We start from the raw sequence: 144,179 nt of genomic DNA, 5'->3' as shown, positions 1-144,179 counted from the left end.
AGGGGCTGGACTTGGTTTAAAACTCAGCGGATGGAGCCTCCCTCCAGCCACCCCAAGCCTGCCTTTATCCCGCATCAGTGTTCATTACAAACAACAATTACTGACAGTAATTAGCTGCTCAGAATAACAAGTCCGTTATCTTTGTTCAGCTTTACTGCAAAGGCACATGAGCAAACCTTATTGTGCTTTCACAGTAAAGTACATTTGAAAATCCCCTTTAGAATCCTGAAAACAGGACTTTGGCCACTTCCTTATATGTAGAACCAATTTCCCTGTATTAGGTTGTATTTTCCTTTTTGGGTAGAGTTCAAAAGCTTGGAGAGAAAACTTGTGTTTAAAGCACTGTCGCTTTGTGCATAATTTTTGACAATCCTATTGCTTGGTTAGAATTTGTTTACCATACACCCGGTCTTTAGCACGCATTTCTTGGGCTATAAGGTTTCCCTTGGCCTTCAAGTTGTCAATACTGAGGCAAAAGCAACAATCAAAAGTGAAGCTAGAGAGGGAAAGGTTGAGAAGTTAAGACTCTAAACCACCGGAGAGGTTAGAAAGCCAACTTACCAAAATAGCAGTATCAAAAAAAAAATTCTGAAAAACAAATTCACCACGAAACAGTTTCTACTGCTCCATTTATTTCAACTAGTGTGGTATTAATAGAACGCCTAACAGCAGGGAGTTGGAAAATAAATGTATTCTCACTCACAGGGGAATGACTAAATGACTCACAAATGCAAAAATAAATAAACGGCTCCCTATGAAAACCTGAAACTATATTACCCGAACTGAAACAACTAAGCTTTTTAACTGTAACCTAACATGTTAAATTCAATCAGTTTTATTTGAGGCCATAGATAGATCGGGCGATCAATCTCCATTATCCTGAGCTTTTTTCCATCTTCGCAGTGCCATTTTTCTTCCTACAAGACATTTCAGTTCATTTCCTCGAGCCTTCTTCAGTTTAATGGCTGATATTCAGGGGGGAAAATTTTCCTCCTTCCTCTAGAGGAAACGGGAAAAATAGAGCAATGAAAAAAAAACTGAAGAAAGGCAGGTCTTCATTCTATGTAGTAGAGAGAAGGAAGGACACGGGGTGAGAAAAAAACAACAGCTAGATAAATAATTCGTATTATAGCCTGTTTCAAATGCTGTGTTAAATGTTAACAGGTGCTGCCTCCTGACACTATAAAAAGATCAACTTTTTGCCTCCTTTGTGGTTTGTGAACAGGGAGGCCCCTAGGACGTAAATGAGGTCATGCCAATTAACTCACCGATTCCTGCAATCGGAGTGATAATGACATCCTTAGCAACCGGCCTATCACTACGGCACCTGCCTGCTGCTATAAAAACCCTTTTCATCTACGCTAGGTTTAGGTTAGGTGGCCAAAGCTGTGATCCTGAAATCCAAGGACTGAGAAACAACGTTCGCCACCCTTCCTCCATCTCACCCAGGGGCATGAAATCTTTTTTCTCTCAAAAGAGGAGCATTGAGAACAAAATTTTCACTGGCTCCAAGAGCTGAGGACTGGGGCTTTTCCCACTCACAATACAAATCATCAGATGGCTCTTTGGAACCACCTCCTGTTAAGGGAAGCTAGTGAACGTCATCTTTCAACTTTACCCACCCAATTATACCGTATAGACTAAAAACTACGTGTTGCCGGACTGCCTTTATTAATAAAAATGTTATCACTTACTTCACAGGATGACAACTGATACCCCAAACACGGCTGAGCCCAAAACATTAGCAATATCTGAGGATTTCTTCCTTAGAGGACCTTAAAATGTTTCCTTCTCTGGAGATTAGCTGAATACGTATAACAAGCAGAAGGAGGGAGATCAGGAATAGTCACAGAATATACTGGGCGGGCAAACTGATCTCAACAACCTTCTCCAGCTGTGAGCATTTTAGTTAGAGCCCACATGTATTTATTGTCTCTTCTATATGCCCGTTATACTGGGCACTTTGGGGAATGCACAAGACTCGAAGACACTTGAGTGTGTCTTTATTTCAAGGAAATTAATATTTTTTGGGGAAGAGAAGAGGCATCTGAACAACAGCAACAACAAAAGTCTTCTTGAAAAGTGTCTACGGTGTAAGATCTTCATGGCTCTAAGACTTCCTTCAAAGACCTCCGACAGTATAACTAATAAGATAAAAGGAGGGAAGGAAAGGAGGGAGGGAGGGAAGGAGGGGGGGAAGGAAGAAGGGAAGGAGGGAGGGAGGGAAGGAGGGAGGAAAGATGAAGTTGAGGATAAAGGAAACAAGGAGCAACCAGTCTGAGAAGCAATCAGAGACTGAAGAACTGCTAAAGATCCCAGGAGAGTAAAGGGAAGGCAGTTGAATACACCTCAGGGCCTTTGCATTTGTCGAGCCCCTAAGTGGAATGAATGCTCTTTACTCAAATTTTCACATGACTTGTTCATTTTCATTTTTATATGAAAATATCTTACTTTACACACACACACAGGAACCAGAGATTCCTTCCATTCTAAAACAGTGCTAGCACAAGGTAGGTTCTCAACAAATCTCTAGAACAAATGAATAAATGAGAAGAGTAAGTTGCAGGTATGGAAGTTGCACATTGGAGGAGACAGTGTCTGATAAGAGCAGCCGGATCTTACTGCAGTAAGATCTGTGTTCTCAGACAGATTCCCTAAGCATCGATGACAGTGTCAGGTAGACCTGTGACTTCAGAGATGATTTGCAGAGCTGACGTTATCTGTAATGTCAGCCCCTACCATACATTTCTCATTGGAGGATATAAATTCTCCGTTTTCCTAATTGATTCCAGTAACAGAGATACCCTGAGTGCTGTATACAGCTCACTGAGTGCTGGGCAAACATTATCGAAGTGTCAATATTTGCTCTTTTTTCTAGAGCTTCATTTTCAAAAAGACTGCAATTCATTTGGGGACACTCTTATATTTTATGCACGGGGAGGGCCGATACAAACTAAATCTTCATTTTATTCTTCTTTACCCCTACTGGTGACTGGGATGGCTTGACTTACCAGCCACCAGGCTGTCCTTAGGCAGCTCCAGAAATGTTCCCAGTGGATGCTCCTGGTGGACTCTGCTACACAGTCCTGTTTCCACCTCTTCTGATGAGCCCTGCAGTTCGGAGGCAGAGACTCCGGAGTGGATCGGACCACGGATGGTCAAGGGCCTTAATTCTTCTCATCTGGGCTACACGAGGTATGGCAGCTGGCTCTCCTCCCTCACCTCCTGGTCCTCAGCCTCTTGGGTTAGCCTGAACCATGCTTTAGCCAAAAGTTCAGACTTGGAACAACACGGAATGGTTCTGCTGTCATGTGACTGCATTATTGCAAGGCTAAACACACGACACACTCCGGAACATTCTCTTCCATTGTGGCAAACAAATCTGTGGCCCCTTTTTTTGGCTTGTTTGTTTTTCCTTTGAGAGGAGAGACTTGGCCTTGGTAGAGGCTTGGCCTTGACCTTGAGGTCCCTATAACTAACTCATATGGAGGTGATTTTTCCTACACTTATTTCCAGCTGCAAATAAAGCCATACTCCAGTGCTTTCTGTCTTCTGGGAAATTCCTGCAGCTTCCTTCTCCCAGACCATGTGCTCTGCCACCTTATGAAATTAGTGTGTACTATTGTAGCCCTGAGAAGTCCCATTTTTCAGGGTTATTTTCTTCCCACTGCCACAGGGTGGGAATTCCAGACTTGGAATCACACCAGACCGATTCATTGTTGTGTACGTGGGAGTTTAGAAACTGTTTTGGCCAGGGCCTTTGATCTTGATGTCCCTGGACCTTTGTGCACTTTAATTTCTTGATACCTAAGTTGAAGATTTTAATAACAGCTTTATTCCTTCCAACCACATTAATGATCATCGAAGTGCTTGTGAAAATGTAAACAACCTGTGATGATCCTGAGATATGATCTGGTGTGATGTGCCAGCCAGTAATATTTCTGATTAGTCATCACTGGGCTACCTAGACTTTCAGTTTACTTATAATTGTGTTTCAGATAATGCTATTCCCAGTTAGGCAGATGATCATTGTAATTTCTGGTAATGAAATGGCTAGGGAGCCCATTCTGTGCTGGGAAGGGAGCCAGAGCCTGGCACTTTATAAGAAGCAAGTGTTATGGTCTAGGACAGAGAGATGGAGCCAAGGTGCTAGTTGAACATTTACAGCATGTATCAGATTGAATCTTTATCTAGTGCCCTCTCTCATATTTTAGATTGACATATTTTCAAAGGGGCATCCCTCAACTTGAAAGCAACTGTGCAGAAAGCAAAGACACTAACAATTTTTCTTTCCCCTTTGCATTCTTTTCTTTTCTTTTTTTTTTTTTTAATATATCTTTATTGATTTCAGAGAGAGGAGGGGAGAGGGAGAGAGAAAAAAATCAATGATGAGAGAGTCATTGATGGGCTGCCTCCTGTAGGCCCCTCACTGGGGATCAAGCCCACAACCAGGGTCATGTGCCCTGACTGGGAATCAAACCGTGATCTTCTGGATCATAGGTCGAAGCTCAACAGCCAAGCCACGCCCGGCCAGCCCCCCTTTGCATTCTTTACTGCGCCAAAGAATCACTGTTAGCTCTTCATGATGGCAAAGTCATTTTCTCCCCATGGTAAATAGCCATTTGATCAACAGGCATTGATAAATAATAATGGAGATTTTTTTGATGGAAGTTATTGAAATGATTGTGGATAAGTGCTCTCTAGATGAGAAAAAAAGAAGAAATGTTAGAAAGCTTCCCGAAAGTTGCGGGATTGTCAGCTCTCCTCCCTTTCCCTGTCTCTAACATGCCTCAGCTTCGTTCATAACAAAATAATCACCTGGCTCCAAACTTCTTGATCTTTAGGTATTCCAGCTAAAATCTGAGTCCCAGAATCTCAATGGCTTCTTGTCAATGTCAAGCAGTTTCTTATTCAACCTCGAAGGTATGAAGAGCTCATCTTCCTCCAAGGTTGGAGTCCATCTCCGCTGATTCTGTAGCCATCAATGACCCTGCAGACTACGTTTCCAGACAGCGTCATCCACAGGCTGCTGGCCAAGGTCAGTCAATGTGGGTGGAGGTAGGGGGTGGGGAGCAGGTGGCAGGAGGAAGGGCCACGCTAGGAAGTTCTCCCTCTCTGCTTCAGGTGACAGTTAACCACAGTGGTTGAACTCCTCTGTGGCTTACGCCCCTCCCTTTGAGGTCCCAGCTCTTACCAGGTGGTCCCTGGCTTCTGATGTCTATAACATCACCTCTTCCCTGTACTTCTTCAGTCTTAGGCGGCAGCTTCTTGCTGTTGTTAATCTCTGGGTTGCTTCACTACCCCCCTTTTGGCTTCTCATTCTTCTACCACCTACATAGTCAGTTCTTGTATTTAATTCCCTCTGTTTAAAATCCTTAGAATGGTTTCTGTTTTCCTGATTTGGCCCTGGTATCGCAGCCCATTCTGTTCCTTTCTGCGAGTCCTCATTAGATACAGATACAGCTTACACCTTTATTAAGATTTCAGGCCATCTCACCAATAATTAAAATTAATATACATCCACAACAATCATAATAGCGTCTCTCTCGCCGCTCACCAGTTTGCAGTGTCCTTACGTGCAGCCAGTGCTAGATTAAGCCCGTTCCCCACATTAGCTCATCTAAAGCTCTCGAAGCATTCTGAGGCAGGGGTTATCATTACCTCCATTTTCTAGATGAGGGGACCGAGGCTGAGAGAGTTTCAGCAACTTGATCAAGGTCATGCAAATAACAAGTGTCAAGACACAGATTTGAAAGTACGTTCATTTCAAGGCCCCTCTTGGAACCCTCTGGGAACAGTTGCAGCCGGTGCCACACTGGGAAGGCCCGGCGATCCAAAGGGCACTTACGGAGGCTTCGCAGCAGCGCGTGTTTAACAATACTGTCCACTTCCTGCCTTAACCTTTGGGGCTGTTCCTTCTGCTTAGAGGCACTAAAATTGATATTTTCAATGTGTCCAGGACACAGGGGAAAAAACAAACGCTCAAAGCTGAGGGCGACTATTAATCTCCCTTGGGGTGCTTGAGGGATGAGAAAACCTGCTACTTGGGGAGGGCGGCCTGGGTGCCTGCTGGGTGCCTGCTGGGTGCCTGCTGGGTGCCTGCTGGGTGCCTGCTGGTCTCTGGCTGCTGAGCGCCCTGCAGGTCTGGGCTGCCAGGAGCCGCTGCCTCCAGAGCCAAGGCGCTGCCTCTCTTCTTTCCTTACCTGAGGGCTGAGAGATGAGCTGCAGAGAAAAATTAATACGAGTGAAGGAAGACACAGTCCTAAGAGAGGAGGGCGGGCAGGCGGGGGGGCTTCTGAAAACAAAGGGGAATTGTCTAGACGCATCTTTTCTGCTGGCTTCTCCCTTCCCTTCTCTTTCCACTTTTTTTCTAAGCTTTGTTTTCAGACTAATTGGCCTAAGCATTTCTTTCTGTCTTTCCTCTTCCATGTCTAAATATGGGGGGGTTGGGAATAAGAGCCGAATTAGCCAAACATTTTACTTTGGGGACTGAGTGATAAAAATAACAGGCCAGTTTCAGCTCTGAATCATTTCAATAGCATCGGAAGCATGCGGAGGAGCGATGCAGGAGGGGAGCTGGGAGGAGAGGGGCTCGGGCTCTCGCCCTGAATTAGAACTTGTTTTGTTGCATGAATCAAGTTCACACTCCTCTCAGGGTTTGGTTTAGAGCAAAAGCAATGACAATCTGCAAACTCTGATGTCTGGAATGGTCACGCAGTGTACGAACGTGCACGTTTCTCCTCCCGGGCATCCGTGAGAACCTGCAAGCCCACTGCCTCCTTTGAAGTGTGCGAGCATCTTTCATCCTTCAGTCCAACAGTGTGTCAAGAAATAAAAACAGACAACTTTCTGTTATCTAGGGGCAGCTTACCCAGTTTGTGGTTGATGAAAATCCTGTGGTTTTCTTTTTTTTCACTAGCTATTTGCCATGAACTCCCCTTCCAAAGAGGCAGGCAATGCAAAAGAAAAGAGAATATCAGCAGATTGATCAACTATTGTCATTTGCCTCAAAGCAATACTGGTGTTGCTTGTTTAGCTGTCCTTTTTGTTTTCTTTTGGGGGTTTTTTGATTTTTTGAGTGAAAGAAAGTTGTTTTTGACTATCAAAAAATCAGGAGATATAGGCGATCCAATAAATTCTGGTTTTCAGTCACCATATTTTCAATTTGACTGTGTGAAGAAAAAAGGAGGGGGGAGGGGTGATATTCTTGTTGATCTTCTTGCACAAACTGGTGAACGGTACTTGTGTACCAGCGCTTGAGCGGCCACATGCTCATCTTTTTATACCCAAAGCCAACAAATGCCACAATGATTTAACACTGCAGTCTCAAGAGCCACTGAAGAGACAGTTTTTATGCAAAGGTGGCATTTTAATCAAAATAAAAGAATGGTGTGAATGAGGAGAGCAAACCAAATCCAAAAAATAAATCCTACAAAAGATAAGTGCCACGCTGACCTGTTTGGCTCCGTGGTTAGAGTGTTGGCCCTCGGACCGAAGGGTCATGGGTTTGATTCCTGGTCAAGGGCACGTAACTTGGTTGCAGGTTTGATCCCAGCCCTGGTCAGGGTGAGTTCGGGGGCCAACAGATCAATGTCTCTCTCTCTCCCTCTCTCTCTCTCATCCCCTCCTCTTTCCCTTACACTTTCTCTAAAAATCAATGGAAAAAATATCCTTGGGTGAAGATTAAAAAAAAAAAAGATAAGTGCCTGCTATTTTAATTGTCATTAAAAAAGAAAAAGAAAAATAGCAGATGAAGACCACTGAAATCCTATGTGTGGATTGCAAGACATATAGAGGGGTAATCATGATGTCTTAACATTGAGAATTTGCCTCAGCAGCAATGATCGCTGGTATATTCTGCCCTGACAAGGGGAGACACTGGTTGATATGAATGAGCTTTTCCAATTTTACTTCTGAGTTTTGGAATAACTGGCTCCCTAGGTGACAATTATTCTGCCCCTCCCCCCTCAATCTTCCCCATTCCCTTCTGGAAACACAAGTCCTTAAGAATTAAAACCCCCTGGGCCCTCCAGTGCTCTTCTCTCTCCAAATTGCAAGTCTGGCCTTGATGGACCTAAAGTTTAGAGTGTGGAAATAGGAAGAGAAAGGCTATCTCTAACAGGAAACCTCTTCAGACTGGGGCAGCCCTCCAACATGACCTGAAATTAAAGCTTATTTCCCGGCCCTGGCTGGGTTACTCAGTTTATTAGAGCATCGTCCCGATACATCAGGGTTGCAGGTTCGATCTCTGGTCAGGACACATATAAGAAGCAACCAATGAATGAATAAATAAGTGGAGCAACAAATTGATGTTTCTTTCTCTCTTGCATGCTCTACCCCTCTTTCCCCTCCCCCTAAAAAAAATTAAAAAACAAAACAAAACCTATTTCCCTGTCAATAAAAGACCAGACAGAGGGCACATGCTACCTGGAGTCACTTTGGACCTGCTGGGATGCCTGATGGTCAGCATCTGAATGTGCCTTAGGCAAAAAGGGTCTACTGGCTTCCTGCAAAGTGTGGTGGGCAAGCTTCAAGGTCCCCATAGAGGTAGTGTCTTAGGGTGCCTTCACCCAAACATCTCTTCCCAAGAGTGTCAGAAATCTCATGAAGATTGATTTGTAACTTTGGAACATCCTAGGGAGATATGATTTCAGAGAGACTAAAATAAACATTTCTTCTTCCCCAAAGAATGTTTTTTCTCTTTTAAAATTTTATTATCATGGGGGAAGCTGTCATAATCAGTGACAAACATCTTAGTGTGAATTAGTTTGTTCAAATTACATTCCTATAAGCACATTCTTATGAAATAACATATAAAGGTCACTTCTCGAAAATGTTAGCAATCTATTGGGGGAAGGTTGGAGATGAATGTAAAGATTACTAAGATGCAGGACAGGGTATCCATGCCAAATGACTCGGATAAATAGGAAATATTGCAACAATTCAGAGCAGGGATAAATCATGGAAAGCTTCAAGGAGGAAGAAGGACTTGAGTTGGAAAGGAAGATAAAACAGAAATTGAGAAATGTAGCAATTGTCCAATTTTTTTAAGTCTTCACCATTTGAAGACTTTTGAGGGAATAATATCATTTGAGCTAATACTTTTAAAAAATTAATCTGAAATGCATTGGTATACTCTCTGGCTCATGCCACCAGGATCTGTCTTGTGCTCTCGTAGGTCATCCTGCCTTCAGTCCTGCCTTCCTCCCATCTAGTCTACAAAGATCAGCAGAGGGATCTAAAACTCAATTAGGATCCTAATGTGGCTCCATTATTTAAAACTCTTTCATGGTTCCTCATTGGTTTTAAGAGAAAATCTAAACCCACAAACATAGTTTTACAAGGCCATGCTCATACATCTATCCCCAGCTCTCCCCTTCCCAACATTGAATTTCAGCCACACTTTCTCTTCTCTCAGCCTAGAATAATAGGTCTTCCCACCCCACCTCCCTGCTGATCATCAGAAAACAAGGTTAACTCCTGGCCTCACCCTAAAGATCATTTCTTCCAGAAACCTAATCTGACCCCTAGACTAGGTCCCTTCCTATATGTCAGCATTTTTCTGGACCCTGTGCATATACTGCTGACAAATTATTCATAGTCTCTGCCCCTGGTGTAGCTTCCATTCTGAGAGAAGACACAAAAATAGCAAACAAACTCATAAATATACATGATCATTTCAAGTGGCATTAAGGACAATGATGAAAATAAATGGATGGTGGGCCAGGGACCAATGAGGGCAATGACTGGGTCAATGAGTAGAGTATAGTTGTATCCTCTTAAGTGGAGTGGTCAGAGGAGTTTGGGCCCCTGCCATGTTTCTCTTGTACCCTGCGCTTCCCCACCACAAGTAATAATCCAATGTGGTAAGAGCCATTTATCCATCTACACTCCCCATGAGATGATAAATGTAGGGAAAAGGTCTATCAATTTCCTTATTTCTCCCCAGTTGCTTAACACAGTGCCTAGAATATAATGCTGAATAAATGTTGCTTGAGTAGGTGCGAGATTAGAAGGGGGAAGAGTTGAGTGAGAAGACCGTAATGGTTGCCCAGTTAGAGCTTATAACGGCCTGAGTTACGATGGTGGTACCTGATAAAAGTAGTTTATTGTACAGAAAATATCAACAAGACCTGGAGACTAAGTGGAAGGTAAAAGGGTAGAAGAAGGAAGAAGGAGAATGAAGGAGAGGGGAGGGGGAGAAGAGGAGGAAGGGAGGGGAGGGGGAGGGGAGGAGAGAAAAAAGGGATACTCCTTTAAGGCTTTGAACACAGGTTACAGGGAGAATGGAAGACAGCTAACTACTGACTATAACCTGTCTCCTGCACACACAGCTGGATAACATTACCCAGCCTTCTTTGCAATTAGGTCACGTGACCAAGTTCTAGCCATCGGAAAGTGAACAAGGTGATGCACACCACTCTCGACATGGCCTGAATCATCCTCCACAAGAGTCTCCTGCCATCTGGAGGTCAGTGCCTGAGGCCTCCTTGGAAGCCGTGCTCTGCAGGTGGCAGGACCTCTCTCTTCCTGGCCCCTGAACGACAGGGCAGAGCCCACCCCTCCTCTATCTTCACTCAGATGGAGGCCCAGCGGATGTTTCTGCCTTGAGATGTTGATAGGTCAAAGCATGTTACTAGATCAAGGAATGAGTAGAGATAGGGAAGTTAAGAGAAGAAAAGTGGTTTAGGTTTGAGTTAGTGGGGAACACTAATAAGTTTGATTTTAGAAAGTGGAGTGTGAACTTTCAGAAAAATGTTCAGCTGAAAATGTCTCCAAGGAAGCTGGGGCTGTGGTTTGTTTACAATGAGTGGGAAAAATAGATGAAGTTGATTAGAGAGGAGATAGAGAACAAATGGGCAGAATCTTTTAAAATCATTAATTTTAGAAACTAGGAAGAGGAAGTGAGTTTGAAAGGCACGAGGACCTAGGAACCGAGTGTCCCAAACCCAGTGGAGAGGCCCCAAGGAAGGACTTGGTCAAGGTCAGGGAAGTTGCCAGTGCTGAGGCCCGTGGCGTGTTGGAACACAGTGCGCGGAAGCCGGATTGCGCGGTGGTGGTGAGACAAGGATGTGGAGGGAGTAACTGGAGAATCCTCTTTCCCCCCAAAAAAGAAATGTTGTTGTGGAAAGTTGAAAGCTGTGTCAGTGGCTAGAGAGCGTCGCAAAGGAAGAGAAGTCTTGAGGGTACGTGGGACTGAAGAAGAAAACCCTACAGAAGCTGTGGGACAGAGAAGGGGTAACAAACGTGAAAATGTCTGGGGGGGAATTTGGGAGGGATGGCGCGAAGGACATGGCTAGGGATGCAATTCTGGCAACAGAGGGACTCTTTTCACATGAGACATCGGTGAAGGAGAACATAACCCACTGCTCGGCTCCGAGATGGGAAGGAGAAAAGGGGCCACCTGAGAAGCAGGTGGCAGAGATGTGACCCTTCAGGGTGCATACTTGTGAGTTCTCCCATTACCCTCTTATTTTCATTTCATTTAGAGGTTTCTGTTCACATATCTAGTCTTACCTCTCCAGGTCAATGTATTTCTTGGTCACCAAATCACAAGACTGTGCCCAAAGTCAAGGACTTGGGGTCTGAATGGTGCTCGAGTATCCTGAAAAATGATGATAATTATGTGAAAGCCAATACACTGGCTGAAAGAGTAGGAAAGAACCATATTTCACACTTGTAATATGTTAATATGGAGCCTGTTCTGGAAAACAGACGACTTCTCTTGAATTGTAGACTCTCTGGGACCTGGATTCCAGGGATAGAAAGGAAAAATCTATTTTCGGCCTGTAGCATAGAGCCTAAAACATAGTAAGAGCTCAGCAGATGTTAGCTGCTCTTATTAATATTATCATTAACAATTCTCCCCTGGGGGGAAGTAGTCAGCCTAGAAACGGTGTGACCAAGGGGTCATTGATCATGACAGCAAACCCAGCACTTTTATGGCAGGACTTTCATGGGAAGGGGAGGGGGAGAGGGAAGGTGACGAAGAGGAGGCAGGAAGACGAGGGCCTGGGCTTCCCACTAATGAAGAGGGCCAAATTTATACTTTAATCATTTCACCAAATGAGGTGCTATCTTCAGTCTCAAAGTTACTGTGACAGGACTGAAAGCAGCCATTCATCATACAACCTTAAACTTGTGTTCCATTTTTGGATCAGATCGCCTTTATGGTTCCCCAAGAATTAATATTTTTCATAAGTCTTTATTTATCTTGCAAGATTCAATTGCACTGTAATTTTATATTAAGTGTTATTAGGTTAAATGTAAACACAAATTATGGGATTCAAATGTATAATTTAAATGATTTAAAGCCTCATTTTTATTTTTCTTTATTTTTTTGTTACATAAAAGCCTTAAAACATCAGAAATGAGGCTGAGAGTTCCTTGCTAGAGATTAACTAGTTTAGTGATTTTTAACCAAAGGAGCACATCTGAGTCACTGCTGGAATTTCTTGATAAACAACGCCTCACCCACCCCAAGAGTCTGATTCAGGAGATCCAAGTGTGTCCAAACCTGCATTTATTCTAAAACGCTCCCCAGTATCCTGACCACATTTCTGAGTCATATCCACCAGTGGGGTCCAGGTGTCCCTCCTGACTCAGCATCCAGGTTCCTCCCATGGGTTCACAGCCTGCATGTCATTTGCCCTGACCTGGAGGGCCTGGGGCTGGGGCTTTTGCACTCTTTCAATATTAGCAATGAGTCCTTTGTTTCTTGTCATCCTGATTAAATCAGAGCCGTGAAGCAGGACACGATGTGGATCTCCTAAAAGCTATGAGTATCCGGCTTCAAAAACAATAAAATAAAAGAGCCACTTCTCTCTCTCAAGAAATTTGCTTTGGGAGGCATATGTCCCAAAACGCGAATGACGAATTAACTAGGAAGTTTGTTTTAAGAACAAGACTTCACTCTCTATACCAGTGGGCATGGAAATGTGCTGAATTCCCACTTTCTCAGGATCCCGGGGCTCTGCGTCTTGCCCTCGGGGCCACTCCTGAAGAGGGGCTGGAGTCAAATGTTCCGGCTCCTCCCCTCCAGGACTCACAGGACCCTGGGACAGCTGGCCTCTGGTGCTCCAGGAAAAGACCGAGCATTTGTCGATGTCTTAGACTCCTGAGGGACGGTACAGGACACAGATGCTGCCTAGAGTGGAATCGACCATGTGTCATCTTTGTGCTTCCAGAGGGTCACGGCACATTAGCATTGGTTTTGGTGCCTCTCAGAGGGACAGGGCATTCAGTCTCCAGATTTCATTCAAATTCTGGACTTAATGTCTGCACATTTGACACTAAATCATATCCTGTCTCACGGAATCGATGATCTTGTCTTCTGTTGTTGTATAACTTTATCTGAGTGTATCCCATCTCCCTGATTAGATTGTAGGTTCCTCGGGCAGGAATTATAAGTTATTCATCTTTGTATCCCCACAGTATGGGTTCACTGATTTCAGATCAAATGAGCAGAAGAGTTCAGGAAAGTAGCCCCAATCTAATTTATTGGTGCTCTTCCTATTAAGTCACAGCCCAAAGTCTGATCCTTAGGCCTTGCCCCTAATTGCTAGAAAGATGAGCAGTAAAGCAGATCACTGAATACAGCCCTGTGTGAAGATGACTCTCTGCAGATAAATGGATCAGGGCTTTGTCCATTATTGGGGAATCATCTATGGACATCATCATTTGAAGTTCCTGAAGTCTCTTGAATTTTGGAAACACCAAGAAGAAAGATAAAAATGATAGTGGGTGGCAAATGAGGTGTACGGCTTCAGATTTTCCTTAGCTGGGGTCCAGTTTTTCTTGGGTAGGTTTAAGTAGATGGTATGTCAGTGCTGAGGACCTGAGGAGCAGCACACTGAAACATAACAGGTAGGAGCATAAGCCGCTATCACCTGGTATAAACAGGATTGACACACTTATGAAATCCACCAATTCTACTTCTGGAATTCAACCCGAGGAAGTAATACAATGCATGCAAAGATGTACATTAAGAAAGTTCGTGAAAATTTGAAAATATTGGAAACAACACAAAAGTCTACTAATGGGAGATTTGTTGAGTAATTGGCTGGCTATACAATGGAATATTGTGCAGCTGTCAAAAGGTTAAGGAAATTTTTAACAGAGTATTTCATCATTTATAAGATGACTTTTTAATTTTTTAAAATCTCTGAAATTAAGATGTGCTTTATAATCTACAGAGCCTACAGTTTATAATCTGCAGCATTTTTATTCTTACTGGTACATAAGCTTACAGTCACAAGTGTCTTTCATTCAGTGAAGTGTGGCATATTGACATGGAAATATGGCCATTATAGTTCAGTTAAAAAAGAATGCTAGAGAACACTACGTAGATAAGATCCTATTTATGTTGATATGTTTGTTGATTTCTGGAAACGTATCAAATTCTTAATAGTGATTGTTTAGGAAGGGTGATAAGAGCTTTAATTTTATTTATTTTTTGGAATAATTTACAACATTCATGTATTATTAGGAAAAATAAAGATATTTTCAAATTTATCAGTGGCTTTGTCTTTTCTTTCCACCCACCACAAGGCCGTTACTCTGAGTGCGAATTTCAGGACTGACTGCCCACAGAAGAGTCAGGTGAGCAAAACGCTGCCTTTCTCTCCCCCAGCCACAGTCAGCAACATGGTCACAGCCACCAGTTTATGGTTCTTGGCTCTTAATCCAGACAGTTTTTGTGAAGCGAACTTGCATGGCTGAGCTCCCACATGACCTGCATTACATTTAGCCTAACAGGGTTGGTGCCATGTTTGCTTATGATGAAGGCAGGGAGATGCTGTCAGGGAAGCCTATTTGGTGGGGGAAGGAGAGAGACAAGGTGGTGGTTAGAAGAGAGAAGCTAAATATCCTTATCATGAAAAAATAAACAGAAAAGGGGAAAAAAGACATTTGGAAGCTGAGTTTGCCATTTATCTTCTTCTGACCCAACAGCTATACAGGTTTAGTAAGGACATGGCCATCAGAATATTACCTCCACTAGGACTATAGGATTGAACAGTTAACTGCTTAAAAGGAGAATTCAGAACACAAGAATAATCACTTAAAATAATAAGGGCTTTTTAAAAAAAACATTTATTTAAGCAATCATAATTAGATAATAACCAGAGTCATTTGAATTTATTTTATGTGATGTTTAAATTTATAGGCATTGTGCTCAGTAAAATGTTATCAATAAAATTAGCATTCTTACCACTTTCTCTCTCAATAACTTTTCAGTTGCTATTATCTGCAATTTTAGTAGCATCTCATCAGTAAAGGCTCATTGTGGCTGGCCCGTCTGTTCCATTAATAATTTCTTAATTAAATGAGGTGACAGCTGTCCCTCCTTGTCCTCACTAGTTGTCACTCTTTCTTTCCAAGCTAATTTTTTTCTGGTCTTCCTTAGGCCCCCCATCCCCCAACACACACACACACACACACACACACACACACACACACACACGCAGGCTTAGCTCCCGGTGTCTTTCACAAATGGATGTGGAATGCTTCTCTGAGCCTCACGCCTACCCCAATCTGTTTCCTCTCTGTCTTCTTGATTTTAGTTCTGTTATTTTTTTCCCCTTCAAAAGCTTTTCTCACCTCTCACCATCTCTCGTCTCTAGTTCTTTTGGTTGCCTTGGGTTTCTTTTCTGCTGAGCTCTCATTTTTCCCCCTCAAACAATTTAATCACATTACTGTCCTTTTCTATTTCTCTATACACTTCAGCTAATGTTCTAAATATCCAATAATAACAACATAGTACTTATGCAAAGAGACAAAATTAGTGCCAGCTTCCTCATGGAAACCCCTTATGACCTTGCAACTGTCAGCATCATATAAAAATTCCCCACTGTAGCCATTTGTTTATTTCTTCAGTTCCAAACTTTTTGTCCCTAGCAATTTTTCTTAATGAGAAATGGAGATGTTAACTTTGGAACAAGAAGTCTATCTGATACCAAAATATAACTCTCAGGAGAATGTGTTTCTTTCTTTCTTTTAAAAAAAATATGTCTTTATTGATGTCAGAGAGAGGAATGGAGCGAGAGAGAGGGATAGAAACATCAATGATGAGAGAGTCATTGATCGGCTGCCTCCTGCACGCCCCCTACTGGGGACCGAGCCCGCAACCCGGGCATGTGCCCTGACCGGGAATCGAACCTCAAGCTCCTGGATCCCAGGTCAACGCTCAACCGCTGAGCCACGCCCGGCAGGGCAAGGATGTTTCTTAAGTACTTCATCTTCCAGGATTGCCTTTTACTTTGTCTTGTTATTGTTTGGATAAATAAATAGCTATGAGCTTAGAGAAAATCTAGGATTATCTTTGACTTAAGATTAAAAAAAGTGATTCAGGATTCAGCCCTTATTTTATCCAAATTGGCTTATATATTCCTGAATTGTGCGTGTAAAAGTATAGATAGAACTAGAAAAGACCTCATTGTTTTATAGATGAGGGCCCTGAAAAAGTAAAGCTTTTGAACTTGTACTGTCCAATACAGTAGCCACTAGCCACATGTGGCTATTTACACTTAAGTTAATTAAAATAAAATTAAAAAAGGCTGGCTGATTTTGCTCACTAGTTGAGCATTGACTCATGAACCAAGAGGTCCCTGGTTCGATTCCCGGTCAGGGCACATGCCCAGGTTGTGGGCTCGATCCCCAGTAGGGGGTGTGCAGGAGGCAGCCAGTCAATGTTTCTCTCTCATCAATGTTTTTATCTCTCTATCTGTCTCCCTTTCCCTCTCTCTGAAATTAATAAGAACATATATTTTTTAAAATGCCATGTTTCTTTGTCACACTAGTGATGTTTCAAGTGCTCAGTAACCACAATGGCTAGTGGCTACCACATTGCACAGCATAGATACACATTTCCATTTCAGCAGAAAGGTTTGTTGGAGAGCCCTGGTTTGGATTACATAAAGCAGAGGTTCAGGAATCTGGAACTCAGTATTCCTGTAAATTGAACACCCCAGTGCCCTACAATGAAACTTATTTTGTAATGTTGTCTTACAGTATAGGGACCTAAGAGGTCAGGTACAGAGGGAAACTGAATTAAATATAATTTCATATGGTTGGTTGCTCATGAAAAGATGCTTTTCAGCTTACAAGGCATTTTCACATCCCTCATTGTATTTGAAGCTCACAGCAGCCTTGTATGGAGGAAAAACAGGTGTTCACATTTTCATTTCCCAGAGGGGGAAACAGCAGCTCAGAGGCATTCAGGCTTGTCTAAAGTCACACTCCTTTTGAACTAGGACATAAACCCAAGTCTCCTGCTCCAAGTCCCTTGGTCTTTTCATCATATTGAAAAGCACCAGGGGAATAAGTATTATTTAAACTACAAAAAAATATTTTTTAAATCATGTGTATTAAGAACATTCTAGAAACCAGGTGCTGTGCCAAATGTTTACGTGCATTATCTCCTGTAATCCTCAGCCTGAACTTTAACCTTAAATGTCCAACTGCCTACTTGACCTTTCCCTTTGAAAGTCTGGTAAGTTTTCCAACTTACAGCATCTGATCACAGCATTGCAATAGCCTAGACAAGACAGAGTAGCGTAGATGAAGGTGGTTTTCACGAATATGGATGGGAATTAAGATGCCTGGGGTTTATTTTAGAGGGTGAATTCATTGGATTTGTTGATAGGGAAGGAGAGGGAAACTGATGAGCCAAGAACGAACAGGATTTCTCACCTAAGCAATAGATGGTTAATGCTCTTTACTGAGGCAGAGTGTTTGTTTAAAAGTGTAAATCAGGTAAGAGGACCCCTCTGTTTAAATTCCTCAGGGGATCCCCATTGCTCTTAGAGCAAAGCCCCAATCCCTGACTTAGGGACCTGACCAATTTCCAGCCTCTCTCCTACTTCATACTCTTTGGCTCCCTGTGCTTTGGCCCCAGGGCCTCCTTTCTGTTCCTCCAGCTCTGGAATTCTGTCCCCTCCCTCAGCTTTGCTCTTGCTTCCTCAGCGCAGAAAGCTCTTTCTTAGCTCTACCCAAGGATGCTCACTCTCTTCTCCCCAGGTCTCAGTTCAAATGTCACCTACTTAGAGAAACCTCTTCTTGCCATTTTGTTGAAAGTAGCCCACATGTTTACTTCCTTCGTATCACCACCTCACAATTTTAATGAATTCATTTACTTATTTATTTCCTTGTTTATCGTCTAGGGTCCTCATCACCTGTGTTTTCTGAACTATCTTCCTGAACCTTGAACAGTGCCTGGCACATAGTAGGGGCTCAATAAATTTCTATTCAATAAGCAAATGACCTTGGAAGTAATTTCTATTATTATTTTCATCATTTTACAACTAAGGAGATGGAGGCTCACATAATAACTTGCTGGTTGTTTTACATTTAGTAGGTTGTACAGCCAAAAATTGATCCTAAATATATCTGATGCCAAGACCTGCTCTTCTTAATCGTAGATCTATGCTGTGTCCTTATTTTTTAAATCTTCCTGTGTTCGTTCATTAATTAATTAATTCATTCATTCATTCATTCATTCATTCATTCATCATACAGTTATTGAGCATTTACAGAGTAAATGCCAGGCACAACTGGCCACACTAGGCAAATTTTAGTTCTTTAGAAAACATGATACATTCCCTGCCTTCATCTCAAAAATCTTACTTAAATGTTTGTAAGGTGAAAAATGATCACCTATTCATTGTACATATTTATGTGATTTGATTAAATCTGTATGTACTGATTATAACAAAAGAATCATAGGAATAAGCAAGTTCTTGAGTGGTCGTTTCTTTGTCTATCTCCCCTGTCATTCTTGGTGACAAGAATTTCTTCTTTCAAATAATTTTATGGAATGGAGGTTTTACAGGATATATTTTTTTAAAATATGTCTTTATTGATTTCAGAGAGGGGAAGGGAGAGGGAGAGAGAGATAGAAACATTAATGAGGAGTCATTGCTCGGCTGCCTCCTGCACGCCCCCCACTGAGGATTGAGCCTGCAACCCAGGCATGTGCCCTGTGTTGCAGGAATTGAACCACAATCTCCTGGATCATAGGTCGATGTTCAACCACTGAGCCATGCCGTCCGGGCCAAGATATTTTAATAACTGGCCAAAATAAAAGTAACTCTGTTTGGGACCATCTTTTCACTCTTCCATGTCACGTTTCCATGCCTCTGAGCCTTTGAACATGCTGTTCCTTCTGCCTGGAATGCCCTTTCCTCATTGATGGTTTTCTTGTCATATTTCAAGACTCCGCTTGAACCTTACTCTGTAGGAACTTCTGGATTTCTCTTAGGCAGTCATCACTCCTTCTACTGTGGTTTTAGAGTGATCTGATACATTTCTTTAATTGAGCTCACGTACTTATAGTATTGTTATCTGTTTATAGATCACGAGATTCGGAGCTTCATGAGTGTAGAGACCGTCCATCCTTCACAGGGTTTTCTCCACATCTCTTTTCTAGCTCTTTTCTAGTGGCAGCTCATTTCCAGAGGGTACCACTCCCAAGGGCAGAATCAGTAGATCTTGGGTGAGCTCCTGATCCAATTTGGGACTTGGAACTGAGAAAAGGAACTCAGTCGCTCTTTATGTTGAGGCAATAAATTTCAGTTATTGGCAGCCTTGCTTACTGACATGAGGGCAAAAGAAATGGAAGTCTTTAGAAAGAGAAGAATGAAATAAATGAGGTGAGAGGAACAGAGTGTCCTGAGCTCCAGAAATCCCATTTCTAGTTCTTCTAGAAATCACATTTCACTTCTAGGGTTTCTACAAATATGCTGTGGTATCGCTCTAATGAATTATACCCTAGTCCTGATAATGAATCCCTCTTTGTGCATGGACTAGTTCAAGTTGAATTTCTATCACCACCAAAAATAAATAAGTTAACATAAATGAACAGTTCTAACTCATATAAGTTAACTCGAGCATCTTTGAATCCCCAGTGTTGAGTTGAACGTCTTTACCTTATTGTACTTATTAGATAAGTTAGTAAATTAATTCTTACTTCAGTTCCTGTGCCATACAGTTTTCATAACATGAAATAAAAATGCCTAATCTTCTAAATGGCCAAATACAATATGTAGTTGTGTTTTAGTCCTTTAAACATGAACTAGCTAGTTTAAAAAATATATAGTAAAATTCAGTTTTTGAATAAACTTCCAAACTACTATAATAATCCAATTATAAACATAAATGCCTATGAAGTGAACCACATCTTTGGGTAGGGTAACATTTACTACATGAGGTGCTCATCAGCACATGGTAGGTGGGACAGAGACTGTGTAACAGAGGCTGTTTTCACCTCTCTTGCTGAGCACTTTTATGACTTTGGGCAAGTCACTCAACCCCCCTGTACTTCAGTTTCCTCATTCAAAAGACAAAAAGGGGGTAGGGAGTTGGGGTTAGATAATATCTATCCTACTCACAAGTTTATTATGCCTATTAAGTGACGTAATTCATTAAAGTATCAACAAGCTATTAAAACGATAACCAAAAGGGTTATAACTTTCACTATTACCCTATCGTCTCCCTAGTAAGTACTTGGATAAGTAGTTTTCTCTTCATTTTGTGCTTATGGAGAGCTGTTAGTAAGAAACTAAATAAACTAAATCCTGCAACCCTATAACAGCTTTACTATTATAAGAACTCAACCGATGATCGGTTGGTGAAAACCACTTCCCAAGACAGACGCCCTTTACAATAATAATAGTAAGTTAGACTTGCCTGACATTTTATTTTGAAGGAAATCCAAATCATTCAACAAGCAAGTATTGTCCCTTTTTCAAGGGCTGAGGAAACGGCCCCCTGAGACGATGCACCGGGAAAGCCATGCCGCTGGTGAGCGACAACCAGAGGGAAAATGCTGAATCTTCTGCTCCTATCATCCAGGATCCATTAACAAAGACACTGTTCTTTCTACACAAAAATAACCAATGCAGGAACACCCCAAAATGCTTTCCCGCAGTTGTGAAGGATCAGGCCGGACATGAGTGGCCGCTTAATCACCGCTCCCCTCTGTGCCGAGCTTCCTGACCCGTCTTCCTCCCGGTACTCTCCAAGAATCGCAGGAAATCAGACCTCTAATATGGAAAAAATAACACTTAACAAAGAGAATGGCAAACATTTCCACCGGGCTTGTGTTTTCTGAAAACACATCGATTAGCTTTTTGGGGACGAAGTCTCTGGAGAAAGAGCAGGATGGACCCTGGGAAACACTTGGCCCCCAGCCTCTCTGGAGAGTCCACAGCTAAGGAGAATCTGAGCTGGGCAAGGAGTGGGGGCCCACACTCGGGGAGGTGGCAGGAGAGGAGGGAACACAGAGAGGCTGTGTGCCACGAATGGAGCTCCTCTCTCCATGGTCTTTCTTTCCCTGAGCCCAAAGCAAAGGTTTGGGGAGCACGTGAAGAGCACTTCTATTTTCTCAAGGACCGTGATTAGACACAGATCCAGGGAACTCTCCCCTAGAAACCAATCGAGCAGAGGTCATGTTTTGCTTTTAGAGGGGCAGGTGAATGTGCGCTGCAAGGGAAATACAACTTTGAGAAAGGGGAAACAGGAGGGAGTCTGCAGAAACAGGGAAGGGGACCAGAGACAAGCAGAGAGTCAGGAATGCCAGGGGGAGCGAGGCTGGCTTGCAGAGGGGAGCTGGCAGGCCGTGGCTGCTTTCCAGGTACCCCACTGACTCCATGCCCAGCCTGCCTCGTTTTCCATCCCCCAAGAGCCAATCAGCTGCTCCTCCCCGCTGCACGGGAGATCATCAAAGAGATTTAATAACGGTTGGCAAATGTCAAATTACATTGAACCCACACCAAATTCCAGACATTTAGGGCTGTGCAGTCATTAACAATCAATTAGTGAACTTGCTTTTCGGTCAAAGCATTTTTTATTCTCTCTCCTTTCCATGACAGGAAAACACATGCTTTGCTTTTTTTCTCCCTGGGCAGCTGAGCGATGCATCAGCCCTGGAGCTTGGTCAGGGAAGGAACAATCTAGTCCCTTGTTCTCATTGTGGTTTCGTTTCCTCCTTTGCTCCCGCAACAGCACTCTCAGGCAAGGAAGGAAACGCTGAGCGGCATCTGTACATCCCGTCCTGCAGACACGAGCGAAGGAAAGAGACATCGGTCATTTTCTCTTTCCTGGGAATCACGAAGCAGAAAAAGCTAAAGGGGACAGGGAGCCACAACCGGCTGTCTAGTTGCAGCGAGGACTTTGGCGCCTGCAGCTGGCGGCAGGTGAGCTCGGATCCCCCCCACGGGCGCAGGTCCTGCTGCAGCAGAATCTCATCCCACCGCCCACCCCACCACCGCAGCCTCGAACAGTCACCGCGAAACAAGGCGTCGCCCTGTTGATCGCCCAGTATCTGCCCCCTTCCCCTTCCAGACGAGCTCAGATTTATGGCAATTCCCTTCCTGTTCCCGAGCCAAGCCCCTCAGGTCTGGGGTCTACGGGCCAGAGGAAGGAGATACGCAGGAATCCGTGTCCGAGCTTGCACAGTTTGGAAATTCCTCCTTTGAGCCTATTCTTCCTGCTAGGTCTTCCACACGCCTATTTTTAGAATCACTTTTTCAGAATATAGAAGAGCCCGTGTTATCCACCGCCACGTGGGTTTTATGATAAAATCTGGACATAAAAGGGGCTTTGCTCAAAGGGCTTTGTTGACAGGCAGTGACAGAGGAGGCAAATGTTGACAAAAACAAATAGGACTTGACACAGAGAGGGTGTCGCTGGCGTTTCAGAAGCCAAGAGCAGGGCCCAGAGTGGGGGAGTCCTTCGGGCCCAGGTTAGGGCCTGGGCCAGAGATCGTCTCAGCACAGGGTGTGAGCTGCCAAAGCCAAACGAAAGGCCTGAATGAAAACCAACAAAACCAAAATGCACCGGCCCCTAAGAGTTACCACCAGGGGTCTTTTCTAAAAAAACCATACAACCCAGGAAAGGTTCATTTCAGCCACTTTCAGAAGAGGATTCCTGGGACCTCACCTGATCAGCTATCTCCCTAGAAGTCACCCGGTAGTAACTGGTGAGAGAGCAGTTCTCACTGTGACAGATCCCAAGCAAATGCAGCCTGAGGAAGACATACCACACTCTGAGCAGATTTTAAGCACATATGAAAATCCATATTTTTACAGAGTAAATACTAGAGAACACTTGTTTGCATTTTAAAATGTTGCTTTGCTTTACGTATGACTGTTTTTTCAGACTGTGAGGTGCCGAGTTCTTACTCCCACATAATGACTCAGAAAATTGCATTTTTAAAAGAACTCAATGACTTTAATTCATGTGGTCATGGGCCTGCACCCTGAGAAACACGCCACACAGTTGGCTTCGGTGTGCATTTAAATGAGAGTCAGTTTCAATTTGGGGAATGATGATGTTGCATAAACCAAAACCCACCTGTATTGTGATGGACAGGACTGTGAGCTAAGGGAGAAAAATGTATGATCGAGACTTTACAAATTACCTGGAATTAAGATTCACCAAACAGCTATTTTAATATTGCTCATGTTTATTGGTAAGAAACATTCAAATGGGTATGTGGCCAACACATCTTATATAACATGCATATCCCTGTGACTGATCCACTCACTGGCATGTGACAGTGAGGCTGTGTTAGAAGCCTGCGTGTCACCTGGCGGTTTTCTGTTTCTAACTGCACCTAAGGAAACCAGGGAAACAACCAAAACTATTCTCTAGAAGCACCATTTTAAATAATGCTGGAAAATGGACAACCTCCAACTGGGAGACAGTGGTCCTCTAAAGGTACAGAGGAGGTGGGGAGGAGGAAGGAGTACCTAGGGCCAGGTCAACACCACAGAGGGAAGCCCAATATGGGCTTTGGGGCCGGTTCCTCACAGTGTTTTTTGCAGACACCAGGAGGCAGAAAGGAGGGAGAAAGGAAAGAGGAAAAGAGAGTAAATGGGAAGAAAAATGAAAACACACACAAAAATCAAGATTGAGAACAGAAAGGTGTTAAAAGTTCCCAGAACCAAAGTTAAGATTCAAATTTTGACCATTTATTAAAATTGTCATCATATACTATGTACATTAGAGTGTAATTAGATATTTCTAGGCAGGGATGAAAAACGATTTTGTAACAAATTTGACACTGAGTGAATTCATTTACGGTTTCAAGTAAGGCAAATCTTTAGGTCTTTGCCTCCACGAGTTCACCTGAGCATGGAAATTAGATCAGGGCATTTATTTCTTATAGCCTGGGGTCTTTGACTTAGCAATCCCATAATCCCAGCCCATGTACCTCTCAAAACAGTCTGCAGACTTAACCCCAAGAACACAGCATATTGTTTAGCTACAGAAAATACATCATCATTGCTTTGGCTCTGATATTAGAACCCACAAATAATGTTCCTTTAAATATTCCCCCAGGGACTCATATACGTTTCCATCTTTATGAAGGAACCTTGATGCTCTACTCACAGCAGCAGGACCCCAGAAGTTGTTGCTTCAAGGAACAGAATCAAGCCCATAGCTAGAGATCTGCCATTATTATCTAACCAGATGACACCTATGTCCTGGCAGCTGTTTCCTGTGGTGAGCTCTGCAGACCCAGGTTTCTGTAGACTCTCATTTTGATCACATAGGAGACTTCGCTGGCTACAAAACATTGCTTCAGTCCCTTTCTGAAGTCCTTTGGTATCCTGTGTCTCCACAGCAATGGGCAAAGAACTGCCTGCCTGCCGCCTAGCCCTCCCCACCTCCCGCGGCCCAGCCTTGGCCACCTGCTTCTATATTTTTTTCTTACCCATAATCCCCATCTCTCCTCCTCCTTGTACTTAAAACCATCTCTTCAAGGTTCCTTCATAGAGATGTATTTTCTGTTTCTTGTGAAAGGAAAGAATAAACTGATTCACATTATAGTACACATGACAAAACATAAAGGGATCTCTCTTCCTGGCTCGTTGTAGTTTAAAAATAGGGAAGCCTTTAAGCAACAAAGAAATATTTCATAGTAGAATATCAGGTGCCTGGAAGCTGGCTAGAAAAACATCTTAGGGCTGAATTGTGTGTATGTATAGGGGGTGACCTGGTGATCCCAGAAAACGTGTCGTAAAAGCGAGCACATTTTTTAAAGCCACTTTATAAGCACATGAAGTGCATTTTTATAGCATTTGTTTCTAGGCATTGACTATTGATTGTGGACATGAGAGGGTGACTTCCTTGTGCAGTCAATGACTAATGGTCAGGCCTCCATTCCTAGAATAATGGCATCACTTGGCCACAAGTCCTTCTACTGAGAGTGCCTGTCCCTGAGGGAGGATGGGTGTCCCAAGAATGGGACAGCAGGGCGAGTGCATGCTCGCTTCTCTATGGCCATGCTAGCTTCTTCCTCCTGAGAGACCTCCGGGTCCTTAAGTAACTTCCCAGTCATCAAATCAGTCTCTATTAAATTTTCACATGCACTTAGTGTTAAATTCAATTTGAAATGTGCTCCAAGGAGCATCATATGGACTAAATAATTAGCTAAAGAGAAATGGTACAGAATAGATTTTAGAAAATGGCATAGAACAATGCCTCTCCAGTACCACCAGTGGTAATTGAGTCTTTTAAAATAACACAAAGATGAGTTTTTTTATTTTGAGTTATATATTAATTTTTCCATTGTGTTTAAAAAAAAAACAGTCAAAAGAGTGGTTTTAGGACTATTTTTGCTTTGGACAAAGTTAACACAGTTTAAGTTTTTAAAAAGTAGGTCAATTTAAAGAAAAATATTAAAGAAATAATGGTGCAAGGATATGGCAAGAATCTTAAAGGCCATACTCAAGTGATTAAAGTTTAAGAAACACCACCAAGACTAGCAGACCTGCATATCAACAACCCTTGGCTAACTCCTGTTATAAAGAGGATGCGCTGTATGGCCTTGGGCAAGTTGCAACCTCTCTGAGCCTCAGTTTACTTTACAATGGTGGCATTGACGATCTCCAAGATCCCTTCCAATTTTAGTATGTGATGATATATCTATATTACGGTTACCTTCTGTGACTAATGGAGAGGAAATGGAGAAATTAAGTCAGGGTGGTCAATGCGACATCATGGTAGACACACATAAGCATCGAGTTAGCTCCTGGTTAACCTCCAGCATCAGTGAGGAATAGGGGAAGGTGCATTAGATTGAGAGTCAGGGGACCTATGGGTCAGCTCACCACTTACTGTCTCCCCTGTGCCTTCACAAAGTCACATGCCTTCTTTGAACCCCAGTTTCTCGATCTGTGAGGACAAAGGGTCATTACTATGCAGTCTTGTTGGGCAGCTCAAATGCAGTGTATATGAAGCGATAAATTCTATACAAACATAAATCTTGTTCTCCCACCCTCTTGTAACTGTCTTTGTATCATTTCATTATTTTTAAATAAAATGTGGTGGTATGTGTAACTACGTTATGATCAGACAGATTTTTTTCAGGCCAGTCAATATTGACAGTGTCTAAGAGCTCAGATAAAATGTTTAATGTCAGAGAAGGACTGGTGAATTGGCTCATCATGGAAAACCTAGGAAACCATCACCTACCAGTCACCTCAAACTCTTGCCTCAGTTAAAAGTTGTAGCCATCTCCTCTTCTGAACCTATCACCATAAGTGGAAGATAAGCTAGATGTACTAAATTATTTATCAATCCTCTGCTCTTTATGAGATTCCTTTCCATTAGCCCAAACTCCCAATTGGATAGGTGACCTCAGATTACAGCTGTTTCAAGCTTCATACACTCCACTTTCTGAGAATATCCAGGTTACACTTTCAGATGACTGCCTGTTAAATTCAAATTATAGTTATTTTTGTACAACTTATCAAGGTTGATTCCCTAGTATCTCTAGTTGATGTGGAGAAAAAGATTGTTAGAAGGCGACACAAAGAGCTTTCAACTTGCAAATAGGGAGAGCCCAGCAAAGAGCGTGCAGTCCCTCAGTATGAAGTGTGGAACCATTTAGTGTGGGGTCAAGCAACCCCACAGCTTGGAGTCACCCCTGACTTTAGACTACATTGCAAAAGTGGATGCTCAGAAAGGTTGTAAAGCGGGTAATTTATTTTAGATATATTTTAAGCAAAAGATGTTTCTAAATATGAAAGTTCCAGTTATTCAGAATACAGTATTCACTTAGTAAACCATCTTGTCTCCTTATTCCAGATAGGTTAGACTTTGCCCTCTCCTCTGAACATTTCAGCACCATACAGGTTGCCCTCCACCTAAAATGTCCAATTTGATACCCTTTTCAAGTCAGGCCTATTACATAATAATCAGCTTTGTTCTAAGCAATACGACAAAGCTGTCTTACACTTCCCCATGCAAAGCAATTTCATAGGCAAGCGACTCTGGTTTTGAGATGGTTAAATTACTCATCTTGTCATGGATCCACTAAATGACCAGGGACCAGTAGCCTGCAAACCCTGGGCCCAGCGTTTTTCCCCCTGGACCCTGCAGTTTCTTGTCAGTTAGCATTGGGTTGCCCTGCTGTCCAGCAAGCTCACTCACCTGCTTGAATGATGTGGCAACTGATATTTACCATGTTCAAAAACATTTTCCTGGCCCCTGCAGCATCAACTGTTCTCTTTACCTTAGGTTTTATTACTGTGAGAACACAATCCCTCAGCTCCATGCAAACCCACTGCAACACTCCTTACACCTGCTTTCCGAGGCCTGACTGTACCAATGCAGCGGGTGAGTCACTGCGGCCACAGTCCTGGAAGTTTCTTGTCAGACTCATTTGATGGAGAATAGAAGTGATGCACCAAGGTGTCCTTTCTCGTAAGTCCAAAGTGTGATAAGAAAGCTTGAGTAGCACCGTGTCCCCTGCACGCGACAGATGCGTTTATTGTTTGCAGTGAACGATTCAACTTTTCTTGGGGAGTCACCCTGCAAGGGACGCTGGGATAATACGTTAGGCTCTCTACCGTCCTCCTGACTTTGTTCTTTCCTGGAAGTCGTGTGTGGAGGAGATTTTAGTCAGTTCTTTAGTTCTGAGAATTTCCCCTAGGCCTTTCATCTCCCTCTTCTCAGTGTTCGAGGCGGCTCGTGTTTGCAGCTAACTTTTTGCACCACGCACAGGCACCCAAATTCCTCTGCCTCTGATTAGTCAGCTCTTCCCACTTGGTTCCCGACCGCCTCCTGTACACTGGCTCCTCCCACCGCTCCCCTAAATTGTGGCCCCACCTGCGCCCCTCCACACTCCACTAACTGCTTCCAGCCATCCTTCCCAAATATACTTCCACTCAGCACTATCCCCGAACAAACTTTACCCCTCGCTCACCAAATAAACTGCTTTCAATAAGCCTCCCCCAACCCTCTAAACAAATAACATCCCATAACCCACCTCATTCTGAAATATTGCTTTTCATAACCTCCAACAATTTGCTCCTTTCCTCCCCTCAAAGAAATAAACCGTCTTCAGTGTTCCGTCCTATCTGGGCACTGAGCCACCTCATTGAAACCATAAAATACACACACACACACACACACACAATCTACCAAACAAAGAAAAACGACCTCATACAGTCTTTTGCCTTCCTTTTCTCTCTCTGAGAAAGAAAATTCTCATGAGGTATATAAGGGTTCATTTGTGTCTCTCTGAGGATTTTTCTTTCCCAGTGAAGTAAGCTAAGGAGAAATACAGTAAGGCATTCCAAGGCCAAACACATTCTACTGTTTATTACACATATTACATTCTTAAATAAAAATGCGTCACATAACATTTTTTGCATAGATATCTTACAATATACCAATTTAAAAAAGAATTATGAAACAGACCAGTAACAAAAATAAATTTTTTCTTCATTAATAATTTTGTAACATTAACATACCACCATCATATAATACAAATAATAGTTTTAAATCTTAAGACTTTTGTACAGCAAAAAAACTTGACAAAGTAATATATTTATATATATATATATAAAAAGCTTAAAAAAAATAAAATGTCAAAAAAAGGCATAACCGAGGGCTATAAGACTGGGTACTTCTGTGATATATTATAAATACCAGAGAAGGCCTGAGAGAATGTGACCGGGGAGGCAGGGGAGGGGAGGGGGCTGGGAGTAGGTCTCTCCAAACACTTGTTAGACACATCTGGCAAAAAGAAAATGTATAGTGCAAAAATAAATTTCTTCAAGCCAACTGTTAGGAGGGTAATAGAGATTTGAAAGGAAAATGGTGGTGGCTGGGAAGTTGTGTGGTGGGAGCAGGGAGGGGATGAAGAGAGAAGGAGTTTGGGGAGATTTGTGGGAAGGAGGGGAGGCTTCAAAAATATTCAACATTTATTTTTGCCTCTGTGTTAGCAAGGAGATCTTGGCCATAACAGGTGTACTTTTCCTCCCTGGAATGAAGCAGAAGTGAAAGGTAAGAAAATTAAGTCTGAGTACAGGAAATGCATGCTGGGGGGCGGGAAAAAAAAGGTTGAGAACCAGCCAATGAGCCCAAAAGCCTCTGAGGACCTAGATTTGCAGAAATTATTCTGTCTGGTCCAAAGGCCTAGGATTAAAATGTCCCCTCTCCCCACCCTCAGCCCTTCCCCTTTATGTGGAACTCCCAGTATGGTTTCAATGTACTGGCGATTATAAGCATCCATCCCCCCAAAAAGATATTAGGCACTGGTGGCTACTCCTCTGAAACGTCAGTAGCCCGTTTTCCTTCTGCGAAGGTACAATAGGTACACGCGCACACAGCCGGGTGTGTGCGGACATACCACCCTCATTATTCTGATGTGGGGTCCATTTTATGGCAGTAGACAGAAGCTGGAGTCAAAGCAATTTACGATTCCAAAGCTCACAGTTGAAAAAAATTGTATAAACAGTCCCCAACAAAGAACGGATCACCTTCCCTCATGACCACTTAGAGGGAGCCCTGTTTGAAAAGAGTATCTTGTTTGGGATATTTGTGAAGTGATGGCCTAGGGTTTCTCTCTCCATGATACCTGTTTCCCAAGGACTTAGACGTAAATGCAAAACACCTGAAGAATACAGTACTAGATTGGAAGGGTGCATACAAGAAAGTTAATTGCAGCTTTATTATCCCCCTTTCTGGGATCTATTATTACCAACAGAGGAGGTTTAAGAGAGTGTTAAAAGCAAGAGGAAACCCTGAAGCTTCAGGCAGTGGTCATGGGATCTCACACTGAGAAGCAGCTGTTGCTTCCTTGGACACATTACTTTTGTTCCATCTCAAGTATTCCCAATATTCTCACTGAGGAAAGTAGGCCATCAAAGAGGCACTGATGTATACTCAGGCCAGCTCCTCTCGTTTTCAAACTGAAATATCACCGTGTTTACCGAAATGCAGTCCAGGCCCAGAATGCAAATTCTCTCCTCCAGCCCCCACCCCACGCCTGGCAGGCGGCCACTCCCGGAAAAGCCAGGGAGAGCGTCCGCAACCAGGTTCTCCCGAATGAACTTTCACTTTGGCAAAGGTCTGGGTGCAACACTGGCCAGACGTGCTGGCCCTCATGAGTTTTAAAAAAGAAACAATGAACCTGATTTTTGGAGTTAAATGTGTTGCATCTGACTTTCTCTCCCTTCTTCCTTCTCCTAAAACCAACTCATTCAAGAGAGAAGGCAAAAGCACTTTGCACTGTATTTTGTATTTTATGAAGTGCCTTCCATAGAGGAAACCATTTTGAACCAATAAAATGAATCACTATTTTTGTTATTCTTGCCATTTGAGCTTCTTGCTTTGGGACTTTGCCATAGGATTCAGGAGTGGGGGCTGTAGGCAGAATGCTCTGAGGGCACTGGATGAGCTGCCCTGGAAGTCCCATTTCCCCTCTGATGCAGACAGACGTGGCTAATCTGGACGTTTATCCCAAACTAAAGTGTTTAAAAAATCTTCTCTGGCTTCTAGATTCAAAGAAGATTTTTTAAAACATAGGAATCAGTTCTGCTATCATGCGTGAGGTTGGCTGTCTTTTTACCCTGTTAGAATCAGGCAAAGATGTAAAAAGGGCACGAGAGGTGCAGAAGGGGAGCAGATGGGGTGTTTGAGGGCTCTGCAAGGGAAAGCATGTAGAGAGAAGGAAATGGTCAGCACAAAGTTCGTTTTGGGGTCTCCGATAATTTTATAAAATGCAGCTTTGTCATGGAATCCCAACATCTCTTTTTCTGGACATAATAGTCATCACCACCAGGCATTAAGTTGGGCAGATGAATGGTTAGTGGGGCAGGAGGCCAGCAGCTAGGAGCGGCGTATCATTTCAGGTTTCCACGTCTTTGACTTACAGCCAGGTGGTAGGAGAAAGAAGCACAACTTGAAAGAAAGAAAATTGTCAAAATTGTCAATGGCTTAGAAACACTCTTGTTCTCTGCACCGAACTCTGAACTCTGGATTAAGTGTGCTTGAGAGGACAATCGCAAGAAACACCGTGCCAGGTTTTTCCTTTCAAATCTGGGATCCCCTGGAACGTTAGGAGGTAACAATTTAAATGAGAAAGCAGTTCGATGTGTTTCAAATGTCCATTAAAGCACTGTTTCAAATAACCTGTCCTTTGGGGAGCAAAATATTTTCAGGCCATTTCTTGGAGAGCCTGTTCACTCCAGCAGGCTCTTACCAACCACCTCTGCCATTCTGGAGATGATGGGCATTTTATCACAAATCATTTTCCAAAATGATTGGGGCTCTACCCCCACTCCCACGGACAGGACTGGTTATCATTCACAGGTATCAATCGGACTAGAGAACAGTTTCAAAGCCATACATTTAGCACCCAACAAATTCTCAGGCCAGTTCTCAGTCAGCAAATGACTCTGAAGCAAGCGAGCCCGGACATCATGGTTCAGCGCACCCTGCTCTGAGAAAGGTCAGGAGCAGATTACAAAGGACCTCACTGATACAAAAGAGAGAGGAATTACAGGACAGTTCAAACACTGATGAGGACCAAAGGGCCTTTGTTCCGCCACATTCAAATAAGGTCTTTCCAAGACCACAGATGACAACAGGGAGCAAACAAGCAATGATTACTCTTTTGCATTCTTTTTTTAACTTTCTTTTTAATAGAGCCTTGCATTGGTCAGTTCAAAAATTAAATTAAGTATTATAAACCCTTAATCATATAGCATTTCGAGAGGCCAGAGCAGCTCCAGCTGGGGAGAGAACATTTGCAAATGGTGGCAGCCACGGCCAATGCCATCACTGGTGTGTGTGTGCATTCCTGCTGGAGGCTGCTATGGAAAGGGAAACCAGTGAACCAACAAAATCTGGGGTGTCTAAAGTTTCATCTAGTGCACTGACTGGAGGCGCTACAATTTAATACAGCTGAGGTTCAAGGTCCCTCACACATCCTTCATCCAGAAAGGATGCATCACACATTCAAACATAATCCCATGGTACGCCCCGATGGACTGGCCACAAAATGCACTCAAATGCAGTAGAGAACTACGAGATTGTCAGCAAGCAGTGCTCTAGAAATTGTTTCTAAGTCATGTCTAGTTTTAAATCTTTGGAATAAAACTGATTTTTAAAATACCCTTCAACTAACATATACATAATTGCCTCCGGCAAATGGGCAGATTTTTGTGTGTGTGTTTTAGGGTGGTTTTTTTATTGTCATTGTTTTGTTGTAGGGTTGATTTTTATTTTTTTTTGTATTTTTTTGTTTTTTGGTCTAAATTGAAAAAAGGAAAGAGAAAGTAAAGTTTAAGGGCCAGACCTCAGAATGCCCCAAGAGTCCAATTGGCAGCTACAACATTTGTGACAAAGAAGCTCCTTTACCCTCAGATGAGTAGATTCAACATTTCAGTGAAATCAAAGGTTGCAGAGAGCTGAGAAACCAAATGCCAAGGATCTTGAAAGTTGCTGTCATAAATGTATTTGTGTTTCTTATACTATTATTTCCTTTTAGAGACTTCAGTTTTGCATCCCAAATAGGTATGGGGTGGCACTGTAACAGTCAATGAGTCAAACAGTCAAAGGAGGGCAGGAGGGGAGCCAGCTGGTACGAAGGAGCAGCAACCATGTGTGGACCAAATGCCATTTTTGTTTTTTAGACGTGTCTTGAAGGGATGGTCCCAGAATATACAAAATATACAATCTGTCCTAATAACCACCCCACTTGCTTGCATAGGCCATTTAATGGTCCTAAAGGCAGTCTTTGGAGTTGAGGCCAGTGCCAGCTAGCTAGAAATGCGGGTAGATACAGAGACCGATATTGGATATGTGTGTGGGATGAAAAGTAAGGAATGTAACCCCCTTGGAGTCAGTCTGCAGAGTAAATGTGAGGCCTCTGTTGATCCTGGGTGCTCTAGGTCACAAGCCATGATGGGCCTAGCCAGAAAAAAAAAATCAGACATATGTCTCTCCTTTCAGACAGACCGTGAGAGAAACATCTCAACCCTTTCCTTAAACGTCCACCCTTCATTCCCACAATGGCGTTTCTGAATTGTATGTTTTAACAAGTGGAATAACATGAGCTCAGTGGGTATGAGAGAGGAAGATAGATGATGTTTTTTGAAGTCACTAGACTTGGGAGGCATCTTCCGTTTTCCCCACTCCTGGAAAGAGTGATATTTTTGGCTTTTTGTCAGGTCATAACCCAGAGTTAGGTTCAATATGCAGCTGCCCTTTGAGACTAGCGACATCTATGCTGAAACTGGGTACAGGGTAGCAATGACACACAGCACAGGGTTGACCACTATGAGCTGAGGTCATGATGCCTCAAGGGGATGAGAGAACTGTGATGTCCCATCTGATTGGCTGCTTCGAGAGCTGGACATCCAGGTGCTGAGAGAGTCCTGGAGAGGTTTAGTCCATGGAGAAAAGATAAAACATTTAAGCTTCCAAATAAGCTTTTCAAGTTTTCGTTAGCAAAAACAGAGAGATTAAAAAGAAAAAATCTAGCACTGGCAATAAGGTGAGGCTCAAGGGATAGACTGTGATTTATCGTCAAGGACTTTATTCTCTTGGCCACTTTGCAGTCATGCTAGAAGTTTCCAGAATCCCTAGTGCATATGGTGTGCAAGAGTCAAAAAGTAAGAAAAGAAAACTCCTCCCTTAAGAGTGAAGTCTAGAGAAATGCAGGCCAGAAAGGTGTAAGGTGTTATTCCAGAGTCTGTCGCCGCTAAGGCCGTTGGTATCGACTGGAAAAGATCTCAATGGTACTAAGAAGAACCAAAACCGATCAACAGTTCTTTGAGGAAGTTGGACGCACGGAATAGTAGGACTTTTCACACACAAAGGACAAATAAACCAAGAGTTAATTTTGGCTACCAAACTGCAATTTGGTTTTCTAGGTCATTTTCCCCCAACTATTTAAAAAGAAACATTAGTGCTACACATATGCAACTTTAAGACGTTGTATTCTCCTATCAAGTTGCACTGAGAAGCAAGTTAGAGATAAGCCCCTCTTACGGCTGGCTGTCCACCTGCGGGGACGTCGCATCCAATGTCTTTGATTTCCATTGGCAACAGCGGGCAATAATTCCAAGAGTGCTGAAGTGAGCAGCCGGTCCGCCTTGCTGAGTTCCCCTGGCCTCCTCCTTTGTCTTCTGCCACCTGGCTAGGGCAAGGCATAAAGGACAGACGTATATATCTTAAATAGAGCTGAGTGCATGACAGTGTGTGGAGGGGGTCTGTGCGTGAGAGCATGTGTAAGTGTGTGTGTCTGTGTGTGTGTGTACACAGAGGTTTAGAAGTGAGAACTTTCTTCTGCGGGGCAATGGGTCCCCGCCTGAAGTCCAGCCCCCTGCCTCATGGCGTTTCCTTCAGACAACGGCCGACGTCATGGCAACTCTGGCCTTTAGGGTTTTTTTAGATATGTCTCTTCATGTGGAGGGCAAGATGGTCAGACCTGGAAAAACACCTAGGAAACATAAACCACAACAAGGAAATCAGAGAGGTTCAAGTAAAGAACTCAACTTCCATCACCCCTTAGGAAGACTATTAGCCCTGCCTCAAAGAGAGGCAGTACTTATGTGCTGAGAAACAAGGTAGTGCGTTAGAAAGGCGAGTTCAGGGGTCAGATTGCTTGGGTTCAAATCCCAGCTCTCCCCAAAGCTGTGTAATTCTGAGCATGTTAACCTCTCTGTGCCTTAATTACTCCTCCATAAAATGGTCATAATTATAGCACTCACCTCATAGCTTGGTTGTGACGATTAAATGAGACCAGCTCTGTAAAGTGCTTAAACTACTGCCTGGCACGTAGTAAGATCTCAATGCATATTAGCTATTATTATCATAATTGTCATGATTAAAGAAAAAAAAGAACGTGCAGATGCTTAGGAAACAACATGCCATGTCCATACACTATAAATACACTACGAATGATTAGCCTGTATTGCCAAATGGTGGAACTCTAACATTTTAACACCCAGATTGCAGCCTTGAGCTTCACAATGGAAGCCCAGACACACTGCCTGTGGTGCCTACAGGTCCACACGGGCACCCTATATTCATCTCAGGAAAGGGAATGAAGAAGGGAGCTCACATTTATTGAGTGTGGTATAATACACAGGGTGTGCTAGGTGCTTCCCCAGTATTACCCCAGCGGCTTCCTCAGCAAGCTTCCATGCTCAGTATTCACACCCTTTTGTGTGTGTGTGGTAAGGAAACTGAGGCTAGGTGCACATAGCTAGTGAGTGACACACTTGAAATGAGATCCCAGGTAGACCTGCGAACCCACTTTTGTGAACTGTTTGTTGGTACCTAAGGTCCACTACTGGGTATCTTCCTCAACCTTCAGACTAGATGCAGTGGTTGTCTTCACTCCCTCTCAGTTCTAACATCACCAACTTGCTTTTCCCTTGGATAGCAACTCTTCTGCCTTCTCAGTTGTATGGGGCTGACCCTCCTCCTAAGGTTGAAGTTATGACAAGAGTGACATGCTAAGCAGTAGTCATGTGACCCATAAAGATCAATGAGAGCCAGCCCTGGGACATTTGCTGACACTATAGGAAGAAAGAAGCTTTCTTTCCACTGGGGCTGCTAAGCTACTAAGACTGAAGCTGGAGCTGCTGGTATGCATATTGCCATGTGCGAAATAGCCCGCTTGAGAACAAAGTCAAGAAAGAAAAACTGGGCCAGGGGATAGGAAGAGAGAGAGAGAGAATCCTGATGACAATATCTGAGGACCTGGATCCAACCAAGCCTAAAGACGAATCTAATTCTGTTCTTAGTTACCGGAGCAAATAAATACCCTTTGAGGCTAACACTAGCCTGAGTCAGGTGTCTGTTTCTTATAACTAATAAAGTGGGCATTTCCACATTCCCACAGCCTATGATCTAAGGTTCTGGTGAGAAGCCCAGTGAAGTCAGCACATAAGACAGCAGTCACTCTTAGCTATGAGTGTGCTCTCCCTCTGGACTCTTAACATTGGCCACTTGCCTACCTGAGAGAACAGTCCCAGGCTCCTCTGAGGCCCAGGAAACCTTCACAGTCCAAAATTCTTGCTAGGATGTTAGCAAGCTGCCCTGTTCAGTGCAGGATTTCCCTGCGTTTATTCTTAAAACTTCACTCTATCCCCTGACCCCAACCTTCTCTAAACACGTTTGTGTTCATTTCTTAAAGAGGTACATGTGCAGGATAGAACCCCAAGGAAATGAAGTAAAACAGAACAAAAATACAGTAAAAAACACATAAGAATGGGAAAAGTATAGTAGAAAATATTCGAATCCAATAACGTTGAATAATAATGGTTCTAATTATACCAACTTGTTTCAGGCTCTGATTTAGAATGAACAAGATTTCTGGGTAATCCCTTAGAGTACCATCTAAAGGGGATTTGATTTGCTATAAAACAGTGCTACATTTTCTTTAAAAGCAAGTACTTGATGCCATTGGTACACAGAAAAACAATACAGCCTACAGGGAACTTAGCATTTAATGTGCATAATTCTGTTCTGTCCTGAAGGTACACCCAGTAGTGCCCACTGCCTCTTCTCTTCTCTTCCCTTCCTCCCTCTCTGCCTCTTCCTTTTCTCCCTCTGTTATCCCAGCAGCTTAGAGAAAGAAGATCTAAGTTGAACAGTTCTTTTTACAGCTATTTCCCTTTTAAAGTTAACATCCTTACAAGAACCCTATAAAGAAGGTACCATGCTTATTCCTACCACCACACGCGATAGTCATCATAAAGAGGCAAAGCTAACATCTGAGCCCAAGTAGTCTGACTGCAGAACCCAGGCTCTTAGCCACACCTGCTTTTTAGGCTGAGAAGAAGGGAGGGCTGAGATGTCAATTAAAGGAGTTTGTAGTAGATAGAATAATGGATGGTTCCCCCAAAATGTCTACACTTAATTCCCAGAACCTGGAAATACGTTAAGTTACAAGGCAAAGGAGAATGAAGGTTATGGATGGAATTAATTTCCTAGTCAGCTGATAGTAAAACAGGGAGATTATTTTATATTATCTGGGTAGAGCCAATGTCATCACAGGGTCCTTAAAAATGGAAGAGGAAACTGTAAGAGAAAACCAGAGAGACTGGCAGCGTGAGAAGGATTCAACAGCTTGGATGGGAGGGGACAGGGTAAGGAGGCACGCAATGGGACCAACCCTTAGGAGCTGAAGAAGACGAGGAAGAGGATTCTCCCTTAGAGCTTCTAGGAAAAAAGCAACCCTGCCAATACCTTCCTTGATTTTAACCCAGTGGGACCTATGTGGGACTTCTACAGAACCATTAGATAATAAATGTGTAAAGATATATAAAACTGATATTATTTTGGCAATTGGTAATGGCAGCAACCAGAAAATTAGTCCATAAATTAATCTGGCCAGGCCTGATCAGTAAGGGCCTGTGAGAAAGCAACAAAGCAGAGATGAAGTATTCTGCCTGGTCAAAAGGGAGATGTAGGGATTTGAGATGGTAGGTGAAGGAGAGGTCTTGGGAGTGGGAAGAATCTCTTTCCTTTCCTTTCTATATTCTGGGAACTTAGAGGAAAATAGTATTCTTGATACACGACTTCATTTGAAATAACCATTCAGTAATGTATATGTTCTGGACTTTTATTCTTCCCTTACCAATTGCCTACTTGGTGCCAGGTATCTAGCAAGTTATGTACAAGCCTTTAATTTCTTTCAGGGGGAAAAACAAGTGAAAAAACCAAACCAGATCTTTAACATGCTATGAAATGTAATTGCACCCCACCAGAATCAAACTAGCATCATTATTTGCTCAAATTCTAAGAAGCATATGATATTCAGCATTAGACTAGGTCCCTCACCACTGAGATTTTTATTTAAATTCAATACACCAGCAAGCTACTTATTCATGACTAATTTATATTTATTAACTTATACTTACTGAGCTCCACATAGGAACAGTAAAAGGTAATAGATAAACTCAGCATCTAGAAATGCAGAATCAAGTAATTCTAAGGGTAATACATCCCCAGAGGGTATTTATGACTATACAGCAGGCATATGACCTTAAATAAGAAGGTCTTTAATGATTGAAGTGTGTTCATTACAGAGAACCAGTCAAACCCCTCTGGTCGTTTCCCTTGCCTATGAAAATGGCACTCTAAAGTCAGGTGGGCATAAAGCCAATAGCTTAGGGAACCAAAGGGCTAGAAACTGGCTGGTATTTCTTACCATCTATAAGGGGGCTGACTCAATGATCAAAATACCTCCTCTCAACTGCCCAAGATGAAGGCAGCACCCTGGTAGCAGTCCCCTGGGGTGATAACTGGGCTGAGTCTGCAGAACAATGGCCCGCCTATTATCACTGGTGGAAGCAGCTGACTTTTACTGCCATCAGCAGCCTCAAGCTCTATGGGCTGAGAGACAAGACTCATCCTCTAAAAGCTGGTCACTCAGTGGGCTGCAAGGTTCAGCGTGATGGTAAGGAAACGGCAGAGCCACCTCACTGCTTTCTTCCCTCACCCAAACCTGAAGCCAGAGGTCACAAAGCCCAGTGCCTTCAGGGGTCAGGCAGGTAAAGTGAATGCGGGCAGTGGGTCCATGTAAGAAACAGTACTATCTGACTCCGCTTTTGATAAGGCATGGATACGAAGAAATACTGCTCTGTGAGAGTAGACTACAGGGCAGGTGTGATGATCCATGTCAACTGTAGGTCTGCCTTCCTGTTGGGAGACCACAGGGAGCAGTGGGAACAGTGAGGAATTAGTGACCACACGGCCATTTAAAAGGGTTGTGATTACTATTAGGCTCCAGGACATTATGGCCACATGGGAACACAAGCCCACTGTTACCAGTTCATCTGATTTTCCCAGACAAAGCCAGAAATACAGAGATTTGCATGGCATCCAGCAATTTTAAATGTTAGCAAAACAAACACACACATGTATTTTTTATTCTAGCCTATACACAAAATAAAAGTATACATGCTTTGAGGAAAGGAAACCCCAATCCTGGCTTAGCCTCTAAATAGGGTAGTCTGTTGCTCAAATTAGAAGAGGGAAGAGGGAGGTTTCTCATGCTCATACATACCATGGTGCCAACAGGATCCAGTGTCCTGCTAAGGGCTACAGATGCCCTCTGTTTCTGAAGGTAAAAGTCTTCTAAGGAATGCCAACTCCCCAGTCACCCCAGGCTTTCCTTTCATCTGCTCTGGGACCACTCCAATTCCCCATGCCACCTCCCAGACCTGCTCTATTCTTAGCACAATCCCTGTAATTGAAAGGCAAGGTGCTGCGTGTCATGAGACATGAACAAGAGTCCAATCCCTCATTTCTGACGTTGTTGGAAATGCACTGACGACTGGCCAGTGCTGCAGGACTTTGAGCTGCTCAGTCTTTCCCAAATACCACATCGCAGAACTTGTACCATCTATTTAGAAAATTTCTAGCTCCAGAAACCATAGTATATTTTGATGAAGAAAATAAAGCAAAACGACTAACCAAATTGCCCATCTCTCCGACATATCCTCCACTGAAATATCTAGTTGGTTTGAATTATTTCTCACATAAATCACACAATCAGATTTAATTCGAATATACCAACGCTACGCAGCTGTACATTTCACAGTAAGGCAGCTGGTTTGAAGAAAGAAATGCAGACTCTCTGCCCATTTCCAGGGATGAGGGCACTCCGTAATGCGCAGTCCCCAAGTGACATCCCACCGTCCCTCAGGGACAGGACCTGGGCGTGCGCCTCCTGTTCCATGCTCTGGCGGCTCACACAGTGGACACAGGGCTCTCCTCAAAGGACACTGAGCAAAGACTCCTCATCTGTGTAGCTGCTTTATCAGTAGCCTGGGCTAGAGAGGAATAAGCTTGAGGTGGGAGCTGGGGGAAGTTGTCACATAAGGAGCAACGTGACTGGAGTATGTACAATCTGTCAAAGAGCTGCTGGGACTTCTAGGTAATGGGATAGACATGAAAAAACAAGTTGTAGCCCTGGGTAGCAGAAGAAAGCTCCAAAGGAATGAGGGACAATAGCTTCGAGAAGTGTACTTCCTCAGCCCTGGGGTGGGAGGTTATCTCTGGGCTCCAGGAGGCATGGGGGCTTTATTTAGTTCTTAAAGAGTGAAGATAAGAGGAAAATAGCCTCTTCAGGAAGGAGGAAAAAAAAGGGAGGAAAAATATGAATGCTCCTTTATAAGCATCTTAAGGAGCACCAAGCCAACTGGCCACCCGGGAGGCTCGGCCACCCCTGACCTGCTCTCCAAACAAACACGCACCGCTCGGAGGAAGGCTGCGGGGCGGGGGCAGGATGCGCGGGCCCAATTTCCTCCAGGAGAGCCAGGCCCCCGTGGACATCCTGCAGCCCCTCCTGCCACCCTGAGAGCTGCCGGCCCAGCCGGGAACCCTGAGGCTCTCAAGGCTTTTATCGTATTAGAAGCATTTTTCTCATCATAACCGAGACCTTTAGTATTGCATTAAAAAGATGGTTAATTTTCTTAAGCTTCCTTTTAAACACAGAAATAGGATTAGAAGGATAACACGCTCAGATGCAAGCCCATTATTTGATTATGTCTAAACCTAATCCTGCCTTCACCTTGGCCTGCAGAGTCTCCATTTTGGGGTTTATTGGTTGATAATGCCAAGGCTGTCAGATACTATTACTAGTGTAGTTTCTGCTGTTATGTGCTCTTTCCTCCACTATCAAACGCTGAAGGTTTGAAACAAAATTACAGGATACATTTTCAAAGCTTCACCATCTTTTAGACCTTTGTGTCTATTTTCAAAGGAGAAAGAATGGTGCAGGCCCCCCCCAAGAATGGGAACTGTTTTCAGTACATTTATTTCTCATAATACTTCAGAGAAAAGCCTTATAACTTGCTGTCCTTCCGTTAGGCAGGCTTTCTACTCTTTCACATTATTAAAGATGAGGGAAAATGGTATTGATGTTAATAAAAAGATCAGAAGCAGCAGCTAAAGGTAACCATTCTCCATCCTATTGCTCTTCACATTATACTAAAATGATCTGTCTCATCAATTCCCCGAGGGTAGGAATTGTGTCTTATTGATATCCAGTGACTAACACGGTTCCGGGCCCAAAGCTGGTGTGCAGTAAATACCTGTGTAACTGAACCGAGAATTTATATCATCGCTTGATTACATGCAAGAAGGCAACCTTATCTCATTGGTTTTCTCGGTGGAGAAGTAAAAGGCAGTCCCAGACCCGAGACTCTGTGGGGGAGGCTTGTGATGAATCCAAGAGCACTTGGACAGCCCACCCTCCAACCCACCGTCTTCCCTCCCCATCCAGGGGCTGCGAAGTTTCTTTACCTGTCGCAGTGGTTGCATTTAAAGGGCTTTGCACCTGTGTGTTTCCTGTAGTGCCTTGTGAGCTCATCGCTTCGTGCAAAACGCCACTCACACCCTTCCCATGAGCACTTATAAGGCTTCTCACCTGCAAGGAGGGAAGAAATGAACATGGTCAGTGCCAGGAACAAGAGGGCCACACACCTGTTCAGATTCTGCGACCTGTTTGCCAGTCTTGGAAAAGGGCTGTATCAATCATTCTTGAAAGGCTGCATTCCTAAACACAGCACCTTACATTGTCTTTAGTCTCGCGGTGTTTTGGTGGTTGTTGTTGTTACATATTTTTTTTAACCTTCAAAAGTGGTTTCAGAAGATCCCCAAACCTGGAGCTGTCATTGCAGTTCCCAGAGTCAGAGCATTTCCTTCGACTGGTGAGGGATCAATTTTTATTTATTTTCTATTCCCCGGAGCACTCTGACCCCCACAGTCCAAGCAGAAAGGAAATGTGCTATTTTCATCTGAACCACAAATGCTTCTAATCTATTTTTCTCCAGAACCTACAGTAATTTACCATTTCAGCCTTTTCAGTCTCCTGCCTCCTCTCCCCTCCACCACAAACTGTACCCAGGTAGCCACCTGACCAGGCAAACAGTTTGGGTCTCCCAGAACCACTGCTCCTTCCAGTAAATGTGAGTGGATGGATGGTCACGAGAAGGGGCTATAATCTGAGAGTAAAGCAAAAAAATAACTTGGTGATTCCTGGCATTTCTGTGAAACACAGTCAGCACGTCCTATTTAAGAAGCCCGTGAATAATGACTCCAGAACATTCGTATTAGAGAGAGATACACATGATTAAAAAATATTTTTAAAGTCAATTTGTAGAGTGGGGTTTTAGCCACAGGGAAGCAGCTTAAAAGCATGAAATTTGAGCTCTTGTACTCAAGTGACCTTTTCACACAGTAAATAGAGATGGAGGGATATGGAAAAGAAAGTACATGACTTTTCCTTCAACTTTTTTTTTTAGCCCGTCAATGTCTGTCACCAAACATGACAAATATTTACCCTTCTAACTGTATGGTTTGTTGGTTTGAATTAAGAAGGAAAATAATCTTTAAAACCACATCAAGTCATGAGAGTTGCTGAGCCCTGTGACAGAGAGGCAGGTTAGCATCATGGTCATGAGCTCTGAAACCCGCCTTCCTGGGCTCAGCTTTCAGTTCTACCCCTAATTGTCAGTCAGTGACCCTCTCTTTGCCTCTGTTTTCTTAGATATAATAGTATGTACCTCCAAGGGCTTGGGGGGGATAAATTAACATTATGTGGATTAATATGTATTATCTATTAATTAGAACAGTGCCTGGCACATGGAAGAGTCACATAATTTGTGATTATTATAAACGTCAAACCCTACATTTCAGGGTACACAAGGGTCAAAGGACTATCAATGGTTGTCCCATTATTTCTCCATTTTCACAGCTAAACCTTCACTAGGCAGCACTTACAGAGACATTGCCCGGGACTATACTTGGCTCACTTTCTTCTTTCCACCTTTTCTCTTCCCTTTAAGCCTGGCTACAAAGTGATCACCATTCTTTATTTGTATCACCTAGAATCAAACCAAACATGATTGAAACTTTTATTTCATTAACTCGGTGCCCTAGTGAGCCACTGCTCTGTAAGACCCACAGCGAAGAGGGATGAGAAACGCGGGCGTTCCTTTGAAAGGGAACCAAGGAGACATGAAGGAGGGCTGGGAGCACAGGAGGGAACCCATTCAGCTTTGGAAACCAGGGAAAAATGAATCACTGAGCTGTGTTAAAAGTTCACCTTCTGGATCCTAAACGCCAAAATTTTAGAAAAGTGTAGCTGCTGAACAGAAGGTGAAGAAGAGAGACGTTAAATCAGCTTTGGGGTGAGCACACCTGGGATCTTTCTGAGTTTATCATAGAACTGAGCCTCAGTGGCCGCATCTGTCAGATGGGTGTGAGAGTCCCATGTTTATCGTGAGGTTTAAGTGGTCATGTGTAAGACACGTTTCTTGAGTCTGGCACAGGTAAGTATGCAATTAATTTGGACTCCCTTTCCTCCCCAATTCACCTGTGTGCTCAGAGGCTGCTGCAGAAACAGGTCTAATCGGGTCAATAAAAACTTTCAGAGCTCAGGCTCCAGACCACTGGGTCTGGAGTTACTCTAGGCAACTGAAATATTAGAAAACAGAGTCTAAGATTTAAATATGTTCTCAGTATGTTGATGGAGAATGGAGCAAAAAAATTGAGCATTCTTTAGATCTGCTCTGAGTGAGCAGGATGCTGAGGGGGAAAAAAGAGATGCCAGTGGGAGAGAGAAGTGCCCTCTCAGAGTGGCATGTTGGCATCCTTCTTAATGCTATTGATTACCCACAAGGCTTTGCTCCTTAAAGGAAGCCTAGCATGAACAACAACAAACACGAGAGAATGAGGCACCAAAGACTTCAGAAATTCAAAATGCTCTCCACCCCAAAGGCCTTCAAATGCAAGTAAGGTTGGAGGTTGCTGGAACCATGGGTCCAAACACAGCCCAGATGCAACAAGGCACCTGGAAATCCTATGACATTCAACGACAACGAGCAGCGACATCCAGTCCCCAGAATCAATCCCACAATCGAACTGACCCATCCATCACAGGCAACCACATTCTGAAGGGCACGGAAGGACATGGAAAAAATGAAAGAGATTAAAGTGGGTGTCTTTGGTTGGTTGTTTTTTCATTTCAAACTGTGTGCTTTTCCCCTGGTGGAATTTTTTAAATTAGTTCTGTTTTGTTTTATTTTGACAAATAACATCCAGGATTTAGTTACTTCCCAGGAAATCATGCAGGTTCTTAGTTAATTCTCATACAAACCAACTCTCCTATCCAGTAGCTATATCAGTGTCCTTTTGGCAACTGCGTAAACAGCAACTACAAGTAGCTTGACTTGACTGAATCACATCACTAACATTGCTTCCTGCTTATGGTTACGTGCTATACACAATCATACTGAGGACAAGCCTCTTTGTACCATGAGAGTTTAGCTAAGTTACATTATAGTGACTTATCAAGCTATTTTTCCAGTGTCTGATCAATTACCTACAAATTGCCATTTCTGCAAATACTCACTAATAAGAAATTTTAAATGACCAAGAAAGAACTCAGCCAAATGAAGGAGCAGTACCTGAAACAGGTGGAATTAAGAAATCAGAGAAGCAGAAAAAAATATAAAGAATTGGAAATATGACTTCATATTTAGGGCTCAGGAACAGTAGAATTAGGCTGACCTCATTTCTGGGTTCTATACCCACTTCCATAAACCAATTTCTACTCGCAAGCAGGTCAGTGAAATTGTCAATATTTTGCATGGCCAAGACTGCCAGCACGCACTGCTTGATCTTGGAGGTAGAACCATTTATATCCACAATGTATTAGTTTTCATCCTAACAGCCTACCTGAGGATTTCTACTCATTTTATAAAAGCTTGGGTTTCTTTCTTCATGAAAGAAAAGACAGTCTTTTTTTAGAAACAAAGGAAGGAAGGAAGGGCGGAAAGGAAGGGAGGGAGGAAGTTAAGGAAGGAAGGAGAAAGGGAGCGAGAAAAAAGAAATAGGCAGTTCAGTCATAATTGGAGATTTCATGCAAAATCTGCTCATCTCCCTCACCCTCCCTTCCCTCCTTGCTGCACTCCAGATACTATTCCTGGGTATAGAACAGAAAATGTCACACCTCTGCACAACACTGTACTGCATGGCACCTGGGATAATGCCCACCACTCAACTCACTGCACCTCAAGAGTGAATGAAAATGTCAAAAAGACAGGCGATGGAAGAGCCGCTTAAAACATTAGGACTCCGGTCCAGAAGGAGTGTGTGAGTGAAGGCAGACACATCCCAAGAGGACGAACGAGGGAGCACGACAGTGCCCAGACAGTTCACACTGCTAGAAGTGGAACACATTCTTCAGAGGCCCCTGAATTTTAGCAGGAATGCCAATAACTACCTTTCCTATCTGGAAATTAACCCTAGGAAACTTGTTTCCCTGGGGGGATACACGTCACCTCAGAGGCGACAGCAGGTCTAATCAGGCATAAATAGATTTATAACCAAATGAGGTTCTTAGAGAGAATTAAGGATGCTTGAGCAAAGGGACTGACATTTAGCAAGGTTGAATCATGGCAAGAATTCACGCTCTCCCACAAAATGGCACCTGAAATGCAATGTGGCCTAAACCAATGTGGCCTTTGTTAGTTTCTTACAGAGTAACTCTCCCTACATCATGATCATCAAATTTGATTGATTAAAAACACATAAATACCTTTTGGACATGCCCCTTCATTCTATGTAGATTCACTCATGAATTATATAAGTGTACTAATGTCCAAATATATTAGGATTTTATAAAACACCCACTCAATATACACATTTAAAAGAAGTACAGCACAGGGAATAGAGTCAGTAATACTGTGATAAATATGTACGGTGCCAGGAGGGTACTGGAACTATCGGGGTGGGGGGGGACACTTTGTAAAGTATATGATTAACCACTATGCTGTACACGTGAAACCAATACAAAATAAAATTGAAAGTAAACTATAATTGAAAATAGAAACAGAAAAAAAGAAATGTACTTTACATTGGAATTCTCAACACACAAGGAAACATATATATGCATGTTTGTGTATAAATGAGACAAAGGTTACATGAAACAAAACATGCTGTCTTACAGGTTAATGAATGCACTCTGATATTCTCTATTCAATTCCAGTTCATTTACAAAAAAAACAAACAAAAAGTGGAGTGACCCACTAGGTTGACTTTAAAAAATAAAAGGGAAAATGAAATATAAACAGAAGTTATAAATTTTTCTTCCTGCACTCAAAAAGCTGTGTTACACAATACTACTTTAGAGCTTCCTGTCCTATGGTATAAATGAAAAGAGGTTGGCCCCAAGTTCGCTGGCCTCGGTGCATCCATCCTTGGCCCCTCCAGTCTATTCTATCTATAGCGGTCAGAGCAATCCTTTGAAAATGTAAATGAGAGCATGTGTGTCCTTCACAGGGGACCTTATTCTTTCTATTTCCATATAATTGGTTTCTGTGACATCCTCTGGATTTCATTTTATGCATTTAAAAACATTATTCTACAAAGGGTTCCACAGGCTTCACTAGACTGCCAAATAAGTTTAAGACCCAGAAAACGTTAAGAAGAAATTAAAATGTAAGTGCTCCAACGGCTTCCTATCACTCTCAGAGTAAGTCAAAAGCATTTAAGGTCCCAAAGTTTACGGTCTGCAAGATCTGGCTCCAGGCTACCTTTCTAATCACATCTCTTACCCCGCCCTCTCAGATTCACCAGGACTTATCTCACATGCTCCCACCTCAGGGCCTTTGCACTTGCTCCTCCCTCTACCTGGAACACTGGCTCCCTCACTTCCTTCATACCACTGCTCAAAAGCCTCCTCCTCAGAGAGGCCTACCCTCACCATCCTCTGTAAAAGAGCAGATTCTGTCATCTTCTCCATGTCACTTAATCACTTGAAAATTAGATTGTGTATTATTTGTATGTACTATTGTCCACTGCCCCTACTAGAGCATAAGCTTTATGCAGGCATCTATTTTGCTCACTGTGGCACCAAGCGCACTAAAGCAGGTCCTGGCTCAATGCCGTGGAATACATTAAGTGAATAAAGCATCCTGATTTGCAACAAAGACCCAAGCACTCAGATAGGCAGGACAGCCTGGGCAATTTCAGTCCCTCTCACTGTAGGTATTGCACTGGCTTAAGAGTTTGCTTGCTTGCTTGTTTAAACCTGGCCACCTTTCCGTGGCAGGGGCTACAATGTGGAACTCTTTAATGGGTTTAATATTCCTTCAATCAAACATCACTTCCACTTCTTCCCTATCTGCCCAAGCTTAAAAAAGGAGTATCCTGAAAATCTTCCTGAAACCTTCATCTTACACCTGGGACCCCAGTCTCCTAGGCAACATCCCCTCCGGGAAACCAAGTACATCATTTTATGAAACTCATTTGTAAAGGCTCTCACTGAAGATGTGTTTGGGAGAGCATGAGATACGTCAAATGTATCACAGTATAAACTTGCCTTTAAGATACAGACTGTAACATGAAATATGAACATGTGTCAGACTCGTGCATTCCAGGTTTAAAAGTCCCTTGAAAATAAACATCACTAATGCAAATTTTCTGCATTCACTTCCTGATCTGCAAAATTTCAAGTTCCTAATCCAATTCCTAAGGCAACTTACGACTTTGGCATGCCCAGTTTTCTGTTAAAAATAATTTTATCTATTTCTTTTTATTTTTTTAAATGTGGTTACTAGATTTCTGTTATCTGGGCATGTCAAGGTCCTAGTCTCTTTAAGACTTGGATTAGAAACATGAAATTTTGCAGATCAGGAAATGGAAAAGCAAAATGGAAAGGAGGAAGAATACTTTGTAATGGGTTTATATTGCCACTGAATATGTCTAGAGGAAATCAGCAAAGACCCATCCATTGCTTTCGCAGCACACTCAGCAGCGCTAGAGAATTTAAGCCACCTGGGGAATAAAGACACTGAGAGAGAAAATGTCACTAAGCTTACTTAACACTGGAAAAAGAGTAAGCAGTAAACATCGCTCCAACAATCGGCAATCCCTTCTCGGGTGTATGTGCTGTAACTAAAAAATATCCCAAGTTTTAACTCTGCTTTGGAAAACTGTAGTTTTCAGCTGGATCTGAAATATTTTCTTTTTTCAAGGTTTTTAGATTAGGTGGTTTATGGAAAATATATCTCAGGGCTTTATTTCCCAGAATTTCAAAAGCATTTTTAACTATAACATAAAGTAGAATATGTACTCATTACTTATGTTCCATGCCGGTATTTTTCATTTATCCATTACTTGCTCACCTAAAGGCCTACTAGGTGCCAGGACCTGAGCTGTTGAATTTGCACAAAGCATTAGTCACTTGAAAGAGCATTCAAATATTTACTCTGTTTTTTTTTTATTCCTAAAGCAACTAATAAAATAGTAACTGGCCTAGTAAGGTTAACTCCTCATAGCCTGGATCACCACCTTAAAATGGTTGTTTAAAATGTATAAGCTAAAATTTAAGTCATATCCTCAGTGAGGTGTAGCTCCTATTTCAGACTATGGACACAATGAGAAAGGATTCTGACTTAATCCCACAACTGTTGACAATGGTGTGTTCAATACAGTAGCCACCAACCACATGTGGCTATGAGCCCTTGAAACGTGGCTAAGGTGACTAAAGAAGTGAATTTCTAATTTAATTTTAATGAAAATTTAAAAACTGAAGCAAAAAAGAGAATATTTTACACTCTTGTTTTGATAAAACTATATTTACCTTTAACCATTAAAAATTTAGCACATGACCCGGCTGGGTGTGGCTCAGCGGTTGAGCATCGACCTAGGATTCAAGAGATGGAGGTTCGATTCCTGGTCAGGGCACAGGCCCGGGTTGTGGGCTCGATCCCCAGTCGGGGGTGTGCAGGAGGCAGCCAATCAATGACTCTCTCATCAGTGATGTTTCTCTCTCTCCCTCTCCCTTCCTCTCTCTGAAATCAATAAAGATATATTTAAAAATAAAATTTAGCACATGGATTTAAGTATGCTATAAATATACAATACACACTGGATTTTGAAGACTTAGAATTTAAAAGTATGCAAATATATCTCATTAATAATCTTTTCATATTGATTTTATGTTGAAATCGTAAGATTTCGAATATATTTTCACCTATTTCTTTTTACGTTTTAAAAGATGTGGTTCCTAGAAAATTTTTAATTGCATGTATTTTCTTGAATACAGAATGTATTTCTATTTTGGACAGCACTAGTTTAAAATATATTTTCTATGTAGAAACTTCACTATCAGCTGAAGCGTAAGGGCTCATCACTCCTAAACTTTTCCCCATACCCAGCCCCCAAAACTTTGTTACCACCTGGCCTTCCAGATTTATGAGCCATAATATGCATTATTTCCAAAACATCTCATCTCTGTCCACAGGTGAGCAGACAAAGTCAAATAATTAAGACTTCTGGTCTATTTCAATGATGGTGAAAATACAGCCTCTTCATTGTGATGAGTTGTATTCAACCAACATTAATTGTTGATTCTAATATGTGCCGAGCAGTGACACTGCTGGAGACGAACGGTAAAAGGAAAAGGTCTCTGTATCAGAGGCCTTCCCAGGTGGGAAAGCCCCATGCTTGCAGACAAACAACACGAGACCCAATGTGTCCGATAAATGCAGGTGCACTGACATGTGGAAGAGGGAATCCACATGTAGGATCAGACTTTGTAGGATCAGACCATTAGGGTAAGCTTCCCTTGATGCCCCAATGAAGCTTGAATCATTGCTCTAGCGCAGGGGCGGGGGAAGTCCGTGAAATCATTTGATCTGGCCCTGCCAGGGCCACCACAGGTGGGACTCGAAATTCAATAAATCCAGGAGCTTTATTCATAGCTAATTTTTAAGTTGACAATTTTGTATGGCCTGCAAATGATGTTTTAAATATCCGAATGGCCCTTGGCAGCAAAAAGGTTCCCCCCTCCTGCTCTAGTGGTTCAAAATGGATTAGTCATCAGAAAAATAGTAAATCAGCCAAAACCAGATTTGTCTAGTTCTGTGTTTGCCACATAACAGTAATGTGACTTTGTAGAGTCAATTAACTTCTTCTTTGGGGCCTTTTTCTTAACAGTGTAGAGAAGGAATAAAAATTAATCTTCTGTTTCTTTAGAGTTAGGAAGATTCAATGGAATCTAATACAAGAGTGCGATCATCAGTTACAAAGTCTCAAATGGATAAATGGTGTTATGGTGATAATGGTGACATCAAAAGGGAGTTTGCAGGCATGAAGGAGGCCAGAGAAACTATGGTACAGGCACCTCCATCACCTCTGGGCAAGGGCAAAAGGGCTTCTCCAGGAGACTTAAACTGGAGCCCAAGCATCACAGTGAATCACTTCTCACCCCACCTCGCCTTGTGCAGCACAGTCAGGAAATACACAGGATTAAACAAATCTTTGGGGCCATATTCCATTTTTAGTGACTGTTAACATTTCCAAAACGCTCCTTTAGAAGTGAAGTGTTAGATTCTTGGTGAATTTCTTTGAAATGCTGGAGGAAGACTGGGTTGGTTGGTCATAAAAATTGGCAACCATCTGAGGTGCTAGAATAAGTATAGCTGTTGGCAACTGGAGTTGTTGCAATGTGCAACCTGTGATTTCAATACACGTGTTTTTAAATACCACAGCATGTTTCCCATAAGCCAAGGAGTATCATAATATTTTCAAAGACAAATTGATTTTTTTATTTAAATAAAAATGTATACAGCACTCTAATATTTTTCAGTGGGCAGAGTGAGGTACAACTAATCCCCTCCCCAACAAAGCAAAACAAAATCCTGCAACTCTTAAAAATGCAATTCTCAAAAATGATAAACTCACAAAGAACTTCAGACGTCAATACTCATACCTGAAGCATTATGTTCTCAAGTTGTGAAATAGCTGAGCATGACCATCAGGGGGAAAAAATGTTTTACCAGAATCGTGGCTAGTTTGTTTTGAATTTTCCCCCCCTTGTTTTGTTTTTAATTCTCTTTTCTCTTTGCTTTTGTTGTTGTCGTCCAAGATTAATTTTTAAAATAATTTTTATTAGCTTTTTTAGGGATAATTCCTAAGAAAGTTTAAGTCAACTTAGAAATTTAAGTATACTAAATTTGAAGAAAAAAGTTGTTAAAACCTTCTTTTTCCTGTCTAAATGACAACTGCACCACATGAGTTTGTTTTAAACGAATCTGTAAGACGTTCTTTCCATTTAGTAGTAAAGGTATTACTTTGAAAGTCAGGTTCCCACAATTCAATTTGATGAATTTAGGGAGAAATCTTATTATTAAAAATATGAATTTTAAACTCATAGCCAATATAGTTTATGCATTCAAATGTAAAGATAGCCACATTGCAGGGGACACATGCAGGGATACTCTATTACTACTACAATGACCAACTAATTTTTTAATCACCTTTAAAAGTTTAATTTCAGGAATGAAGAAATGCTTCTTTAGCTTCACACAACATGTTACAAGCTAAGTTGATATCAAAAGTCTCACCAAGCCACTCTGAAAGTGATGATATTTCTAATTCAGAAATAAACCAACACAGAATGGGAAGCTTTCCCCCAAGGATGCAATCAGTTACAGAAGGTGGTAACTCAGGTGCACAACTTCAAGTGGGTACAGCCAGAAATTTACTCTTCCCGAGAAAAGAATAATGGTGGAGCACACTGCTTTGAGGGAGAGCAGGCCTCCCTGACACCTACCAGGGAGGATTCCGAGGAGCCTGAGGGCAATGCGAGAGGACTGGGTACCTGGGAGCCATGGAAAGGAAGGGCACCAAAGTCCAGTACAGGAGGGTAGGGCAGGGAGGCTAAAGCAAACCTGCGCCTATCCAGGACCCATGGTAGTCATCAATGGGCACATAGCACATTTGTTGATGATGTCAAATTATGGTCCTAGGTACACTGATTTTTTCTTTTTGCTAGAATCATTTACTATTAGGATGCAAATGTAACTTTCTTCTACATATCTGATATACACCAAAAAAACAAAACAAAGATGGATCCATGGTACAAAAAAACCCCATAGGAGTGGATAATCCCAAATCATCTTATATCTGACCTTGGAAGCTATCAAATGATTGGCTTCAATATCCTGAATTTGTTCTGATTAACCTACAGCTAATCTTTTTTTTTTTTTTTTTAATACATCTTTATTGATTTCAGAGAGAGGAAAGGAGAGGGGGAGAGAGAGACAGAAACATCAATGATGAGAGAGTCACTGATCGGCTGCCTCCTGCACGCCCTCGCCTAGGGATCGAGCCCGCAACCCGGGCATGTGCCCTGACCGGGAATCGAACCCCAAGCGCCTGGATCCTAGGTCAATGCTCAATCGCTGAGCCACGCCCGGCTGGGCACCAGCTAATCTTAATTGTTATTCCCTGATTATATAAAGGCAGATGAAGAAATAGGCTAAGCATATCAATATTTCATAAGGCAATTTGTCCTAAAATTAAAAAGAAAAAAAGGTAACTTTATCAATCCTCAAGAAGCCCAAATTGGATAATTTATTTAGGAATGATGGAGAACTGGACCCTCTCATGGACCAGCTACCATTCAGCTTGAGTAGGTAAGGGTCCAATTCCCTAGAGATTTTTGGAGGCAAATATTAAATCAGTAAAGATTTAAAACATCGATTTGTCTACATAACTGTCTTCCAAGATGATCAAACACTTTTTTAAAAGACTAAATTCCCCCATTAGCTGAAGCAACCCAAATATGAACCTTACCCAGGTATGAAGCCTAAAACAAAGGTAACTCAAAATTTAAATTTCTTATTTTGACCAGTAACCTAAGACATATGCTTTTCACATACCATTGACTATGCACTTATGAAAAGATGTTCACGAAACCGTCTCACTTATTTTTCTACTCTTATCCACCCCACCCCCTTCCTTACATAAGCCCCCACTCTCCAACATCCCTGAGCAGCCCCCCCCAGCTTTTCCCGCTTCCTGGGCCGTCGTCTCCTCAGCGTGAGCCTGTCTTCCACATGCCATGCTGGCCTGAAGTATTTCCTGGTCAGAAAACTACAGCCTTGTCTGAATTTTTACTGTTTGGCCATTTATTTACTATTTCTTGTAGATAGTTCTCTTTTTATGCCTTGATCCCTTGCCTGATTTCCCCCACCTACTTTACATGGAAAGTACTTTGAAAATTTTAATTTGGGACCTCTGACACCTCCAAGTCAAAATACGACTAAGTGTCCAATGTGTGTCTGGGCACTGGGCTAGATGCTTTCTCACTTGCCTCCTTGTTGTCACCCACAATGTCTAGCACAGGCTCAGGCACACGATATACACTCAGTACGATGCTCGCTAATTAACAGATCGGTGATTAATCAAAAAATCAACAGTACAAAAAGCTTCGTTACCACCTTGCCTTCTAGATTCATAAGCCCTAACGTGCATTGTCTCCAAAACACCTCATCTCTGTCCACGGGTGAGCAGGCAAAGTCAAAGAGTCCGACTTCAGGTGAACATACAGCCTCCCCATCGCGACAAGTTGAATTTAACCAACACTAATTGTTAGTTCTAACATGTGCCGAGCAGTGACACTGCTGGAGATTAAAGGTAACAGGAAAGGGTTTCTGCATCAGAAGAGTTCCCAGGCGGGAACGCCTCATGCTGGCATGCAAACGACACAAGGCCCAATGTGTCACATCAGATAAAGGCATGTGCATGAGCGTGTAGAGGACACCCGCAGAACCATCCGGGTAGACGTCCCGGAGGAGATAAGCTTCACTGAAACTTGAAGGATCCCAGGAACAAGAGCTGTGGGCATTTCGGGGAGAAGGAACAACATGTGCAAAGGCCCGGAGATGAGTCAGTGGCTTGTCACAGCTGAGGTAAAGGGCGAGCAGATGAAGAGGAATTTCAAGAATGGACTGGAGAGGCGATAACAGCCACACCTGTGGGCCTGCAAGGACAGAAGGCCAGGCTGAGTGACCTCAGTATTCCCAAAACTTAGAAGCTGGAGACATGCCAGAGATCCTCGGTTAGCCTGATGGGACACACACATGCGTATATTACTGTCCTTTTCAAACCTTCCTTTAAGCACTGTAACCTAAATCCTCTCACATCCTCTCTGCAGCACAATGATTAAAGCCAGGGGATCCACATTAACACACACGAGCTCCCTCTCCCCCCAAATCTGCAAACAATTCAGCACAAACATACTGACACCCACATATGTAAAAACACCCTCATGCAAGCTGTCAGCCTGTATACCTCTAACCTCAAACAGTCCTAATTTTGTCAGTGCTAAACCCACAGCTACAAAATACTTTCTCTTCATTCTTCTACTACATTTTCATCTTGCTACAAAAATTTCAATGCAACGTGATTTTACACTCTGGAGGGGAGAAAAGTGCAAGAAATATTAAGGTGTGATCAATTTGACTCTATATGCTTGCTCTGTCGAGTTATTAATTTCCTAGTCACTTCATTGTCTAATAATGCAATATTTTCACAAAATGCAAAATGTACATTGTTTCTATTCAAAACTTCTGGCATTCCACAGGAACCTAGTTTTCATGCAGTTATTCTGATTTTGCAATGAAGTAGGATTTTTCCCGTACCATGTACACATTTAGAATTTCGGATGTCATATTGCATGTTAAAATGTCTGCATTATAGGCAAAAAGAAACTGTTCTTAAGACTAAGAGCATAGTAGCAACTGCCATGTGTCCTTCTATATTCATTCGCTCCTTTTCTATAATAAGAGATCCTCCAAATTTTAGTTGGGCTCATGGCCACCCAGAATGAAGACTCTACTTCCCAGCTCCTTTGCAGTTGCATGTTGACATAGGACTAAGTTCTAGCTGATGAGATGTGAGTGGAAGTGACAAGTGCAATTTCAAGCTGTACTTTTTTATAGCTGCACGAAAACTAGTTCCTGGGAGTAGCCATCTCAAATTGCATGAACATGGGCCATTCTTTAAGGGTGGAAACCCTTAGGATGGGCAACCAATGAACCACTGGGAAGAAAAGAGTCTGGGCTTCTGACAACTTCTCAGAGCACAGCTTTCTGAAAACCTAGGCTTGCTTCTCTGTGAAAGAAAAAAATAATCTTACATCTTCTCTAAGCCTCTGTTGGCTTGGGTTTCTATTGCAAATAGTTCATTCAAGTCCTTATTAACTCAAAGGGTAACAGAAACCGATGACTGAAAATGACACGTGCCCAAATGGCCAAAACTTGCAATATATAAACATTATTTCACATCTTGACCTCACTTCATTTATTCAGGAAGGTCGCCAGAGCTTCTGTAAATGGTGCCTCATCTGTGCTAGTACAGTTTAGAAAACACACAACTCACAATCAGGAGGCCTGGATTCTGTCCTAGCTTTTGCTATGACTATATGATCTTAGAAAGTTACACACTCTTTGAGTCTCACTGTCCTCCTCTGTAAAATGGGGCTAACCCCTTCTTCAACACTGGCCTCACAGGACTACTGTCAAGTACCAAGAGAGATGATGTCTGCGGTAGTGTTCTGTACACTGTCAAGCACTGTACAGGCAAGGTGATTATTAAAATACTCCAAACACAAATCCTTCTTTATTCAAGGAGGCTCATATTAACATCCAGTGCCCAGATATACCTCCTTGGTGAAGAAAGGGCCTGAAATCACCTGTTTCTAGCTAAGATGCTCAGAGGTCAGTGTTAAGATTTTAGGAGTGGGCCACCTCCTAGGGCTGGTCTTTCATTTCATAATCAGTGATGACACCTCAGACCTCAACTCCTCAACTTGCAATGTGTCATTGATTAGAAAGTCAAAGGATTCAGACCAAATACCACAACCCAACACCATGTATAGAAAAATAGCCCAAAGCCTGTGCACCATTAAAACATGATGTATATTTCACCATGCCCCATATTCACTGAAATATATTTGGCTTTTCTAGTGGATATATGGATGGTAGAATCAAGCCCTGATGAGATGTCTATATTTGCCTTCTCACAAACACATAAAGATGTTATATACAAACAAATTATATAACTTTATATTTTTCAGAGAATATACCTTGAATGATTATCCAAGACTTATGGCCCAATTCCACCCAACCTGGACTGATAAGCGTGTTTTATAAATCCTGGGGAAATGTGTTATTGGCAAATATTTATCAAGCATGCATGAGGGGCTGGACACTATTTAGACACTAAGGGCTTTAAGTATATTCTCTCCTTTAATCCTCTTAATAGTCCTGTAAGACACATGCTGTTATCATGTCCCATTTTATAGATGAGGAAACTGTGGGTAAGAGAAATTAAGCCACTCACCAAGTTTGCCAGTTTGTAAGTGTACAGTTAAGACCGAAACCCAGGTGTTCTCACCTTCAGCATCCATAGGCTTAAGCACTACCTCACTCTGCCTCTAATTTAACTGCCTACAGATAAAACAAAATAAATGTTTACATTTCCTTTGGAAACATTGTCAGATAAAATAAATCTTTACTGGAAAGAATGTCAAAACTGTTTATATGCACCCATATAATAGCTGCTCTTTTTAAAAATAAATAAGTGAAGGAATGTCATCTACTGAAACTAGAAGCCAGGGGTGTGACCAACCCGCTCTTACTGTCCCAGGTCCCAGGCTCTCACCTTTAGCTCATATAACAGTACTACTCACTACAGAACATCAGTAAGGGGTAGGCAATAACAATTTTCCTCACAGGGGACTGATACCACAAATTAACGTTACCAGTGTTTTTCCATTTTATTCCCTTCACTTTCTCAAAAATCATGTGTCACCCTAGATGAACAAACCAAAGATGGAGATCCCCAAGGTCAACGGCAAAGCAAGGGCTCCACTCCTGAAAGCTCTGCAGGGTAGAAAGGTAAATGAAGATGGCTCTGTTGCGCTGTTTCCGAAAACTCCTTAGCAGGGGTGGGGTTCTCCACCCTCTGCCACATCCTCTCCCACACCTCACCCAGAAAATTGCAAAGAGAAAGATTCGGAATGTGCGTCCCACAGGAAGAGAGAGACACAATGAAGTTGAGGAAACAGGCAGGGGCCAGACTGCAAGGGCTTAGAGACCTGCTCAGTCCAATCTGAGTTCACATATGGCTCCTGAGCACTTGAAATGTGAGCAGTCCAAACTGGGATGTGCTCCAAGTGCAAAATACATGCCAGGTTTCAAAGACTCGAAAAAAGAATGTAAAATAGCTCATTAATCATTGCTTATATTGATTACATGTTGAAATGATAAGTTTGGAAATACTGAGTTAAATAAAAGTCTAGTATTAAAATTAATTAATTAGCACAATATTACTTTTTAAATAAAGCCTCTAGAAAATGTCAAATAATACACGTGGCTTACATTATATATTTCTATTGGACAGTGTTCTTATGGACCACACTTAAGAATTTTGACTTTATCCTAAGAACAATGGGAGCCATTGTGAGCTTTTAAGCAGGGGTATAACATGACCGGATTTAAATTAAAAAAGTATCATTCTGGCTATAGAATGGAGAATGGGCTGCAAAGAAAAATGAGCTGATGTGAAGAGACCCTCCTGGAGGCTCTACAACAGTCAGGGAGAGACAACATAGTGGCTGAAACATGGATGGCATTGCTCCTAGCAGCAGAGATGGAGAGAAATGAACAAATACAAAACATGGAAAGTGGTGCCAATAATATATGGAAATTGATTGACTGAGGGAGAAATAAAAGGGTGTATACCAGGAATGCCTCCCAGGGTTGTGCTATGAAGAGTGGGTGGTCATTCAGCTTCCACCCTCCCCTCTAGTAATTAACCATTTAGGTAAAACTGGCCCATCAGGTTACCCTGGGGTGGCAGTGGAGTCCCCCTGCAAGGGGCATGAATCATGGATGCTCTGGGTACTTGGGAACTCGTGCATGCTGTTCCAACGCACTTTCCTTCTGAAGAGCTCCCAGAGCAAGTAATTCAAGATTCTGCCAAGACAAGAAACACTTTGGAAAGCTGTCAGAAACGATGATGGTAATTGCTGCTAAGACCAGGAAATGGGCTGAAAGCACAGAAAATAGGATGGGCTGTGGTGGAAGCGCGGAGGGGGGTCGTCTTTGCTCCTGTGCCCCTTCCTAAGAAATTCCAGCAAAATATCGCAGGAGAAGGGGCAGACCCAAACTTCAAAGTCAGCCTGGCATTTATTAGCTGCGTACCCCGGGGCTCTTCTAGGTTTCCGTTTTCTCCTCCTGAGGCTGGGAAAATCACCCCTACCTTGGGAGGATCCAGGGCAATGACACAGGTACAGCACCAGCCCGATTCGTGGAGGGAGTGCCCCAAACTGGGACTGGGCCCGCTCTGCTTCTCTCACCCCCTCCTTCGCTCCAGAAAGGGACGGCACATGTGCATAAACCTCCCACCCTACAGCTGTCTCACCTCTCACAGGTGAAAACAGGGCAATCTCAAGGAAAGCTGGGCAGGCCGTTTCAGTGGTAACCGCCTCTGCTGCTGGGTGGGACACAGCCGGTCCGCTCCTTCCAGGGCAAGCATTATCATGAATAATTAAAGTGAAGCTCGGCTTATTAAAATAAATGAACAAAGGATGCCTCTGACATAGCAGCGACTTTTAAATTTTTTTAGGAGACCATTTTTTTCTCAATTAAGGCTCCTTCCAATCTGATCACCTTCAGAGGCCTCCCTATCAATTTGGGTAAATTAGCAAGCTTCTCCTCGGTATGGAGCCGCAGCCGTAAATCACTGATATGAGTGTGTGTAAAATTATATAGCATGGGCCCAGTGTAATAATAAACACATTTATATTTTATAACGGCTGTTTTCTCCACCTTCGAGCCGGCTCACTGCCTGGGCCCCAGGGGCCCCGCAAGCACTCCCCGCCCGGCCGTGCTCAGCAGTCTTGCTTTGTGTGCAGTTTTCCTGCCCCCTCCACTCAGACCGCTATCTGCCAACTGCCAGCCGGCCCCTCTTTATGCGGGGTGGGCAAGGAACCCTACCCGCTCACGGCCCTCTGTGCGGCACCGCACAGACACAAATGAGCAGGTGACCTTTCAAACCGGGGCAAAACGGGCCCTTGACCCAGAGACCTCCAAAAGGCAGTGGTTTCACTGCTTAAATCAGCCAACTGAGAAGGACTATGTTTACACAATGTGATTGTGTTTACACAAAGATTTAACGCCTCAATAGAGCAAAAGCTGCTCAGTTCATTTTAATTATTGCTTTATTCTTCTCACAACAGATTAAAAAAATGTTTAACTGAGCTTGTGGTAATTGATCCCATAAGCTTTGTGCCTATGGTCCTCCTAGCTCACGCGATGACAGTAGTGGGAAAGATGCATGAAAGGTTTCCTTTAGCTGAAAGGATTCTTTCCCATCTCTGCCTTTGCTTATTAAGCATTCTCTGTGGAGAAGATGGACGCCAGGAAAACCACAGAAACACTACAAGACCTGATGGGGAGGGGGCAAAAGCCCCACAGGTGGGCTACAAAGCCGACTAAACGCTCAGCAGCAAATCCTAAGCAAAGGAAAGGCAAATACGAAATGGGGGTGGGGGCCCTGCCAATCATAATGATTTACTACGGTTATTTCTTTGACAGGTAGAATAAATAAAAGGGAGAAGGAAATTTGAAAACACAAAGATGCACAGGAACACAAGATTGGACAAAAAAAAACAATTTTTTTTTTTTTGAGACAAACAATCCTTAGGAGTCATATGTGCTATTCCAGGAATTTGTCTTTTGGTGATAAAACCTTTCCTTTCCTCAGATCTCTGGAAGACAATGCAAATACCCATCGCTGGGAGGTTCCTATAGATCCTCTGGCAGAATGTTAGAAAGTAGCTACTCTCACCCTTTTGTGAATACAGAGGGATCGCTGCACAGGGCAACAGAATCTTAACCTGAGTTTGGGATCTTTGCTCATTAGGGCATTTATAATTCCTGTATCGAGCAACTGTTTTTCTCTTAAGACATTTAACACATCCATTAAAGTGGGACAAAAAGGGGATAAAACAGGATTATCTTTAACTCCACATTTATCATATAAATAAAAATAAAACCACAAATTACTTGTTCAAACTCCTTCTAGCAAAACTCTTACATACCTAAGTCAGCAACGTGCAACTTACACAGCAAGATCCACCCACCCATAGCCTTCTCCAACTACTTCTCTAAGGCACTGCCATTTGGATTTTCCAGTTTAGTGATAACAGAGGACTGCTAAGGTGCACTCCAAGAGAAGTTTCGATTTACAATTTCTCTCCACAAATGTTCTAAAATATGCAATGCACTTACTGAGATATCATTCTGAGAATCAATACCTTGCATTTGTTTGCATCTTCAAAACTAGCTTGCTTTCTTAAAATAGAAAAGAAAAAAAACCAAGACCAAAGATTCTTAAGTTCAATCAAACTAGACAGAACATAAGGATATATACATATATGACAATCACTGAGTTTTCTTAGCTATTCTGAATTTGTTGTCACATTGGACAAGTAAGATAACAACTCACAAGTGACTTAGTGTAAGTGTGAAATGAGTAGGATGGCAAATATTAAGCCATTTATTTTGCTGAACCATAAACACAACTAAATTACTTTCTATCCTGTTTTAATTTAGGCTCCCCTAAAATATAGTTGATTTCTAAAGGAAATTACGTTGAAAGATGTAGACTCTACAGTTTGGCAGAGAAAACTTTGAAAAATCATGCTGAGCCTCAGTTTTCTCATCTATAAAATGGGAACAATGGGAATATTTTCCACACAGGTAAGTGAGGGCTAAGTGAAATGAGATACAGGAAAGTAGTTGGTAAGCTATAAAGAGCAATACAGATGATATTATCATTACTTACTTACTTGGATAAAGCCATAACGTGGAGGCAGCCATTCCCAGGCTTACTACCCAATTGCCTTCTCATTCCCAAAGCCAATCTGAGTAGGAATGCTTCAGGGTACCCTTTCTTTAGCACATCTGCTCTGGGGAGCTGACCGAACAACCACTGCATCGTCGGGTCATCAAGATAAATACTACTAATTTCCTACTAAGGTCCAACAACAACTGTGATCCAAAACATGGCACTTGCCATGACCCCAGGAAGCCAGCTCACTAATCGCAACCTCTCCAAGTGGCAAGGGATAAGCTAATCTGTGTGAAAGACACAGATGTCACGTACTCCCTACAGCCACATTCACATGTATGAGAAGAATTACTGTCAGCAGTATTATCTCCAAACAGCTAGGACAATGCCACACAATTATATTAGCATATTGTCCATTGTATCTGGGGTTGACATGTCTGACAATGTTATTTTCTATGCATGTGAATGTAGCTGAACGGGCCAATGCATAATTCACATCTCCTGACAAATGCGAGCATAAAGTATGTGTCCATTAGATGATGCCATTTAAATCCTTTTACCTAAGATAGCACCTTCTCCCTAGAACAGGAATAGTGAATGAAAGGAAGTGCACTAAAGTACTACACACTTCAATAGTTTTCCCAATAAAAGTTCCATTTTCTGACTGAAAACATGTATCCTCAGTCTTATTTCTGCTCTAACAGTCAGTTTTTTTTCTTTTTCTTTTTTTTAATATATATCTTTATTGATTTCAGAGAGAGGAAGGGAGAGGCAGAGAGAGAGATAGAAACATCAATGATGAGAGAGTCATTGATTGGCTGCAGCCTGCAACCGGGGCATGTGCCCTGACCGGGAATCGAACCCCGATCTCCTGGATCCTAGGTCAATGCTCAACCTCTGAGCCACGCCCAGCTGGGCTCAATCTTCTTTTTGATAACAAGGAAACAATTGTTATAATTCAGTGAGGCTGCCGTACATGACAGGACAGGTAGAAAAGATCGTTAGTGTCTGGTCAGCTAGGCCCATTTCCTGGCTAAAAGCCTCCCTCCCACATACCAGCCTGGCAGCTCATGTGATTTAAACCCCTGCCTCAGCAAAATCTCAGATTATTACAGGTCAGGAGCCTCCAGCAAGAGGAGAGTCCGTGGCTGGAGAAGAGCTGCCATCGCCAGTGTTAAATCTAGAAAGCGAAGCATCTGGCAGCAGTGGAGAGATTTCCTTCATATCATAGGGGATAAAACAGTACAGCTTCTAAGTCCAGATAGAAATAATAAATTACACAATTTTTATATTTTGTCCATTTTTAAAAGGTCATGAAAAGGAAGGCAAGACCTGTTGGGTAGTCTTAAAAGAATGAGGAAGTATTTTGCTGGTGGCGCAGCGTAATCCAAAGAGAAAACGTGAAGGACAGCTAAGGTTCATTAGGCCAGGGTGCCTCCACCTTGGCACTGTTGACATTTGGGGCTGTCCTGGGCACTGGAGGATGTTTAACAGCATCCCTACCCTCCACTTACCAGATGCCAGTAGCAAACTCCGCTCTTCTCCAAGCTGTGACAACCAAAAAATGTCTCTAGACCTTGGCAACTGTCCCCAGAAGGGCAAAATTGGCCCAAGTTGAGAATCGCTGCGTTAGGCAACTAATGATCTCACATTTGGAGAGAACAGCCAGGCTAAAAGTTTTGCTCTTACACATAATGGCCTCTTTAGCCATTGAGAGGTCTCAATACCCCCTTGAACAGTTGTGTGACTTTCATGTTCCTGCTGGAACCTCATTAGCCTCACAAGTTCTTGAAGGGTCAGGGAAGGCCCAATGGAGTGGATCAGCTCCTGTGGTGAGCAGGCAGCCATGTGAGGTTGTGAGCACAGGGTGTCCAGCTGAAGGGCCAAGTGGGGCTGAATCCATGGCAGCTTCTGCCCCACGGAAGAGGCACCTTTATCTGATTAGCACAAAGGCATAATATGGGTTAGCAGCAGCCCTACTGCGTAGCCAGCAGACATTGGATTCCTCTTTCCCAGGTTTAACTGATTTACCTCATATAAGAGGTAGTAGCTTTGTGTGGAGATGAGAATTAGCAAAGCAGGCTTTTGTGACTGAGGAGAATCATAAGTCTGAATGAAGTGGCTAGTGGAATATCTCCTTTCCTCAAGCCCCAAAGCATGCCTGAGCTCCCACTATCACTTTAAACATGAAGATGTCCAAAGAGTAATGATCTACCTACCTGGAAGAGCACAAAGAGAGGAAGCTCATGGCTGGGGCTAACCATGACTACCTCAGCCCATTCAAAGACCCCTGCCTTGAGTTTCCCGGGTCTTACCAGAGCCAGGATGCAGGTACGTAACCACACCCTACAAATGGTTGAAGAGTGACGGACAAGACAAACACCCGGGACTTCTTTGGACTTTCCACCCCACATCCTGATTCAGTCAACCGGGGACAATCCGTAATACACTCAGGAAGTTGTTACTCTGACAATCTGCCATTAACAAAGACTAAACACTGAAACAATCAAAACCATCCCCTCCCAAAGTCAGAATATACAACTTGCCAGTGATGAAGGCATGTTCTGACTTCTGATGGCTCCACATAACCAAATGGCTTAGTCCTTTAACAGACAAATTTGTCTGAGTGACTAACAACTAGTCCTCTTATTAGAAACAGCAGAAACAGAACTATACCTGTCCCTAGTTATCCTCTGAAAATAAGGCTTCCTTGGCAGTTTAAATGTTACTTATGGCTAGCTGGTTCCTAAGAGCTACGGAACACTGCACTATTCTCTCCATCACCCCAGCCCGGCTTGGGGCCTCTATCTATTTAAGGACACTTTAAGCAGAAATGATTCCATGGAGCCTGATCTGATCTTAGAGTGGCAGGGCCTGTTGCTCAGAATAGAGCTCCTCCTGCTTCACTTTCAATAGGGGATGATAGATCTCATTAGTATGGGAAACCAGGACCAGCCATTAGCGTCAAGTAAGAGTTGCCTTTGCTAACTATTTCTGTGCAGTCACACAGCATGTTCTGAATTTTCTCAATAAAACAGCTCCTTCCCAGGGGGATGAAGTTGGCTCTTTATGGCGCTCCGATTTACATACACTTTCTCAACTAGTTCAAGTGAAACCTTCTTGAAGCATCACTTCACTTTTAAAGAATCCTTCTCCCCACACTTCCAGTGAAAATTTCAATATTGATGAAATGGAAACCTTTATTTAAATAGGAGATACAACTATATGGAAAGTAATTACACTTTTTTAAATCACAAAACTGATTTTAGGTTTATTTTGCACCACATCTGTTTGTTTGTCTGTTATAAGGAAAGAAAATGAGGTGTGCAAAACATGCATTATTTCTTTATAAATAAAATGTAAAAAAGTATTTGAGACATGCTGTGCACATCAGAGGAATGAAATCTATAATGCAAAGTCATGGGCCTAGAAGCTTCCCTTTGCTCCTTCTGAATGAATAAAACATTGGGGAAAATCCCATAATCACTTTTAGTCCATTTTATTTCTTACTTTATACTCTGTATGATATCAAGATGAATGGCTACAAAGGACTTTGGTCCATTTAAGAGATAGAGTGGCACTATCCTTAAGATGTTAAAAATGCTGCCTTGTAGTAAGTTGGTAATTTTAATGTTTGCACAAATTCTATCACTCCCATATCAAATATAGATGTGTAATAATTTGTGAGTTCTTTTTTAAGACCAATTCCACATCATTTAAATAATAAGTCTTAAAATGTTTTGTTTCTTTTAAACCTTGCAGAGAAAAGAAAGACTTCAAGATTCTAATGTGTTTTCATAGCTGAAGGATTTAGTTGAGAAAGCAGGATGAGGGGACGCAGGTGCCAGACATTGTGTAGAATTTGCACTTATGCTCCATTAATTGCCAGCATATCTTCCTTTCCCTTTTTCCTCCCCTCCTCCCATTAAATCCCTTTGGAAAACAGCAGAGCAGCAGGCCCAGACTGGTACCCAGCAGCAACACCAGGAGCAGAAGTAGCCAATTAGCCTTCAGAATACAAAGAGAGGGGGGGAAAAATGATGCAGTTACCTAGCAACCAGAAAGAGCAGAAACAGCTGTGTAGCAGGCCCAGGCTGGTACCCAGGCAGAAACAGGATAGCCAATTAGCACACTGTATTTAATGCTGATGTGGTTTCCTAGTAACAGGCTGTACAAGTCTGTCTGTTGCATTTTCTCTCTCCTTTCCTCACATTTTCCTCAATCATGCACAGTATTACTATTTGCCTTAATTACTGTTTCTCCACTGCTTCAAGCAGCCATTATTTTGTCCCCAGAGAAATTGGAAGAACTCAGAAAAAAATCTTCTGTAATGATAGTATTTAGTTTCAAATTCAGATTAGTTGTAAGCTTTGAGACACTAAACAACAACAACAAAGAATGAAAAAAACAAAAAAGCCAACAAATTGCCTTCTGCCTAAATTTCTAAGTAGCCTATGGTACCTTTTTTACATGCTAATATTTACATGTGGGTGAACCAAAAAATATTTAATAATGCATTCTGTTGTTTTGCCATTCACCACATTTTCAAATAGGCTGAATTTGGTGTACTAGAATTTATTCATATTGATTTTTTTACACTCTCTGCTGAACACTAGGAACATAAAATGTCCTATTACCTATATCAGAGAAGGAAGATGTACCTTTTGTTGCTCTTTTTAAAATACTAGTTTCAATAGGCTCAAGACCCACTGAGAATTCAATAAGAATAATAATTTCCTTTCTACAATAGAAGTTGAGTATGGGTGAAAAGTGTGTATATCTTGTAGTATGGGGATTCAAACACCATGTTATAAGTTCCTAATCACAGTAATGAGTTCCAGTGAGGTGACATTAAATCACGCAAATGAAGACAGACAACTTTTAAACAGGACAACCGCACAGCTATTCTAAAATATTTCCTACTTTATTTTGCTATTCTTGTACATACTAGAATATGGACCAGACTCGACCTTTTTCTTGGGTCCTACTTATCAGGGCACAGGTGATATAATTCTACATGAGACTCCTAGAACCTCTCTTACCTGACAGTGGCTTTAATATTGGAAAAATCTATAGTCCTTCTTACAAAATCTCCTTGATACAGAAACAGCAAGGGCTCTAGAGGAAGACATTACACACCATAACACACCTAACTGGGCAATACTCTACCATGAAGGAAAAGAACTTTCTCAACTGAGGATGGCTTCTGGCTTCCTGTCCACAAAGAAAGGATTGATGGCTCTTAATCCACTTGAGCTCACCTAGTGAAATGGTTGAAACTATTCTATCCCAACAAACTTGAGATTTAAAAAAATTTTACATTGTTTGCCCAGAAACAGTATGTGTAGTAAGTACTGTTTTACTTTACTGAATTCCATAAATTAAATGTCAGTTACAGTAATGGAAGGAGGATACATTCTGAAGGTAGAAACAACACAAAAAAACCCCACTAAGTTATGTCTTATACCAGATGAGTGGTTTATAATAATAAATAACTTTTAAATTATAAATGCATTTTATTTTGCAAACAAAATGAAAAGGGGGTCTAACCTTTGAAGGAAAGAAAAGATGCAGAGTTCAAAAGGAAGGGTGTCTTCCAAGTAGGCCTGGTTTGGGGCAACGCTGGACCAGGAACTGGTAATGGGAAACACTGGTCTTCCATCCCTAAAAGCTTATGAGGTCCAATCCTGGGTCAGTCCCCAAGTCAATAAACACAGAGGACAAAGGAGAAGATAGGGTGAACAGAAATATAGAACAGACCATGAAAAACTTATTCTGACCACAGATACTCTTAAATAATTTAAGTGGCTGGACCTCCGTTATATAAGCTAGTCAGGCCCTGACCCTGGCGACTGACCATGCGAACAGTGCAGGATGGGGAGCTACGCCATCGTTAGCTGGCCAAGTAACCAGCACATTCAAAAGTCACTAACTTTTGATTACTTTGAATGGTCTTGCTTCTGCTAACATTTAGCTTAATGACTGCCATGATAATATATATATTTTTTTAATGGTTGAAAGAAGTTACTCTTAGAAAATGAAGAAAATGTAGTAGTGGAAGGGGGACAGGATGGGAATAGAGGCGGTGCATGCTGCTCGAGCTTCCAACCCCGCCCCCCGCTGGTCTCCTACTTGCTTGCAGATTCCTGAAATTCCATTAACAGTCTCCCACGTGTGAACATGAAAAATAATAATAATGAAAGATTTCAGTGTTTTATACTGGTTGATGGATGTGCAATCCACTGTGTATTACTACTAGATCATTTCTGATGTAAAGGAGGGTAAAGGAAGCCTTCAGGGGCAGGAAGGGGTTCAGTGCAGGAAGACATCAGGTGTAAGGTGGGGCATGGCAAAGGAAGGAACTCAAATTTCAGAAACAGGTTTGCCCGGGACTATACACTTCACCTCCACTAGGGCGGGGACAAATCGAAGTTGTCTGGTTAGAAAGAGCCAGGATCTCTCCATTGGTACCTGAGTAGCCTGGCAGAGTTGAGTCCCATTACACATACGCCCATGGTAGGCTGGATCACTTATCAGAACTAACTTACATGAAAACTATATTTTCTCATGATCCATTTTCAAGGCTTTAACTGTAATTTCTACTAAATTCAAACTGAATATTTTTCCAAGAAAAATACACCATTTTACAATTTTTTTAACCTGTTCTTATATTTTAACTATTTTTTTTTTTTTAAAATATCTTTATTGATTTCAGAGGGAGGAAGGGAGAGGGAGAGAGGATTGAAACATCAATGATGAGAGTCATTGATCGGCTGCCTCCTGCGCGCCCCTGACTGGGGATGAGCCCACATCCCGGGCGTGTGCCTGGAATCGAACCACGATCTCCTAGATCCTAGGTCAATGCTCAACCACTGAGCCACGCCCGGCCGGGCTTAACTAATTTTTTAAAAAGAATTATTACAGGCCGGTGTGACTCAGTTGGTTGGAGCGTCATCCAGTATACCAAAAGGTGGCAGGTTTGATTCCTGGTCAGGGCACATACCCAAGTTTTGGGTTTGATTCCCCGGTCGGGGCATGTGCAGGAGGCAACCAGTCAATGCTTCTCTCACACACTAATGTTTCTCTCTCTTTCTCTCTCCCTCCCTCCCTTCTTCTCTCTAAAATCAATTTTAAAAATGAAAAAAAAAAAAAATCTTTCTTAAAAAATAAATTAAAAAAAGGAATTATTACAAAGTTTTATACGGAAAGGTCGTTGCTATTTTTTGTTTTTGCTTTTATTTTTACATGATTTTCTTAAGTGCCTCTTTTTTCTGATTCAAACAAAATTACTCCATTAATGTTTCAACTGCAGGAGACATAAAAAAATATTGCCTACTACCAATTAATTTTTATATCATCTTAGCTTGCACTCTTTACAAAGCTCCATTTAACTTTCCTCAAACCTCCTAATATAGTATGTACAGAATAGCCATGATCATCATGGTCTTTAACATTCTTATTATAATAGAAATGCTTCTGTACTTTATCTAGTTATTAAAGGGAACAGTTTTCTTTAAAGTTCACACTGGCCTTCCCAATGTCATTCCTTCAATTGTACAGACTTCTCATGACTCTCCTTTTCTCTTCTCTATCAAAGAAAGATGACTTAACCTCTAATTCCTCAAATTTATAAAATTCTGTTAGTTCCACTGCCTTTTCTGAAATGAAATTTCTCTATTCTCTTCCCTCCTTCCTACCTCCCACACCCAATCCAAGCTCTATTCTCTTTTGAGATCAGTTTCCAAATATAATGACTTGGTGAAAATGTATTTCAGGCTTTTGCATCAAAAAGCAAAGTCCTCGGAGATGGGGGAAAGGATAGTGTCTCATATAGTGGGTTTTCAATAAATAGTGTATGATGAAATATGTATTAATTTCATGCCTTTATTTTCTTCTCCATTCTTATTTTAACATGTTTATTTACTTTGTGACTACTAATTATCCATTAAAAGGACATCGGGAATAAGCATCTCACAAAGCCTACATTTATTACCATATTATAATGATAAAATAAATATGCTTGCTGTGTATATGCTGAGTTTAAGATATTCTACCCAATATATATTTACCTAAATTTATCTCCATACTTGTTAAGGGCTAGCATATTGCTAAATTATCATGTGGTGAAACCCAAAGATTTTCTGAATCATAAAATGCTCCCATCGACTGTTTTCTACCAACTCATTCACATTCCTTCTTTACAAACTCTTTCTCTTAAATATGCTAAATCCAAGATATCAAATGCCCCTATTAAACTCTCTTTACTTTGTGAACTGAACAGTTAACCCTTATTCTAGTTTCCATCCCATAACAGGGGTTTAATGAGTTTCTGCCTCAACACATGGATAAACATTAGCAGCCATGTGTCTCAGAATATTAAAAAGGCCCTTTAATGTCTTAAAATTGCCCTATTTCAGTTGCTATTGTATAAATTCAAAGAATTCTTATCTATAGCACCAAGGAGGTTGAAAGTGGTCGATGGGCCCCCTGGAGTTCTAGACTGAGGTATTTAATTTTGTCCTGCTGATACGCCTGACCTTGAATTAGGGCTTCTATTTATATAAATTAGTGTATTATCTCATCAGCATCATTTAAAAACATGAACAGCATCAATAAACACCCTGTCCAGAATGAGAAAAAGCGACTTTTTATCTCCAACTCATCCATGCTGCTTCTGACCACTGACAGGAGCCCCCCCCCCAGTTAATGCTCTGTCTTCCTTTAGCGCCCCCATTATAAACTGCCTTTCCTTTCTCCTCTGCTGTCCTTCCGAGGCACAGCGCTTGACCTATGGTAACTTAACATCCGTTTATGGAATGACTGAATGAACAAAGCAAGTAAGAAGCAAGATGATCTATTAAACAGGATGCAAGCCCAAGGGACAGGAGATATTGGTCACATTTTAATTCTGCCCATGGTACGTTGTATAACCTGAGCTAAGATATTTTCATAGTTTTGGTCCTCAGTTTCCCCTATATGTGATAATGTTTGCCTTTCTTATTTCACAGGTATAGAGTGTTAACATTTGTTATTTTAATGAGTGTATTGGGACTCTAACAAGAAAGTCTCTTTAATCCTAAGGTTAAAAAAATGGTTTAATAGTCATGACCACAATAATAGCAGCTATAGTAGCAGCAATAATGGGCCTGGAAATGAAAAACCACTCCTTTGTCATTTCCTTGTTCTGGGTCTTAGTCACTTGATGAGGCACTATGTTTTAAAAACCCTTCCAACTTTTATCTATTTAGTAGATACTTAGAGTAGTTTTCACTGTCAATTTGTATCTAAACTATGTTTCTCATTTCCTCTTACTAATGGGTTATTAAAAAAAAAATAACCCATCTACCTGACTTCTTGACTTCTTTTTGAAGATATGTACAAGAGAAGCACTTTGTTTGAAGTAGAGAAGTCAAATAACCGATCTACCTGACTTCTTTTTCCCTCATTAGCTACCATAAAAGAGCTTAGACTGGAGCAACAGTGTTGCGTTAGAATCCTGGACTGGCCACCTAGGAGCTATGTGAAGTTGGAGAAGTTTCTTGACCTCTCATTTTCCTCATTTATGAAATAAAAATAGTACCTATGTCATTAATAGTACCTATTAATTCAAGGGCTAAAAGGGTTACTATTTGTAGAAGACTTCAAGAAATGCACAGCAAGTGCTTTATATTTGCTGAATAAGTAAAATTAATATATTTCAACTTTAAAGAACTTTCATTATATGTATAAGATAAGCACTTTGTTTGCCCCTTAAACACAACACTCATCTTTTTGTTTATAATATTTTTAGACACCTTTTCATTTAAAAACAAACTGTTTCCCTCAATCTTAATTAAACTTAGAGATTGTACCACATCTTGATTCTTTATGACCTGCCCCAAAGCAGATCTAAAATCCTAATTGCACACTTGTATTACCTTTCTACCTGAAAACATCCCTTTACATCTTTCATTGCAAAATCTAGAAGGTCCTCATCACCACCCAAGGATTAGACTAAAGCAACCCGTCCGAAGAGAGGGCCCTCCAAATAGCACGTGAGAACGGGGCCTCTTTTCTCTCTCCTCTGTGACCAACACCCAAAGATTTCATTGATGGCCTTTGTCCTGACTTTACCAACATGACTCCTTCTTACTTGTGTAAATGTGAACAAGCTTTTATATGAATTTTCATACTAGAAAAGTCTGCTCATTTATCACAAAGCATCATTTCAATCACAGGCTTTTTTCATCTCAGACGTGATCAAGAAGAAATGTGAAAAATAATTCTTTTTCTTCTTGCATAGAATCTACTAACATTTTAACAAACTGATTTTTGCTAAAAATGAGCGTAATGGAGCAGTTTTTACAAAACTGAAAGTAAAGGTTTCTCCTGCATCAAAATACAAAGGATTATTTAGCTGACTCCAAGAAGATGGATAAAATTATGATTATAATCATTGAATTACTGAGAAAGAGAAATATATTATACACAGACCAGAAAAGAGAGCAGGAGAGAAAGGTCTGTAGTGGCTTGGCTGCTAGAGGACATTTTTACACTCGTGCCAGCACTCAGTGCTCTTCCCATGAATAAACCATATGTCCATTTTTATATGCTCCCTTTCACTGAGATCCTGCTACTTCACAATGCTCCCTTTGTCCCAGTCCCTGCCTCATCTTCTCCCACCAACTCCACCCCTTGGGTCCCCCACCCATAGCTTCACCTCCTTGGCTAACCAGTATTCGTGCCATAGCTACCAACTTGAACATCTGCTACCTGAAAAAAAATCATCTCATTGCCTAACACCCTCCAAGGCAAAAAGTTTAAAGGATTTCGGCATCCTCAAAAAACAGCCCAAAGGTGTGGGGTGGGGGGAAGCGTACCTTTACCAGCTCAGTAAATTCTAAATTCTATGTATATAAAGATTACATGAGTAACGCTTTAAAAATTCCTCAGTGCAAGCAATCTTACCTTACCAACAAAGTCTTTTCTTTCTTATGCAGAGACAGAAACCCACACATTTTATTTTATCTCATTTTTGTAACTGTCTCTTTTTCAACATATGAACATATAGAAGAGAAAGTTCTCTATAACTCTAGAGAACAAAATGCCAGTATTTCCCCTCTTTCTCCTAGATGGTTTTCTCATTTTTTTTTCTGTCCCAAAACACTTCCCCAACTGAAAGATAAGGAAATATTTTCACTGAATTAAAGTGAGCCCTGTGTTAAAACAGCTTGCCCGAATCCAACCAGAACCCATTTTTTAAAACTTTCTTTCAACATTTGGTCAGTAGCTCTCTTCCGTCCACACACTGTATCAGCAGACTCTTCTTGAATTCCCATCACCATATACCTTTGCCCTCAAGCTTTTACTAGTCCATTTCCTTGATATGTCTGCACTTAATTTGATTCCATCCTTCATGCTTTTTTCATTATTCTTAGTTCATCCACACCACATAAATTATCACCTTTGTTTTCAGTTCCCCATGTGCCCCATTCACACCAATTCCAAATAAATACTTCTGATTTTCATCCATTTAATCTAAATTAATTCATACTCCCTCTCCCCATCCTTCATCCCCACCTCTGCCTCCCTCCTGTCCGTTTCTCTTTCTCATAGCACCTACTCTTCCCTCCATGCTTGGCTCTAAGGGTGCAAGGTGATGGCTTCCTGTGTGGTCTTAGAAAAGCCCTGGTCTACGTTAGTGTTAACGTCCATGGCCAATGCTTGCACGTCCAGTCCCACCCTCCACAACTGGTGTCCATGAACATAGTCACCTGCACCCTGAAAGTGCAGGAGTGAGGACAGAAAAGCTTCTTGTTTTTGCTGGTATTTAACTTTGGCTAAGTGGCTTTTGCTAGTTTACATTAAATTGTTTCTTTTCTTTTCATGAAATCCATCACTAATCAACAGCAACAGTACTAACTACAACTAACCCTGTGCTATCACTCAATAAGCTCTTACAAGTGTTTTACATATAGTTTCTCATTTAATCTTCAAAACAATCTAGGAGGTAAACACAATTGCCCCTATTTTACAGATGAGGAAAATGAGACTTGGTAAAGATAAATAACTTATCCAGGTCATAGATCTAAAAAGAGTCAGAGAGCCAGAGCTCTAACCCAAGTCCACCTGCCTGTAAAGCCCAGCTCTCACCCATTACGCAATGCTGCCTTTCCACTAATGCATGGTGCCTCCCTGAGTGAATCTCCTGTGGAGTCTTTCCACTGCAGTCCGCCACGTACAGAGCAAGTATAGGTGCTGGGGAACATCATGAGCTCCACCTTGATAATTACTGAGTACACAATGCACCAAACAATGCACCAAACAGCACATCACTCCAAAAAGCTATCCTAACACATCTATTGGGAAGAAGGGATAAGAAAAGGAAGAAAATGCTCTGGGCTCCCCCTAAAAAGGAACCTCTGCTTCCCCAGAGCTATCCAACCACCATGCTAGGCAGGACGTAGCCTGTCTTCATGTGAATCATTCAGGAATATGTCCATCGTCATCAATTCCATATCCCTAACAAAACCCAACATTCTCGCTTCATCCTGCTTTCTCTGGTTTCCTGTGGGGAGCGGGAGATGAGTCACGACTGGAGCCTGGAACACAGCAATGTCTTGTCATAACTTTACTAATTGACTTGAGAAAGAAATGGCCTTCACGACAACATCAGAGGAAATAACGCTGACAATAGGGAGCATTAGTTTTGGTGTGTGTGGAGTGGAGAACTTGAACCCAAACTCTGACGGGTAACCGTGAGTGGGACTCTGCACCTGAGCCACAGGACTCAAACATTATGTTGGGAGACCTTCCCATGAACCAAGCAAAAGCCACAAGGGAATTAGTTCAGAATCAGAGAAGTACATGCCTAAGTCCTGTGCTGTGAGGAAGCAGTGTGGGTCCTCAGCCTCCCATGGGAATGGCTGTGGTTCAAAATGGTGATTTCTTCCAGTCACATGTTACACATCCCTACTTCAGGAAAGTTCCTCTGTACTGAACAAAGGCATTTCACAGACTCCAGAAGAGTAGAGCTGAAAGGGGCTTTAAGAGCCAGATTATATGACAGATGTGGACAATGAGGCCCAGTGAGGTAAAGGGACACACTCAAGGTCAAGGTCACAGAGCTAGTTAGTGGCGAGTTAAAACTAGAACCCAGGTTTTCTGCTCCTCCAGCCAATGAACTTTGCACTTAACATTTCCTTGGTGACACAGTCCGCAAACCACCAAAGAGCACCAGAAAGACAAGCAGTGAACCAAAAAGAACTCTCCCCAGATACCTCCGAGCTTAGAGCATCACCCACTTCTCTCTAACAATACTCCTCTTCTGCTGCTTATACTTTTGGAATTTTCCCTATTCAGCTTGTACTGTGCAAGCAGTAGGCGAAAACCAAACAGGCAATACACTGTCAGGGATTCATTTAAAACCCACCAATGACAGTAATTGCTCCTAGGATGCTAAGACCAAGAAGAGGCACCAGCCCTAAGCTTCCATCTCAAAGCAGAAAACTAAAGACCAGTTTCAAGGAAAATGCCAATCTCAGCCTTTTCTCTGTAAATCCCACTCTTCCAAATTATCCCATTGCGCCAAAGATCAGTATGATTCCTAGGAGTCATTACAAAAGTCCGGAGGAAAACATACAGTCCCCGTCGGACCCCACCAGCCCCTACCACACACATAGCAACGTAATCACTTCAGCAACTCCTCAGTAACAAGCTCATTAAAAAGCCATTCTGCCATCTCTCCATAAAGCATGCGCCAGAGAACAATGCAAAAGCGGAGATGCCAATTAATTATAGAATGATCGCATCTAATGAACTCTGAAACCCTCCTGCTGTTGGTGACTTTGATGAAAAATCAGGGATGCTGGCAATGGGGACACCCCGGCTACCTTGTCTAACTGAATTCTTTCAAATGTACCTCCTCGGATTGCAGTGCTGATAACAACTGCAGAACTACACTCAGAAACAATGAAAAGTGTCAGAAAGTGACAAGTGCATGTATCACGGAGGGCCGTGAGTCACACTACCAGAGCCCCCATTCAGGCATCCTCGGAACTGTCTGATCCTATGCTGTGGGTGGCCCTGCCTCTGAACCCATCTCACAAACAGGGAGAGACAAACCCGTGTCCCGTGCTCAGGGCATCTGGAGATCTTAAGGTAACAAGTGAGTCATCTGCATCCCCACCCAGGCCCTCCTGCCTCTCTGTCACCTCCTAGTTGGCAAGGATGTCACTTCTTGGAACACAGAGAAGCCCTTCCCACCAGGAGGCTAAAGGAGGGGAAAAAAGAAGAAATCACGTGCGGCCAACTTGTACCACTACCTGTGTGAGTCCTCTGGTGGGCCTTTAAGTGGGAGCTTTTTGTATAAACTTTCCGGCACCCGTTAAACTGACAGCGGTGAACCCTCTTCTTGTTTTCGGGGCATGCCTCAGCCCCTACCCCTCCTTGCTCACTGTCGCTCTGTCCACTCTTAACTGTCCCAGCTGCCGCCACGGCCGCTGCTGCTGTTGCCACCCCTCCCACCTTGACCGAGCTGAGCGCAGCCTTCTTGGCCACCAGTTTCAACGTCACTGTGCCATCCACGGCTGAGAGGGTCTGTGAGGTTTTGACCAGATGGCGGCTGAGCTCAGGGGATGAGGGGGGCGTTAATGAGGTCACTGCGTTGAGCTGGGCCTGGTTGACGGCTGTGTAGCTGTCTAGAGAAGAGCTGGTTGGCTGGAGACTGAGGCAGGTCTCCGAGAGCAACTTGTCCCGAGAGAGCAAAATGTCCACGGCCGAGCTCTTCTCGCAGATGGCCGCCTCCACCGGGAGCAGCAGGGGGTCGAGGCGGCGGAGGCTGTCCTCGATGCAGGGGGGCGGCGAGGCGCGCAGGAAGCAGTCCAAGTCCTCGCCGAAGGTCTCCGAGATCCTCCGGGGCTCCGTCTGCAGGTAGCGTTCCAATTCAAGGCATGTCTGCAGAGGGGAAGAAACAGCTATCAGAGGCAGAGAACAGCGAGGCCGGGTGCTGGGGGGGGGGGGGGGGCTCAGGAAGGCACATCCCATCAGGGCCTCAGGGCTGGGAGGTGCAATTCTCCTGCTGAGACCTGTGACCTTGTTATTTACTCCTTGAACGCTCCTGAAGGGTTCCTAAGGCCACATCATATGAGTTCAACTACCAGAACTGATGGGAAACTAGAGGCCCGGAAGGGCTAGCTCACACCACCAGGGTCCCAGAGAACATTCAATGTTAAATTGACCTCCTGCCCCACAATCCAATTCAGCAGGTATCCCTAAGAGTTCCCATCTAAGCATGAAGCAATGGAATCAAACAAGGTTTTCATACCAAGACAAGACTCCCCAGGGCAACTTCATTTCTTAAGTACATGAGCAAATCACAAAACTAAGCCAATTTTCCAACTTTCTCTGAAGGACAAAGTATGCCCACCCAAACTGACCTAAGGCACAGCAGCCAACATCAAGCCCTGGCTTGGGCGTGGACTCCCCAACCATCAGGAATGAGTATTGTTCTAAAAGAATGCCTTTATAACACGTTTGATGTACAAGACAACTGCCCCCCATTGTTTATAGTAAGTTATTCAAAATACAATTGCTACATATTCTGTAGCAAGGAGCATGTGCCCATTGCAATGGTTTAACATTGCAATAAGTTCAAACATAGCTATTTGACCTGTCAAAGATAAAACCCAATCCAATTTCAACATAAAGCTCTCATCTGGTAAAGAAATAGAGAAAAAGGAACAGAAGGTCAGAGTTTCAACAAATCTTCATCCGTGGTGTACATAAGTCTTTGTAAGATGGTGGAAGCACTTTTGTGGAAAAAATGGGTATTTAAATTTCTGATCTAAAAGCTCTCCTCGTTGAGCATCGACCTAGGATCCAGGAGATCGGGGTTCGATTCCCGGTCAGGGCACAGTGCCTGGGTTGCAGGCTGCAGCCGATCAATGACTCTCATCACTGGTGTTTCTATCTCTCTCTCTCCCTCTCCCTTCCTCTCTCAGAAATCAATAAAGATATATTTAAATAAATAAATAAATAAATAAATAAATAAATAAATAAAAAGCTCTCCTCACTTAAAAATCCTACTCTTTCAGATTTTGTATAAAACCATGGTGCTAACTTATACCAGCTCAATTTGTCCTAACTTCTGTACTTCAACAAAGAAATACTGATGGCAAATTTAAATGTGACTAGCTCCTAATTTACTGCCTCCGTAGAGCTTCTATGTTTTCAACCAATCTTCTGATTCTAGTCTTTTATTCTGTTAAGAATATATTTTAATGATATAGCTAGTTGTGTTGTATCTGTCAAAGATTTTATTGTGGTGACATTTCAAAAGATTGGTTCTGTAACCAGCCTTTGGTAAAACTCTGCATTACTGAGTAAGAAAAACTGAATTTTAGCTATGAATCACCTTTGGGTCTCACTGTTGGTTTTTAATAGTATAAACTAATGACTGGTTCCAATCTTCATTCAACACTCATGTCACAAGTGTTCATTCAACTACTGTGTTCACAGCAAGGTGCAAGGTTCTCTATGTGTTAGAAGGAGAAGACAGTAATAGGTCCATGTGATGTAGGAACAGAATAAACAATTACAAACTAAAAACGGCATGAGTTTACAAAGCAAGGTGATAGCAAGTAACATAGTAAAGTGTGGTTGTAAGTTCCTAGGAGATGAATGGGCAAGGAATTCTACACTCTATAATGTGGAGGTATTAATCAAGGAAAGCTTATTGGAAAAGTACCTTTGATTCTACTTTACTTACTAATTAAAAAGTAGCCCTTGCCAAGTAGCTTCCCACCACTTTATATTTGAAAACAGCACTACCACCGTCTCAGGTCTAGAAATCTGCATTATCCTCACTTGCCCCTTTTCTGAATTCCATGTCTCAAAAATTTCCCTTTCCTTTCTCCATATCATTGCTGGAAATTATACTTTTCTTCTCTCCAGTATTAAAACCCTTAGTTTTGGCTCCAGTCAATTCACTTCTGGATTAAAAGATCTCACTCCTGAAACCTCCCTTAAACCATCATCCACCAAGCACAGTTTCTGGCACTCCAAAGGTACATAATGTCCACAAAACAAACATAAAATCAACTTTACCACTACTTTAATCATTCTAATCTACTCTGCACTACAAAAAAATCATTTGCTGACACCCTGTCCTGGACCATGCTGAGGCTAGCAATCCTAGAAATAACCACTAATACCTGTGTTCTGGAACACAACTGTTGTGCTTCTTTAGCTTTGCCCAAAGGGCAGAACCAGACCTCTGAGACACACGTATGTTCTAGGTAAAAATCAGCTGAATTACAGGTTATAAGCAGTACTTGAGGCAGTTCCCTGCCTCACATGCAAGTACTATTTTACACCCCCAGTCACAACTGTCTGTAGATAGAGCTTTTGTATGCCATGTCCTCTTACATACTTTGTAGCTCAAAGATTTGAAAGACACTAAAAAATTGCTGTGATTGTCAGGAAGCTCATAACTCTTCATATTCAGAGTTCTGAGGAATTGAGATAATCTAAACATATTTACATATTCTTCTGGGAGGATTAAAAAGTAACCTATCCAGTATGCCCTAGTTTGAGTCCCAGGTGCACATGGTCACACTAACAGTCTAAGTGTGAAGATACTTCCCATCACTAAACTGTGGGAAAATCTGGACCACCGAAGAGAGGCTGTCACTTGCAATCTAACAGAGGGCATTCTTGTTCCATCTGAGAATTACAGAAGCATGGGTACCCATTAGGATGTGCTGGATAGCCCTATGAAATCATTGTGGAACATTTTTTGTCTTGAGAAATCTACTTTTTGTAATATCTGCTAGAGATAAAGCTTAGATAGAGATCTGTCAATCAGAAATTCATCAAGAGTGTTGGAGATTATAATGTTAAGAATGAGGAGGGTTTTAATGTTAGATTATTTCTAAGGCGAAGAGAAAGTTAGTCTCCAGTGTTGTTTTTTAATGATTACAAGAACTACCTTAAGAAATGCCTATGATGTTTAATTAGAATCTGAGGTATCATTTACACATAGATTTTAATACACCCACACAGAGGTATATACAGAAATAAATGTGTATATGCATGTATGAGTCTACAGACATATATTGCCTAGCTTTGACTATGGGAAGAATCTACAAGCAAAGACACCCCAGTAGCAATGAACACATCTGGCACTGAGATCTTGGTTTCTAAATATCGCTATCCAATAACGAAACAAGGACTCCTTGAAGAAATAGTTGATTCAAAGGTTGGGTCAAAGAATAGAAAAGATGAGCCTAGAATATCTTGTGGTACCAGAAGGTAAGGAAGTGCTCATAAAGTAATGGTGCTATGTCAAAGAGACTCAGGAGTCAACTTGAAGTTGCTCTGAGTGACCAAATCTGGACAATATGAACAACAAAAATGAATAATGACAATAACAGAGTCTAATCCATGGAATAAAATTAATATCTATGACTCCATAGTGATATAAATAATTGAATAAATAAACAAAGAAGGGTCAGCTCCTTGTTACAGTAAAATTACAATTAATAAACATAGAAGGAATGATGGAAATAAAAAATTTCCATTAGGCAAACAACAAAGTAATAATGACTATATAAAGGTAAGAATCACCAATGAATGTTAAAATTAGTAGATGGAAATATAATGAGAAACAAGATATTTGCCTAATCTCAAAGTGTACCTCCCAACAAAATATTAATTACAAAGACAAAAATTAATAATTTTACAGTAGAGAAACCTGGCATGTACCACCTTAACCATATGATCAAAGTTGGCAGCACTAGTAATAAGACCCATTTATATCATGCACCCCCGATATGATAGGCTGACAAGGACACAACCTTATTCTGTGTCATTCCTGCTAAAAATACATAACCTCCATCTAATCAGGAGAACACATCAGACCAATCCAAATTGAGGGGCATTTTTACAAAATAACTAGCCAGTATTCTTTAAAAGTATCAAGGTCATGAAGAAAAAGGAACATTGAGAAGCTGTCACAGATTGAAGGAGACTGAAAAGATATGACAACTAAATGCAATGAATCCTGGCGTGGATCCTGGATTTTAAAAAGGACGTTGGTAGGGGAAAATATGTATTTCAAATAAGGTACATAGATTAGTTAATGGTATTGTACTAATGTTAATTTCATGGTTCTGATGGTTGTACTAGAGTTATGTAACATTAGGTGAGGCCGAGCAAAGTGTATATGGGAACTTTATTTTCTATTTTTGCAACTTTTCTGTCAGTCTAAATAATTTCAAAAGAGAAAGAGAATAAAAGAAAACACCCAACATCAAACTAGGAGTATCTCCAGATTGTAAATTTGGATACAGAGTTCAAATATTTGTTCATCCACCAAAACCAAAGATTTACTCTGTCCCAGTGACCGTGTAAACAGCACACTCCAAATTGGAGCTGGCAGATCTCAATTTAATGACAAATTATGTATGTCTGGTACCTCATCTTGGAGAAATGAGGATCCCCTCAGCCTCACCTAACAATATGTCTAAAGGCTTAAGTCACTGGCTCAACCTCTACCCCCTCAAATATCCATTAGAGTCAGCAATGTGAAGGAAATGTGCCCAGTGGGACGTGATTTTCTTACTGACTCACAGATGATGAGCTCTTTGAAGGCTTCTGATACCTCAACTTTGAAATGCATGGTTTCTTCTCCTATTTCCTAACATATAATACATGAAATTAGTTTTGAAATGATCACTTGAAATCTTTTTAAATACCTTCTCCATTTTGTTCATAGCCTTACTACTTGTTAAAATATGTTTAAGAAAAGAGCTAATCCAGGACCCAGTTTAAAAAAAAATTCAAACCTATTACTGCCATGCCTACTACTTCTATGATATGTTCCAAAGTCAGACGCTGAGGGAGAACAGGATACCCCATGTCTTGTAGCACAAATTAAGTTCACCAAATCTCTTTGCTGTTAGCAAGACATAGTTAACTTTCACGGGATCAAGAGATACGTAAGAAATTTGGTCATATAGGGGAATTGATGATGCCAAGATTACAAAATGACTTTCGTTCAGCCTGTCCTTATCTCATCATAAATTAATAGAAACTTGCCAGTGAGGATTACAAACATCTCTAGAACTTTTGCCATTTCCCCAGGGTATCCTTTACCTGTTTTTCCTCTCTTCACTTTCTGTTATGCCCATATGCTTGACACAATCTTTCACCTTCCCTTGCACTAATCATTTTCATTCAAAGTTCAACATACAGTCTATTTCTTTCAAGAAGCCTGACCTAGCAAAAATGGAGTTAAGAAAATATGCTGACTGCCAAGTGTTGAAAGCCACCCCCTCCTCAATCCTGGAAAATTGAACAGTATCTCCAAAATGAATCTAAGAATCCATAAACTGGTGGTACATCTGGTTTATTAAGATCATGATCTCCTTTTAAAAGCAATGATCATAGTAGTTATATCACATGGGTTTTCAAACAATAAAAATAATCATTTACAGCTAAACTTGTACCTGTGTTATCTTGGACGGCAGAGCTGTCTCAGTGTCTGAAGTGGTGTGGAGTTATAAGAGTTAGAACTTTCTGAAAAAATGAGCTGGAATCACCTCACAACCCCATTCTATCAACACCACTGTAATTATATCTATGTTTGGTTTGGGCAGACTCTAGTCCAGGTTCCTCAATGACATCCCTTTAAAACTAACTGTTTAGAACACAAACTGTTCTAGTTTTTATGTGTGTCTTTTCATTTGAACAGAAGACAAAGTCATTGGTCCAATATTTTTGCTACCACTCAATACTCTGTCATTACGAGTAATTATTTGAAGTCTTTGGATCATGTATAATTGAGTCAAAAAATAAATAAATAAAAGAAAGTACATTTTGCTTATTTTTTTCCCCTGGGATAATACAGGGTCATTGAAATAAAATGCTACCTATGTTTGTAATCAATAATTAGTCATTTGAGGTGCCTTTAGCCAGCTGCGCTTAATCCTAAGTTATTTCACCTATTTCATTCACCTAAAATATTCAAGAGTTAAAAGTGCAAAGAGAAAACAAATTGGAGAAAGAAACACAGATGCAAATTTATGGAGAAAGATTGCTTCCCACTTCATGGAAATTTGCAAAGTCATGCTTCTTCTGAGATCAGACCTTGACCTAGTAATGACAGTGATGATGCTGATGATGCTTTTTCCACTGAGGAAGGGGTGGACTTGGGTTCCCAGAAAGAATGCTCACCCAGGTAATTGTACACACAGGTGAGTTGCAGTTGGCTGCCCATGGGAGCCCCTTCCTGACATTTATTATGTGTGGTTTTGTCACGTGCTATTAACCATGGTGCCACAGTCCCCAGAGAGTCTGAAGTACAGAAACAGGGAGATGAATCTCTTACCTTTCTCCTGGGAGTGTCTCAAAGCCTAATTATTCTTTTATGCTTTGAAATCTTCATATACATCCCAGAGTAAAAATTTCAAGCGACACAAACCACTGGTAGTAGGTAATTTGGGCTTCTTTTTAAAAGTAATCTTCTAAAATACTCATCCTTTTCTAACTTATTATAAATATGCTTATATGTCATACTTTTAGCAAAATCTTTGTTTCTTTGACCCCTGACTCCAACTTGGAAACCTCTGTAGGACTGCAAAGACTGGTATTTATGGGAACTGTATGATTTATTTTCCCTCCCAAGGATGATATGATGTAATGGTTCTGACACATTTCTAGTCTTTTAAAATTAGGTCTGAACTGAAAGATGGGAAAGGAAGTAGAGTACATGGCCAGAGAGTTTTGGTACCATTTTTGTCAGGTGTTATAGGAGGAGAAAGAAGTACCATGACTGGTAACTCAGTAAGCCCATGGAAGAACCTCAGACACCAAGCATTTGAACTTTGTTGCCCATCTTCTTAGGTTTCAACATTTCAAAGCAGGTTTAAGATGAGAATCTAACACTGATCATGGCAGTGAGGATATATGAACCAGTGACCACAATCAACCCTGTAAGATCTAGAAAGTGATTCCTATAAAAATTTTAAATAAATATTTATTTTTTCTTGACCTTCACTGCCAGAGATTAGGGTGGAAGGTTAGGAGAGAATGACTTTAGTCTAGAAAATGTGGGTAAGCAAGTATATGGGATAAGAGAAAATCTCTTACTGCATTTTTTAGCTGTTAGGTTAAAAACAAAACATCAATGGCACACCCCAAAGGTTCAGCAGTATTACACATCACTCTCAGAATTGCTGAACTCCACAAAATAACCATGGTACTGGAACCAGGTAGATCTCATTCCTTTCCACTGTATATCACTTCAACCAGCTGCTGGAACCAAATTAAATATTTCCTTCTAGTAATCTGTAAATTCTGAGAGATAATGCTGTGAAAATTAACTGAATTCCAAATAAACACGAAAGTTCAAGAATTTCTACCAAAGTCTCTTCAGAGTTTCTCTTCCCCAAACCATTCCAACATAATAGAAAATATTTGTTTGTATACATATTTTTCTTGGGAAGGTAGGGAAAGAAGGAGACAAGATTAGAGTCTGGGAAGAGGGTGATGTCTTTGAAATAAGTGGCCTCAAAAACCCCCTTCATCTTCCAAGGATTCCTTAGTTACAGTGTATAAAATAAATCCCCCAAATAACTCAAATCTGAATTAAATGTTAAAGTGAGTTTTAAAGTCATGTAACCTGGGCAGAGATGGGGCCCAGGTCTTGTACTCCTTGAAAGAACACACTGGGCTCCCCCCACTCCTCCAACAACTTGGGCAAGTGTTGTCTTCCTTCATACTGTCTGCGATCCTTAAAATTAAGTCCACTAGGGACAAGATGGCACATGCATCCAGAGGTCTTTGGATCTTGGTCCAAGGTTGTTTTTCCAGATGTTACTTTTTCAGAGCATACCAATTTGAAGTCTCTCACTCTGGCCTTTACCCACAATTGCTGCACCTATCCTCCGTCAGCCCTTAAGACAACTCACTCACTATTACTTGGCCAGTTACTTGAACTGTAACGAAATTCAGTCTTCTGAGTGGCCATGAGATACCACTGCTCATGTACAGCTGGTTCACATACTTGAGTCTGGTATTGCCTTATGTCCCAACTAAGCCTTATTTAGTTGGACACACACTGGAGGAAATCCCATTTATTACTTTATAGCTTGAAAATAAGTTTCATTAGCTGTCCCTGCTTTGGTCATTACACTTTCATAGACAAAATTAAATTCATGCCTTAAGAGTCAATGAAAAATCACCCTACACTAGAGCAAAGACCTAGGTCTGGGCTGAAAGTGAGGTTGAAGACAAAGAAATGTAAAAGAGATACTCCTAAAGGATAAACCCATCCTTGTGCATGAGAGTGCCCATCAGTCCTTGCCATGGGAGGAGGGCACTCTCTCCTAGCAAGTCATGACAGCCCAGGGACCTGGGAGCACACCACCCCTCCAAGGAGTGATGGCTTCCCAAGAACAATGATGGCCCTGCCAGTTTTTCAGCTTCACCATTCATTTTCCATAAAGAGCACTTTTCACGGGGAGTGCTTGTGTCAGGCAGGGCCTGATGCTTCAGAAACCTGTAATTATTCTTGGCTCCCCACCCCCCACAGCCTCTGCACCTGTGTCAGTTCAAGGCACCAGCTGGCCATATCTTGCCTCCTCCTGCCTCTTAAGAGGGTGGGGTGGGGGGGCAGGGGAGATTTCATTAAAAACCCAAACACACATTACTTGCCTCTTCTTCCAAAACGCAAAAACGAAACAAAAATTTTAAACTCACCAATCTCATCCCTTCCCCCAACAGGTCTTGCCAAAGGAAACAAACAAACATTAATTGGCTAGAGAGCCCTTCATTCAAACCAAAATTACTGAAAACACAGTAACAGGGAAAGGTCTGACAAGGGGTGATTAATCCTGTTTTACAACCTGCTCTTACTCACCCCCATCAGCTCCCGTTAACTTTGTACACACCCTCCCAGAACTCCCGGGCCCCTTTGCACAGAGTGGCCAAGATGGGAACATGCCGAACCCATTACATCATCTCCCCTTCCTCTCCTAAATCACTTGCACAGCCCGAGTCAAGCTACTGAGATTTTTTTTTTTTTAAAGCAAACTCATTTCATTGACTCCCTTCTGAAACAATGTGATATCCTTCTCAGTTGGGTTAATATATCCTGCTCCCTACTCCCCATAAAAATATATTTACATATATAATTGCTTCTTCTACCCCAAAGAACAATTGCACACATGTACAATGTACAAACATACACAAAGTTTGAATTTCCCAAGAACGACAGGTTCAAATCCCACTGGGGTGCTCGGTGGCAAATGCAATTTAGTGGCTGGTGATCCCAGAAGATATTTTCAAAACAGAGAGTTTTCAACTTTCACTGTGGAATGTGAAAGTCAATGCGGGGGTGCTAAGAGGAATGTTTGTCCTACTCCTCAGACTGCGTAAGATGGCAGCCAAAAAATACCAAAACCAAGCCCTAAGCCACTTTTCCTGACATGGATGGTTATACACTTACTTAATTTGAGGGATCTGGAATTTCCCAAAGTATTGAAGATGGCTGCGTGGGTGTGCCACTGCGCTGCTAAGGAGATAAAACTGGCCCTGTGTACAGGGAGGTGGAAGAGAGGGCTAAGAGTATTGGCCCTGGAGCCAGGCTGCCTGGGGCCAAACTCAGGTTACAAGACTTACTAGCTGGCATCACTATTGGGCAAGTTACTCAACACCTCTGTGCCTCAGTTTGTTTATCTGTAAAATGAGATAATACAACCTGCCACACAGGAGGGTGTGAGAGTTCAAGTGCTTGGAATAGGACCTGCCACAATCACTGTGTATGTTGTAGCTAATACATAACTAGTATAATTTTCATTACACATCTAAGAAGACAATAAATATAAACAAATTTATGAAGGGCATGGAAAGGGAAAATAAACAATAACAAATAATTGTTAAAGTAAAGTAAAGTTATTGCATATAAAAGGTTAAGTAAGCAAGGAACTCTGGCTGAGTGACTTTCCTCCCTGGGATCAGTGTTCTCATCTACCAGGCAAATGGACTGGACTTCTAAGGAACCATAATGCTGTGAAGTAGAAAAGTAAAGACTGAAAAGTGAGAACAGCTCATTCAGAACAGGACCAAAGAAATGGACATATGGCTCTGCTGCCCAATTGGGTGGTGAAAGAAAGAGGCTGGAGAACGTGGAAGAAGGTGGTCCATGAACCTTCCTCTGCATAAGGGCTTCATGGTCTCAATTGCAAAGCCTAAGACACTCACTAATCCAAGTTAACGAGAGGCTATGAAACTAATTCTCTGGTTCATCATGGATATCAGCCTCACCAGCAACTAAAGGTAAATTTCACTAGAATGTGGGATCTTCAAAGACACCTAGACCTGTCCTTGACTCATGGTCTGCCTCAAGCATTTGTCAAATGGATGGGTGGGTGGATGGATGGATGGATGGAGCAACTCTCAAACAATCTCATTGAAAAGCAACAGTGAGCACAATCCTGGTGAGGAGGGGTCCAAGAGGATGATGAAAACCAAAAGTTCTTCCTTCTTCACCAAAAAAAATCAGGAACAATGTATATACATTTATTGCCAACATTTCTTATAGGATACACCAGTATTTAAGATTTAACTGTAAGCGATATTATCTCTTTAATGTTTTTCATTTAAAAAATGTAATGCTTACTGTCTGGTACAGATCCAGTATTCCAAACTGAGAGGCACATTTAGGTTCATAAAAGGCCATAGGGCAGCTCTGAGAGTATATACCTGTGTAGGAAGTAAAAGCCATTTCTTCACCTGAGACAGTGATCCCCTCCCTTCTGCCACTTCCTCTTTCCTCCTCTGGCCTCCAGAAACCACCAGGAAGAGAAGTAATAAAGACAAGTGGACAAGATGTTATTTTTCACCTTTCATTTTTTATTGGTGAAAAGAACCTGGCCTGGGAATCAGGTTCAATAGCCCCTTTTCCCACACCGCCTCTCCCCTCCTCACTAAACTACTCAACCCAAGCAGGAAGTTTACTTCCTTCTCTGAGCAAGGCCCCTTCCAGCTCAAGCATCTTGCAGATAATCCTTAAATGACTTGTCAATACACTGAGTTCCTTGCCATGCAAATCTCCACGCTCTGGCCTTCGTTTCCTGAATTCTTTGCCCTCACACATTCACGCAAACACACCAAGCTCATATCTCTCTCTGAGCCATATTGCCTTTGCTCCTGCACCCCAGAATGCAGATCCCAGGTCACTGCATACCTGCTTCCTTTTAGTCTATTAAGTTTTGGCTTAATTGTCATCAGTTCAGAGAGTCCTTCTTTGATCTGTCTAGATAAACTAGCCTAAGCACTCTTCATTCTCCATCATTCTACTTCACTTTGCTTTTTAGTACTTAACAAGCTCCGGAGCGATCTGAATTATTTACTTGCTTGCATGCTATTGTCTATCTTTCCCTAGCAGGATGGAAGTTCCAGGAGAGGACAGACTTAGACTTATGTACCAATAAATCCCCAGCACCCAGCCCAGTGCCTGGAAACGGCATTCCAAACCTACTCGTTGAATGAATAAATGACCAATTGATTAATCAATCCTGGCATTCAAGAGATGTCAGCTGGCCTCTCCACCATGAAATTTATCTTAAAATGTCTACCTCATTAGGTCAAAGGGCTCAATCATTTCTTCTCAGTTCAAGTTTTAGAACTGAGAAGGCACTTGCTGATTTATACTCATCCAACTCGAGTAAAGTGGAGCCTCTCTTCTCAAGGCAAAGAGGCAAGTCTTGGTCCTCACATCTGCCCATTGCACACAGATGCAGAGAGGGTGTTTCTTCTCAGCAGCCCGTATTGCATCATATGCTGGGTGTCATGCAGATGAGTAAAACCCACCCTCTTCTGGCCTCCACCCCAGGTGCTTATTAACCAGTGTCCTGAGGGAACAGACTGGAGACAGAGGCTCAACCCACTTGGTATCATTTGTTGCCATTTCTATCACCCAAATGAACCTCCCTGATAAACGCAACTCTAGCCACTGGTCTCAGAAGCACTTGAGGGTCACATGAATTTGGACCCCAATATTAGCATCCCCACATTCACCAGTCCTTAAATGAAATATGTACACAACCCAAGGACATGGACAATGGTGGGGAGAGGGACTGGGGAGGGGGAAGGAACGGGGTGGAACGGGTCATTGGGGAGAAAAAGGGACATCTGTAATATTTTAAACAATAATAAAATTAAAAAACCAACAAACATTCAAATCTAGAAATCATCAAAAACTGGTGTTTTCTGTCATTTCAAATAGCTGCACCCTCTACTTACATAGGTGAGGTCCTTGGAAATCCCTGTTTTGGCAAATTTTGGTGAATTTCCCATAAATTCCTAAATACATAGCATTTCTTTCCTCTCCATTCCCTTTAAGAATTTTACATAAAAAGGCATCTCTACTGAGAGGTGCTGTTTATTTCACAGATACGGAATCCTCGAACACTGAACCTGGAAGCGGGCCAAAATCCAATTAAGAGGGTACAGCATTTGAACTGGGCCAGAGCAAAGGGTGAAAACACTGAATATAAGCTTTACAGGCTCCGTGGGTGTGTTTGTGTGAGTATGTGTGTGTGTGCACACGTGCCTCTGACAATGAAATGTAGATTCTTTTTAATGTATTTTGGATGCCTTTTTCTAAACTTATCATTCAGACAGTCACAAAGCTGTTCCTTCTCCTGTTTATTACGTTAGACAATAGGAATCTGTCATATGCTGACTGATAAAGATGAGGGAGAAAGAAAGAGAAGGTTTCCATCACGTAAATGAAAGTAAAATTGTGCTTGGCCATTTCTGAACCCCATCACAATGTTGCAGATTTCAAATTAACAAATTGACCCAACTTGCCAGGGAGGAATCAAGTGCTGAGGCCCTGAAGTCTGGATTCCAGTAGCTCTGGCTACTTAACCTTAGGTGACTCAGCTGATACTGGATGACATGCCCTTTCGGGCGCACCTGACACTTATGGAAGAAGAGACATTAATTTGAATCCTCATGGCTACCCCCTCTCCCCTTTGTTCCTGTCTGAACCAATTTCCATACAGTTTCAAAGGAATCATCAGTCCATGCAAAGGGGAAATCCCAATGGAACAAGAACTACATTAGCAGTATAAGGGGGGGAAATCTAATTTCCAATCAGGTTGCTTTGTTGTTTCAATCTCCAAAGAAGCTTGCTACATATGCACAACATAAATTAAGTTTTAAAACACTACCATGATTTAAAATTAATAAAAACACTCATGGGGGAAAGGTGATTCTTGGTACAAATCACAATGAAGGGCAGATCCACCAGAGCTTGTGGGTGGGCTGGGTCTCTGAGGTCTCAATCAGCCAACAAAATATTTTAGAACAGCATATACTCAATGAAACCAATGCACATGCTACTTAATAGTTGATGGTGAAAGAATTCTCAGTCTCAGGCAGTATCCACATTAAGAATTCTTAAACAAACTCATTGACAGACCTCACTCAGATGTATTTTATTAGTCCAAATTAAGGATTCCTTTTTGGCACGCCAGGATATGCCAATGCGATTTCCTAGTGCCCTTACTTACTGGAATAAAACTCATGGCAAGACACCAGTGTGACTAAATCATTAATTAACCTGAAGCACATACCGGAACATTGCTGCTAATAAAACTCCCCTATAAAGAAAACATGTTTTCTCTACTGAGAATCCTGGAATGTGGGCCCCAGCAGAGCCAGTGCCTTAATTAAGGAGATATTTTGATGTGTCTTGATTTGAGATTGCCATGTATTTTGGCCATATATGGCTTGATCTTGAACAACTTGAGTTCTTGTATGTGCTTCAGGGGAAAAGAAAATGAAAATGACACTCACACTCTCAGGATTTGCAAACAACTATGTGAATGAAAGGATCACTTTTGTTTAGGAAAAGGGTGCTTTCTTTATCTGGGCTGTTCTTAAAAGCAAACTCCAAGCTCTCACCTCACAATTCACTGAATCAAAAATCTATGGAAGCCTTCCTTCCATTTTCTCTAGAAAACAGGCTGACAGAATCAGGAATAAAGTCATAATCCGAGTAGCCAGGTGAAACCTGGACTTTTCCAATCCAAGCCATATGAAATGAAATATACTTGTTTACTGATAATTCTGTTGTGAAGAGCTTCTGAAAATGCACATCAATGTTTATCATGTAATCTCAGAATCTCCCTGTGAGACCATCTAGGATTAAAATCCCCATCCTATTTGTGGGGAACCGAACCTAGTCAAGAAAATTTGGTTTTCCACATTTGGTTCTGTAGCCATACTATCGATAATACCGTAAACAGAACCAAAAGTTTCTTGGCTACTAATAATTAAGCTTTTTCTGGCCTAACTCTGAACCTTCTACCAGAGTCTCAAAACATTCTAAAAATTCAATGAATTATCATCCCTCAGTAACCTTGAAGGAATAGGAATCCTGACAAAGGTTCAAGATCTTCCCAAACTGGAAAAACAATAATCAATCCCAAACTGCATTTCACAAGCCTTCCAACTACATATCTCTATGTAATTTCTCCCAGGGAGACTGGGGCAAATGCTCTTGGTTTAGCCAACATCCTTTATTAGGAGATTTCTGAGTCCTCCCTGGCTGTTCCATATCTTGTTGGATTTTTTAAAGTTAAAAGGATTTCAGTCATTCCAACCTGTCAACATCAAGTGTAATCACTGAGACAGAAAGAAATAGAACTAGTATTTTTTTTTTAAAGATAGGAACTGAGAAAATTTATAAACACCATTTACTAAAAATGTAACTTTATTTATTGATTGGATTAATGACAAATATATGGTAACTAGAAGTAATATACTTTTTAAGAGGGGGGATTTGAATCTGTTATACAACCTTTAAAAATTTTCCTAATTTTAATAAACATAAAAATACAAATTCGATCAAACCAGGTTCAACATCCTTCCCCTTGTCCTTCAGGGTGGTAGTGGTTCTTGGCTCACTTTCAACACCAGTATTATCAATCACTCATCTGTTTTGCTCAAATTCAAATAGAAAATGCATCTAGGAAAGGGACATGGAAGGAATAGAAGCAGTAAGAAGAAAAAGAGGGGAAAAGCAGCGATGGAAACAGGTGAATTGCAAGCATCTCCTGCCTGTGGAAAAAGCCTGGATGCCAACCGCTGGCTCTTATCAGGTAACATACCTCCAAGGAAGGGAATCCATGAAACCCTGGTCAGTAGATCAGCTCAAGGGCAAAATTGACACGTGGCCCTGTTCTCTACACATTACTTTTAAAGTACTTTTGTCTATAATCATCTGGTAGTAACAACCTAAAAGGAACAATGGCTAGTGAGTGCAGATTATTGTGATTGAGAAACGTGTGGTGGTAGAAGCCCGTCTTTGTTAAAAATCAGGTAACTAAGCATCTCATTGGGACGGGAGCCTAATCAATCTTGGATATCAAAATCCTTCAACTTTCGGACTTTTCATAGGTATATAAAATCAAAGGCAATGTGATGTCATGGAGACCACACAGACCTGCATCAGGGGGATTTTACCAGCTCCACCTACGTAATTAGCTTTGTGGCCTTCCTCAAGTCACTTCCTCTTTGGTCCTGGTTTCTCTCTCATGACCAAATCTTACTTGCCTAAGGGGAGCCAGGCATGAGGAAGGTGGAATTTACTAATCTGATCCCTTTGCTTATAGAAGTGCCATGCCTCCAGCTACCTCAATTTCAGACTCTGGACTGCAGTTTCTGTCTAGTTTCCTAGATGAGGTTCCAAAACACACGGCCACATGGTTGTCCCTGGAGTGCTGTGGTAGACAGGAGTTGGTCCCAAGGATGCTTTCCTCTAGAAGTTAACATTGTGAATCCACATAGTTTTATCAGGAAGGGCAAACTCAAAAACAGTCCAGGAATATGACAGCAGGGACTAGTAGGAACAGTGAGAAACACACACCAGTTTTCCTATGAAATCCCATATTTGAGGAGAGACCCAGATGAAGGCAATCTTGAATGAGCTGCGCTGTTATTAGTCTCCTGCTCAGCTCCTCTTGCCCAGTACCATCCAGCTTGAACCCCTGTTCTGAAGAAGACTCTCACACAAGAATGGGAAATTTGCAGGACGGCACCATGACGGGTCGAGCAGGAGGAAGCAAACACTATGACAAATTTACAAGAACCTGGATGTCTGGCACCAAGTTTTAAACTTCCCTTAGGCTGAGCACACTGTCATAGTAGCCTCTCAATAAATACTTCCTAAGTGAATTTTTTAGAAAACTCAGTTAGGAGCCACTATTACCTCTCATTGCACGCTCTTCTCTGGGGGACTGGGTCAGACCAGTAAATGTGTCCAAGAGGATAATGGGCAGGGAGAAAGAACTCTGCCAGGAGAAGCAGGCTCCACCCATCTGAGTTCTGTCGGCCTTGGCCTTTCGGGGATAAGCACTGTATCTTGTGCTTCTTTTAAATTAACATAACAATTATTTACTGAACTTTATATCAGACACTTTGCTAGATGCTAAGGAAAGCTGGGGCTCAATATCTGCCTACAAGGTGCCAAGGTATAGTAGGGGCAGAGGGATAGAAGTACATCCAATTAAAAATAACAGGGCATGCATATGACTAATTAAACTGGAGTGAACCAAGTGTTACGGCAACACAGAGAAGGAACAATTCACTCTCCTGGAGAGGTCAGTGAAGGCCATGTGAAGATGTCACATTTCAGCTAGGCTTCCGTCAGGTGGAGAAAGGGAGCAGTGACGTTCTAGAAAGAGCATACGTCATGAGCAACGGTGTACACACATGAAAGTCCTGCTGCGTGTTTGGAAATCAGGCATTCAGAGGTATGGGATACATGTTACCGGGCAGCAAGAATGGTATCCCCGGGGCCTAAAAAATGCCAAATATTTCTAGCTGACAGTAATGTTGTTGGTCTGCATTTGGATCAGCTTTACAACTACACTTACTAAACAGAAATCACTTGTTTTTCTGGATAATAATAATAATTCAGGGAAAGGTTAAGAACTTAAAAGATACTAGTGAGACCCAGTGATCAAATTAATGTTGCCAACTAATATTCCTGGACCTAAGTGTTTCAGAAAATCTGAGGTACTTTCCTTTTCACATTTACACTCCTAATTTAAAACATACATATAACAAACTTTGAAATAAGAACAAAAGTAGAGATAAATATTGCCCCCCAAAAAAATCTTAGCTAAGAATATACTACTGAATCAAGCACAGAATTAAACTCAGCCCCGAGTTTCCTGGTAGCCAAGGTGAAAAGGGCAATGAATTAAGAAATTCTCACCATCAAATAAAAATAATCAGTTCCAGGTTTAAAGCAAAAGGGGAAGGAGGGTGAGAAAACATGGAAGAACAAAAGGACAAAAGAAGGTGATTAGAAAAATATTCTCTCCCCCTTTAACAAAAAATTCCCTCATTAAAAACCATCCAATGTTTTGCTGGTTAAGGACCTAAGGCTCAGTGCCTGGGTATGTTTTTCTCCTTTGTAGCCTCTCTCTGTTGATGTTTTTCTGGCTTTCTAAGCAAAGAGGAAACCTCACCCATTCCTGTAGACATGCATTTACGACCACATTCTCCTGGCCAATAATCCTCAGTGGCTCCTTGAGGCACTCCTCAAGGGCGGAGTGTCAAGCAGTTGGATCTGGTTGTGAAGCTGCTGCTGCTACTGCTCAGGTTGAACAGTGGTGAATTCAGTGAGGGCTCCAGGGCAGAGCTAATTCATTAAGGACAAGATGTGCAGACACATTTGACCTTTGGAAATCCAGCCCTGGTCGGAAGCTTCCAGATTCAAAACAAAAGCTCCAGGGCTGGAAAGAGAGTTGCAGGAAGCACACTGGGAGTGCTGGGCCCATCCCCCACACATTCCCTGTGACTGAGAGGCTCACAAAATCAATAGAGCAGCATTATTAACTCTGCAAAATCTTAAGAGAGGGCTTCGCTCTCTCCCTGGGTGGAGAGAGAAGATGGGAGCAGGTTGCCTCCAAGGGAAAGGATGCTTCATTAAAGTCTTAACTCTGGGGAGGCAACTGCAGTGTATGCTTAACAGGGGAACCCATTGTTGATAGCCTCCCAGAAAAATTTTGCCCTTGGTGGAGGCGTTGTCATAGTGGAAGAAAGTACAGCTAGATCGAGCAAGGTCTGGATGGCAAAGAGTTCTTGTGTGGTGCAGACTTCCAAAAAGTCATGCTGGGGGCTAACCCCAGGCAAAAGTTTTAAATACATCGTACAAATCTGACATTGTCATCTGTACTCACAAGTATCCTATTGTTGCTAATATTTCACTCTGCTTTCTTGAGTCCCCTACAAGTACCAAAATGAACATCTGCAAATGTTTTCACCAGAAAAAGATATGGTGCTATTGCTATACCTCTTGGAAATGAAACCACCAATCCTAACCTTGTGAACCTTCTGATTTGCCTAGGACTCCTCCCTCCCTTCCTCCCTCTTCCCAGCTGAGTCAAGGCTTCTCCCTTCTAGGTCATAAGCCCCAATCCCACTGCTTCTATCATCAAATCAGCATCACCACCAACTCTTACGCACACCCAATGAACAGGGTTCATTGCCTCTTTCCCTTCTTAGGAAGATATACCTTGGTCTCTCTGGTATCCTGCCACCATCCCTCAGTTGTGCCAGTACTAACACATTGCGAGGCTGCAAATTGGCAGGCATTAAAAGTAAACAAAGTCAGTTTACAGGTACATCTTAATCCCCAAATCTTTCCTCTAATCATACAAATCAAGCAATAGTCTTATCTTTGTAAAGTCCTCATTGTATTCAAGGCATTTGATTCTAGATAGAAAGTTAAGCATCCCTGTTGCAAATCATGCTTACGTCAATTCAATCCATTTGCTGTTAAAGAAGCATCACTCTTCCCAGAAAGGTTTTTCTTTAGCCACATACCAAGCCAAAACCAGACAAATGTGGCCTGATAAATTTATTAATTTTATTCATGTCTTTCAACAGGGAAAATGGTGACTCACCAGTAAATCCTGGGGCAGAATTAGAAATGGAATGCTCATATACCTACATTTTTAAAAACTGCCACCAAAGGTGAGCATACACTACCTACTGCTTTCCCATATACAGGCTCTGTATCATTAAGGCCTCAGCTGACAGGCTTAGTCAAACCTCCTGCCTAACGCGATTTGCTACATGACATGGAAAGACCATTAACTTTTCCTTTACTGCCTCATTATTTTTTCCAGTGGAAGGAAGAATACAAATCTACTGAAAAGAAGTTGAGGTTAAAAACAGACCTTTAAACAACAATACATTTACTCAATGCCAACAATATCTATAGAATATGAAGTGTGACAACTTCTTTGCTTAGCAGGATTAAAACTCCAGCTACGTATGTATCACACGTAGCAGGGAAGTTATAAACCCGAGGAGACTAATAACAAATGAAATACAGGTGTCTACAGGTTGTAAGTGTTCTTGATCTCAAATGTCTGTTCCATTTTAGATTCCTTTGGAGCAGTAACTGTAAACTTCCAGGAAGGAGTTCTGAGAACATTTTGGGGAAGTATATAAAAGAACTGTGAGGTGAATAGGAAAATTCCTTGACTCTTTCAGAGGTGATTGGGAAAGTGACTAAAGAAATATTCTCTCCTGGCACCCTGTTCTTTTCCTTATATCCCAGTCAATAATGCATATTTCTATATGTATTTACTATCTTCTGGGGTCTACCTCTAGACTCCAAGCTCCATGGGAGCAGGGATAATGTCTGTTTGGATCACTACTGCATCCTCAGCACCTAGCTCAGTACTTGGTATATTGAAAGCCCTCAAAAAAGGAAGAGAGGATGGAAGAAGAGAGAGGAGAATTACATGAATAAATTAAAGAAAGAGAACCAGGGGAGTGATGTCACCAAGATGGTGACATAGGTCGTTGCTGACTTCACTTCCCCCCCACAAGAAGAACTAACAACTATTCATGGACAAGGCATCACTGAGAAAATCCTAAAGAAAGAGAACCAGAAACAGAAATCACACAATGGAAATGGAGCACAGCTCTAAAATTAAGCATTCTCTACTTCCTTCTCAATAATTCCAATGGTTTATTATGAAAAAGTTGTTTATTCCAATGTCTTCATCCCTTGTTAACAAATGACATACTCTGATCAGCAAATGCCAGTTGATTTCAGACACAAGGAGTGAGTTCTGTTCTGATGTGAAGTTGCCAAGAAGGGGCAAGTGAACAGGTAGACAGGTAAAGAATAAAGCAATCTCCAAAGCAGAATGTTCTGGAGACACAGGATTCTTCTGTTTTCATCTCTCCACCTATACAGTAGTCCCCCCCACCCTGCCATTTGCAGTTTCATTTTCTGCCATTTTAGTTCCCCGTGGTACAAAATATTAAATGGGAAATTCCAGAAATAAACAATTCATAAACTTTTTAAATTGCATGCTTTAGTATTGTGATGAAATCTCACACTGTCCTGCTTGGTCCTGCCCCGGACATGAATCATCCCTTTGTCCAGCGATCATCCCTTTGTCCAGCACATCCATGATGTATAGACTCCCTGCCCATTAATCACTTAGTAGCCTTCTTGGTTATCAGATGGACTATCACAGAGAGAAAGAGGGCACATTCACATAACTTTTATTATATTTTACTTACTGTTATAATTGTTCTATTTTACTTATTGTTAAATTTTTACTGTCCCTAATTTAAAAATTAAATTTATTGTAGGAATGTATGTATAGGGAGAAACACTGTACACACGGGGTTCAGTACTATCTGCAGCTTCAGGCATCAACTGGGGGTCTTGGAAAGTAATGCCCCATGGATACGGAGGGACTACTGTATCACTCTTCCAGTAAGGCTACAGGTCTATAGTCCTCAAATTCTTTCCATTTTTACTTGCAGGGGAGGTTGGGGGAATTCAAGACCCACTAGAACCAAACACACTGGGTCACTGCCTTTCCCTGGCTGCTCCCAGTCCCTTTCTGGCCAGTGTTTCTAAAGTACCAGGGCCTAGGACAATGTGCCCATGACCCTCCCCTGAGAGCAATGCAACACCATCACTGCAGCTTCTTGAGTTTCTTTCTGCACCCTGAGCCCTTCCCCTGCTCTGCTGGGCAACTCCGGCCCCTCCTCGGAAATCCCGCATGGGCACAGTGCCCCCTTTTCCTCAGTCTTCATTCTGCACAGGGTAAGCCTTTCCTTTGTCCCGTGTTTCCCTGAGGGCCCTCCACTCCCAGAAGCAAAAATCTCCAAGAATATCCTGGAAGTAATATCCTTTTACTCTCTTTACTCACCCCTACCCAAGAAAAAAAAGTGAGCAGTGACACTGAAAGAAAAACAGAGAGAAAAGAGAAAGCCGTGCAATGCTCACTCATCTCCCGTCACCCTGACCCTCGAGGGCTGTGCTTTGCCCCCTGCTGTGGCGGGAGCCCTTGGGCCAGGCAGGCCGTGGGGGATCCGGGTGACTGCCTTCTGTGAACAGACACTCTCCACAGATGGGGCAGCCCATAGCTAGCAGGGGCTGGGAATGGGGTAAACACTGGGAAGTCAGAAAGAAATGAGATTTCCCAACTGGTCCAAATCCAGCTCTACCAGTGATAAACCCGATTCTTAACCTCTGTCTCTCTGGTTCCTGTATGTATTTTCCTGATGGGTCAGAGAATGGGGTTAATTTCCTGGCCCTACTAAAGGAACAGCAACTGTCTAAAATTATAGACAATTGTTAACAGTCCAAATTATTGATCTTCTCAAGAAGCTTAGTACATTTTAAATTTGCATATAAGATTTAAAAAAACCATAATGAGAAAAACATAAGTGCCCCTATTCCATCACCTGAACTCCCTTTCCTCGTTCCCAGCAGTCTCGCCTCCTTCTTCCCCAAACTGTCAACAGTGCTTCTATATCCTTTTATTTGAAACATTATGTGTATCAGCATATATAATATATATATATATTTTTTTTTTTTCTCATTTAAGCAAGATAATTGGCTTTTCACTTTAACAGCTAAGAGGCCTCAGGTACAAAGAGGCTGGTGTGAAGGAGGCCAGGATTCCTTCTTGCACCCCCAGCCCACCCTTTCCCCCAACCCACAGCTCCCTTTGCCCTGCAAGGGCTTCACCCTCCTTTCTCGACGTTGCCTCCTACCACCCCACCCTACACCTCCTCAGAGCAAGTGCCTTGAAATGAACTAAGTCATCGGATAGCTAGTAAGATGTGGCCACTGGGGGAAGCTGGATGTGGGTACAGGGGACTCTGTATTACTTTTGCTACTCACTGTGAGTCTACAACTATTTCAAAATAAAAACATTTTTAAAATGAAATAAGCCAGTGCTGGATGGGGAAAGCCACAGTGGAGTAACCCTAAAGTGAGGGGAGGGGTAATAGATGATGGGAAGCTCTCTGGTAACAATGTGCTGAAGGCCAACATAAGCCCCTGGCTCTTGGCCATTTCTATGGTGTCCACTGGCCAGGGCTGTCGCATCAGCCAGTTCTTGAAATGTTTTAGGATGGGGTTGATTTTCTCTAAAGAACAAAACAATGTTTTCCAATAAAGCTATTTGTTATGAACTTGGAAATGTTTCCACTTGATCCCAAACATTTCATGGTGGTTGGTTTTTTTAATAGTTGACTGAGTTTCTATCTTCTTTTAAAAAATCAAAATGCAACCTTAAAAGTACATAAATATTTAATTTTGCAGAGAAAGGTATGGCTCTCCAGATGGGGAGTCTGTCCAATTCATGATCTCAAGCATTTTATGGCCACACTTCCCTGCAAATCACATCGATGGCAAAAACCCAGCTGCATACTTAAGTGTTTTGTCACATTCCTGACCCCAGAATCAAATTTCTCATGTAGGAGGTTGAGCCAAAGGTATGTCCTAACAAATCCCTACAGAAGTAGGTCAAAAGGCTGACATTCCTGTCCCTCTCCATCTCTACTTTCCCCTTGAAAGTCTGAAGCCAGGGCAAAATGGAAGCTTCAGGGACCCCATCCAACTCTACCTAGAATGAGGAGAGAGCTGTGTCTGGGTTTTGATCCAGGCAGAAGAGAAGCCCGGGCTTCTCAGACCACATGGACTGCTCCCCAGGGCCATCCTAGATGCAAACTTTCACTTCAAATGGATGTGTAAAGACAGAGCTGCTCAACCTACAAAAACAGAGATGGGTTAAAAGCCTGGTGGCCCTCTCATAGGCAGAGACCCAGATATGCCTCATTTCTATCCGTGCTCCAGGAGAGGCCGCATGAGAGTGGACCTCTGGACCTGACACTCTGGGCTCCCAAATCCTTGTCAATATGGAGATCTGAGCACCCTTAGTTGAAGAGTTAGTTCATGGGGCCTGACCAACAGTCAGTATGGTCCTCATGTCGGAAAGATCAGCCTCCCTTTTATCTAGTTACCTCCTACCACGGTTGTGCTGGATGGGAAAAGAGTCCCTGGAAATACTCCCTGTGTAGCATAAGCTGGGTTTCCTTGGAAGTCAGGCTGACAGGTCCTGGTAAGTCTAGGACTTCCTCTCCAGGTAAGTCCCCATCTTCTTATCATCCAACAACTTGTGACAGTCCACTGTTAATGAGTCATTTTAGCTACAAAGACTTCCACTTTCAGAAGTGAACTGTCCTCAGGGTTCTCACTTCTACATAAAACCCAAACTTCCTTCATCACTGGGTACCAAAACACTCACACAAACAAATATACACAATTATGTCATGAGTATGATAAAATATTTTAATTTTTAAAAATATATCTAAAAAATAATTAAGCCAAACGAATTATTTTTAGCCAAAAGTTTTGACACACTTCATACTATAGGCTAATTTTACTTTTTGAAAACGTATTTAGAAGCTAACACATGCACACACACAAAAAGAAATCAGAAAGTTTTATGTCCCCACTTTTAGACAACCAGTAGGAAAACTTTTTAAAAGTTCCATGAGTGAGGCACAGATAACAGCCCCATTTGAACAAATAAGAAGCTAGTACGTTTTTGCTCAGAAAACTGAATAGAAATCATGAAGAAGAAAGTCAACAAGAAGTACTAGCTTCAGGCTAGAAACAAAAGCCTCCCCTACCACGGAATAGAAAACAATAACACTGTATAGCGTGTCACAGTTTACAAAGCACTATCACATCCATATATCATTTGATTATAACAATCCTATTATTATTATCCCCACATTGCAGATGGGAAAATGCAGCTTAGCAATTTGTCCTGGTTTGTATACTTACAAATCAGGGCCAAATTCCAGGTCTCTGACTCTAAACCCCTTGAATTTTCTACCACACCAGTATTTCTCAAACTTCATGTTCATTCCACCTTCATTCATTTTTACCAAATCAGCATTTCATCAGCACAATGATTTCCCTATTATTTTATTTTATAACTGCCTCACTGAGCCATTGTATATTAAGGCTGCATATTTTTTAAGTACTTTTCCTGTAAATGTCCATCAGTAAAAGATAAACAACAAACCTAAAATGATATTATTAACTTTTAGCTGGATGTTTGCCTGTCAAAAATTCTGTGTCTGAGAGAGATCTGTTCCCTCTTCATTAGAAAACAGAAGGAAGAAAGAAAAAGAAGATGGAGGAGGAGAGGGAAGAAGAGAGGGAAAGGTTATAAAGCCTTAGGTGTTAAAGACATACTGCCACAAAGCTGAGACTGCCTCCTTGAATTAATCAGAAGGTTTGGGGGAGAAATACTGAAAGGGGAATAATATTGCCTCCCAAGGTGATTCTGATGTTATTTAACACTGTGCTTGTGAAATGGTTGGGGAGGACACCCTTGAAGAAGCGTTGCATCGTGCATTGTGTCAACATGCAAATGCATTTAAAATATTAAAAAGGGGCCCCCAAGTCTTGAAGGTCTTAAATAATGATCTCTAAAGCTCAGGCAGGTTATCTACAAACTGAGGAGGGACTGCCATGAGATGTCAAGTGGTCCGCAAAGCCTACTATTTGTAAAACCCTAGTCTCAGTGAATAGGTAGCATAAAAAAGAAATCACAGATGTAGAAGTAGGAGAGGAAAGTAGGCAGGCACATGCTGGGTAGGAAGACAAATGCTCTGCATTCTGCTTCTCTCACAGGAAAACTGTGCAAGGACATTGAAGTCCACACAATGTCTCCCTTTCTCCCTTTCTCCCTTCCTCCCTTCCTCCCTTCCTTCCTTCCTTCCCTCCTTTCTAGAAGTATTTTTTGAGAAATATTTTAATAGTAGCTAATTCACATAGCAAGATAAACCGTTATTAGTTTAAAAAGCAATTAATATATATGTTAACAAGACAATGACCCTGGACCTTTACTTAGCACTCAGACGAATGTATTTAAAAAGAAAAAAAAGGAACTGCAAATTGAAGAAAATAAGGAAGAATGCCTGGCATCAATTAATTCAAAGGAATGGCTTTTTTAACAGGAAAAGAATGACCCTGAAAATCACCACCTGTTCTACCTAAACGATATCCTTAGTAATATAAGGTAGCCAATAAAAAAAGGATACATTTTTTTAAACACCCCTAATGTAGAATAGCATCCTGAAAGCATGAGAATATAAAGGCCAAGTGTCTGGCTGGCAGTATTTGAGTGCCAAGGGTGGAAAGAAAGCAAATTACTTGAGTCTCAGGAAAGTACTTTATTATAATGCCTTGGAGTTCTTCACACAAAAAGCATCACTTCCTCTGTGAAACGAGTCACATAAAATCCACGTCCACAAAAAATAAGTAGTGAAAGCATTAATGGGATTCTATACAACATGCCTGCATGTCAGACTGAGAAACCTCAGAACTGGTTACATGCTTTTCTTCCAGGAAAAGGAGCTTTTCTCACCACTGATCTGCTGGGTCTCTGGGAGTGAGAAAAGAAACCATGACAATAGCAGTGACTTGTTAATGAGGGCTGTCTGACCAAAAACCTTTTTGTTGGTATTGTCCCATTCACTCTCCATTAGACCAAGAAGAGGCTGCATGCTCAGGAAACTTAAGAGTCAGTTTCCAAATTGGAAAACGTTGCAAATACCAACCAGTAAGGAATGAACATGCTCTGGAGCAACTGCTCAGCCCAGGTGGGGAAAGAGGTAAACCAGATGGTCTTTTCTATCCCAGATTTCAATGATCCTGGATGACTTAGGAGACGCAATTTGGAAGCTGCTTTATAAAATAGGGTCCCAGACAAAGACATTCAACAAGGCAGAGAAATCTAAAAAGAATTGAAAACAGATTCTGGGTGAGAGTAGAAAGCAAGTCAGCTTGAGACTGTGATGGAGAAAGAACGGTTGTCCTTGAATCACAGCATTAGGGAGAAGGGGCCTTAGAGGGCTGCCAGTCTGAGGGTCACAAACCCAAACACATGCTCACCAGGCCAGAGATCAGAAATGAAGCAAGGTGGAAATGGTGGGGACAAGGTTAATTGAAGAGTGCATGATCTGTCTAAAAGCATTCTGGTTAAAAAGAAAATTGAAACATGTATGCTGGCCAAATCAAATGCCTCTCCAAGCAGCTCAGCCTAGGCGCTTCCTATTCGTACTCCGATCATCTAACTGTTCCTAACTCTACCCCACAACATACACATGAGGACACTGAGGACCAGAGAAGTCACATCATTTGATAATAAGCACAAAATAGTGGGTATATGTAGCAGAACCAAAGTGCTAGGAGAAACTGAGATGCAATTTGGAAACTGAGATGATGTTAAATAGAAAAAAATTAAACAATAGGTAAAAATCCTCTGCATGCCTTTGGTTCAGATGTACTAACCTCACATGGTTTATTCCTTCAGAGAATAAATTGAATTATCATCTAATTAAATACAAAGCTATTGAGAACTGGGTGAAGATGTATGTAGGGAGAGGTAGTGCTAAAAAAACAAAGAAACAAAAAATCCTAAGCAGTCATAGAGTCAGATATTCAAGTTTTCAAAAACAACAGTTAAATTTGTAGTTAAATTTGTCATAATGGCCCTGAGTAAGATATGGCAAATGGAGCTTCTGACTTCCATTTTATAGACAGGAAAAGTGAGGTACTTAGAGCCCTCACAACTTGTTTTTAAAAATGCATTTTTTAAAGTTACAAGGTCAGGGGTTCCTTCTAGGTACTCATCAATGAGCAAGGTTTAAAAAAATCTATTCTTGGTATGGGTTAATGTGTATTTTTAAACACTGTATAAGCTTAAGACTTTGGGGTTTTTTAAGTGAAATTCCAAGGAGAAAAAAAAAACTCATTGCAATCTATTAACTGGTGTGAAATCTTCTCAGGAAATCCATGAAGTAGGGAGAAGGGCAAGAACTTTCTCCCTTGGGACAGCTGGAAGCAAACTAGAGCAAGAACTGGAAACATTCTTTTGGGGAGGCCCCTCCTGCCAGCCAATGGGACTTGCCTCCAGTGGTTTCTATGTATCTAAGAAAACACTAACATATACCCCTGAGAAGCAGGGAATGCAGCCTGCACACAGGGCTGGCATCTCTGAAATAAATCTCTCCATAGGTGCTGGGCTAAACCTACAGTATGAGGAAATAATCTTTGAGTTTTATAGCAGCATATGCATGATTCTTCCCCCTCCCCCATAAAACTCCCAACATGAACAACCACATCGAATTATTGCTTCTCAGAAGCCAATTCAAAAACTCCCTACTTTATCACAGAAAGAATATTCCTTGTGTATGTGAGTGCTTCCATTATGTCTTATTTGAAGGGGGAAAATGAAATAAAAATCCTATCTGAGATATTTATAGATCTCATAAAACCTCATTCACTCTCATAAGCTGCTGTAAGCTCAGTCATCAGGTAAGGCAGAAATGGCAGGTATAGTAACCAGTACTGTATTATGTATGTTATATGTTCCTAATTCTGGCCCTAAGAAAAAATAACTATGCTGAAAAAACTTTGGAGAAGTAAGTCATAAGTAAAACTGGAGAGGAAGAAAGGGGAACATGTTGGATATTTGCATGAGCTGGCCAAGCAAATTCCTAGGATGTCAAACCAGGGCCAGTTTCTGGGGGTAATGAGTATTGCTAGTCTTTCTCCAGTTCTAAGTACAAGTGACTTCATGAGAGCTTCTTCTGTGGATGGATAAAAGAATACCATGTCCAGTGCTCAGCACGCTCCCTTCCTAGCCTCCCATCACTCACCTTCTCTTAGACACTCCAGGATCACTGGAATCTCACAGAGACAAATGATACTATTTCGAGAAAGAGCATGGAGGGGAGGGAGAATAGTTGAAAATGGGGAAGGAAAGAGCATTTGTTGAGTGGATGCTATGTGCCAGACACAGGACCAGAGAGCCAGCAGGCCTGCCCTCATGTAGGCATCATTAACTCCACTCCACAGGGGAACAAATGGGACTCAAAGATGTTGTTATGTGGCTTCCTCAAGGTTCCAGCTCTGCCAGATTTCAAAGCCTCCAAGTAATTTGACTACTAAAGCACTGTGGCGTTAAGGAAACTTAGCACAGTCTAGTCTTTTTATAGATGAGAAAACCAAGGCCCAGTAAAAAGACCAGAGACCTATTCAACTCCCTACAGGTCCATTCGTTGCCAGGCCATGCACGGTCTTGGGATTCTGCCTTGGTGTCTCCTACCTAACTAGGAGTGAGTACAAATGTAAAAATTCAGAGTATTGAGCTGACTGCGTCTGGATTCTGGCTCAACCACTTCCAAGTTGTGTGACTTTAGGCAAGCCATTTAATACCTCTAAACTCAATGTCTCCATCTACAAAATGGAGATAAAAAGAATATGTAACACACAGGGTAGTTGTGAAGATTGAATGAAATGCTGCATATAAGGTGTTCACAAGATATGATCTCTAGGAAGTATTTGATATATATTAGATATTATTGTGATGCTTATTTTGATGATAGGAAGATTAGTCAAGTGGAAAGAGGAAAGAATGAAGGGGAAAGTGTGTTCCACCACTGGTTTTGCAAGTCATTTGCTTTGTAGCCACATTGACAAACTTGCTAAATCTTCCTCTGCCTCTATGTGCTCACCTCTGAAAGGGAAATTCTGTAATATCTGCCTGCTCCATAGTTATAGGAGGAATGTGCCAATGACGAGATTGTGAGCAAAATACCCTACTTGAGAACAAAAGCTCAATACAATGTCTGTTAGACTTCCATAAGCAAACAAGAGAAATCATCTCTTGGTCCATATAAAAGAAAACAAGAACCTTGATATAGAGAAGCAGCTGCACAGGTGAGGGTCTGAACAACCTTGGGACGCAGCAGTGAAGCCAGAGACTCCAACTGACTCTGAGCAGCCCTTCAGGTAGCTCACAGAATGAGTCTGCATTGGGGCCCCCTTACAGGAGGCATCTCACCATCACGGGCAGGAACTGTGCTCCGTTAACAGGATCTACAGTGACCAAATGAACCAAGAACAAAAGCTCAAAAGGTAGTAGAAGGAATCTATTTCCACTCCTTTGAACACTGAGTAACTTTGCTGCCTTTCCAAAAATAAGAGCTGACACTATGGCCACTCCATTGAATTCCAGCTAAGCCCGCTCTGGAAGGTGAGGGTGAGAATGGGGGCAGGAGCAGGAGCGGGCAGGCACTCCCTTCCAGAGCAATTGCTGCACGGCTAATTGCCGTTCTCACAGCTGGACTGAGCTTTCCAAAAGGCATCCTTCAACCCCAAGCTCTGAGCTCTCTCCTCATGTTCTGTCTTGCCAACCATACCCCCATCAAAGACAGTTTACAGATGAAAGGATGTAGCTACAGTACATACATTTTGGCAAACATCGCAACCTGAAATAGAGGCATTTCTAAGGCTCCTTTGTGAAGATCACCACAGGCCCACGGTCAGTACCACAAGAGCTAAGCCTTCTATAGACAGAGAGGCAGGCTCCTTGCCTGAATGTCCGAGCAGCAATTCTTCCACAGTTTATTTTTGCTCCTCTTACTAGAAACACGGGTCCTTTGAAATTCCTGATAAACAGAGTCTACTTCCAAACAGTGAGGTTAGTAAGAAATATGGGGAGCTACTACCTAATGCCTATTTGGCATCATCCAGCATATGTTCATACACACACCCATCCCTTTACAGCCACAGCCCAGGCTGAGGTAAGTGGGAACTCATGGTCAAGGGCCTTCCGAGAATGAATTATTTGAAGTGCATCATGGCTGGAGTTTAATGGCCAACACCACAAAGGTACCAGAAACGGAATTTGACCCGGTTAAGCAAACCTCTAGTGGGTCATAGGAAATGTGAGCCAAATGGCACTGCATTAGATACTTTAGGGTGAGGAAAAGCAAAACAGAAAGGATGAAACATTTGGGCAGTCCCTATCAACCAATGAGCTAGATGAACTACATCCACCGCTGCCCTGCTTTATTATAAACCTGTTACACTTAGATTCGTTATACAAAAAATGAACTATTTCCATATGTGGAGTAGGCACCTGCAACTCTGATATATCTGATATTAACCCTGTAAGCCTTGGCTCTGTAGTGGAATAACCTGGAAGCTTTAAAAAACATTTAAACCCAACTGGACACTGGTTTAACTGGTCTGGGGTTAGTGTAGAGAGGGGTGAAAATTCACTGGGCAAAGGAATGAAAAGCAACCCTACGTTTCCTTTCCTCACTAGGGACCTTGTGAAAATTAGACCTGCTTCATCCTTTAGCTCTAAAAGGACTTTTTAAAAACCTCCCAGGAGCTGACTTTCTTCCTAACTGCTTATCACAATATTCAGTATTTTCTGTTTAAATCTATACAACATTACAACCTCACTGTCTATCCAATCCCCTCAAGAAATTTAAAAACGCTTCCAAAAAGATTCTTCTGAGTTGGCACATGACCACTGCAGTCCCTTTATTGGAAAGGTGTCAGACAAAGCCATTCACATTTGATGCTTTCTACATAAAATCTCAGTTCTATCATCCAGCCAGCTCCCGGCCGTGTTACCTCAATGCCCCCCCTTTACTCCCACTCCATTTGTTATTATTTAAGTGACAGTACATTTTTTGAAATAAGACTCGAGTTATAATTGGGAGCGTTTGTTGTTCTGTTTTGTTTTTCACAACAGTGTCCATTTTCCAGGTTACCACACATTCTTAAAAGCGGGAAAGGGATTAAGTTACATATATAAGCCCTCTCCAAGATGTTCACTTAGGGCTCAGACAATTCCAAACATCCATCTCGACTAGCTTTAACAATCACTCGGTACAACCCTAGAGTTTTAGAATTGAGGAAACCAAGACCCTTTTAGGATACAAAATTCTAAGAGCCTATGTTCCTAGCTTTGGTACAAGGCCTGGGGCTTGACTTTCAATATGACCCTCAGGAAATGTCAATAAACCCATATTCAGAAATAGATATTGCCTATGGCTCTACATTTATTATGTTAATTATCTCTAATCACTTCCGAATGTCAGACATGGATGCTGTTTCCTGGCCATTACGGACAGACATGTGTTATCACACTGTATACTCATTTGTTCTAAAAGGGCTACCAGCCCCTGACGTGCCATTAGCTAAAAGCACAACAGAACTTAGTAAAATTCAAACATGTTTTATAAACAAGGTTGTAACAAAATGGGTAAATACAAATAGGTACAGTTCAGTATTCAAAAACTTGGAGGACTTTAAATTTCTTTCTCTCTCTCTCTCTCTCTTTTTTTTTTGGCAATTGTATTCTAGTTTTATATCGCTTAATTTTGAACATGCTTACTCTCCCCTACTGGAGTCAAGCTCATCCAAGGCAGAATCTGGACCCAATTCAACTTTGCATCACCCAAACAGTATTTTGCACATAACTAGAATCAAGGAATGAGGCATTTACTGTGAAATATTTTCCATATTTTAATATAAACAAAGAAAACCCCACCAGGTGTGATTGGGTGCATCTACCAGCTCAATCGGGAATGGTTTCGCTATAAAATCAGAAGTCACTCAGATCTCCCAGGGCCACTGCTGTTCAGCTGTAACCTCACACATGAAAACATCACACATGTGGTGGACAAGGCAGCTGGAAGCTGCTCTAATGGAGAGCCCAACAGACACAATACACTTAGCAGGACCAAGTTCTCAGGGTCACACCAAAATACCAAGTAAGGAAACCAAAAGGAACTCAAGGCAGTAAAAATAATTCTCCAAATCAGCAGCAGAAAATAAAGGCAAAGTAGGGGGAGGAGCAAGGTCATGACCAATGTTAGGTAAAAGCATGTCCTATTAACTGCAATACTTTATTTCGGGAACTCTTTTTTTATTGTTGACAGTATTATAGATGTTCCTCCCCCTTCCTCCCCCTCCACCCAGCCCCCGCCCCACCCCAGGCCTTCACCACACTATTGTCTGTGTCCATGGGTTATACATATATGCATATAAATTCTTTGGTTAATCTCTTCCTTCCCCCCGCTCCCCTCCCCTTTGAGATCCATTTTGCTTAGCATAATAATCTTACACTAAATTGAATAAGGATGTTTTCTCATGTGGATGTCAAGGTAACACACAACGTAATTGGGCAAGGAGTGTTTCTTAACTTGTCAGTGTTACCTGTAACTTTAATGATTACATACTGTCACTCGTTCAATGAATCTAACAGCATTAGTGGTTGTGGAGGTTCCTAATCACTGTACTTGGCAAGATTTGGCAAGTTGGGTTAAAACGTCTCCACCTGTTTATGCAAAGCAAGCGCTAATTGATTTTGCGAAAGCAAACGGATTTATTTGTAGAGACTAAATCTCCACCCCTCACCCTTCTGGCATCACTCAGGTTAAATTGGGGAGCTGTCCTAAACTTTCAGCAAATCCCAATTGTAGCACACATGCTAGCTGACATAACTGAGTGAACCAGAATCAGAGGCGATTTCTGCATTTGCCAGTCTCAGTGTCCAGCAAAGGTGATAAAAACCCCTTACTGGCTACTACAAACTCCAGAGATAGGGGGCATCTACTAACCCACATGGTCAGCTATCCTACTAACATGAGCCAGTTGGGATGGCCAGAGTTAACTGCATTCTTCTTTCCCCAACAGACACGGAGTGATTAAAGAAGACTGCAATGCCTTCTTGTACTCAAATTTTAAAACACAGGAATTCTCTGAAGGGGGAAGAATCTGAAGATATATAAGAGAATGGCTACTAAAAGCCCCATTAGGACCCTCTCTAAACTCTTCTCGTTTAAGTGGACAGGCAAATAGCCCCCACTGGCATTTATGTTTAGAATGGGCTGGGAGGGAGCAAGAGCCCACATTTGAAGGCTGAAGGCTGAAGGTCTCTGACATACCCATACATAAATCATTTCAGGGTGAGGCTGTCACAGTGCATCTTCTGCTCTGCCCTTTAAATGGATTGGACCCCAACATCACATTCTCCGTCAGGGTAAGAAGTGGGGGTGGGAGTTTCATGGAGAACAAAGAAGTCACCACTTCCTTAATAACCCCCCCCCCAACGCCCACTGAAGACAGATGTATTAAAAATATCTGCATTGTGACATTCAGCCACTTTGAGATACCAAACTGCAAACAGGTTGACCGAATGATAATGTTTGAGAAGCCCTACACCTACACAAAGATGTATCTATTGAAAAGAACACGGGGATGAATCTATCAAAGAAAGGCTAAGTGTGTGATTGATTGCATTCACATGTGCTTTCATTTGTAAAGCTACCTTTATTTAGTGATTGCATCCTTACACAGAAAATTTGGATAACGGGCAGTTCCAATTTTTTTTTTCATATACCAAGACACTGTTTCAAATAAAAAATACACAGATTTATGGTAACTGAAGAGCACACAAATCACTTTTTTTTTTTAAAAGCAGCAGCTATTTTATCCTTTCAGTGTGGTTAGCAAGGCTCCTTTGTGTCTACAAATTTCCCTGGGTGGTGCTGTTGCCAAGAAATTCTAATTCATGACAAGGGTTTCTGCAAATTGGGGAGAGAGGCAAACCTGCGGATGCAGGGACCCTCCAGTGTGCTTTGTCTTTCTCGCTGCTCTGGCCTATAGAAGGCAGTGTGCAAAGGCAGGATCACCTTATAGAGGGAGAAGCAATGTAGCTCACAGATCCAATTCCATCCCTAGTACCATGAGGCTGTTCTTGGAAGGCAACCATTTTTGTAGGTTGTCCCCTAGAGATGCCTCATACCAAAGGCCCTTGTAAAAGTGTTTCAGGATGTCTGCAACCAAGTTGAAACTGCAGTGCTATGGGGACGTTTTAGTTCTTACAGTAGCCAAGTATGCCATTAGTGTAAAACAATGGGGAAATGGGGGAGGAGGGAGGAATATTCTATGATTTATTTATTTGTTTCCAGTAGCAGTGGAAAATTTTCTCTGAGCCAAAGGGAGGCCTGAAACTGACCCCATCTGCCAATTATGAATCAGCATTAACAACAAGCATAATTCCGTAAGAGTTTTCAAGTAAACATACCACGCTCCTCAATGGCATGAAGCACAGCTAAGTGCAAATAAGACTCAGCATAGCTAAGTGCAAATCATTACTTGACCTGCACTTACGGAATAGCAGGCTGGGTATAAAGAACATACTCAAATTCTAAAAATCTTTGTAGCTTCCCAAAGACAAACAACCAAGAATACTGTATCAAATCCTTTTTATTTATAAGTCAACGGTGGGTCCGGAAAAATCATGACTTCTATTGCCAACAAAACTCATGAACCGCTCTCCCTTTATCCATCACCAGGCAGTACCCTACAAGCTACTCCAGCTTCTGTCACACCTTTGACTTTTTCCTACTTTTGCTCAGACAGCTCTTGGAAAATTTTCCTGCAAGTTTCCAAAGAGGTTAAGGCTGGTAGCCTTAAGACTTGTGCGTCAGCTGAATTCCATAAAATAATAGACCACATAAGCACAGTGTAATTTATAGTTACATGACAGGCAGAGATGATGTTACTTGGGCCAAGTGCTTAAGTATGCAGTCAGAGCCCAGGAATGGAGAGCAGTTAATGCAGGAAGTCCATCTGAATTTTAAAATTATACTAGAAATGATTTTCAGAGTTGGAGTTATATGTGGATAAGGCATCATTGTCTGAAAACTTAATGTCAAAATATGAATCCATGACAGGAGGGCCATCATAGGCTCACTGACTATTAAGCAGGACAGTTATCCCAGACCCTACGTTTAAAATAAAATCCCCAAATAGTTCATCTTCAATTTTCAAATGCACAGATGTTCTTGGGTTTATCATCCAAGCCATTCTTTCTCTACAAATGAAATCAAATCAGATTATTGGAATCTCTGTATTTTGCTCATCTCCTTAAGGCCAGGTACACTGTTCATTTTCAGAACATCTAATAATTGGTCCGTATTTGACCTCCAAAATCTGATTACTCCAGAGCATGAGGAAACTTCCTCCTGCCTGGGGTTCTTTGTAGCAACCTTCTTGAGCCTTTTTGAGCAAAGGAGTCTCAAAATTTCACCATCTGATGGTTGTATTTGGAACCAACAGTTGCATATAACCATCCCCCCTCCTTACACTAAGAATGGGCAAGGGGGGCAGGGAAAGAGAGGAAGGAAGAGATAGAGGTTGGAGGTTTTGTCATCAGTATGAACTTAAGAGTCAGAGTCACCGTTATATAGAGCAGTTGTGACTATAGAGTCCCCAGCAGAAAGCTCCTCGGAGCAATATGCTATTTAGGAGTGCTTCTTCACAAGTTATGTTTCGGTATGGACTATGTGTATGCCTCTGACATAGCTTGGCAAAAGGTTTTAAGATGAGGGTAGTTGGCAATTGGAGAGGGTTAGGGCAAGACATACAGAGGGAGCTGTGTGTGTGTGGGGGGGGAATTCCTTTGCCTGCTGATAGAAACTATGAAAGAGGTTCCTTGAAGGGGGTGGACTGAGCCGGGAGGGAGGACAGGGGGTAAGGAAAAGCTGAGAAGGCTTCTGAGGAAACAATAGATCTACTACATCCCCTAATTATCAATCCAATGATGTTTCTTTATAGATCTAGACTTTCTCCTGGATGGTCTAACCTGATCTAGAAAAGCAGGTTTCCTCTGGAGAGGCCTTCCCCCAAAGCAGGCTTTACTACTATGAAAACTTGAACCAAAACAAAGTTGTGTGATTCATCAGGAGGGAACGTTGAAACAAATAAAGCCAAGTTTCTTCTCTCCAACACTGTTTAACAGTTAGTCACAAACAAGAGCTGCCTTAGGCAGGCTGACTAAATCAACAGATTCCCTTCCTAACCTGTCTAGACAGTTGTTAATACCCAACCATTTGACACCAGTGGACTGACAGTGTGAAATGAAGGCTATTTCAGAAAATGAAATTCTAGCATTTCAGTTTAATTAGGATGTGAGATAAAAGGAGGAAGAAGGTGTCCTGAGACCCTTCATGAGATAGTCTTGTTAAGGATGGGAGAAAGGATTCACTGAAGAAACACCTTATGCTAAAAACGTGAGAACTGTGTGCGCATTTAGAGAGAGAGAGACAAAGTCAAGGATATCTGCCACCCTCCTTGGGCAGCAATGCATGTGTGGACACACAGACACCAGAGGCCAATACCTGGAGGAAAACTGGCAGCCTCTAATCAGGGTCAGCAGCAACTAGTAACAATGGTACAGTCAGAGGATCAGCTTTACCACTCGGCTGGTTGTACCAGAAGCCAAACCTCACTCTCTAAAGCAGTAACTGTTACATCCCAGCCTCAAACTGGCAAATCCTGCTTTGGATCCTGGCAGAGGAAAATCAACCGTTCATTAGCCTTAACAAGCTGCTGTCACGGAGCGGAGAAGTTACAAGAGCAGCCACACACCAAGCCTCTCGCAGCCCTCCCCAAGGGCAAGCGGGCTTCTCCAAGATGGACTGTGCAAGTCCACACTTCCGATGTGTAAATCCAGACGGTTTTCTTGGACTTTCTTTCGTGCACATTGTAGAATTTTCAAAAAACACCCATGTCCCCCACCTCCCACCCACCATCTTTCCTGCAGAATGTCCCCTCAGCAGCTCCTAATCTTCGCTGAGAAAACCAGTTTCCGCAGCAGATCGCTAGTACTTTTCACTGACCAGCACTTTATTCCACTTCACAAAGCCCAGTGAACTTGTCACCAGCCCCACTCTGCCCTCACCGGGACGCCTAGCCAACTTGGCATTGGTGCCCTTCAGCATCCTAGGAGTTTCTTAACTAGTCCTCTAAGACAAAGTCAGAGCCATGGAAGCACACACTGTCCTTTGTCGGAGGCTGTGCTGTCTAACTGGAGAGGGACCCCAAACAACAAAAAAAGAGAAACAAGGACACACGGTGAGGGTGTTTTCTTTCTGGAGGCTTTGCACCGGGGAAACCCTCAGTGCACGGTCAGCGTTAGACGGACACGTCTCCCGTGCTCCTCCGAGATATCCTTGAGTATCTTTTGTCGCTGGGCTCCTCTAGCTGCTGCCCACCTGCCCATCTCAAAATCAAGTTCCTATTCTTTATTGACACTACCCCCCCCCCAACCTGACGGTCGTCAGCACCAGCGGAAAGGGATGAACCTGATTTAAGGTACCGAGCAGGTAGAGCCCGTGCACGGAGGGGCGCGGCGCGGGATCTTGTGAGCCACGGCTCGTAAAACCCTAAACCACATTCCCACTCGGCTCCTCCGAACCCCAGAAGTTAGCCAGGGCTCTGCTGGGGGACACTGAGCCCGACGACGTGTGCGCAGGGATGTGTGTTGGTGACTGAAACGCAGGCAGCTCGCCCGGCTGCTCCGCTCGGCACACTACGGGGTTAGGGGGCGGGTGGAGAGGTAAACGCGGATGACTGCTTCCGAAAACATTTTAAACAACAAACAGCCAAAAACGGGGGGGAAATCAAACAAACCAAAAAAATTCAAACCCGAAGCCCACACCAACGCAGCCCCGGCGTCTCCGCCGCCACCGCACGATTTACACAAGTAATTTAAATCATTCACCTGCTGCCAGGTCTCCTCCAGGGATGGCAAAGCTGAGAAGTAGCCGGTGTCGTGGACAAGTTGTAGCTCCTGGAATATACTATAACTAGCCAACACGTCCATGCTGCTGCTGCCGGGCAAAACGGGAGGAGAAACCCTCCCCCGAACACAGTTGGGTCTGTTTGTTTGTCAGTCTGTCTGGCTCACCCCCCAAGAAGGCAGACATCCAGTGGCCCTTTTGTTTTGTTTTGTTTCAGTCAACTAAAAAGGAAAAAAAAAAAAAAAAATCAATGCAGGAGAGAGGGAGAGAGGAGGTGAGAGAGAAGAGAGTGAGTGGGGTGGATGGAGAGAGGCATCCAGCGTGTACAGTGCAGACGGCTGCCAGGAAAAGGGGACTTCTCCACGGGAGTAACAATTCCCTTCCAGGGCTCTAATCACTCCAGCTCGTGGATCAGGAAGGGGGATGCAAACTCACTGACACGAAGCTGCCATCTATTTCTGCAGCGCTGTTCGCTCCTAATGCAATCTTTGCTCTTTATTTTGGGAGGTTGCATTTTTTTTTTTTCTCGCGATCGCTTCCCTCCCCACCCCCCTTCCCTTCCCTCCCCACCCCACCCCCACCCCATCCTTGCTAGTTTGTAGTCTCTCCCCCCTCCACCTCCTTTTCTCCTCCTCCAGCTCTTCCCCCTCCCCAAACTCCCTCCCTCCCCCCGGCGCTCCGCGCAGCCGTGGGATCTCGGAGGAGGGCGTCCATTAGGCCGCTTGTGACCATGTAAGGTAAACAGGGGGCTCATGAAGTCACTGAGGACCAATGGGCAGCGCGGAGCGGGGCCCGAGGCGGGGCTTGGCCCGGGCGGCGAGCGCGGATTGGCCCGCCGAGGATCTCCCTGCTGCCTTACAAGGCGGTGCGAGGCGAGCTATTTTTAGAGGGCTATATAAGGGGGCTGAGGCTGCTGCTCCGCGGGCCCGGAGCGCGAGCGCCAGGCACGGGGAGGGTCATGGCGACAGTCGCGCCGGTACCGGGGACGCCCGGGCAGCCGGACTCGGGCCCAGCACCGACCTCAGAACCTCGCCTTGGCGCCTGGTGGAGCCCAGGGAGCCCGGAGCTCGCGCCTCTCGGAAGGTCGCCGTTCCGACGCGGACGCGGCCGGTCGGGACGTGCCAGTCCAGAATGCGGGGTTAGGATGCCTCCTGGAGGCGGAGCGGGGCGGCGGGCCGGCCGAGAAGCCGTCGGCGGGGAGAGGACACTTCCCGCCGCTCCGCCTCGCTCCTCGGCGCGGGGGCCTCCGGAGCCGCGAGAGGGGCCGTGCAGGGGGAGGTCCTCGCTTACTAAAAAGTAAACCGAAAATGAACCCCAAAGCCGCTTCACAAATTCCCCACGGGCTGCCGGGGTGCAGAGCACACGCGCTAGAGAAGGAAGCGCTACACAATGGCACCGAACAAAAGCGAGCGGCGTAGGCACCGCGGCCGCCCCGCCCCCGCGCCGCGCCCGCGCCCGCGCCCGCCCCGCGCGTCCCCGCCCCGCGCGCGCCCGCCTGCGCGCCGCCGCCCGCCGGCCCCCTCGGATGCCCCGCGGGCACCGGTGGGGACTCCGACTCCCAGTTAGCGTTGATTGAGGGGACATTTCGCTTGAGTGTGTATTTAAAAATACAGGGAGCCTGGGTAGATATGGGGCGCACAGGGAGCCGGCAGCTTCCTAAGGGGTTTAAACGTGACGCTCCCCGTGTGGCTTCGGGGTGTCTGCCAGGAGGTGAAACCGTATTGCACTGCGGAGCTGGCATGAAGAGATGTATAGATAGCGAGCCTTTTATCTCTTAGGCGAAAACCTTGCACAAGGCTTGTGTTAGGGTTGACCACTTGTTTTCTTGACCTTAAATGGTTAGTGCAGTTCGAGCGTCCCCCAAATGCACTGTGAGCTGAACTTCCACTTTTGGAATCATTGCAGAATTCGGCACTTATTCAGCAATGAGAAATTTAATTCTTCCCGTAATGGAAGAAAGACATCCACCTTAATGGCCTTTCTCACCTTTCTCTCCTTCTGACTTATGTGGGACTCCATATCACAATGTTTGAAAGATTCTGCTTTCTAGAGAGAGCACAATTTGAAATTCAGTATTTGCTAGGGGAGATTAAACAGGAATTACTAGGATTGAGGAAAGTCTGGTTTGTTTACCTTTTGGTATCTGGAATTCTGTTTATCAGACCTACAACATCCATTGTATAATTGGTGTAGAGTATATGAATGGAATGCATGAGGATCTTGGTATATTTAGCATTATGTATACACATTTGTGGTGCTAGATGATAAATGATATAAAAAGGTTAAAAGTCATAAACGAATAAGATGATATGATAGCACACGTATGTGTTAGCACCAGCGTGAGAGGGCAGCTCTGCCGCTCTGGAAGATGGGATGGGCCTTTCTCAGAAGTGGGAAATCACTTAGAGCCATCACATGCCGATTAATGAATGCATTAACTTGATCCTTGTGGTCATTGGTGCTGCGCTTACTGTATGACTTTGAGCAACTTACTAGTTCAGACCCTCTGCCTACCCATCTCAGAAATAAGAATAGTGGTATCTACCTTGCCTAGTTGCTATGAAGAGTCAAAATAATGTTAGTAAGTTACCTAGTGCTATTAGGTGAATACCGAATGTGAGCCATTGTTATCTCCTGGCTTTAGCAAAGTAAGCAAAATAATATCTCAACTAATCGGACCCGTAGAGGTACATATCAGAGTCTTGGAGAGAGGGAGGGGAGGTAGAAGCCCCTTGCCAATTTGTAATAAGATCCCCTCCACACCCACCCCATGCTGTTCCTGTTGTGTGTGGGGATGGGGAGGAGGCCATTGAGAAGCACTGGGACAGAAATCAAGTTCATGGGGAAGTACTAGGGGAAGGAGAGGAACTCAGATATAGGAAACTCCGGAGGCAAAAGACCAAAGCCTACAATTTGATGTTTGAGACTCAAGCAAACTTAATTTTTGTTTTAGTGTTACACGATTACCATTTGTTTAGCAAAATATGACATACCTGTTAACTTGTGAATTTGAAGATTTTACAAATAATAGTTAATATTTGTTAAGCACTTTCAATGTGCTGGGCTGTATGGGCATGTGAACATTTTCATCCTCATGACAACCCCGAGATAGGTATATTTATTACCTCCAAATTTATGGATGAAGAGACCCAGGCTTAGAAATATTACATTGGTCAATCAGGGTCAGATACCTAACAGGCAGTTGAGCAGGGGTTCAAATCCAGAAGCATCTGACTTTCAAGATCGTGTGCTGCATGGGGCTCTCTGTGCAGGAAAAGACAGAGTTTCTTGCTTTTAAGTAAAGATTTGTTTATAAAAATTGCCTGGGTGTGGAGAAGGGGGGCTTTCATGGAGGTTTTCCCCATGTAAATATCAGCCATCTAACTTACAGAACTCAACCAGAATTTGACAATGTAAATTATGAAAACCTCATGACTTTTTCAAAACTTTACAGGATATTTTAGAATTCACCCTGAGAGATTTACACAAGGTGCTCCTAAAAGTACATTTCAATATTAGTCACATTTAGCTACTTTTTACAGCCTAACTACTTTTTATAGCCTGAAGACCCTGGGTGCACATTGCAAAACACATGCAAAGGTTCTGAGTGTAGAAAATAAGCAACAAATTAAGATCACAAGGGAACTTTGGCAGTCAAACAAACCCAAAATAAACAGCACTGCTATAACTACTGCGTATTTTTTAAAATATATTTTTATTGATTTTTAGAGAGGGAGGGAGGGAGAGGAGAGAGAGGGAGAAGCATTGATGTGAGGGAGAAACATCAATCTGTTGCCTCTGGTACCGGTGACCTTTTGGTGCCCTGGAGGACACTCGGACAACTGAGCCACACCAGCCAGGGTTATAACTACTGCATATTGAATGCCTTCTCTGTACGTGACATTTTACACAGGTTCCCGTCTGACCTCCACCATAACCTTGCTCAGTACCGTATATGTCTGTTAAGTGGCAGTAGCAGATTCAAGTATAAGTCTGACTCCAAGTTGACTCCAAAGTCTGTGTCCTCTCTACATAAGTTGCTTTTGGAGACACTAATATTATTTTTAATGTCACCCTTTGGAAGTGATCCTACAGGAAACACCTAAGAGTAAATAGGTTAACCCCCAAGAATTAAGAAATGATATTTTATGAACAAAAGAGTAAAAATTTAATATGTAAATAGACACAATTGAGGCATCAGACACTTACTACTAGAAAATTTCTGTCTCATTAGTATAGGAAGTCATTATTAGCACTGAGTGATTAGCACTGGTAAAGCCTTAAAGTAAAGCCACTTAAAAAAGGGACCATGTTTCAGAGCAATCAGTGAAAAAAAAGGCTTGCTGGGGACTTTAAAAAAAATAAATAAAACTAAGCGTTATTAAAATACATTTATTCTAGTCTACATTGAACAAAATTTACATTGTAAGTACAACTATGTCCGAATATAGAATGAATAAGTAATAAATCAAGGAAATAGTTATTGGCTTCATTTTTTTCTGCAAAATCTGAAGCACCTTATAACGTGTTTTATTTCGTATTTGACTTTTACACCATAACAAAAAAGAGGGTCATTTTGTAAGAATGTTTGAAGGTTTCGTCAGTGTTCCCAAGGGTCTCAATTAATTCTTTGATATGCAAAGCATCTTCTTTTCTAAAGCATCAGTTTAGTTATCCCTGTTAACTTTACCCTCCTGTGTTTGTTTAACTCTAGATCCTCATTTGCTGGCTGTTTTACCAACTTCCACTTTCCTTGATATCATGAAACCTTACACCTTTTGCAAGATTTGCAATTTTGCTTTGCAATGGCATCAAAAGTATTTGCATTGTATTTTAAATGTTTACTACCATAGGGATGGGGAGGCGATGAGGGAGAGTAGGTATCCTGGGGTTTAAAAGAGATGTTTGAATAGGGTACTAATTTATAAGTTGTCATATCATTAATAAATACTTTCATGAACTAATGACTTTTGTTTCCCTTCACAGTCTTACTATAGTGGAGGAATGTGCGAACTTGGGAAACCTACTTTGATTGAATCATAGAAAACAAGAGTGTCAGAGAAGGGGAGGTTGGTAAACAAATCTGTGAGAGACATGGTTTGAATCTGGAAGAAAATGTATGTGGCCATAAATACAATGACATACATGCACACGTACAACCAGAGAGTTGTTTCATGATTGAAGAGAAAGATGGCAGCTTCATCAGGGTTGTCATGTCCTGGATAAAATATTCCTCAAGAATACACATCTTTTGTTTTCATTCTGTACTCAGCTCATAATTGGGCTTCCCACTTGTTCTGCCTGCAGGGAAAGAATGTGCTGGTTACAACCACAGGAGCCTGGAGGTCACTGTTACAGTTCTGGTTGTTATTGTCAATACAAAGAAATTTTAGTTATAACTGTATTCCTTGGGTGTTTAGTTAGCATGGGTCTGACTCCCTAGGTGTGTCAATTTTGAGACTGACCTGTTAAGGTTTCTGGACATATGATGGAAAAAAAAACAAACCCTCTTGCACTTGTGATTTCACCAAAAAATCTTGGCAGGTTGCCTGCTGATCTCCAGAAAACATCTCAGTCTTGCTATTGACTTTTCAGAATTCTGTGGGTATGTTATAGTTTAATAAACATTTATTTTTTAATAAAATCTTAAAGCCAACCCTGAATGTTGAATTTTGCATTATAATTGGGTCATACAAAAGGGCTTTAAAGGGGGGCCTGGTGTGCATTGCTGGTGATGGGCATGTTTCTCTGACTCAGGTTGTCTATTACTTAACAAAAATTGACTTCCACAATGATAAAGGCAAGGAATAAAGAATTCAGCAGAAGTTTACTGTCAGGAATGTCCAGCCCAGAACTTAGAATGTTGGACATGCAATGCCATTATGACTTGTGATGCATAATTCCTGTGGAGATTAGTGTCTGAGGTCACTTTTCCAGCTTGAGCTACCAGCACTTAGAAGTATCAGTATCCTCTAATTTAGAACAAAATCATTTAAATTTAATCAGTCATTCAACATATATTGTACAAAACATTTGGTCATTTAACATAGATTATCCAAGTGCACAGGTTGAAAATAAAATGGTAAACACAGACACATTACCAATGTCAGATAGTAATACTGTATCTCGGAAGTGAGGAAAGGCCTTTGAAGTATCTAGTTCAGCCTTTGCAGATCCACACTTCCCTCTGCAACCTTCCTTCTAGGAGATGCCCAGTTGCTCCAATGATTGGTAAGTCCCAGGAGTGTGTGTTATGTGTCACTGAATTGGCTTTGACTCCTGGTGACCCTATGAATGAGTGATGTCCACAACATTTTGTTCTCAACAACCCTGCTCAATTCCTGTAGACTCATGCCTGTGGCTTCTCTGATGGAGTCAATACATCTCTTCTTTTCCTGCTCCATGTGTTTTCCAAGTTTGATTGTCTTTTCCAAAGAACCCTGCCTTCTCTTGATGTGCTCATAGTAAGACAGCTTCAGTTCTACCTTCAGTGATGTTCCAGGCTTAATTTGCTCTGGAAACAATTTGCTCAATAAACCCTTATGACAAAATTATCCTGGCTGGCTAATTTTCCCCCTCTAAGAATAGCATCGCAAGCTATCCAGGGGGTTCTAGACAAAGACTTTGGGAAAGGGACCAGAAAATGAGAAAAGATTTTTAAATAATAAAAAGAAGTCCTTTGGCTATGTAATGGTAGAAATGCCAAGACAGTTGTGAAACTAGTGAGAAATTAAGTTGCTAATGTTTGGGAATCGTTACCCTGTGCAGCATGTGAGGCACAGTTTGTAGGATTGTGTTGAGCATTGTTTGTTGTGACATGTTGAGTACAGCACAGCATTACTATTATTATATTAAATATCACTGTCAATGTTTTATCAGAATATCATTTTTCTTTTAAACGTGCCATTTCCAAAGGGTTTGGTACCCAGTTAATGGGCTTTAACAGCAGAATGCATCTCCGATTTTGTAATGGAAATCAATGGGAGAAAAGATTGATTTGATAGAAAGTCTCTGTACTTCAAACTTTGCTGACAGTAACCATTCCTTTAAGTGAGGGATACCTATCCCACAAGTGCCCAATGATGAGTTTTCATGTGTACGATAGATCTGGGTAGTTTGGAAGATGGAGTGTCAGCAGCAGTTTTTTGCTGACGGGTTGTTCATTTGAATTTCACTGAATTTTCTTTGCCAGAAGGACGCTTATAAGAATGGTTACAAGAGTTAGCCGAGTAAGGTATTAATACTGGTTACTGCTTTTCTCAGGAGTAAGTGAGGCAAATGCCCTGGCCTTCCATTTAGGCAGTTTAAATGGGAAAAAATGCTTCAGCGTCCACCTCAGAGTGCTTCCACACCCTCTGCCAGCTCTCAGCTCTCCCTAAGCAAACGTGGTCATGTTTTACACTAGGTTATTTCATTTCGGCCTCTCCCAAGTTGGGTCTCATGTATGACATGCTTTTTTCAGTGTGGGTCATTTTTGGGAAGCTAGGGAAATCCCATTTGATGAAGGCCAAAGAACAACATAACTCAGAAAGGCTCCCTCCCTCCACCCAGTTTGCCCAAATGTGAAATTCTGCCCAGCTCCCAAAAGAACCTTTTTTTTTGCTTTTCTGCAATATCAATTCTTGGTTTTTGAGAGATGTCTGTGTTAAAATCCTCCCTGTCATTTCTGTCCTTTCCATGTGTTCCTGTGAATCATTGCCCTTTTGAGACTATAAATTCCTAGGGAACACTTGTCTGTGCACCCTATAGCTAATCTAATATGTTTTAGTACACATAAACTTTTTAAAACCAACTTAAAAAAAGATCACACAAAATATTTTTAGTAAAATTTTAAAATAATATTACTCTTTTTTCAGTATTGTTTGGACATGTTTGTGCTGGCTTCTGTTAGTTTGGCCTAAAGAGGAGGAAAGGGTATTACCTCGAATGATATCAAATGTGGTTGAAAGAAAATAGAATATCTAAGACTCCTAGCAAAAAAAAAATCTGTAATTAAAATGACCAAATCCTACATAAAATATATGAGAAACATTGTCAAATAACCCACTTTATGGAGTGATTAAGAGATATTTTTAAAATAAGACACTTCTCGGTCTATCAGGAAATAGCCATTGATACATTTGCTACATTTTAAGACAGACTATAATATTAAATATTGTAATATTTCACAAAGTGGTGTAATAACAGACTTTTCTGGGAACTAGTAACTTTAGCCAAAGGAAAGCTGAGGGGAAAGAATTTATTAAATTGCAGCCCTGGCTGGTGTGGTTCAGTTGGTTGGGTGTCATCCTGTGCACCGAAAGGTTGCTGGTTCAATTGTGGGTCAAGGCACATGCCCAAGTTGTGGGCTGGATCCTGGGTAGGGAGCATGCAGCTGATCCACTGTCTTATCAATGTTTCTCTCTCTCTCCCTCTAAAAAAAAATTAATAAAAAAATATTTTAAAAAAATTATTAAATCTCAGTTTCTTTCACACTGTCTTGGGGTAAAGGATATCTTGATGCTAAGTGACATTAAAGATCACAGTATAGAAAGATCTACTCTAGTAGCTTGAAGGTAAGTATTTGGCAAACTTGAATTTCTCCTTTCTAATTTGTCTTTACCATAGCAATCTTCTGATCTGTAATTTCATCTTCTGAGTAGTCTTATTTATATGAGATTGCCCTTTTTGAGCACATATATCAACTTTTATTTATTTACATACTTGTTGCTTTTTTCTTCTGCTTCTAGAAGGAAAGTATGAATAAAGACACTAAAATACAGGAATGGTAATACAAAAACTGTTAGCAATAAAACCAAGACAGAAGTCAAATACCAAAAGATAAGGGAAGAAATATAAGAGGTATTCATTATTATTCCAGCTGTGTCTCCTATTAAACATGATAAAGCTATGTTGTTGTTTATAAATTAGTTTCTTATAAATTTGCTTCATGTGAACTAATGCCCCTAGAGCACAGAATCTCACCTTTGTGAACTTAATCATTTGGTTTTTAACCTGGCAAGCCTAAGCTTCATATTTTTCAGTTCTGCTGGACCCACTAAGAGGTGCCCAGGTTGTCTCATTTAAAGCCATATAATTTCATTTATTCAACAATCATTAAGCAACTATTCAGTCAAGCAGTAGGTGAGGGTCAGAGGCTGTAAGGATGAATGAGATATGATTCTTGAGTTTCTGGAAATGACATGTTAACTGAAAACAGATTTAAAAAAAAAAAAACCTAACTGAAAATCAATGTGGGTAATATGGCAGACTAGATTATTGGGACAGACTCCCTCTATAAAAACAACCAAAATGTTAGGACATGAGCATTGAGCTGACAGGATAATAGGAATTATGGGACTAAAATCTAAGGGAAAGTGAGATTTAACCTTGCTTCTGGCAGTGAGCACTGTTAAACTCAACATTCCCAGCACTGGCTGGCTGTATATTAGAAAGAGCTTTAAAAATACTGTTATAGGGGATGTGTGCTTCCAGAAAAGGTAGACTAGCAGATGTTGGATGAACCCCACTACCACCCTGAGAACAACTAGAAAATCTAGACAAAATATAAAAATTGCATGATTAAAGTACTGAAGAAGTAACAATGAAGCAAGAACTTGCCAAACCTAGGTCCTGAAAAGATAAGCCTAAAGAAATAAGCCCCCAAATCAGCATGATTTTATCCCACTGAAGTAATTACCAAAGAAAAATCTGAGAGGCTATGAAAATGATCAGAAAACACAGCTGAAACGGAAGATGAGCAGTTTGCAGTAATTCAAAAGGCTGGGGTATCAATACTGGAGTTTAGAATCCTCCAAGCAGTTGGTGGGATGCGGGGAGGGGGGGTCAGAAACAGACTGTCCCTTCCTTACCAGGACTGAAGTCTGACTGAGATTACTGCAATACCTAATCGGAGTAAGGTATTGATTTGGAGTAATCCAAGTCAAGCTGCGTCAAAAAGAAGAAAAGAGTAAATCGCTGTAAAAAGATAATCTAGAACCTTGAACTAACTCTACAATGTCCAGCACTTATTTAAAAACAAACAGGCATAAAAAGGTAAAACTCCTGCACTAAAATTTAAAAAACAGATAATAGAAGCAGACTCATAAGAAATCCTGGTATTTCATTGTCAGACATACACTTTAAAATAACTATCCTGAAATAATCAGGAAATTAAATGACAAGGAGAATTTCAGCATAGAACTGGAGAACAAAAGAATATAATTGTGGAACAAAAAAATCACAATAATCGAAGATAAAAATGTAATGGAAGGGTTAGTGCTGGTTAATTTTGTGTCAGCTTGACTGGATCACGTGGTGCCCAGATAGCGGCCAAACATTATTTCTGGGTGTGTCTGCAAGAGTGTTTAAGAATTAAATTAGTATTTGAATCAGTGGGTTCAGTAAAGCAGTTTACCCTCCCCAACGTGGATGCCAATCGCCATAAAACAAAAAGGGGGAGAAAGAATTTGCCCTTCCTGCCTGATTGCTTGAGCTGGGACATCCATCCTCTCTTGGCCTTAGCACACCTGGCTCTCAGGACCTCAGACCCAGCCTGGAATCTATGTCACTGTCTCCCCTGATTCTCAGGCCCTCAGACTTAAACTGAATTGCACCACTGGCTGTCCTGGGCCTCTAGCTTGCACATAGTAGATTGTGGGAGTTCAAAGCCTCCATAATTGCATGAGCCAATTCCTTATAGTAAATCTCTTTATAGTTGGTTCTGTTTCTCTAGAGAACCCTGACTAATACAGAGTTTAACAATAGATTAGACACAAATGAAGAGAGAATTGGAAGTTGGTTAGAAGAAAATATTCAGGCAAAAGCATGGGGATGCACATAGGACAAGGTGAAACATTCTCTCATATGTATAATTTGATTCCATAAAAGAAAACAGAATTGGACAGAAGCAATATGTGAAGAGGTAGTGACTGAGAATTTTTCAGAATTGAACAAAAGATATCAGATCCATGGATTACAAAGAGCTATAGACGCCCAAGATAGATAAATACAACAAAACTATTTCTAAGCAATTCATACAAAAATTGCTGACAACCAAAGAGAAAATCTGAAAAGTAAGTAAGGCAAGAGATATTTTACTTTCATGAGTACAAAAATAAAACTGAATTCTTTATTCTCAAAAAACATTAGAAGCAGAAGACAGTAGAATGACATATTGAAAGTACTGAAAGAAAATAACTGCCAATTTAGATTTTCATATCCACTGAAAATGTCCTTCAAAAACTGTTGGCAGATCCACTCTAAAGTAATACTAAGAAGAGCTCATCAATCAGGATGATGAACCAGATGAAGGTGTAGAAATGGGGTGGAGGTAGGAGTGAGTATAAATATTTATTCTATAAAATAATAATAAGGTTTTTATTATAATAATATTAGGCTTTAAATTATGTGGAATTAAAATAGCACAGAAGTAGGGAAGTAAATGGACCTGAAATATTCTACCCTTTCATGGTCCCAGGTCATGAAAAAATTACTATTGTGTATTAGACTTTCAAAAATCAAAGAGAAATATAATTTCTAAAGTAACCACTAAAGAAAAAATTTAAGAATATTAAATAACAAGCTAATAAAAGGAGGAGAAATAAAATTGTTAGTAAATGAAAGGAGAGAAAAAGAAATAGAACAAGTAGGACAAATAGGAAACAAATAGTAAGATGGTACAGTTAAACCTAAATACATCACTTATTTCAATAATTGCAAACAGACTAAAATGACCAATGAAAAGACAGTGTCAAATTAAATAAAAAACAAAATTCAGATATAATGAAATTTCCTTTTTTGTAGATCAGAAATGGTCTAATATTGACACTTTACATGCTTTGACCTGAAATGTATGTTGTTTATAAGAGCTACTTATTAAAATATAAGGGAGAAAAAATGTTGAGAGTAACAGGAAGAAAAAATAAATTATGCAAATAAAACCAAACAAAGGTGGCTTAGGTCTAAGACTATTAGACAGATTAGACTTTAAGTTAATAAACAAACTAGACATAAAGAGGATATTTTATACTATAATAGTCACCAAAAAGGTATAACACTTCTTCATCTGTATTATTATTATGACCTTAAAATGATAAAGTAAACTAGAAGAATTATAGGAGAAGTAGAAAAATCTATAATCATATTGATAGAGTGTAATTTTTTTGGTAACTGAGAGAACAGACATAAATCATTAAAAAGATAAAGGATTTAAGCAACAAGATGTCTACCTAGTTGTCAAACAGAAAATATGGCACTTAGTGCCTATAGAAAACATTTTCAACTCCATGTGGAACATTTACCAAAATACCAAATTAGATCATATATAGTAGCACTGACAACCTGAGACCTGTGAGAAATGCAGACGGACAAGCCACACCCCAGACCTACTGAACTGCAATATACATTTTAATAAAATCCCCAGGTAATTTGTATGCACATGTTTGAGAAGCATTCTTATAGGCCAAGGATTCATAACCTCTCTTTCTCTGAACTTGTTGTAAAGCTTAGAGCCAATTCTATCTGGGCACACCCACCTACCTGACTGCTATTTACTCTGAGAATATGAGGTTGTTTCCTGTGGTGTCACTTCCACTTCATCAATTAATATCTTCTTATTGGTAAGAATTTGATTCAGGGGAATGGCTGTTGACCTTTCACTTCCTCTAATTTCTAAGAGAAGCCTATTTCATTCCAACTTTTCTTCATTCCCAAAACATAAAAGCTGAATTATTTCCTCTTTAATTATCCTCTTACATCTGAATAGACTGTCGTTTTCAAAAGTAGTTTCATGTCTGCTGTTTTACTTGGTGGTCCTGACAACAGTTCTATGGATGTAGCTAGTGTTAAAATGTTAAGTGCATAGATTAATTTAAGTGCATAGATTAATATTTCCATTTGTGAGATAAAAAACTTGAGCCTTAGAGGTTAAAGCAACTTGGGCAAAAGCATATAGCAAGTTGTGGCAACATCAATGCTAGTATCCAGACCCCCTGTCTACTGCTCAACTTTATCTTCAAAGTATTATTTCAAATCTCTGAACAGTGTTGGAGGGAGAGCTACGCATCCTGGCACCACTTGCCAAGCATAAGCACTTTCTCCCCCTGGAAAACACTGTTGGTTATCCACTCAACATCCAATTTCCTTTTTCAATTTGCTGCGAGAATCCTAATGCTTTGGTTGGAATATGTTCAGCTACGTACATACTTGTCCATCCTCCCTGTAGTTAGGGATGGCCAGGGGCACAGTTCTAGACAATAAAATATAAATAGAAGTCTTGCTGGATGTATTAGTTTGCTAAGGCTGCTGCAACAAAGTACCACAAACTGGGTGGCTTAAACAACAGAAATGTCTTGTCTCACAGCTCTGGAGCTAGAAGTCTGAAATCCAAGTGTTGGAAAAGTTGGTTCCTTCCAAGGGCTCTGAAGGAAGGCCCTGTTTCAGGTCCCTCCTTGGCTTGTAGATGGCTCCCTTCCTGTTCGGTGGTGTTCTCCCTGTATGTGTGTCTCTATGTCTCAATTTCCCTTTTTATATGTTTATTATTATTATTGACTTCAGAGAGAAGAAGGGAAAGGGAGAGAGAGAAACATCAATGATGTGAGAGAATCACTGATCAGCTCCCTCCGGCCCGCCCCCTACTGGGGATGGAGCCCATAACCTGGGCATGTGCCCTGACCGGGAATCGAACCATGGCCTCCTGGTTCATGGGTTGATGCTCAACCACTGAGCCACACCAGCTAGGCTCAATTTCCCTTTTTCATAAAGACACCAGTCATACTGGGTTAGGGTTCATCCTAATGATTCAATTTTAACTTAGTTTCCTCTGTAAAGACTATCTCCGAAAAAGGTCACATTCAGAGGTATCAGGGATTAGGACTCCAACATATCTTTTTTGGGGGGGGAAACACCAGGGTGGTAGCAGGATGGGTAGCCATAAAATGGGGGGGAATGTGGGTTTCTTAGGAAGCTTTTGCTTACCTCATAAAAGGGGACAGTCACAGTGTGCCATTCTTCCAGTGTCCCTCCTTCTTTCTGCTTTCAGTATTGCCTCAGTAGCCCAGCCTTGAGATGAGGGAAAGACCAAGAGAACTAAGGAGTTGAACCAATATTAGAAACAGACTCTTCAGATTTTGTTACAAGAGAACAATTTACTTCTATGCTAAAAGTCCTATAGTAGAGTTTTCTGTTATTTATAGCTAAACACGTTCCTAATGTATAACCATTTAAAAAGCAACAACAACTGGCTTTACATGATTTTATCCAAGCCTACCAATTAATCCAGAGTAAAAGCGCTAGTTATCATCAAGCTACATTTACAAATGACTTCAACAGAGAATGGGGTTGAATGAATTGAATAATGGCATTTTAAAGATTATGTCTAAGAAAAATATGTATGTTGGAGGCTGTGCACCAATTGCCATCAAGCTCCCCTTTGTTGCTAGTTCTTGAAGGTGACTGGTGCCTTCCAGTCCCCTGTGTTATTCTTGACAAACCCATAAAAAGGGTCCTGCTTGCTATTCTTAGCATTTATATTAAGGCTCTGGAGTTAGAGAATGAGGTCATGACTTCTTACCCTCAACAGTGGAAATTTTAGCAGGTCCCTCTGTGTACTTCTCTGACGACTAAACATGAGGTCATCTCTGCAGTTAAAAATTTATAGTACCTCTGTTCCCTTTGACATGCCACATGGCCTGTAACGCTCTCTGTCAGAATTCCTTGAGAAGCTGAAGTCTAACAACAGGTGGCTGTTGTGTCTCTAGATACAGTGAATGTAAAAGGAAATTTGAAGCAGAAAGCAAAGTACAGGTGCAGTGAGCCAGGCAGGATGTCTTCTGAAATGGAGGGGACTAGGAGAAGGCAGGAGAGGCATCCTGGGAGCAACACTGAAGGAGGCTCTCACTCTCAGCTCCAGCAGTGTAGGGGTCAGCCCTTGCCGGGCCCTGAGGGTGTGTGCCCCTTACTGCTGGCTCTGGGCACTTCTCCTGCCTCCCAGGAAAAATGATCTCTAATGGATGCTCTTAGACCTTTGAATTTATTTCAGTTACTACATGTCTGCTTGTTGGTTCTAACCTGTTATGTTTTAGAAATTTCAGTTGAGTAAGTGATACTTTTAACCATAATCCTAATAAGAATACATTCACAGAAAAAGAGAATTTTCTTTCTCTCAGACCCAGGCATTTAATTTTTTACAATGATAACTCTAAATGAGTGAGTGCCTATGTACTAAAACTGTTTAGGTATTTTATATATACTATGTGTAGAACTTGTGAAGAAATTCTGCAACCTAGGCATCAATATTCCACTTTGTAGATGAGATACGGAAAGATTAAATGACTGGCCCCTGGCACCAGAGAACACAGGGGCCATGCCACCGGAGTCCATCTAGCTCCAAGTCTACCCTGGTGGCCTGCATCCTGCCCTCTCTTCAGGTCTCAAAATCCCTGCTTTCTAAGATTTTATTTTAATTCCCTCAATCACCACAAACTACTTCTTTATCTCCTGGCCAGATTTTTTTTACTCACCTAAAAGATTTTATTATTGCTTTGCTTTTGTGGTTTCTTTCTCTTTTCCAGCTTAAAAATTTTTTCATTGAGTTTGAGAGTAGATCAGTATGTCAAGTTTTCTCAAAACATTCTTTGAAGCCATTTCTGACTTAAATGCCTAGAGGGCAGAGCTAAATGGGGCCACAAGGTAAGAAAGCAGGCCAGCTCCACACACTTAGAGAAGATGAGGAGGGAGAGAATGGAAAGGAAAAATCTTATTAGGTTTTGTAGGTCAGGGAAATCCTTTCTAGCCTGGATTTTTAAACCTTCTGAATTTTAATTGAAAGTATTTCTCCAGGGTATTTACTTTAACATGACTGTGCACTCTCAAAAAAAAAAATTCCCTGTCCATATTAGAAAAATATTACGAATTCCAGGAAGACAAGATTGCATTAGAAGGAAGAACTTGATGATATGCCCTTTCTGCTTCGGCCAGTAACTGTGAAATTGCTGGCAGCCACAAAACCTGCCAGACATCTCTGCTGGGAAAAACTCAATGCCCATGGGTATGATACATGACTATATGCTCCCACCTAGGAATCACCATTAATTCTCTAAAAAAGTGAGCAGCATTTCTTTTGAGATGTATGACCATTCACACCAGAAAACACCCCCAAATTAGACAGTAAAAGATTGGTTTTAACATATCTGAAGGTTATCGTTAGCAAGGTATGAAAATTAAGCAACAAAAGAAGTTACCCTGATTTCTAGTTTTGGCCTCGAATGCAAAATATTGCTTATTCTTTGTATAGTAAACACACATACACACACACATACAGACATACTCAAAAGACAGAAATTCTCAATCTTTCCCGTATAACAAAGGCAAAATTAATTGATAGCTAAATCTTATTACTCTTTTCTTAATTCATATGTACATCTTTGCCCAAACTAGAAATGACTCTATTCTCTTCTTTCTGTACATAGATGTATTACTATAACTATAACTCTCATTATTAGTAATATGCGGATTATAATAATACACTTGTTTAAATAGTACTTTTTTTTCTTTCTGGCTCAATATATTTTTTAAACTGTATCTTCTCATCTTCATTATATTCCTATAAAGGAGGTTACTTACTTTTTATTTATAGACATAAAAATCAGGGCACAGGAAAGGAAGGTGACACAATGTGAAGTCAAAGAGTCGTGAAAGATCAGCCCTTCAACTCACTTCCTATATTCAAATTACTTAGCTCTCTTTAAAGACCAAAAATGGAGTATACTAATATTTAAGAGTTTTCTATTGAAAACTTTATCATTAGAACACGTTTCCAAATTAGCAATCTTTCCAAATGCCTGTAGACACAGTCAGGGTGTTTTGGATGGTTTTCACGCTGACCACCTGAGCCAGGACATCGACTGGCCAGCTTTTAAGAACTCTAAGTGGAATTCTTAGGATGCTATGACTAAATAATAATCATGCCTTGACTGCTTCACCCACCTTTTACTCACAGTTTCCCAGCACTTTGCTTATAAAGAATCACTTTGGCCCCTCCCTGGAAACATACTTTTCCACAGCATTTCAGAACCTTTGCCTTAATTCTGCTGCAATGTCCCCACTTGACCCTGTGCTCCCTGCTGTGGGGTCAGAGGAAAGGTTCTCTTTCAGGAGACCCCAAGCTAGAAGGGGTCTCAGTGCTAACGAAGGATGCACAGTGTGTCCACTGCTCAGCCACCCGTTCTGATCCACTGCCTTGGGTAGGGGTGGCCCTTCTCTCCAGGTTGCTGCCTGATCCATAGGAGCCAACCCCTGTCCTCACCTCCAACTCTGGTTCTCTTCTGCAAGTTTCAGGCATGCTTGCAGTATATGGGCATGGCCATGGCTTCCACTAGCAACACTTAAGAATACAGGATGATTCAGCCCAGCCATGAAATGAGAAGGTGGATGGACACGGAGATGGGAGGGCCACAACCATTCACTCTCTGGAGCTGCCAGACAACTCCCCTCACATGTTAGCAATGGCACTAATCAATCTAATACTCAGGCTGTCTGGGCTCTAATTCTTGCTTAGGCACTTTCTTTGCCTCAATTTTTACATTCAGACCTAACAACGTTTTTCTCGGTAATGACTATGCATCAGGCGCATGTTCCCTGCTTTGTAGATAAGATTTCTATCAGACAGTTATTGATTTTTGGTCACCTAGCATCCTGAATTGACTGATTTTCCTCTAAGAACTACCTCTTCTCCAGTCACAGCCCAGGAGCTGCAGGATGGAGTTGATTTCTTCTCAGCTCCAGCGGTGAAGCATGAAAGCTAAACCTGGCCCATTAGCATTTCATACTTCCCTGAATTATGTGGATGATTCAGGGGTGGGCAGCCAGTCAGAGTGAATCTTGGAGCTGTGCTACCTGAAGAGACTTGCTCTACCTCTACTGACGTGAGTAGCAGGGTCGTCATGCTAGGAGTCTAAAGCCCAATAGCCACACACTACATGGAGCCTAAGAATGGGCCAGCCCAGAGGAAGCAATGGGACAGAGCCAGGAAATGGATCTGGAAGCCTTGTTGAAGACTGAATTATGCTGACCTGAAGCCATACCTATTCCTACACTTTGAGTAATAAAACCCCTTTTTGGCTTAAGCCAGTTTGAGTTGGATCCTCTGTCACATTTTCAATAAAAAATCCACTGACTGGTACAGTATCTCATTTTTTCCTCACTGCTTAAATTTGCATGAAAATTGGCTGAGCTAATACACTATTGTATTGAGGTGAACAGCAAATAAGGTCATACATATCAGGGCAATTTCAACAATATAACAGAAATACTAAAGATTATTGTTGTTCTACCATAAAGATATCCTCTTCTTGCTATTTTCTCTCTTCAATCATAATATTTAAAGTCTGATTCCTGTGAAGATGTCGTGCAAACTGGGATTTATGAAAGACCTAGCTGTTTCAAGAAGAGCTTAGTGAAATGGTTCTGATTCAGGGTCTCCAATGAGGTCACAGTCAAGATGTTGGTGGGGGTGCAGGCAGATGAAGGCCTGACTGGGGCTGGAGCTCTGTTTCTAGTTTGGTTCACTCACATGCCAAGCAAGTTAGTGCTGGTGGTTGGTAGGAGGCATCTTCCGTGCCACTCGGTTCTCTCCCTTGGGCTGATGAGTGTCCTCGTGATGAGCAGCAGGCTTCGCCTAAGGGCAAATGATCCAAGAGAAAGCATGACGGAAGCCACAGTGTCTTTTATAACTAAGCTTCAGAAAGCACTCCCCATCATTTCTACAGTTTTCTTTCAGTTACACAGGTCAGCCCTATCTGATGTGGGAAGTACACAAGGGCATAAAAATTGAGAGGGAAGGATCTTGGGAGTCATCTTGGGGACTGGCTACCACTGTTGGGGACAATGAATACTTCAGTCTGGGATGTTCGGTTTTGAACATAAAGTACTTATGTAGTAAGGGAGGGGTGGCCAGCAGAGAGCTGGATTTAGGGGCTGTGGTTCAGGAGGCAGATGTGCACTGGGAGTCATCAGCACAGAGACAGCAGCTGAAGATCTGAATCAGGTCACCCAGAAAGAGTGAGAACATAAAGGACTGACCACCAATATCAGGACTGACAGAGGAAAAAGGCCGCACGGAAAACAGAAAATAAACCAGGCAGATGGAAGGGAAGCTGAGATATAGCCATATCACCAAAAACAAGGGAGTTTCAAGGAAAAGAATCTCGAACTTCCCATTGAACTCTTGAATTCTATGATCCCAGTTGCAGTGGTAATGACACCAAGCTTTGCTAAGAGACTGATATAATTGAAATAGGAGGGGGGAAAAATCCAAAGGTCTTTGGAAGTCGATGCCTAACAGAGTAGCTAAATTTCTCATTGTTTTTGGAAACACAAAATGAAGAATTGGTTGTTTCATTTTTGGTGGAGGTGGTGGGTTTTGTTTGTTTTGCTTTACAAGCTGAATATTTTCTTTCTCTATACATTCCATATATTTTCATCTATATGCTCATATATTCAAATTATTTCCTGGTCATTAAAAGTATACTCATTATCTGGAATATCAAACTTGGTTACCAACTTCTTTTGTTCTTCCGTTCTCCAGAGGCAGCAATCATTACATTATGTTTTCCAGGATTTTGAGGGTTCCAGAATTTCTAAACTACCTCTGTGGTCTATGACATCATGGGACAGCACAGTTTGTAAAAACACTGTCAGGTTCATGGTTTTGGATTAATTGGTTTGTTGGTACTTTGTTTATATATAGTCATGAGAATAAAGCTTTATGGAAACATATCTTTAACAGAAATATGAACTAGCCATGCATACATTAAATATTTTGTTTTGTTTGTTTGTCTTGCCTTTGAAAGCCTTCAGGTTGGATTTGTATGCCTTAGAGGTTTGTTTTGTTTTGTTTAGGGCCTTTTTAGTCAATCTATGATCTATTTATCCTACGCCTGACCACATATATTTGCTCTGACCTATTTCATAGATAGCTGTTTGGTGTTTACTTTCCAGGGAGAAAAGTGCTTGGTCAGACAAGGAAAATACTGCAAATGTTAGCAAGAGAATCTTCTGTGACAGCTTAGCAAACGAATTGTACTGTGACTCTCTTCTCTATATGCTGAAGAGTTTGAGTTCAAGTCCCTTAAGGAGTGAAGCAGGAGGAAAATAAACTAAATTTATGTTACTATATAGATTAAATTATTTCCATGAAAATGAAACCTACAAATAGGATTAAAATTTGCATTCCTAAATACCTTATAATGTAATAGACAGTATTAATGTCCCCAATTTTCTTTTCTCTCCTTCTCATTACAGAAAAGGCACAGAAAACATTTCATTCATTTCTGGAATATAGCCATCTCTGGCATGGAAAGCAACAAACTTTCTTTAACAGCTACACAATAAAACATTTCACAATAGTGTATAAAGATAGTCCTGGCCAAAGAAAGCTGCTGTCCAGTGTGAATTTAGCTGTAGCTTAGCTGGAATGCTGTTGGGATGACTGTGCAGCCATCACCTTGGGGAATGTCACTATTTATGTGTTGAATTCCCCCAAAAGTCATATGTTGAAGTCTTAACTCCCAGTATCTCAGAATGACTGTATTGGAAATAAGGTCTTTAAAGAGGGAAAATAGAGTTAAAATGAAGTCACTAGGGTGGACCTTAATCCCTTTTGACTGGTATGCCCTTATATGTGTCCTTATAATATACTATGTCCTTATAAGAAGAGGAGATTAGATCACAAACACACACGAAGGGAAGACCATGTGAAGACACAGGGAGAAGGTGACCATCTATAAGCCAAGGAAAGAGGCCTCAGGAGAAAGCAATCCTATTGACACCTTGATCTCAGACCTCCAGCCTCCAAAACTGTGAGAAAATTAATTTCGGTTTTAGTTTAAGATTGGGTGCAATCTGTGGTACTTTGTATGGCAGCCTTAGCAAACTAACACAGCACAGGATTAGGCATTAATCGCTCTGCCGATTTATTAGGTGAATCCCAGAAACACAAGATACGTTAGGCAGTGTGGCTCTCTCCATTTTTGCCCCCTTCAGCGGATCAGCCCTCTTCTCCTGAGTCTCACCTCAATTCACTCTTGGATTTAGTTAGTTTTTAAGCATGTATAACACATTAAAATCTAACCTAGCCCCAACAATAAGTAGATAAGAGAGCTACATTTCTTTCAGCAAGTGCACATGCACATGCAAACACATTTTCTACATTAAAAACTAATAAATATTCTAGTAAGTGTTCTAATGGCCAACAAGAGGCAAATTCTTAGCAAGCCAAGGTACTCTTATAAGTGAGCTACATGGGAGAAATTCAGAGTCCATCTATGCTATTCCCCTTCGGTCATATATGAAGACACAGGAATTTAATATGAATCTGTCAGAGTGAAAGAGCTTCTCCTAGACTTTTGTTTGTTTGTTTGTTTTTTAATTTAATTCAGAATATATATTTGGGAGAATGCCCACAAACATGAATTAAACATAGGAAATGGAGCTGTTAACATATGAACTAAGTGCAATAAAACCATTTTTTAAATCTGAATTAAATTACCCCAGTTGTTACAGAATGTTTATGAAATTTTTGCTCTTTAGGGAAACAGTGTTCTCTCTGGGCCTCCAACTTCTCTGGAAGGGAGAGGGCTGAGCAGCTTCAGTTAACAAATGGAGAGACAAAGACACAAAGAAAGCCTGGCTCTACTTCCATCATTTAAATTTCTTTAAGTCTTGACTGGGCACTCCTACCTTGAAGAAAATTTTAAGCATGCCCCTGGAAATACATCTTTTTGTTCATTTCTTTGTAAATGATATACTTGTACTACTGCAGTAATATATGATATACATTATAAGACGTACATTGTAAGGGTGAATTTAAAATTTGCTTTTTTCTCGTGGTTTATTCTGTGTTCTCTCTGCTTTGGAAACCACTGAATTATTGAGTGGGGTGTGGGAGTCCGGGGAAGATTTTTGGTCTCCTTAATGTGATCATCTATTTGATCACCCTGCCTGTCTCCAGTTTTAAAGAGTAAGTAATTTTGTGTGTGCAAAGGAGCACATGCTATGCACACACTGCTTCTACTCAGGGCCACGATATCATCGCTCTAGAAACTCCCTGAGGATCACACATTAAACACAAACACATGGTCTTTTCTTTTTTTTTTTTTCCTTTTCTTTTAGCTAGTCTGTATCTATCGTCATGGTACCATTGACCCAAATACTCAAGTTTAACTGGAATTACACTCTAAGGTATGGGCATGGATTACCTGAGCAATCCATGACTATGATTTCTGGATTGTGAGACTTAGTGTGGTTTTTCTCTGTTTTTACTTTCTGTCTTACTCTTCTGTATTGTCTCAAATATCTTTGTAATATAAAAATATATATTGTATAAAAACTATAATATTTCTTTAAATGAAATAAATCAGATATTCACATCTAAGTAAGTCTGAAAAATTGGTTGCATTTAAAGCTGTAAGGAGGTTTTGCAGATTCTGGCAAAGCAGAAGATAATTGTATTTGGGGGTGTGTTTTTTTTGCATATGTTGTCCCTGGAAATAAAAGCATGGCCAGCTTGAGGCCCACTCCCAACCCTCAGTGGCAATATCCCCACATTCTCTTGCACTGCCTTCATCATGGTCAACAGTACCCCCATCTGCAAGATAACTTGCTAGACTTGCAAGAGACTCCCTCAGGCCTAAAATCAATATTTTCTTCCTATTTAGCGGAATGATTGATGAAAGCCCCACCTCCCCATCCTAGAAACAGGGAATTTTAAAGATGGATGATATTTCAGATCATCTAGGAATGCAACCCCTGTGCTTTTTCAGCTGAGGAAGTCACAGCCCAGAGAAGTGCAGCATCTTGCTCAAGGAGACCAGTCCGTTAGGGATGGAGCTTAGGCTGTAGCTCTGTCCTTCTGACTTCAAGCTCAACAACAGTCAAGTATGATGACTCCACGCTTAGCACATTTCAGGCTCTCATTTTGTTCGTCCTGGCTGATTACTTCCATTTATGGCTTTATTATTGTTGCAATATTGTTATTAGGAGTCTCAAACCATTTGTGGCAAGAGGTAGGGGACTAAATATTTACATTGTAAAGTTCAGGACAGTTCTCCTAACCCTCAATCCAGTGCTCTTTCCAAAGAGGGTAGTGTGTCAGAAGCCTGGGGCTCGCTGTTACTGCCTGGTCACTGACAATATCTGCTGTGTCCCAGGGGCCATGAAAACTTGCAATAGTGAGCAGCACCCCTTGCACACTTACAGGCTTCCTTCCTAACTGGGAATTCCTTGGAAATGATTTCTTCAAGTGTTTTTACAGGTAAGAGTAGAGGCAACTCAAGTATCTATTCAATAACTTATTTCATAATCAAGAATAAAATTACCAAAGTTTAGAGTAGAAATCTTTGTTAGAAACCATGACAATCTGGAGCTTTGAAAAATACAAAATAGGCACCTGTTTGGGGGAAGGGAAATTTGTGTAAAGTAGCTTTGTACTGACTTATGAACTCAGAGATAAAAGCTAAAAAAGAACCACTTGTAAAGATGGTTTGAAACAACATCAGTAGAGGTAGTAGATGATGTTTAGAAGGAGAAATATTCTTTTCTGGGAAATACACTTGATCTTCTATTTCTGACATCACTTTACTTTCCATGGAAATATACTGTGATATCAGAAAGACAGGGAGGTGGGAAATCACAAGGTCTCTGACTGACTAGAGAATCAACAATAAAATTTGTAAAAATATTTACCTATATAACACTTGAGTGGTGGAAGAACAGGGGCAAAAAAAAAAAAAAAAATACACTGAGTATTTCTGACCCTGAAAACACAGCTGATTAGCCATAACACCAACAGGAACAGTAAATTGAGCTTCCAGGTCTGGTAGGATATTAAATTAATAATGACTTGTAAAAATTCAGTTAAAATTCACTTATGCTAAATGACTATTCACAATTGGTGTTGATAATCTTTTAGGCAAGTAAAATCCTAAGGAGAAAAGAATCTCTTACATTAATATGTTATATGTTTATATTTTTATTATCTCTCTCTACTCTACTTGAAATGCTATAACTAAGGCTGTGAATTGAATATATTCTATAGGCCATTTACATCCTGCTAGGGAATGGTGGCCATTCTTAAAACAATCTGCTGTTAGCTTACTGGCCTTAAATTAAGGCTGTCAATCATTGCTGGAACAGAACAGGGTGAATTTGATGCAGGGAACACACATCCATCACTTGCAAGTCAAGAAATATGAAATCTCTGTTTTAGGTAAGGCTTAAAGATAGTGCAAACCCTTCTGTGGTCAAACACAGAAACAGGACTTACTCTTTAACATTCTTCTGAGGGTGGGTGGGTGGGTGGTTACATACTGTGGAATCAGATGCAAAGAAATGCCAAGCTCAAAAACAAAATATTTAGACATACAAATTGTATTGAGGAATAGCCTATTATTTTACTTTCTAGATTAAAATAAAGAAGTGTTCATTATCTTGTTTGAAAAAATAAAAACCTAATATGTAAAAGTGTATTGATTTTATCTCAATAACAAGATCAACAGTAAAAATAATAATTAGAGAAGTGTCGCCTAATAAAGGTTTTATGTTCTGTTTATGTTTATAATGATAATAATAGAACCTCAAGGTGTAGCAATGAAGAATTAGCTTATTTTAAAGCAATTATGTGGGAGGCAGCTAATAAAATTACATTGACATTATATACACTTGTCTTTCCACAAGAACCACGGCAATCAGATCAAATTAAATTTAAAAGAATGCACGAAAATACTCCCTACTCAAAGGTGATCAACAGATCTTCCTTAAGCATCTAACTGTGATAATTAGGAGGGTAATGTTTGATTTGCCCATAAAACTCATTATTTCTCTTTCTATTTCTGGGATTCATTTATCTCACTTACCTGTGACCCGTTTAGTATGGATCTGGGTCACTTTTAAATTAAAGAGTATGCATTTTGGGGTAATGAGATGTCCACAAAAGGACTGTGGATATAAATAAAATGAAGGCTTTCCCTAAGTTACAAATATCCAAGTTACTAATCCACATATACATGGGCAGAGCCTTGAAGAATGAAAGTATAATCAGTCTTGCCAACCCCAATGCCTGCAATAGAACAGAAATGACATGTTGGTTCACACAGAGTTTTCTGCCAGCACATTTATGTTTCGTGTCTTATAGTAATGGCAGCTGGATACAAAGTACATTAGCCTCATTCAGTGCAGCAAGTCAGAGCATTGTTCTGTTCACCTTGTTCTGTCTTAGATATGATTATCTACACTGTGTTCTCCAGTCTTTTGTATTTTGGTCTTTTCTTCATCATCTGCAGGCTCAATACTTCCATTAACATCCTACCTTCATTTTTTGAAGTCTTAGATATACTATAATATATATAAGAATTAGCATGACTTTGATTTATAAAATACTAGAATTTAATTAAAATTATTGTGTTATTGGTACTCTGTTTACAGTGTTGCCTCAGTATTAATTGGTCTGCCTCAATCTTACTTTTCCCCAAAGTGCTGCTATTTTTGGTGTAGGTTTTTGCAGAACACATTTCTTTCCAGGAATACATTTATCACACTATTGTAGAAACGTTACCCCTCATTGAGATATGGACGTAGGATTTCAAGTTAGATCTGTTCACTAATTAATTAAATCTCAGGTGGTCCACTCCATCCTGCCCAGGAGATGAATCATCCCTTTGCCCAGTGTATCCATGCGGTATATGCTTCCTGCCCATTAGTCACTTAGTAGCCAGCTGTCTCTGTTATCAGATTGATTGTCAAGGTATCACAGTGCTTGTGTTCAAGTAACCCTTATTTTACTTAATAATGCCCCCAAAGCGCAAGAGTAGTGATGCTGGCTATTTGGATATGCCAAAGAGAAGCTGTAAAGTGCTTCCTTTAAGTGGAAAGGTAAAAGTTCTCAACTTAACAAGACATTATATCATCTCACATTATCACAACAAGAAGAAAGGTGTCTGGTCTCACCAATCCCATGATGGGAGCTCCACCCCCACGAGCTTATCTAAACCTAATTACTACCCAAAGGCCCCACCTTCAAATACCATCACGTTGGGGGATAGGAATTCAACATGTGAATTTTGGGGGGACGCAAACATTCAGCCTATAGTACCTTTCCATATATTATTTAAATTCATTTTCTCAAGAACCTTATCCACTCAGCAGCTACATACCAACTGGAAATGATACCAGGCAGCCTGCTGAGCTCTGAGGACATAATGAACAAGACAAATCTGGCTCTACCGTCACAGAGCAAAACTCCCTTATTAGGTAGATGTAATAATCCCTATTACAAATGCTCACCTGTCCTAGGCTACAAGGTTGTCTGTGTTAAAGGAGCACTCTCATCCCCAGAGGCCAAGAGAGTGAGAGGGAGCCTTTTGTCACTGCATTTCCTGCCACGTTCCTTGGAGGGGGAGGGTCTTCCCATAGCACATACCTGTCACCCTTAAGCCCCCTTACCACCAGTAAAAGAAGCCATGAATTCCCAGGGTCTGTACGTACACACATGGTGTCAGGCTGTCAAAGTGCTAAACGCAGAATATGTTGGAATACAGTCTTGGAAGGCATGTTAAAGAAAGGACTCACACACCAGTGACAAATAATAGGAGTGTCCTAGCACTAGCTCTTCCTGTGCTGAGCAACGTTCACTCAGGAGGGGAATGGAGACCTGATGCTATTTTTTTCTGCTTTGAGCATGCGGGAAGGTTGGTCCTCACTACCACCCGTGTCCTTCACTTTCAGCATCTAATCCAAACTTCAGTTCATCTAGGGAACTTTCTGAGGTCACCCCTAAATGGTGTTTTTCCTGGCTCAGGAGCCCACAGTATATAACCTATTTCAAGGAACAGAAAGATTCACAAACTTCAGAAATTTTAATATCAATAAATTAGACTATAAAAGACTGTTAGGCTATAAAATTAGGCGATAGACACTATTTACCATAAAGGACCCCTGTAAGGAGCTATTTTTTTTCAGTGCTTTATAAGATTCAGTATGCGTTCATCATTTCAAGAATATAGCTAATGCACTATGTATGTGACACAACTGTGTATTAATTTGGCACTTCCTGTTATTTGCTTTGTAATTGTATTCTTTAATCATTTTATGAGTGCTTCTAGCTATATTGTAAATTCTCTGTGGGCACAAACCTACTGTGTTAATTTCTTGGTATCATCCTGTAGCTTCCACTGCTATTTCTTGGTACACAGTGGGCATTCAATAAATGCCCTTCTCATCAGATCAAGTTGTTAAGTCAGAAGAGAAGTCAATGGTTTATAGTTACATCTAAATCTTTTGTGACTGGAGAAGAAAGGAAATGGGCAGGTATTTCAGCTTTAGAATGGCATAGGAAATTTGCTTTTTTTCCTCCATAGCAATTCGAGTAGATGGTATTGGATTTACCATATAGCAGGGTTCATGGAAGTGCAATACAAAACCCAGATGACAGTATGAAATGTATTTTGTGTGTATTTACAAAATTCCACAGAATCAATCACCATCCCTTTGAACAAGTTAATATGAACTCCAGTGGCAGTAACCCACGGACCTCTAATAGAATTCAGCAATGGGAAATGGTACCAGTGCCCATGGAAGCATTACCTTCACTGCCGACTGTGATCTATGGATGACAGCCTCCTAGAAAGCACATTGACACAATAGTCTGCAATGGCTCAGATGGGGCCTTTATGTGATATCGGGCCAGTGATCCGCAGACAATGTCTCACTGGGAGGTTTCTCAATTGCCTTCTACCAAGCTTTCCCCCTTGCTTTCAGGGCCTGTCCGGGTACTTTCTGGAGCTCAGGGATGTCTACAGTGCTCTAAGGCTATTGAAGCTTGCCTCAAGGCATCTCCATAACTCTAATGAGCTGCTGCAAAGCCGCTGAGAAAATGAAAAATAGCTACAGATGGAAGATTTTCTCCTATTTGCAATGATGTAGGTGTAGATGTGTTTGCTTATAAAATGTGATTAAGCTCCAGCAGTCAGATTTGGGCTTTCTTACCAAGCCCTGTTAACAAGTTCAAAAGCTGCTTTGCTTACACCTAAGGAGGCCCTACTACCCCAGGGGTGATGTCTGTCAGTCAACGAATGTTTGGTAAATGCCCTCATCATTGTGAAAGGCATTATGCTAGATGTAAGAGAGGGCATTGGCTTCTGCCCTCAAGGAGCTTTCCGTAGAGTTAGAGGAGGCAAACTGACCCAGGTGTAATTAGGGCTAAGTTGCCAGGTGGGTGTATCCTGCTCTCTGGACTATTTGACGATATGCACTCATCAACATGTAAACACCTGTATTTCACTCATCGTTGCTTTATACAGTGACACAATGGGCACATGAGCTGGCACTGAGCGATAAACAGGTAGTACACGGCAGGGGAAAGAGTGGATCTACCAGCAGCTGTTGAAAAGACCAGAACCTTACATTCTTAGAGTAAATCAAGAGCACGTGGGAAGGAGGACTGGGGAGGAGGGAGGAGATGAGACGTTACTAACGTTTACAAACACCCACTATGCCCCAGGCATGTCACAGGTTGCCTCATTTTTCCTTGACAAAGGCCCCCTGAGGTAGAGATTAACATCATCATTCTACACATAAAGAAATAGCAGCTCCGAGAAATTACACATCTTGCCCCAGGTCACACACCCAGGAAATGATCCAGCCAAAACTCAACCCCAAATCTGTCTGCTCCAAAGCTCACACCCTTTCCACTCCACCATCATCCCTATCACACCTTCTATCATTTTGACCAAAGCATTTGAATAACCACTGTCTACCATGGGAATAGCCTTCTGTAAAATGACCTCTGGTTCTGGGTTGAGTAGCCAAAGGGAGAGATCAAGCGCAAGAAGACTGATGTGAGGAACAGATTCAAGACGCTGCCTTCTGCCAATTCTCAAAGCTGAGGCCAGGGCTGGTGTCCTGCCAGGATGCCCTGGACGGCATACCAGCCAGCATCTATCCCAACTGGCCACTGCAAAAGCCATTTAGAATGTGACATATTTTTAAAATATTATAACCCATAATGTCCTTAATGGGTCCCTGAAATTTGAGGACACTGACTGTTGGTTTTTGAGAGGAATAATGTCAAACCTGACTGCAGCTCTAGGTTAAAAGAAGACTGTATGGATGACACTCATATACTCATAGCTGAGAGAAAATGTATACTGAGGAACAAACCAACTCAGTCAAGCACAGGGTTTTAAGTAAAATTTTAAATACATATTATAATTGACTTGTGTTTTGGTCTAAACTTACAGCATCAAGGACTTAGATTTTCATTTGTTGTGTAGATACTTAAAACATATAATATTCTTCTAGCTACCCTAATCCTTTTCCTATACCCAGCTCCTCAGAGATAAGCACCTTTAATAGTTCAGCATGTCTCTAGACTTTTTCTATCCATAGAGGAACACGAAATATTTGAAACATGTGTTTGTTTTACAAACATTTAGTCATATGTACTACTGTGCAGCTTGTTTTCTGTGCATGATACAGCAAGGATATCTTTCTTTGTCAGTACATAGAGGTCCATTTTATTGTTTTCCATAAGTGTGTGGGATTCTGTGAATAGATATATCATAACTTCGAGCCTTTTGCTGTATATTTAGCATTTTCAATGTTTTGATGTTTTAAACAATGGTACCCAAAACTTCCCTGTGCATTTTTTCACACTTACATGAATATTTTTATAAGAAAAATGTACCCTTTAAAATAACTTAATTTCCTTTTAGCAAATTAATATCAGGTATTGGTTTGTGCCTACTTTATAGAAATTCATGCATATATTTACTATTACTCTGTGTGATTTACTCACATATTATATCAATATGATAAGCTGGTATTATTCTTATAGTTCTTTATTAGATACAATGACCAAATATAAGATTATATTTATGGTTTTATAGCAACTTACTTTTAGTCACAGTTCATGGGCACCCATTGCAGTGAAAATCAGGCACTGTCCTAACAGGTTTCAAAAGGCTTTGTCAACATTCAGAGTAGTAGTAACTCAATGAATGCTGGAAAAATAGGAGGAGGTTTCTCGGAAGAGTTGGAACTTCCGCTGTGCCTTGAAACATAAGGAGGGTTTGGATAGCCTAAAAGAGGGGATAGCCCAGCCAGCGTGGCTCAGTGGTTGAGTGTTGACCTATAAACTAGGAGGTCACAGTTTGATTCCCTGTCAGGGCACATGCCTGGGTTGCGGGCTTGATCCCCAGTAGGGGGTATGCAGAAAACAGCCGATCAATGACTCTCTCCTCATTGATGCTTCTATCTCTCCCTCTCCCTTCTTCCCTCTGAAATCAATAGAAACATATAAAAGAGGAGGTAGCCAAGTAAGTGAACTTGAGAAATCAGGA

The 144,179-nt window shown here is 41.6% G+C and overlaps 1 protein-coding gene and 1 long non-coding RNA gene across 5 annotated transcripts in view; one reads left to right on the top strand and one right to left on the bottom strand.

Annotated features, from left to right (window-relative positions):
- LOC308559672 overlaps positions 1–7,433 on the top strand; it is an 8,762-nt gene extending 1,329 nt beyond the window's left edge. The window contains exons 2-4 of the long non-coding RNA XR_013999191.1: positions 3,015–3,195; positions 4,845–5,038; positions 6,656–7,433. This is a non-coding gene — a long non-coding RNA (uncharacterized lncRNA). The remainder of the gene's footprint in view (positions 1–3,014; positions 3,196–4,844; positions 5,039–6,655) is intronic.
- Positions 7,434–32,519: 25,086 nt separating this feature from the next.
- KLF7 (KLF transcription factor 7) lies at positions 32,520–114,904 on the bottom strand. 4 transcript variants are annotated; one of them, XM_081141787.1, is made up of 5 exons: positions 114,829–114,904; positions 113,790–114,029; positions 75,294–75,924; positions 41,572–41,695; positions 32,520–34,747 (listed from the first exon to the last, which is right to left on the bottom strand). In XM_081141787.1, exons 2-5 carry the CDS (start codon positions 113,889–113,891, stop codon positions 34,696–34,698), a joined length of 909 nt encoding a protein of 302 aa, XP_080997913.1. In that variant the 5' UTR covers positions 113,892–114,029; positions 114,829–114,904; the 3' UTR covers positions 32,520–34,695. The 4 variants fall into 4 exon arrangements, with proteins under 4 accessions (XP_080997913.1, XP_080997912.1, XP_080997911.1 ...); XM_081141786.1 differs by lacking the exon at positions 114,829–114,904 and adding an exon at positions 114,244–114,328; XM_081141785.1 differs by lacking the exon at positions 114,829–114,904 and having other exon boundaries at positions 113,790–114,480.
- Between the last annotated feature and the right edge of the window lie 29,275 nt (positions 114,905–144,179).

This window comes from Miniopterus schreibersii (genome assembly GCF_964146895.1).
Source record: "Miniopterus schreibersii genome assembly, chromosome: 7".
NCBI classification, from domain to species: domain Eukaryota; kingdom Metazoa; phylum Chordata; class Mammalia; order Chiroptera; family Miniopteridae; genus Miniopterus; species Miniopterus schreibersii.
Note: the sequence above shows the minus strand (reverse complement) of the source record. Positions and strands in the feature narration are given on the sequence as shown.

Excerpts from the sequence above, each read along its gene's own strand:
- KLF7 (XM_081141787.1), bottom strand. The coding sequence starts at position 113,891 with ATGGACGTGTTGGCTAGTTATAGTATATTCCAGGAGCTACAACTTGTC. Across the intron at positions 41,696-75,293 it reads CCACCAGAGGACTCACACAG|GTGAGAAGCCTTATAAGTGC; the intron begins GTAGTGGTACAA and ends CCCTCCTTGCAG. Across the intron at positions 34,748-41,571 it reads AAATGCAACCACTGCGACAG|GTGTTTTTCCAGGTCTGACC; the intron begins GTAAAGAAACTT and ends TATGTTTCCTAG.